This window comes from Propithecus coquereli, unplaced genomic scaffold (genome assembly GCF_000956105.1).
Source record: "Propithecus coquereli isolate 6110/MARCELLA unplaced genomic scaffold, Pcoq_1.0 Scaffold119, whole genome shotgun sequence".
NCBI lineage: Eukaryota > Metazoa > Chordata > Mammalia > Primates > Indriidae > Propithecus > Propithecus coquereli.
The window spans coordinates 7,828,850-7,962,630 of record NW_012135969.1 but is presented as its reverse complement, the minus strand read 5'-3'; the positions used below and the strand labels follow the sequence as shown (position 1 = coordinate 7,962,630).

The 133,781-nt window shown below is 57.0% G+C and overlaps 5 protein-coding genes across 39 annotated transcripts in view; all 5 read right to left on the bottom strand.

Annotated features, from left to right (window-relative positions):
* The window catches only part of ABCC3 (ATP-binding cassette, sub-family C (CFTR/MRP), member 3), a 56,827-nt gene extending 51,965 nt beyond the window's left edge, over positions 1-4,862 (bottom strand). The window contains exon 1 of the mRNA XM_012662693.1: positions 4,754-4,862. Within this exon, the coding sequence (XP_012518147.1) occupies positions 4,754-4,798 (45 nt within the window). The 5' untranslated portion in view covers positions 4,799-4,862. The remainder of the gene's footprint in view (positions 1-4,753) is intronic.
* Positions 4,863-12,241: 7,379 nt separating this feature from the next.
* CACNA1G (calcium channel, voltage-dependent, T type, alpha 1G subunit) lies at positions 12,242-74,449 on the bottom strand. Of its 34 annotated transcripts, XM_012661849.1 has the most exons (38): positions 73,816-74,449; positions 66,813-66,924; positions 66,521-66,654; positions 66,024-66,121; positions 63,812-63,971; positions 63,026-63,326; positions 62,766-62,858; positions 59,531-60,317; positions 57,312-57,688; positions 45,700-45,851; positions 44,721-44,906; positions 44,492-44,606; positions 44,257-44,412; positions 41,374-41,442; positions 39,795-39,879; positions 39,514-39,707; positions 36,871-37,302; positions 35,981-36,081; positions 35,620-35,743; positions 33,986-34,054; positions 33,699-33,883; positions 32,926-33,052; positions 31,605-31,730; positions 30,659-30,748; positions 29,936-30,128; positions 28,041-28,094; positions 22,785-22,936; positions 21,974-22,083; positions 21,168-21,301; positions 20,866-20,936; positions 20,660-20,738; positions 20,445-20,566; positions 19,748-20,101; positions 18,932-19,075; positions 17,216-17,350; positions 15,371-15,548; positions 14,951-15,120; positions 12,242-13,701 (listed from the first exon to the last, which is right to left on the bottom strand). In XM_012661849.1, exons 1-38 carry the CDS (start codon positions 74,055-74,057, stop codon positions 12,967-12,969), a joined length of 7,146 nt encoding a protein of 2,381 aa, XP_012517303.1. In that variant the 5' UTR covers positions 74,058-74,449; the 3' UTR covers positions 12,242-12,966. The 34 variants fall into 34 exon arrangements, 29 of the variants coding, with proteins under 29 accessions (XP_012517303.1, XP_012517311.1, XP_012517327.1 ...); XM_012661857.1 differs by lacking the exon at positions 28,041-28,094 and having other exon boundaries at positions 29,915-30,128; XM_012661873.1 differs by lacking the exon at positions 17,216-17,350.
* Positions 74,450-79,521: 5,072 nt separating this feature from the next.
* On the bottom strand, positions 79,522-86,584 carry SPATA20 (spermatogenesis associated 20). 2 transcript variants are annotated; one of them, XM_012661841.1, is made up of 16 exons: positions 86,504-86,584; positions 86,219-86,398; positions 86,057-86,121; positions 85,747-85,901; positions 85,522-85,665; positions 85,222-85,423; positions 84,601-84,731; positions 84,400-84,504; positions 84,171-84,245; positions 83,861-84,070; positions 83,589-83,781; positions 83,120-83,288; positions 82,609-82,820; positions 80,990-81,189; positions 80,042-80,122; positions 79,522-79,884 (listed from the first exon to the last, which is right to left on the bottom strand). In XM_012661841.1, the coding sequence occupies exons 1-16, from the start codon at positions 86,578-86,580 to the stop codon at positions 79,714-79,716; spliced, it is 2,370 nt and encodes a 789-aa protein (XP_012517295.1). In that variant the 5' UTR covers positions 86,581-86,584; the 3' UTR covers positions 79,522-79,713. The 2 variants fall into 2 exon arrangements, with proteins under 2 accessions (XP_012517295.1, XP_012517289.1); XM_012661835.1 differs by lacking the exon at positions 86,504-86,584 and having other exon boundaries at positions 84,400-84,731; positions 85,522-85,901; positions 86,219-86,393.
* A 5,007-nt stretch (positions 86,585-91,591) lies between these two features.
* Positions 91,592-99,252, bottom strand: EPN3 (epsin 3). The gene is made up of 10 exons (XM_012661824.1): positions 99,154-99,252; positions 96,809-97,509; positions 95,736-95,854; positions 95,039-95,119; positions 94,675-94,803; positions 93,674-93,761; positions 92,949-93,218; positions 92,657-92,773; positions 92,296-92,526; positions 91,592-92,150 (listed from the first exon to the last, which is right to left on the bottom strand). Exons 2-10 carry the CDS (start codon positions 97,368-97,370, stop codon positions 91,828-91,830), a joined length of 1,920 nt encoding a protein of 639 aa, XP_012517278.1. The 5' UTR covers positions 97,371-97,509; positions 99,154-99,252; the 3' UTR covers positions 91,592-91,827.
* A 3,079-nt stretch (positions 99,253-102,331) lies between these two features.
* Positions 102,332-121,412, bottom strand: MYCBPAP (MYCBP associated protein). The gene is given in 22 exon segments (XM_012659927.1): positions 102,332-102,427; positions 103,790-103,960; positions 104,044-104,189; positions 104,664-104,779; positions 105,462-105,583; positions 105,954-106,370; positions 106,871-107,017; positions 108,180-108,367; positions 108,820-109,009; positions 109,559-109,670; positions 110,199-110,305; positions 110,396-110,511; positions 111,448-111,595; positions 112,155-112,270; positions 112,532-112,715; positions 113,886-113,989; positions 114,137-114,296; positions 114,896-115,023; positions 120,892-121,006; positions 121,009-121,131; positions 121,191-121,326; positions 121,384-121,412. Coding segments are annotated over 22 exon segments (3,141 nt in total). The 3' UTR covers positions 102,332-102,361.
* Positions 121,413-133,781: the final 12,369 nt, after the last annotated feature.

Here is a 133,781-nt window from a genome sequence, read left to right as displayed (position 1 = left end):
CTGGCTAATTTTTTTCTATTTTCAGTTGTCTGGCTAATTTCTTTCTATTTTTAGTAGAGACAGGGTCTCGTTCTTGCTCAGAGCTGGTCTTGAACTCCTGACCTCAAGCAATCCTCCTGCCTTGGCCCTCCAGAGTGCTAGGATTACAGGCATGAACCACCGCACCTGGCCCTGGAAAAATGTTTTATGTCTCTTTAAAACATCCTCCAACTCCTTTTGGAGAGCTAGGACCTGCATCCCTGCCTCAGGCCGGCGGTCAGGGGAATGTCTAAAGTTCTTTATGCTACAGGAGATGGCCTGCTACCGAGGCCCTGGGTATAGGTCACCAGATTGTCTTCAGCTGAGATGGGAGGATTGGAATCATCAACTGTAATTGAACAGCAATTGCCCCAAGCTGAGAAGGCACCCTTTTAAAGCTCTGTATCTCTGCTTATTATTAGGACGATGGCATTTTTAAGCAGCAGTCTCCAGCCTCCTCATTTGCTGGCAAATTAATAAAACTCCCCTTTCCTTCTCCTCAAACCACTTGTCTTCATTCTTCTGATGTGGCCTCAGGGACAAATGCTGAGCTTTCGGTAATAAGGGCACCTTCCCCATGGACCTGACCAAAGGGAGACCCGTGGGCCTCTACCAGAAGCTGCTGTTAAGTAAACTCCATGTCTAGAGCAGGGAAAGGGCTGGGGTAAGGGGAGTCTGGAAATCTCAGAGGAGGAATCAGTGAACTCTCACTGACCCATTTTCCCTCTTCCCAGTTGGTCACAGAATCTCAGGAACCCACCTCCTTGCCTGGCTTGAATCCTCTCTCTAGCATCCCCACATGGTCACCATGTGCTTACATATCCCCAGTGACAGGGAGCTCACTAGTTCTCAAGCAGTCAGTGCCATCTTTACACAACTTTCATGGTCAGGCTGATCAGATTTCTGAGCTTCCTGGGGCTGTAAGATCACCGTTAATTCTGCAAACAGGTGTTTACAACAGCCCCAGGCCCTCGTCCATGTTTTCTCTTTGCCACCTGGGCGCTCCACATCCTCCACTGCTCAGAACAGAGACAAATCCTCCAGGCCAGGGGCAGAGGGCAGAGTGAAGGGATACCACCACCCTGATTGTTCTAGAGGCACCTCTGGCCTCATGAGTAGTTTGGTCACATGATTCACTCTTTCGGAATTTGCACAAAAACTCCCAAGGCACGCTCAGAGATGTTGGTAACCTGGCCCAAAGTGGATGGAGGTGAGAGAGCGATTCAAAAAAAGAGATAAATCATTTACCCAGCAAGGGGTGTGTGTAAGTACACAGACGTGTGGGCGTATGTTCCGGGGTCATGTGTCACCTGAGTCTCCTAGCCTCAGATTTAGCCAAGATCAGCTCCCCTGTTCCCCAGCAAACAGCTAACATGGAGCCTCTGATCTAGAAAGCCTGCCAGCCCTTTCTTCTAGGTCTTCCCAGGTTTAATGTTCCCTTCTCCCATCCAAGTACTAGCCAGGCTCAACCCTGCTTAGCTTCCGAGATCAGACAAGATTGGGCGCATTCAGGGTGATATGGCCGTGGACTAATGTCCCCTTCTAACCTCACTTCTCTTCCTCCTCTGTCCTCTTCCTAGGGGTGTCAGGACCTGCTACTCACAGAGAGTTTCTTAGTTCTCAAGATCATTTCACGTCCCCTATCTCGTTTGATCCCCACGAAAATCTTGTGAGGTGGGTAGAGGTGGGTTATTTCCCCATTTCACAGGTGGTGAAACTGAGGCTATGGAGATAAGCTAGCAAAAGTCTTGGTAGAGTAAACAAGTAGCCCAGAAGGGCCTGAACACCCCACCCCCTCTCACTCCTTTCACCCCCTTTTCATCCCTAGTTCAGGTACTTCCTGGCTACCTTGAGCTGCTTCCCCCAAGGGGGATCGCCCCCAGGGCCCTAAGGTAAAAGGTCCCAGGGGAGGTATGCCTGAATAATATGCAATGCAAATGAGATGCAATGGGGCACACCCAGAACTCCAGGCCTTTGGTGTAGCTGAGTTATAGTTTAGGCTCCAGCCTGGGGCTCAGACCCTTTCCCTTCTCAGCAATTCAAACCCTCAGGGGTGAGCTGGGGGCCTTCCTTTGGTCTCCACTCCCCATCCGCACTCACCAGCCACACTAGGTGCAGCCTGGAACAGCTTTCAGGAGCCAAGAAGATTATGTGAAAGATGTTTAGAGATTGGGGTGGGAAGGAGAGTAGTCAGTTTCCTGCCATTTTAACGTGTCCAAGCAGAGGCCCCACGAGAGCTCCCCGATGTGGATGAGCTGCCTGTCACTGGGGTGCTCAGAGGAGGTGCGTAACACTCCTGAGCAGCAAGGAGAAGTTCAGGGGCCAAAGGGCCCAGAGGCTCAAAGGTGCAATGTCAGGCAACGGCAAGGTTAGAGCCAACCGTATCCCAGGGCTCCTATTTCCCAGTCCAGCACTCTGTACTTGATTGTTGTGTGACCTTTTCTCCCTTGGCCTCAGTTTCCCTAGCTCTACAATGAGGGGTTGGACTAGCCCCCAAGCTCTGACTTTCTTGGATTCTACAATCACACGAAAGGGTAGAACCAAAGGATCTCTGAGCTTGGGACAAAAAAGGAGTCCCGAGTTCCCCAACTCCAGGTTCCTTGAGACCAGGTCACCATCTCTGTACAGTCCTAAGCTCTCAAGGTTTAGCCGTCCCCTCAGCAACAACCAGTCCTTGTGCCTGAGGCTTGGACACACTGTCTTCTTGATTTTCTGTCTGAGCACTCCGGACACCATGACCATGTCATGATTGCTGAAATAACAGGAAAATATCTAACCTGGTAATTTGCTAGTAACACCTAAAGATCAGTCATGAGCTCTCTCCCTAGCTGGCAGGCACCCTGAAGGGTTCCATTGTCTGAAAAGAGGGGAAAGACAGAAAGGAAGTGTAAATCTTTCTCTGGACAGCAGAGGAGCAAAACATCAGACCTCAAGTCCTGCCCAAAATCGTATCTTAAGGGCTAGATCACCGAGAAGATCAGCCATGTCTGTTGTTACCTGTCTGCCAAGAAGAAAGAGGAGTGGATGCAGGGTTCACTGACAGTACCCTGTTAATTCGGCTACAGCCATAAATCATCTTCACCCCCTTTTTACAATTCCTAAATAAAAAGTCTGCCTACATGATTCTTTCTGCCAACACACTCTTCCTCTTCCTCTCTTGTGTTTGGCCCTTTCCCCGCTTGGGAAAGTAAAATAAATTTCTTCTTTCTATCCTAATCTTTGCCTGGAGAAATTTTTCTCAAACCCGCATGCACCAGCACTCCACCCTAACAACGACCCAGCCATGATGAAGCGAGTAGTGAAAGGAACTATCCCCGCGAGCCAAAGGCGCAACCTCTGGACCCTGGTGACAAGTGGACAGTCCAAGCTAGTTAATAGATGAAGTTCCTGTAGGGCTAGGAAGGAAGGGCAGTGTCGGAGAAGTTATACCATCTCAGGTCAACCTTTTGGTCACCCAGAGAAAAAGAGAGACCCCTAAAGAGAATTTTACACAGGTAGAGGCACTCCATTGCCCCAGGTTTCAAAAAATCCAGTAATGCTTTCAGCCCATCCCAAACATAGCCCAAGAGCGTGGTTCTGGACTTATGTACCTATGCACACACGCGTGTACAGCACATGCCTATGGATGAGACCCTACGCACACATACATATACACACACAGAGCACAAATGAACAAATACTCAAAATGAGAAAAAGACTTAGAGATTGGGGTTTAGAGGTCCTGGACGTGAGACCAGTTTATGCCGGGCACCCTTGGATGACCACAGATAAGCCCCTTTAATCTGAGCTCCATCTGTAAAATGAACACCACACTATCACTTGCTCTTGGACTGTATACACTCAATGCACCCGAACTGTTCGGTGGGGCCTGGGATCAGGAGGCTGTCTTAGAAAGAGATTTGGGGTGAGTCACAAAATGGCCTGCTTTTCTATCCCAGCACTGCTTTCATTGAACTGGATAGCTTTAGGCAAGTCCCTTCCTCTCTCCGGGCCCTTTCTCCATCTGTAAAAGGAGAGGGTTGGACTAGAGCAATCCAGATGCCCTGTACCTGTAAGGTCCTGTCTCCAGAGTGGGGTCCGCCCCTTCCGGCACCTGCCCCCGTCCTGGGTGGTAAGGATGGCTTGCGTGCTCTCAGACCTGCCGCCTGGTGGCTCTTTCCCAAGGAAAGGCCGGTGGCAGGACCCCTTCCCCAGAAGGGTGAGGACCTGCACATGTACTCCCAAAGTACCTGGATGGGCGGGTGCTCTGGATGCCCCGGGAGTCCCAGAGCAGGGGTGGGGACTGGGCAACCCAGTCCTAGTCTGTGGGGCAGACGGGTCAGGTAGGAACCTGGCTAATGGCGAAATGCTCCTTGTTCATCAGACAGAGGGGCTAGGGCGGAGCAGCAAGTGGGGGCGCTTCCCCCCTCCCGGGGGTGCCATGCATTGTGCCTCACTATCCTGGGCTCTTCCGTGGGGCCAGGAAGGGTGGAGCAGGACACCGCGCGGGACCGGCCGAGAGGAGGGGGCGACTGGTGCGGACAGAGCAGCTCCCACCCACCCCCGCCCCGGCGCCCCGGTGCCCCGGCGCCCCATCGCCCTCTCCCGGGCGCCCAGGCCATCCCAGGGGCTCCGCCACGCACGCCCTCCATCCCAGGACAGCTGCCCGTGTCGGCGGGAAGGCAGGCAGCGGGGACCAGGCCAACCTGGCAGACCCCAGCCCCCGCCGCCGTGACCACTGAGCCCCGCCCCTTACCCAGAACTTGGAGCTTAGCTCCCCGGAACCGCACAGGGCGTCCATGGGGTCTTGGCGCCTTGGCGACGAAGGCGAGCACGGTGCCACAGCGCGGGCCACAACGGGTGCCCTGACAGCCGGTGCCACAGCGCGGGCCACAACGGGTGCCCTGATAGCCGCCTCCGACCCCCCGCGCCCCGCCCCCGGCCCGCCCGCCCGTCCGCCCGCCGAGCCCTGCCCCCAGGCTCTTTGGGTCGGGCTCTGGCGTCCGTCTCTGCGGGTTGCGTCAGCACCCCGCCTCCGTGAAACTTCGGAGGCGCTGGGAGGGACTTTGGGGCAGAGGTGGGGGGCCGTTGACAAAGGGACAGCCACTTCGAGTGGCCCCTGGGCCATGTGGGAGAGATGCCCCTCTAGGTACTGAGGCTGATAGGCCCAGAGCAGAGTGTTTGCAAGGGGGGAACTGGGGTACACAGGCTCCCACACACACCCCCTACAACTCCGTGGGGCCCGACGAGTCGGGGAGACGGAGAGAGATTTGGCAATCCTCTCCTAGTAAAAAAGAAATCTTTGAGAAGGTCAGGGTCGTCTCTGGACGTCTGTTTCCTTATCTGTAAAACAGGAAGAGCTTGTGTGCCCAATCAGGAAGGCTACCTCTTCCCCACGAGTTGCCAGAGAAAACCGGCAGACAACACACAGTGAAGCGGTGCGCGCTCCTGCGTGTGTGTGCCCGGGGAGCAGGGGATGGAAGGAGGCCGCGGCAGCATCCAGAGGGCGGCCTCCTATAGTCCTCTTAAATTGCTGCCCTCTGAGGCGCTGTGGCTCCGTGATCTTGTCCTGTCACTTCAGTGCCTGCCTGTGCCTCCACTTTCACGTCTGTGAAATAGGGATAATCGTAGTAGCATCTTCCTCACAGGGTTCTCTGAGGGCTCACTGGGAAGGGTATGTGAAGCATATTGACTGGAACACTTAGTAGGCACCCAACGTGTGTCAATTTCCTCCACTTCAGCCTGATCAGGGTGGGGATGGGCAGGTGAACCCAGGAAGAGCCCCCCATTAGCATCCTCCTCCTAAGGTTGAAATTCCACATTCCCCATCTGTAAAATGGGTTTGGAGTCGGAGGCCTTTTCCTGTTTGCCCCAGCTTGGCCGTGCCAGGATCCCTCCATCTCTCACTCCCCCAGTCACCCTTTCTTCCTTAACAGGGTCGTAGAAGCCAACTCACCATCCCTTCTTGGGACCTAAAAGGAATTCTCCCTGGGCAGATCTTCGCCTGGCTCAGCTCTCCACACCCCTGCCTGCAAAATCTGCCTCATTTCGCCCTGGCCATCCCTTTCCTGGCACTTGTTCTCGAGAGAAGGTGTTTCCTTCCTTGGCTTCTCAGTGGCAGGTGCTGGCGGGAGCCAGTAAGATAGCACAGAAGTGGTCGGCCACCTCCTGTCTCTCTAGGAAGGCAGGAAGTCACTAGAAGGGACGTCTCTTCCTCTGTGGGCTATCAGAACCGAGATCTGGGCGGGCACAGGATGGCGGTGGGAATGAGGTGGACGAGGCTCCCCCATCCCTGGCTGTTGGACTGGGGGCCTCTACCCCTCCACTGGGCCAGTCCTCTTAGCCTCCTCTCTGTCTGCCCCCTTCCCCTGCACTCACCCGCTCACACCCACCCTTTCCTCTCCTCCCACCCCATCTCTGGGCAAAAGACTTTACCCAGATTTCACACCTTGTCAAGGTGTGCCTTGGGTTATATTTAGTTGTGAAGATTCTGTTTCCTGACAGTCAGAGAGGTCCCCAAGGGCAGGGACTGATTGAGTCACCTCCAATCACCCCCTATGCCTCGGGCAGTGCCTTTTGTATACTGTGTGACCTCAACAAGCTCCTTGATGTCTCTGAGACTTAGTTTCTTCAGGAACTTGGGCAAGGTGTCATCTGTGCTCTCTCCCAGCCTTGGTGGTCCAGGCTGCTATGGCCTGGGCAGCTGGGAATCTTCCTCTACCCCCTCCCCAGCCCCGGTCATGGCTTCATGAGGACCCTCTGCCCCTGGGTTGTTGCCTTGATCTACCCACCAGCACCCCCTCACTCTCCCTCCTCTCCCAATCCTCTAAGACTTGTGGGGTCTTAGGCACCAGATAAATCAGGAAGGTTGGCTCTGGGACTGGGGGCACTTGGGGGCTCTCCTTTAGGGTCCTTCAGGAATTAAGCTCACCAGTCAGACCTCCTTCCTGAGATGGGGAGCCCAGAACTAGCCTAGACTTCCACCTGGGACCTTCCAGCCCCAAGGTTGGCCGGGCAGTCCAATGGTTAGAGCTCTAGCTTGGGGCCAGGTCCGTTAGGTTCTGGCTTCAATATTGGGGCTGAAGCACCTTTTGGCCCTAGCCTTTTCATCTTGCCATCGCCTTTCCAATGCTACAGCACTGCGTGGGAGACTCCGAGATCACGATGGGGGCCCTTGGGGATCCTCGCCTTCCCCCGTCTCTCTTGAGGCATTGGGGCTTCAGCCCTCCTGGCCACTCATGAAATGTGGCCCCTTTCACACAGCTCTTGAATAATAACCACAGTATTTCTAGGATGTTATTGTTTTGCTTGTTCTCACCAGAGCAAGAAATCCAAGGCCCTGAGCCACCCCATAGCTTGCCCAGGGCCACAGAGCTTATCCTGGCCCAGGTAGGATGAGCCCCACATCTTCTGAATGCCAGGCTGTTTCCATGCAGCCTCCTGGAGCAGGACGCACCTCCTGTATCCGCAGCTGGTGCACGCATGCCTCCCAGCCCACCAGCAAAGCTGCACTCTCCTCCCCACACCCTACCTCCCTCTCTGCGTCTGGCAAACTCTACCTATCCTTTAAGATTATGCTTGAGTCCTCCTCCCCATCAAAGCCTTTCTCGGACCTCTCCCATCCCAGTCCTGGGCTAGGGATGCTTCCTCTGCATGGTCCCCTTCCTCATACCGTAATCACTCATTGGCTTGCTTACCTGCCCCAGAGGACTGCGGATACCTTGAAGATAAGGACTGAGTCATTTTATCACTGTGTCCTCAGCACTCGGGACAGTGCCTGGCAAAGTTGGCCCTCAGGAAGTGTTTGTTGACTGATAAAGCAAATGCCCCATTTCCTAAGAAGAGGTGATAGCGTTGTACCTACTGCTACTGTGGCATTAGGTACAGTCCCAGCAGTGGGCACTGTCCACTCTGCTTTTGAGTTTTCAGAGCCAAGATGGTTTCTGCTGGAGGGTTCCTGGGAGAAGCAATAAAGGCCTTGTGGGTTGGGCTGCGGCAGAGAGATGGACTGAAACTCCCCCAGCCTTAGTGGCCCAAGCCCCATCCCTCCTCCCCAACTGACTGCAGCTCCAGGCAGGATGGAAGGAGCATGTGCTGCCTCCCCCGCACAGCACAGCCAGCCTCCCAGGGGAACCCAGCATCAGGGATTTCCTGGCAAGGAGATGGAAAGATAAGATAATTGCAAGGTACAGCTCAGGGCAGGCATGACAACAGAGAGAAGAAAGCAGAACAGGGAGGGACAGGGAGACTCAGGCACGGGAAACGTTAGGGTTGGAGACAGAGGGACAGGGTGTGGAATAGCAAAGCCTTTCCTCCCTCTTACTGCCTGAGTCTTTTAGCCCCTGGTGGCTCCCCGAAGGCTAGGAGCACCCCCAAACCAGGCTCCAGCTCCTACACCCCAGCCTCCCCCTTGTCCCCTCCCAAGCAGTGGGCCTGTTTTCTCCAGACCCCAGCCTGGTGGCCCCTCCACCCCCAACCTGTGCTTGATCTGATTTGGCATGCAGGTGAGCATGCTGGCTGCTGTGCCCGGCTCTGGAGTTTTCAAAGCAAGAAGAATTAATTAGCTCTGCGGGCCACAGTCAGCAGCTCCCACACCTGGACCAGAGGTAAGACACGCAGAGTTTCAAAGTTCTTAGCAGAATTCCCTCCTGGGGGTTCGCTGGAGCAGCTGCCTCCTTGACCCGCCTTGCTCTGCCCCAGAGCAACTAAACCTGCTTTGAGAGTTAATTCCCCTCCTGGCAACCACTGTCCTGGATTAGTCCTGAGTCCCTGAGCTTCAGGCAGGGATCACTGAGCATCGTGGGCTCAGTTCTCAGATGCTGGGATCCTTGTCTGGGCTTCTCCACACACAAAGTCCTTTACTGGTCCCTGTGAGCCTGCTTCCTCCTTTAGGGGTCACAGAAAGCACCTGTCCCTCGAAGGGACATCAGTGTGGGTGTCCTCTCCCTGGCTTGCTCCCTCTGCAAGAGGGGCACCGGGTAGCACCAGGTGAGGGTGCCGCCTTGTGCTGCCACCTGGTGTCTGATGTCCTTGCTACACCGCTGTCACCAGCCCACCAGCTGTTGCCAGGCACTGAGGGAAAAGGAGGCCATGGGGCACCAGACTGTGATGGGTGGGGACCAGGGTGAGGGTGGAGGTGAAGGTTGTTTGGAAAGCGGGTGAGGTCTGGGTGGGGCAGGCGCAGAGGACAGGAAGCGAGAAGGGAGTGGGATGGGGAAGAGAACAGGTGCCATGGGGTTCAAGGGCAACATTATGCCAGGAAAGGGTGAGGCCCGGGAACCTGGAGTGATTGCAGAGCCAGCCTTGGCCAGCTCTTAGACAGCCACCTGGAGCCAAGGGACACCTCGGCTGTGTTTGAACCCCTCTCCCCACGGTTCCCTGTGATCGAAGGCTGGGAGCCCACAAGGTGGGAGGCTGTGGGCCTCTCTAACCCTCTGAGTACACCAAGCTGGGAACATGTGTGTACATGTCTGTGAACATAAATGTGATTGCTTTGGAAAAGGGCCTCCGGCAAGTCATTTTGTAAGCAGGACTCTTCCCATCGTGCTCCATGCCCCCCACAATGAGAAGAGACGGGGGTAGCGTGGCTTGGAGTTTGGGCAGACCTAGGGTCAATTCCCAACTGTGCCATTTTCTGGCTGTGTGACCTTGGACAAGTCACTTAACCTCTCTGAACCCCACTGCCTCATGGAAAATGCTAGCAATTGTACATCCCTTGCTGGGGTGTTTTGAGAAGTGAGACTGCAGATGAGCCTCAGAATTGTTTTTAGCACCAGCTCAGCTCGCCCCTTTTCTCAGTCCCCCACCCCCAGACAGACCTTTTCCTGGAGTCCTGGGGGTGGAGAAAGCAGAAGCAGCCAAGCCCGAGGTGGGGGCTGCAGCTGCTGACACAGTTTCCTCTGAACCCCCAAGGGGAAGGGCAAAAGCGACAGGGTGGATGCTCCCACCTCCGAAAGCCCCCACCCTCCTGAAGCCCCCAGCCAGTTCCAGTCCTGCCCCTGGAGGCCTTGATCTGAGGCCTGTCCCCTCCACCAGCCCCTCCCATGCCAACCTCCTTCAGTCTTCTCCACCCGCTGCCCCCACCCTCCATGCACCCTGGACAGAATCGAATAACCACCAGACAGCAGCGTGAGGTTAGCATCACCATTATTATTACTGCCATTCGTAAGATTCGGCGGAATCGGGATTTCCACTGCAAACCCTTTTAATGAGACAAAACAGTTTCCATCATCGATAAAGATTTTACATTATTGGGGGAGAGGCCACAATTCTCTCTCCCAAAATACCCACTTTGCCTCTGCTGTTAATATTTCCACATCGCTACCCAGATGCCCCCTCCAGGTGCTGTCTTCTTCCAGAGAAACCGGTCAGTCCACTGATGGGGCCAGGGAGAGAGCGGGGCAGCCTCTTCCTTTCCACCAGGCTGACCACTGCACATCAGAACAACCCAAAAGTGTGCTCAGTGCACCCCAAATAAGCTTCCTAGGCCACTACTGGGAGGAGGGGGCCAGGGAAAGGGGACCCCAGAAAGAACCAGGCATGCCAAGAGTCAACCTCAGTAACGCTACAGCTGCAGTATTACAGTGCTGCCCTGCTGTCCGGTTTGCGGGGTGTGTGCTGGAACGGAGGGGAGGGGTAACGGTCCAGCTCTCTGGCTTCGCCTTGACCCAGAGTCCTCCAACCACTAGAAAGAAAAAAGATCCCAGAGCCTCTTCCCCATGTCTTCCATCCTCATAGGAAATAGACAGCTATAGAATTCTACAAAAATATAAAAGCTTCATCTGTAGATCCAGGTGACAAAACTCTAGGAATTTTGTACAGCTTTGCTTAAAAAAAAAAATGGCAGCTCCTACAAGCACTCCTCTCCCTATCTGAGGAGGCCGGGGGGAAAAAGAGTTTGGCATTATTGCACGCCCTAAAAAGATAAAACTAGGTGTTTGCTTCAAGGAGTGGTATCATTTCTGTCCAAAAGAGCAATTAGAAAAGCTCTCACCAGCTTAGAAAACACAAGGCTGGACAAAGCCTCCGGGGCCACCCACCCGGCAGCCTGGCACCCCCAGCTCCCAGCTGCCTGGTTCGGAGGGGGGCTGTACATGAGGGCTTCATTGAGGTTTCCAGAATCCAATCCAATCCAGTCCTGGGGTTTGAAGGCCCCAGGGTGAGGCGGTAGGGCTATCAAGGGAGTGGGGTTGGGGGGCAGATGTTTAAGGGTAACACCTGGCAGGTGACAGGCTGACTGAGCCCATGGTCACCACCTCTTGGCACCAGCATTTCAGACAAGAGAATATTGCTTGTGGTAGCACCAGAAAGGTGGCTGAGGGCCACACTTCTTTCGCCTCCTCCCGCCTGCCTGTGGCTGCCTTCACTACTCCCTCCTCCGCTGGTTCCCACTGGGCAGGCGGCAGACAGTGTAAACACCTTGATGGTGCTCCTACATCACCCCACAGGGGGCCAGCTCCCCACTCAGCAGGCAACTCCACCAGAAGGTCGCCTCTGGACACCCAGCCCTGGCCCTCATCCCTGGGACAGAACCGCCCACTTCATCTGCACAGCTTAATTCTGTTGCCAGCAGGTGGGCGGGCAAGGGAGTGCTAGTCAGCTCCCCGGCGCCCCCAAAGGCAGGAGGCTGAAGCCCAGACCAATCAGGTCAGGCATCCAGCAACAAGTGTGGCAAATCCAGGGCTGAAGCTTCAGGAAAGAAGACCTAGAAGCATTTGCCCCTTTTTCCTCCACCAGCCCACAAATCCAGCTCTGCAGCCGCTCAGGCATCCTCCCCCAGCCTCAGGCAGCCCATTAGCCAAAACAGCTTCATTATGCCAATTTCCAGCTTTCAGTGTGCGGCTGATAGCTGTCAGCAGAAATAAGAGTTAATCTGGAATTACTCACATTCACTGAGCTGCCGAGCTAAGGGGAAGCAATAATGCTTTGATAGCAGAAGGAGGAGACCCTGCCTCCCCAGCCTAGCACCAAGCGAAGGGGCTTCTCCTGTCCTTCCTGCCCCGGGGAGGGCAGGCTGGAGGTTGCAGTCCTCCAGAGCAAGGCGTGTGGGTTCTCTCTCCCTCAGACACACACACACACACACACACACACACACACACACGCACACGCACGCACACACACACACGCACACACGCACACCTTCCCTTCCTGCCGCCCACTCCCCAACTCCAGGAATCTCTCTCCAATGCCATCTGGACATGCCTAACTCTCCATGCCCTTGGCTTGTACTCTGGACCGTGATTTATTTTTTATTTAGGAAAATTACTTTATTTTATATAGATATAGATATAGATATAGATATGTATGTATGTATATATAAAAAGGTTCCATTTCATTTGTAAAATCTCATTTTTTCCCTTTTTCTTTTTTTTTTTCCCCCTACAGAAAATGATGACGAGGTTAAAGGAGAAAATAAGTTACATTACAGTTTCCAAAATGGTTCTCGCTCTCCGCTGAAGATGGGCCACCGTCGGGGCTGAAATGCACTCGCGGTCCCAGCTTGTGCTTTGCAAGAAGAGGGAATATAACTAGACTGGTTATTTTAGGTTAAAATAGCCAAGAGACAGACGCCTTCGCCTCAAAAATATTCTGAGACACATAAAAGTAGAAGGAAACAAGTCTCTTCAGTCACAAAATGTCGTACATCCCGCATATACTAGATTCAATTAATTTAATAAAATAGAATATACATAGAGATTCTGCACAAACGTATTGCTTTCTCCCAACAGCTCCTGGTGTCGGGAACCTCAGCTGCACTGGGCCTCTCTCTCCTTCCGCCTGGGGCCAGAGGTGCCAGGGCTGCTGCTTTTCACTCTCTTTGGAAGTTCTGCTTGCAGGTGCCCAGAGCGACCGAGACAGGGAGCGCCTCCTTGGTGTCTATATGGAACTCTCTTCAGGAAGATAGCCCAGGAGGAGGAGCTAGGATTTGGCACCCAGTGGAGAAAGGCGAGTGGGAGAGTGGGGCAGGACTCAGGGGTCCAGGTCTGCTAGGTCAGAGGATAAGCCGGAGAGACTCAGCACGTCTGTCTTTGGGGAGGGTGAGGCAGCCATGCTGTCAGGGGGGCCAGAGGCCAAGGGGTCCTTGGACTCGCTGGACGGAGCCCTCCTCCGGAGGCAGACACCAGGGCTGGGTGGGGGCCGAGGGCCCTGGCTCTCGGGGGGGTCTATGGAGATACTGGGTGGGCTGAATTTTTTCTTGGGCCGGCTCCCAGGCCCCCCAAGAGGCTGGCCCCCAAGGTTCGAGGGGCCTGGGCCCAGGTGGGGTTGGGAGCCGCTGTCCAGGCAGCTGACGGCAATGGAGTGTCTCCTCTGTTCATCTAGCCAAGACACAGGCCGGCGCTGGCCGCTCTGGGCTTCCACACTGTAGCATTTCTTCAGGTCCCGCGGGGATGGGGGCTCCTCCTGGCCGCCGGTGGGCAGGAGGTCTCCTGAAATCCAGCTCAGCTCTGTGTCCAACTCTAAGCTGCTTCTGGTCTCTGGAGGGCCCTTGCCCTGGTGGGGTTCTGGACCTGGGCAAGGGGCTGGCGGGGGCATGTGCTTCGAGATCTTGCTCTGGCTGCGGGAATGCTGCTGCACTTGGATGCTCGACTGGCCCCAGAAGGAGTAGGCCCGGGCCAGAGGTGGGGAGGGCCCACTCACCTCTGATAGCAAGTCCTCCCGGCTGCCCAGGCCCTGGACGTCCAAGGAATCAGTCCTTATTGCTGCCTGTATGGGGTGGAGGAGGGGTCAGCGCAGGGGTTTCCTCTCCAAGGTGGATTGTCCCTCCTGTCACCACCCCCATGCCCATGCGGCTGCAGAGGTACTGGCAGCTGCTCTTATTGGGAGAGAGGGTCCATATACAGCCTGCCATCTGTGGTCTACCATGCCTCCCCCCACCCCAAATCCTGTCTTCCCTTCCCCATGCCCAGGTATCCCCCAAGCCTGCAGGAATGAACGGCTCTCTGCAGCCTCCCATCCCTTTGGCTTTGAATACCCTTCCTGGTTGGCAAGCGCCTCTCAATTTAAGGACTCAGGTTCTCTGTGATGTCGTGCTTGACAATCTCCATCCCTAAGTAAAACTGACCCCTTCTTCCTCTGTGCTCCTGTTGCACGACACACACGAGCATCTGGCAACTGTGACCTGTTGCTGCAATGATCTGATGGTGTGTATGTCTCTGCTATGGGACTGTGAACTCCAGAGGCCAGGAAATGTGTCCCCAGTGCCTGGCACCCAGAGGCCATTTAGTGAATATTTGCAGAATAAAGAAGGACCGAGCCTGCCGTCCCAGTACATAGGGTCGAGCAGATTCTCACGCTCACGCAAAAGGCAGACACGGGGCACGGGCTATGGCCTTGTCACAGGTGGGGCAGATACGCCTCACCTGGCTCCATGTGGCTCTGCTCTGTGCCCTAGGAGTGTGGGCTCCAGGAGGTGGGCTTGGGGCTTGGCCAAAAGTGAAGACACTTAAAACCTGTTTCACATCCCTCAGCTCGGTCCAAAGTGTGGAGAATAGGAGCCGGGCATGGTGGCGCATGCCTGTAGTCCCAGCTACCTGGGAGGCTGAGGCAGTAGGATCGCTTGAGCCCAGGAGTTTGCGGTTGCTGTGAGCTAGACTGATGCCACGGCACTCTAGCCCGGGCAACAGAGGGAGACTGTCTCAAAAAAAAAAAAAAAAGAGTGCAAAGTGTGGAGAATAGGGAAGCCACTCTGGGCCGGGGGAAAGGAAGTCCAGAGGCCTGGGTTCTATGTCCAATCGATATGTGTGGCCCTGGGCAACCACTGCCCGCCCTGTCCCGGCCCCCAGGACTTCTCGGTAAAACAAGAAAGTGAGTATGAACTTCAAGAAGGCACAAACCACCTCTGCTTTGCCCTATACTGTCTCTGGTACCTAGAACTGATCTGGCATACCCTTGGCACAAATAAACGTCTGCTGGAAGGCCCCAGGCCCATGCCCACCGCTCCCCGCCTGCTCACCTGGCGCCTGAGTGGCCTTTGAGCCAAAGGGGAGCGGCCAGGTGGGGGTAGTTTGGGGATGGTGCCCCATGTGGGGGCGCTGTGGGGCTGGAGCAGATGGGGAGCATCTTTGGGAAGCTGCAGGATGTAGCTGGTGTCTGCTGGTTGGGAGTGAACAGACAAGACGGAGCCTGCCAGGGGAAGCGGAGCAGGGGAGGGGTGAGGAGGAGAGAGGTTGTCCTACCCGAGCCCCTCCCTTCCAGACTCTGTCCCCCATCAGGGCCTCTACCCTTGCACCCCACCCCGCTGCAGGCTGGGGGCTCCCCAGAGGTAGGAGAGCCCCCTTTTGCTGCCTCAGTCCCCCCACTCAAGTCAGGACTGGCTTAGGGAAGGATGGGGTCTCCCTGTGTGAGCTGAGCCAGCCTGCCCCAGCCCTGGTACCTGACTGAGCTTTGGGGAGCCCCCAGCCCCTGCGTCCCAGGGACCCCTCGGCAGTGCTTCCATCCCGACACATGTAGCTGTCGTTGGGCAGAGAGTGCGTTCGGCTGACCCCAGACTTCCGCACAGTCAGTAAGTCTGGTCCCAGCATGACGGGCACCTCCTTGGGGTGGGGCTCCATCTGCAAAAGGAACAGGGGTGGGAGGTGGGGGGAAGAGAGGGTGTCTGGGTTTGGTAACTGAGGCAGAGATAGACAACAGAAACCAGCCCCCCGCCCGCCCTCACCCCCACCCCTCCCAGGACAAGGTAGAGATGGGCATGAGCGTGGCCGGGGAGGGGCAGACATGGGGAAGAAGAGGGTGGGAGGAGGCCCTGCCCAGGAACCTAAGCACATTGTCAAGTCCAAGCCTCCCAGTGGGGTAGGGGAGGGACGAGGGGGTGTCCAGAGAAGGTAGAGCAGCCCCTAGCCCCCAGCCCTGTAGCTGGTTCACGATCTCATTCTAAGGCCCCATTTAGAGGCTCTGAATCGAGCCCTGGTGCTAAGGGGATGGGCCCCGGGCCCTGGCCCAGAGCAGCACAGGAGAGGATTAAAAGCTAACAGCACGCCCCCCACCCCTTGCTGGAGCTGTGGGGGGAGAGAACACTCTCAGTGAGCAGGGGACTGGGCAGCCCTTGAGAGCCTGCAGGGACAGGCTGTTAATCTGGTCCCTGTGGCAGTCCCAGCCCCAGCACCGGGCCTGTGATGGGTTCCTGCGGGTTGAATGACAGCCGAACACCAGGGAGATGTCAGGGCCGAGTCCCCACCTCCACTGCAACAACACAAGGACTCTGGGGGGCGGGGGAGCCTGGCTATGTGGACTCAGCTCCTCCCTTAGTGGACAGACTTGGGGTGGGAGTGGGATTTTGCTGTTTCAAAGAAAGGAGGTACTCAGCCTTGGCCCGCTGGAGGGAACAAGGTTTGCTCCCAAGAGCTTTCTCCATGACCCTCATGACTCCACCCCCATTCCTAGTTCCCCATTCCTAGTTCTCAGGGAGGCTGCAGGGCTCCTGTCCCTCACATGGGCCCAGCCAGCTGAACAGCCCGCAGGCCTGAGGATGGCTGCAGGAGAGGCCAGTCTTCCTTGCTTCGCCTCCCAGCCCTGGGCTCCACTTCTGCCAGCCACCCAAGACCCCTAGGGACCCCCAGCCGGAGGTCAAGCCTCTGCCCCAGCTGGGCCTGCTCTGATGGCAGGAGGGGAAGGGCTGGGAGGAGGGGCTGCTCACAGCTGGAAGGGGTCAGGGAGCTGGGGGCGGGGGGCTGGGGTGGGGAGTTGTCAGACACAAAGAAGCCCCCCCACCCCACTGAGTTTGGCAAGGACGCAGGGACACACAGGGACAGTGACAGAGGAGACAGGGAACAGCACCCCAGGTGAAGAAGGGCATGGTGGTAGCGGAAGAGATGTGGCTCTCACCCACTGTGTGGTGGTGAATGTCTCATGTTGGGGGGAAGGAGGGGTGCAGGGACGGGGAGGGCTGGCTTGCACAGGGCTCCAAATACAGAGACTGGCTCTGATGCCACCTCCGTGTTGGGCTGTGTCACTCCTGGGTGTCTGGTTTAACTCTTTCATAAGCACTGTCCCTACGCCCTTCTGGGCAAGGCCCCAATTTAATCTCATCTAATTTCTTTGTCCCCAGTGGGGGACTGCAGACCTCATGCCAGCAGAGCCTGCCTGCCGGCTGATGCCTCCGGATGGAGCCTGGTGGCAGAGTGAGAAGAGGTGCCCAGGGTCCTCCCTGGGCCACTCTGGAGCCCTGCAGCCAGCCCAGCCCCGGGGGTGGCCGGGGAGCCGTGAGGGGCAGTGTATGTACATTGCTCTCCGGGGCACTAAGTAAGAGTGTGTGAATGTCATCAGGCAAAGAGTCATCCGTCAGAGCTAGAGAGCAGGACGGTTCAGACACAATCTCTGACGTCAGAGACAGAGCCTCCATCTCAGCTAGAGGGATCTAGACAGGGAGAGAGATGATCAGGCATGAGAAACCAGGACAGCGCACACGTGTGCACGCGCGCACACTCTCTCGTCCCCAGTTCCCCCTTTTGACAAAGCGTGGGGAAGAAAGGCGTCCCTTCTCTCCCCCCCTTTCCCAAACAAGCCCACAGCGCCTCCCCTCACCCACTTCAACCCCCTGCTCTGATCAGAGGCTGCGGCAGGCACCAAAGAGCCAGAGCAAACACTGACAAAGCGGAGACACAGAAACACATTCTAAAGACACCCCGGGAACCTCACCAGCCCCTCCCACACCACCACCACCCCGGCAGGGAGCAGGGAGGAGGAAGGGCTTTCGATGTTCATAAAGATGATACCAAAAAGAAAAATGAAGAAAGGCCAGCAAAGCACCGTCTCTCCTCTGGGCACAGACAGAGCGGCACGGGGGGTGCTGGGGACAATGCCGCCAATCTGACGGCTGTTTTCTGCCTATTCTGTTTTCTGCCTATTCTCTCCACTTCCAAGAGCCTGGCAGGACTTGGCCTGCCCCCAGATTCCGGCTTCTCCCCTCACGGGCCCTCCTCCGCCTGCCTGCAGCCCGCCCTCTCCAACTCGGGCTCTGGGGGGTGCTCTCCTCCCGCCCGCCGGCGCCGGCGCGGTGGGCGCACGCGGGTGGGCCGCCACACCATCTGGCTGAGACTGAATCCCAAGAGGCAAGGTCCCTTCCCATGTGAGGATCACCGTCCGTGTTTTTGGATCAGGCTAAAGGCTTCCCAACAACCTGCCTGCGGAGGACTGGGCTTTTCTATCTCCAGCTGACTCCTGTCTCCACTCCAGGTCTGAGCCCCTGACCTAGGTGGAGGGGTGGCGGGGCCCTCTGCCCGGTGGAAGGGATCAAGGGCAGAAGAGGAGGGCAGGATGAGCCCAGAAGGCAGAAGACGTGGGATTAGACGGGACTGGGGGAGAAAGGCTGTGGGAAGGGGTGGGCCTGGGGAGGAAGCCAAGTCCTATTCCACACCACGGTCTCGGAGCCCATGCCTGGCGGGAGCCTTCCATCCCTCCCAGGACAGAAGTCAGCGGCTACTGAGCACTCATCATGCCCAAAGGGCTCCACGGCTTGAAGAGCCACCAAATGGGACTGGGGTGGGTGCTGGACACAAGAGGAGAAATAGACTGTGGCTCAAGACATGCCCCTCAGTGGATCCCCTGGCCACCTGTGCTATTCCCGGCACCTGCGTCTGGCACCTCACCCCTCCACCCCTAAGGTCCCACTGCCAACTTGTCTTCTGCCCCATCGCCCTCTTCTCTTTCAGATTCTTTCTTACAAATCACCTCCCCAAGCTTCTTCTCCCTCTATCCTACCCCCTTGGAAGGGCAGCCTCAACATCCCTCCCTTCCAATTCTGTTCCAGAGGTTGATCTCAGCCTGGCGGAACCCCTGACTGCCTCCTGCCAGGCCTAACACTCAACTGAGGTCCTGAAGCTGCCCTTCCTACAGATACCCAGGGGCCCGGCGACACCCCAAGCCTCCCCAGAAGCGTGGCACAGCATGGCACAGCCCGCAAGGTCAGGGGAGGGGCACAGCAGGAAGGCACAGTAACCTGTGGGTCGGAGCCGCCCAGGCTGGGGGCAGAAGGGAAGGCAGAGGGCTGGCCCCCCGGGCCTGCCAGCTCATCCATCAGCTTCAGCTCCCCCTCCAGGGAGCCCTGGAACAGCAGGGACATGGTGTCAAACAGCTGTCTGTCCTGGGGAGGACCAGCCCACAGGGAAGCCGGAGCGCCAGGGAGCAAGGGGTGGAGGGGCAGTGACGGGAAGTGTCGTGGTAGAGGGTTGACAAGAGACAGAGGGAGAAAGAGGAGGTGAGACCCACATGACACACAGGCACACGCGAGCGCGCGCACACACACACACACACACACACACACACACACAGAGCAACAAAGAGACAGAGGAAGAGGAGGGCGTGGGGAGGAGGGAAGGTGTGAGAGGAGGAAGGAGAGATAGGAGATGGAGATGAGAAGAGCCCGTGGGAGGGAGGGAGAGGGAAAGAGAAGATAGAGAAAAGGATGGAGGGATGGACGGATATCAGGGGGGTTAGAGGGTGGGTAGGACAGAGGTGTGGCAATTGGGCAAGGGTAAGAAAGAAACAGGAAGGAAACAGAAAACTTAGCCTTGAACCTAAGAGCCAGGAAGGGGAGGCCAGACTAGGCCGCGGGAGCGGGGGTGGCCTTGTGGGGCGAGTGTGGGCGGCCTGCTGGGGAGGGGCAGGCACTGCTCCCCAGCATCCAGACAGCGGGGTCGGAGGGATCCAGGAGGAGCCTGGAGTCCTCTGTGCTGCCACATGCCTCCCACAGTCCACCACGCCCGCCCTCCTCCTGCCCCAGGCCCCCGCGCGGCAGGGGTGGGTGTGCGCTCACCAAGGGGTGCTCCAGGGAGAGGCGGGAGGCTGCTCTGGCATGGGCCTCGGTGCACAGGGCCCCGGGCTCAGGGCTGTCGGGGCTGTCAGGGCCCGTGACCCCGGGCCAGAGGAAGGGGCTGCTCAGCGGTGAGTGGGGCTGGGGGCTGAGGGTCTTCATCTCCAGCTCCAGCTCGGCCTCCAGCTCGGCCTCCTCCTTGGCCTCCTTGTTGCTCTCCTCCAGGTGCTTCATCAGCACGGCGATCACCACGTTGACCAGCACGAACTGGGCCGTCAGCACGAAGGACACGAAGTAGATGGGCGAGATGACCGTGTTGTAGCAGGTGGACTCCTGGTCACAGTCCCGGAGGGTGTCCTGGGGCGGGCGGGAGAGAGGGTGAGGCCGGCAGGACAGCGGATGGGGCTGTCGTGGAAAATCGGGTCACTGGTGTCACAGAGCATGGGAAGAGGAGGAGGGAGGGGAGGTGGAGGGAGTGTCCTAGGGACAGAAGAGCATTAGATGTCGCCTGAGGAAGTGTGAGTCAGAGCACATCCTGGGGAGAGGGAGTTCCAGAGCCTTCTGGTATGGGGGAGAGAAGGTCACATGCTTTTATTCATGGCTAATCCATCTTCCCAAGGAATCTTGGCTCAGGAAATAGGGCTGCCTCCTTGGTGCCTAGGCCAGCCCTGGCAGGGACCTGCTAAGGGTGGGCTCTCACCTTCATGATGCCGTTCCAGTTGTCACCTGTGGAGACTCGGAAGAGGGTCAGGAAGGCCATGCCAAAGTTCCGGAAGGTGGCATGCCGGCCCAGGCCCTCACAGGGGTGTGTCTCATCACACTCTGGGGAGGAGGGGGATGGGGAGAGGTCTGTGTTAGTCCTGGAGCCCCTGGATCTCCAGCCCTGGCTCCTCCTCCTCCCCCATCCCGACTCACCCAGGTCTCCAAAGAGCTCCACGCCCAGAGCTGCAAAGATGAAAAACAACAACATGAAGAGCAGTCCCAGGTTCCCCACCTGGAAAAGAGGAAAAGAAATGGAAAAGGTGCTGCTGGATCTCCCAGTCAGCTTCCCTGAGCCCCCAGCCCCTCTGGAGAGCACCTCCCCCTCCCCAGAGACCCCCACCCACCCCGCCGCCAGCTACCTGGGGCAGGGCCTGCATCACCGTGTCCAGCAGCGCCCGCATGCCCACAGCCATCTTCAGCAGCTTCAGCACTGCAGGACAGGACAACGTCATGAGCTGGCCCCTCTGGGTCCCTGGCCACACAGCTGGCCCAGACAGGCCGCACGCCCACCTTCAGCCCAGCCCTCAATCTTCCTCGTTGGTGGAGGCTGGGAGAAAGACCCATGGAAACCCACGGCCAGCCACAAAGCTGACTCTTGCCATCTCTCCCTGGGCTGCTGCCCCGAGGGGACAGGTGGGTGGGCAGGCAGCTGGACACCAACCTCGGGCGATGCGCAGCACCCTCATGATGCGGATGATGGTGGGGTTGATGGGCAGAGAGGCGTTGACCTCAATCTCCTCCAGTGTGATGCCCATGATGGACAGCAGCACGATGGCCAGGTCCAGCTGGTTCCACCTGAAAGCCCAGGACACGGCCCCCTGAGTGGGGGCAGGGGTCGTGGAGGAGGGGCAGTTGCAGCACAGAAAGACAGGGCTGGGAAGGAGGGCAGCGGCCAGCTGGTCCAGCCTCCCGCCCTGCAGAGGAGAGGCATGGCTTACCTGAGGCCACATGGCAAGTGGTGGCACAGGTAGGGCTAGGACTTTAGCATGAGGGCCTCTGCTTTTTATTTGTATTCATTTGCTTTTATACGGTGTTTACTATGCACCATTTTATAAATAGGAACTCATAAACTCGCAACTCTGTGATGTGGACACCATTATTGTCTCCTATTTTATGGATGAGGAAACTGAGGCACAGAGAGGTTAAGTAACTTACCCAAGGCCACCAGGATTCAAATCTGATCCAGTCAGTCTGGCTCCAGCCTCTGTGCTCTTAAGCCCCAGGCTTGGCCACATTGATTTCCAGCTGCCAGTGCCCCCAGGCCCCGTCTTGTCAAACTCCCTCTGTGCCCTCCCATCTCCCAGGCCCTGGGTGCTCCCCTGCCCCGGTGCCAGCCACCAGTGGGGGCCAGACCTCAGCAGTTACAAAAGGGCTTTAGGCACTAGGTCCTCCTGGGTCTTTCCCCAAGAGACACACCCCTCTCTGCCCCGCCACCCAACTCTCCCACCCCTCTCTCCTCTCCATTACCTGTCCTGGAAGAACCGACGGAAACCAAAGGCCACGAGTTTGAAAACTGACTCCAAGACGAAGATGACGGTGAAGATGTAGTTGCAGATCTTCAGAGCCTCATCCAGGATCTGGCAGGGATGGGGACAAGATGCAGGGTCTCCTGAGGCCCAGGGTGGAGGCCTGCCCCCCCACCCCATCGTACTGCCCGGATCTTGGAGACGGGCTGAGTCTAAGGAGAGCCGTCTTCCCTGCTCCCACGAGGAAGGCTGACCATCTGCCCCCCACCCCAGGGTGGAGTAAGGTCGTCATTCATGAGAATGTGGGCCTCGTGAGAATGTGCTGGAAGGCACAGGGTGCTAGGACTGGAAAAGGCCTTGCACATTACCAATTCAACCTCCTCGTTGTACAGATGGGGAAACTGAGGGCTGGAGGGCAGCCAAGGGAGGCTGATTGGAAAAGTGGCAAAATCACAGTGAGTTCTGGAATTCCAGGAGGGCAGGCACCAATGTGCCTTCTTTCCCTCAAAGGTCCAGAGCCCAGCTCATGGTAGGCACTCAGTAAATATTTGCTAGGTAAAGAAACCAGATCCTCTACTTGCTAGCTGTGTGACCTTGGTCAAGTCAACTAACATCTCTGGGCTTCAGTGTCCTCATATATAAAACAGAGATGATACCCACCTCCAAGGGTCACTACAAAGGGCACAAGAGGAAACCATGTAAGGTGCCCAGCACTTGCCTGGCACAGAAGTGGCCTGGCTCAATTGTGTTCGCCTCGCCCAGGGGTTCCGTGATTGGAGGCGGGGGTCAGGTGGCTGGTCCCTTGCTCCTACCTGGGGCTGCTGGTAGTGCTCCATGGCCATGGTGACTACATTCAGCCCGATGACACCTGTGATGAAGAGATCCAGGTAGTGGCTGGTGCACAAGTGGTGGACGAGGAGCCGGAAGCGGGAGTAGTCCGAGTAGTAGGGTTTGGACTGGGCTTCTGGTGGGGCAGGGAGGAGAGCAGAGCAAGCGTCAGGTCCCTGTCCCAGGCACCCCTCCACCCCCAGTCCCTCACAGCTGCCAGCCTCTAACGCCAACATTCCGGTGTCATCAGCATCCTCACCCTCCCCACACTGCCCTTTGGAGGCGGGGGGCGCTCTCTCGGCACATCCCCCTCCAAGCATCTGTTGTACTGGCTGCAGTCGAGGGCAGGTTGGGTCAGGACATGCAGAGCTCCCCACCTACATTAGACACCAGGTGAGCCCCCTCCCCAAGACAGCCTCTAAAATCCACCAGCCCCTCTTAAAGCCCTCGACTCAGTGTTCCGCAGCAAGGCCAGATCAATAAGATGAAAAACCACCGGTCTTATCGGGCTCAGAGGAGGCTCCACCAACAGAGCGGCAAAGGCTTTTGCTCCTTCGCCAAGCTCAGCCCCGTGTGGGGAGCTGAGGAGATTACACATAGCTGGGATTGGAAGATAAAACCGGAGATTGGAAATTGGACATCTTCTTGGCTGGCTGCACTGACCCACTCAGAGGGCCTCCAGGGGGCAGGGCTTGGGCCTCCTGCACCCTCGTGTGGGGGAGGGTAGCGGGGAGGCCTCAGGGCTCTGCTCCATCCCAGACTCACGCTGGGAGGGTCCCACTTGTGGACTCACCCAGTTTCTAATGAGGCAATGCCTAGCCTGCTCCTGGGTGTTGGGGCAGCATTAGGCTGCAGACTGGGCTGGAAACACTGTCTGAGATCTGTCAGAGGCATGATATTTCTCTTGTAATTAGTGAACCACTTAGACATAAAAATCATGGTGCCAGAAGGTTGGCCTGCTAAGCAGGCAGAATAAATCTGGGGGCAGGAGATTGTAGGGGGCCCCTCCTCTAGGTGCTGAGGAAGGGCCGGGCCAAGTTGGGGCACATATTATCTGGAGGAGGTTGACAGATTGGTCTCCCAGGCAGCCACAAAGAGGGAGGAGGCTCCTCACGGGGAGGCTTGGGGCAGCCTCAGGTCCCAGACAGCCCTTCCCCCTCTCAGGAGGTCTAGGGTGGAAGCCAGCCAGCAAGGGCTGCAGCCTCTGAGGACCGTGCCAGGGGCTGGCTGGCTCAGGGGCGGCAGGAAGCTTTGGGCCCAGGCCAGCTCAGATGTAACTGTCCTTTCCCATGCAGAGGACCATTTAACAGAGAGGTAAACTAAGGCAGGGAGCGGCCTGGGGTGGGCCCCCACCAAAGGCCGAAGGAAGAAGAGTGCCCAGGAGCTGCACAGTCGGCCTCGTGGGCTGTCGCGCTCTAAGCCCACGCGGCCACTCCCCAGCATCGGCCCTGAGGTGTGGATAACCAAGGGGCAGCGTCCCTGAGGAGTTCTGGTGTGCCTTACGGGCACATGAGGCCATCGTTTTGTTTTCAGAGAAGTGGCTTCATTTGTTCAGGCTGCCCTCCTGTCCCCCAGGAGTGTGGGGGTGGAGAGGCCTGGGGCAGGGGACGTGAGGCCCCGGGTCATCCACACTGCGATGGTGGAGGGTGGACCGCGAGAGCCGGGCCTCTTCCTTCCTTCCATCAGTACCACGAGAACCAGAGGGCGCTAGTCGCCCAGCGTTGCCTTAGCAGCCGGAACTCTTTCTCTGCATTAATCTCCATAAATGCCGAGAGCACCCGATCCCATTATGCTAAAATATGAATGGAGAATTAACTAAAATGTTTGAATACAATTAGGTTAGAAAAAGCGGTTCCTTATTAGCCCCATTATTAGCCGAGACAACGTAGAGGAGAGGCTGGAAGGGAGAGCTGCCCCCTCTCCCCGTCACCCCAGCCTGACTCTGTAGGCAGCCCCAGGCCAAATGGGGCCCCTGCTACCACCAACTCTGCCTTCCAGCCTTGCTCTGGGAGCCTGAGGGGTGGGTGGGCTTGGATTCAGCCGGGGACTCTCCTGCAAGCAGCCCAGAGGGGAGGTGGGTGCAGGAGGACGGAGGCAGGGCTTGTGCTCAGAGCAACAGGTCCCAGGCCCCTGAGGTCCGTACAGCACCCCTCCACCCCTGCCCCTACCCCAGACCGGCAGGTGCCGAGGCTGCCAGAAACCCCCCGCTAGAGCACAGGTCCAAAAAGTACCAGGCCAATCTCATCAGCATCTCCCCGGACCCGTTTGTTTCACAGAGGGAGAGAATGAGGCCCAGTAAAAGGTGATTCTTTCAGCACATTGTGAGGCATGACCCAGCAGGACCCGAACTTCCAGCTCGAGTCTTTCGCCCCCACTGCCAGGTGGGTTTAGACACAGGCCTTGAGGCTCTGGCCCAGAAGATGCCCTTGGATGGTCTGTCCAGAGGGCTCTGGATGAAGCCACCCCACCCCTCCCTTTGCTGCTCCCTGGACCTTGGTTCTATAGGCAAGCACCGAGTTTGCAAGAGAAATAGAAGCCCCCTGGGAGGAGCCCTGGGCAGGTCTGCTGCTCTGACAGCTCGGGCCACAGCATGGGAGGGGCTTGCACCGCTGCTCACTGGCAAGCTGGTGGCCGTGGCCCCACCTGTCTGCGTCCCAACAGGGTGAGCTGCCCTCCCAGAGAAAATACCAGTCAGACCTAGGACTGCCCAGACCCCCGGTCAGGGGCAAGGGCAAGGAAGGGGTGAGAGGCGCTGTGAGGCAACAGGCACGCTGAGTTAGTAGGGGTCACCGGGAGCCCGAGGCATGGCCAGGGTGGAGGGTTGGCAGAGGAGAATGGCAGTGAGTAGGCGGGAGGCAGGGGTCGCTCCCAGGGACACAGGCCCCCACGGCAGAGGCCGCACCTTCAGCTGCCGTGGCCAGGCCTGATCACTGGGCCCCAGCCTGGTGGAAGGACAGGGTGAGTGGAGGTGGATGCCGCAGGTGGCCGAGGGCAGTGGAGCTGGGGCTGGAGGCTGAGTGGTCACTTGGGGCTGGCAGGATCACCGGGCAGCTCGGTCCCTCCCTCCACCAGGGATGCTGGGCTAGGCTGGACGCAGATGTCTGGTCAGGCCCATTCCCCAGATCATCAAAGGCTCTTCTCTTCTGCTCTTCCCTGGGGTCTGGCTGCCGGCTCCCCCTAGGAGCAGCCCCAGGGGAGAGTGATACCAACAGGGAGATGTGGTGCAGTGTTTGATCCCCACAGCCCCAGGCTAGGGGGTTTGACTTTGTCCCCATCACCCTGGGGGGCAGACAGGTGTATCAGCACCACCAACCCCTGGGAGCCGATTGGAAATGCAGATGCTCAGGTCCTCCCCTAAACCATTCTAGAAGAACTTCTTTGGTGGGCCCGGGGAGTGTGTGTTTATGCTCTCCAGGCGGTGCTAATGAATACTGAAGTTTGAAAAGCTCTGGTCTGGACCATGCAGAACTCCAGGTCCTGGGAAGAGGGATATGGGCTGATCTGAGCCCCTCTTCAGGGTCTCTGAGTCCTCGTTAACAGCCAGGGAGGGAATCCGTGTACGTGCCTGCATGTGCCAATGGGAGCAAGGCAGCATGTCCCCAGAATAGGGGGTGCAGTGCAAGAGTAACCAGAGTGTTTGGCATCGAGTGGATGTGTCATGTCTTGGGGGCTGTGACAGTGTGCATGTGCTGATTCACGGGACAACCCCATGGCAGAGAAGCCTCTGCGGGCCTGCCTTGTGCGAGGGCGGCGTTTGGGGTGAGTGTAAATGTGTACATGCGTCCATCTACAGACCAGGTAGAGCCACAGGGGGGAAGCTGAAGGCCACTTCTCCTCCCACCCAGTCCCCTAGCACTTCGGGAATTTGCAAGACAACTTGCTGCAGGCTGGCAGGACCCTGGCAATCTGGACGCAAACCAGCTGCAGACTCCCGAGCCCCCAGAGAGACGGTCTCTCAATGCCAAACACCACAGCTCAGCACCATGGGGACAGGAGACAGGGATCCATCGAGGGCCTCAGGGATGACTCACTGAAGGGCAGCTCAAGGGTCCTCCCTTGGGTGGGTCCCAGAGCCCCCAGAGACCAGGCAGCCCAACACCCTCAGGGCAGCGTCTGCCTGATTCTGGCTGGGGGATGGGGGGCGGGGAACAGTGGAGAAGCGTGCAGCCAGCGGCTCCCAGACTGAAGTCCCCTGCCCTCGGCAGCCTGGGAAGGCGGCCACATGGGGTCCTTAGGTTCTTTCCAATACTTCTAAAAGCTTAAAAGAAATCCTACATTTGCCTGCATTAAGACCCCCCAGACTAATTTAAGGACAAAACGGTCTTTCTTCGCCATCATTTAGTGTGTAACCTTCTGTAGCTCAGAAGCTCTGATTAGCAATCAGATGTGCCTCTGATTAGTAAAAACGGCCAAACAAAGTCATTACTGAAGTGCTCTCAACTTCAGAGACAGCCTTTGAAAATGTGGGGTCTGTTGGACAACATGATAAGGGGGCCCTCGGGGAAGAACAGCTCGGGAACCACCGGCTGGACACATCGTGTGGCCACGTCCCACATCTGGACTCTCTGAACCTCTGAAGCTCCGTTTGGGGGCCAGCGGGGACGGGGAGCAGAGCGGGAGGCCAAGGGACCAGAGGAGGGCGGGCTGGACCAGGAGAGCCTTCCCGGGGACACAGCCTTCGAAGATAAGGACCCAACTCATTCCCAAATCTTTGGCTTTTTTGGGAGAAGCTCGTGGCCGGCACAGGCCTTCAACTCCCAATTCCTGCTGTGTGTAGCGATGACGCGGCCACTGTGACTACTTGACTATTAATGAGTCTGTTCAATTATTCATCGTTACATTTTTAAAACAAATCCTTCCCCTCTCTGCTCCTCTCATCCTGCTCCCTTGGATCAAAGTCTTCCCCTCAGACAAAAGGAGATGGGAGAGATTTGCAGCTCTAATAATCGACCGGTGAGATACAGGATGCAGGCACAGGAGGGGAAGGGGGGCTGCAGAAGCCTCCGCTGGGAAGGTGGGTCCTCCAGGAGGTGTCCGCGGAGGGGCGCCAGGCCCTCCCCTCCCATCCGGTTCCGCGCAGGCCTGCGGGGTGACGCAAAGCCCAGCGCTGCAGCCCCTGCCCTCTTGGGGGCCCCGGGGACCCTCACCCCGTCACCCCAAGAGGATAGAATCAATGAGCCATGGAGAGGGAGCAAAGAGCACGTCCCCACACGCATGAACCCACACCCCAGACGCAGTACCTGACGCAGCGCTGGCTGAGCTGCCGGAAGCAATTACATCGTCCAGCATTAGATCTAAAAGAACGAAACACGACATTGGTCACTGGCCGGACCAGGTGGGCTGGGCAGGGCCCCTCAGCAGCTCGCATCCCCTCAGCTCCGACCCTCACTCTGCCTATGAGTAAGGTGCGCTGAGCATGGGTGGCGTGTTCTGAACGTCCAGCCCCAAACTGGGGGCACAGGGCACTTGAGGAAGATAAACGATCCCGTCAGCTGGCCAGGGTCACGGGGCAGGGAGGCACCAGGAGGGCATGCGGCCTGTCATCAGGACAGATGTCCGCTCCTACCTCGCGTGGCCTCAGCTGCACCTGAGACGGCTACAGACCCCAGAAGGGGAGCCAGCTGGTCAGGCAGGGGCCACAAGTGCCTCCTGCCAAAAGAATTCCATCTGCCCGACTGCAAGGCGGGGGTGGGGCGCATGGAGCAGGGGCGGGAGTGTGGCCGCTGGGGACAGCGCACCTGCTCAGCTTCAGACATCCACGGGGAAGCCGAGGCCAGACCCTACCCGGAGCTGAGCAGGAGGCCTTGGGGGCTGATGCCGAGGGTGTGGGACAAGAACTGAAGAACTGCACTGCCCACTGCTGCCCAGAGGCCAGCGTCTCCTCCGCGTCCTCCCAGAGCAGCCTCCGCCTCTCACCGGGAGCACGGGCCCTGTCCCACCCCCACCCTCCTCTGCAACTCCCAGGCTCTCCCCCCTTCTCCAGGTGCCTCGCTCAGGTGGCAGGAGATGGAGCCGAGGGCAGAGGGGAGGCGGGGGCACCGCAGCCCCTACCTCACTTGGTGGTACTCACATTTCAACACACCCGGGGGAAACTCAGGGCACTGCACGCGTCTTATCGGCGGAAGGAAGATGGTTTGTGAAAGGGCTGAGAGAGCGTGGGAAACCCACACCCCAAACAGGGACAGACACACAGACAGACAGACGAAGGCCTGGAGGAACCCACACACGTGAAGACACTTAGAGAGACGTGGGCTGTGACTGAGAGAGGCTTGGAGATTCTGCTGTACCAGATAGACAGGAGCCCTGAAGACAGGGGACACAGGTGCAGACGCACCTGGAGACACACTACAGACAAAGGGACAGGCGCCTGCCGATTCTCTCGCGTCCTTCCTGGCCTGTGTCTTCCCTCTGAGCCTTGGCCTGCCCATGGCATAACAGCACAAGGAGGGATGGGGTGGGGGCTTCTCCCACCCAACGCCAAGAGATGCTGGCGAGCACAGGTGAGGCCCTGTAACCCTGGACCTCCCCTGAGCCTGGGGAGATTTTTTCTTCTTTAGTTTGGCCAAAAAAACATAAAAACAAAAAAACATGGTCAGGAAGCCAGGTAGTTTTGCTGGAGACCAGGAGGGAGGGTGGGCTTGGCTTCTCATGTTGTTGTCCATTTATAGGTTCTGCTGAGGCCTTGCTCGGCAGCTACAGACAATACTCGGGCACAGGGTCAAGAGGTTTGCCTGCCAGCCCTGGGGTGGGCAGGACTGGCACCTGGGCCAGTCCCCGGGTGGCTGGATGTTGGCACAGGGCAGTGCAGCATCCCACGAGGCTCCTCTGAGAATCGAGCTGGGGGAGGCCGTGTGTCCACTCCCACCTGGCATCATCCGGGGAGGATAATGCTGAGACCCAGGGAGCCCCCCAGGCTGGGGGCAGCTCCTTGAACCTTCAGGGCTGAAGTGGCCAGCTTCATGCGGGCTCTAAAGGCAGACATGCTGTTGGGGGGGAGGAGATGAGGAAGGGGTTGGGAGCACCTTCTCCCTACCCCCAGCCCCAGCCCCCAGCCCCCTGCAGTCGCAAGGCCAAGGTCAAGCACGACCCAGAGAGATGTGGAAAGACTACCGACCAGCCATCTGCTTCTCCTTACTCCTTCTCTTTTTCTCCAGTCTCCGCAGACGCTTCTCCTCCCGCCGCCGGGCTTCCTCCTCCTCCTGGTGCTGCCGACACTTGTGGAAGTTCTCCACCACCACGCCCACAAACATGTTCAGGACAAAGAAGGCCACAATGAGCAGGAACGAGATGAAGTACAGCAGCATCCAGGGGTTGTGGTTCATGATGGGCTGGCGGGGAGCAGGAAGGATGGGGAGCGTCAGGCGCTGCCCGCAGCCTCGGTTCCCACAAGCCCAAATAGCTGCGGGGACCTGGCAGGTGATGTAAACGCTGTGGGTTTGATGTTAGGCAGTAGGGAGGGGTGGAGACTATGGCAAAGGAGAGAGTATATTCTCCATCCAAAGGCAGCTTCTTTGTACCAGCTGACTCCTCCTGCCCTGAGGAAATGCAGGCCCCGTGTTCTCAGACCTTCACACTCTTCGCCAGTAGACCAAATCTGGATATTCATGTGAAATTCTCCAGTTTTTAAAGATTCACCACAAATTCAAAAACTTTTAAACATGTTGCAGGCCAATAAAACATGTCCAGATTTGGCCCACAGGCCACCAGTTACAGCCTCTGTTGTGAGATGTGACGCCCCTTTGATGGCCTTTTGCCAGCCCACCTTGCTCTTTCTGTCCTGTGCCCGCAGCTACACCTGGCATCATCCCATACTGAGTGACCTAAGCCCAAAGATGGATCCTGCCCACCTCGGCCCTACCTGCTGGTCCACGCCCACAGCATCCAGCCCATCGTACATGATGTCCACCCAACCGTCCTTGGAGGCCAGCACAAACAGGGACATCAGGGCCTAGGGGGGAGGGGGAGGAGATCATGTGAACTCTAGGGATGTGTGGCTGAACCACCCACCACCTGCCCCCAAAGTGCCTCCAGGAAGCAGCTCAGGGTACCCTAGCCCTTGAGAGGTTGGGCTGGAGTCCCACTCCTGGCCCCAGGAGAGCTCCCTGTCCCAGGGCTCCATGGCTAGTCTGAAGGTAGAGGAGCCATGAAAGATGTTCACACTCTCTGACTTCAGGCAGGTAAAGCAAGGGACCCCAGAACCCTGGAAATCCAGAAAGCAAAACCAGGTTGGGTCTGGGAAATAAACCAGCAAAACCGAGCGAGCTACTTCCTTTTCTACATTTCTGTTTCTGCAAATTGGGAGCGAGAAAAGGAATCGGGAATATGCCTGTACTCTACACACGTGAAGCAAATACGCACATCCTCTCATGGCATCCTCACTCTGACCTCCAAGGAGACACCGTACGGCCCCATTCACAAGCTGATGAAACCGAAGCCCTGGTAAGTCGGTTGCCCAAGGTCACTGAGCTGGCAATGATGGTGCAGGATTCGCACCCAGGGCTACCCACCCCCACGCCCGCCAACCTCATGTGCTTTCTGCTCTGCCATGCAGCTCTGTGGCCCTGCGTGAGCCCCTTACCCTCTCTGAGCCTCCATTTTTTCATCTTTAAGGAAGGCTACAGACCCCTGTGGGCTCACCTACTGGACTGCCACCAGAGACTGGGCTTTGTGACACCAGAGGGAGTGAAGGGCTGCTCTCTTTGTGGCTGCCCACCTCCAGTCGAGTCAGCATGTGTCACTGAGCGTGGACATGTGTCCCCTCCAGCCTCCTCCGCCACCACCCCACCTCTGAGCCTGGGGCTCACCTGGCCGAGGTTGTCAAAGTTGTACTTGTGCCGGACCCACCGGTAACTGGCCTCGGCACAGTCAGACTTGTTGGTGATGTTCCTGGTGTCCTCGCCCTGGCACACAAAGAACTTCCCTTTGAAGAGCTGGACACACACATTCCCGGGGACAGAGAGAAGTGAGCTGTGAGCGTAGGAAGCCAGGACTCCAGAGCCCCACCCCCCACAGCAGCCCTGGGGCCTAAGAGCTCTGGGCACAGCCTGGGTGAGCGTGGGGTGCTCTACTCTGGGGTAAGTCACTTGGGGAAGCACTGCCAGGAATCTCCCCTGCGGGCACGCCCTTCCTCTCCCTAGGGAGAGGAGGAATGGTATTGGGGGTGAGTACTGGGACAGGCCAGATGGGTGGTAACAGTCACTCATCTTCTCCAAGGGCCAGGCCAGTGGCGCTCCAAGGGGGTCCCCATCAGCACCATCTGGGACCATGTTAGAAATGCACATTCCAGGGGGGCTGGGGAGTGGGGAGGGGAAGGGCACTGGGTAGAGGGAGGCGTGCAGAGAGGCAGCACAGGGCTTTGATAAATGCACCCCAGCCTAGTCTCCAGGGCTGAGAATTTCTGGGAAACTCTGCCTCTCCCCAAGGCAGAGTGGACATCCCAGGAAGCTGAAGGAAGGAGGGAGGGGAAGGGAGGAGACAGTCGCTCAGGAGCGCCTGTGCTGCCCCAACAGCCAGCTGTCTACCCTGCAGCTGAAACAGCTGGAGCCAGGGGCCCTGCAAGACTGGGGTGGAGGGGCTCCCAGGCCTCCCGAGGTGTCTGCAATCCTGCAGGCAGCTCTGACTCTCTCTCCTCCAAATCCAAGTCTCCTCCCTGTGCTGGAGGCCAAGTTTCCCCAGCAGCCCCCACTTCCTGCCTGTCTGGGGTCTGCACCCGCCTGCCTGCCAGCGCGCTGCTAACCTGGCCCAGCTGTCTGGGCCCTGGATCCCCGGACCTGGCCTGCAGCCCACCGTGCTCAAGCAGGGAAGGAAGGGAGGAGATCCCAGAGCAGACATGGGCCAGCGTCTGCGTTACAGGAGCTCATGGGCGGGGGCAGGAACAGCAGCCTGCAGCTTCCATGGCCCGAAACCTCTTTGCAGCCGGGATCCTCTGTGGGGCCCTCCTCTAGGCTCCCCGTGTTCTGCAAAATGCCCAGAAGGCAAAGGGGCCTGAGGCCCCGGTCCTGGAGGGAAGTGTCCCTGCTCATTCTCTTCTGGAGCAAAGGCAGGAGCAGCAGCTTGAGAGCCTCAGAACCCAGGCCCGAGAGGAGGGCACTCCCCAGGCTTTCGCTGACAGCTGGCTCCACACACCTGCACCCCCAGGATGCCGAAAATGATGAAAAAGGCACAGCAGATGACCACGATGTTGCCGATGGGCTTCAGGGAGGACATCAGTGTCTCCACCACAAGCTTCAGCCCCTGTGCCCGGCTGATTACTCTGGGGAGGGGAAGGAGGGAGTGAGAGGGGCTGCCCCAGCTCGGGCACGCCCTTGTCCCTTGCCCAGCTAGGTCTCCGCTCCCCACCCCAGCCCTGGCTCATCGGCCCCTTCCTGGGCTCTGGTGGCAGAGCACAGTCCTCTTTTCACGGGACCCTGCCATCAGGAGCCCCACAGTGAGCCCTCGCAACCGGCTGTGGACACCCCTGGCCCCTATATCTCCCCCTCCACCCCCAGGATGTCCAGTGTATTACCTGTTCGGGCTGGGGTGGGGGGGACTCAATTCAAGGGGGCGTTCCCTAGGGATGCAGTGTGTTGAAGGTCCAACCATGACCCCTGAGGGGACCACCCAAGGGAGAGCGTCAGCTGAAGGCTGTGAGATACGACCCCTTGTCCTGTGCCCTGCACAGGGCTGCCAGCACCTCACGTGGCATCGAGCAAAGCAGCCCTGAGGAATAGGTCATGCTGAAGGGGAGGAGAGGAATAAGCTGAAGGCAGGTGGGCATCTTGGAGGGAAAATGCTATGTCCGTAATTTGAGTGAGTGTCATCTGGGGTGAGGGTCGCGGACAGGGAGCAGGCGTGTGTGGGCTTGTGGGGTGGGGGCGGGGGCTGGTGGGTGGCTGGCGGTGTCCCCGAGGAGGGTTCACCTGAGCGGGCGCAGGGTCCGTAGCAGCCGCAGCACCCGCAACATGCCCAGGATCTTGGTGCCGCTGTCGGAGACCATGGACACCAGGATGTCGATGACGGAGATGAGCGCCAGCAGCCCGTCCAGCACATTCCAGCTGCTGCGCAGGTACGCCTGCTCCCCGAAGCACCAGCCCAGGGCCACCACCTGGGGACCACCGCTGCGTCACCAGCCACCTGCGCTGCAGCTGACCCACCCACCCTCCTCCACGAACCAGAGGGCCCAGGCCGATGCCAACACCCCTGTCACCTTCACTGTCATCTCAGCCAGGAAGACTGCAGTGAAGACGTAGTTGGAGAGGGTCAGGAAGATGCGTTCCTGCAGGAGAGAGGAGGCAGGGCTTGCCCACCGGGAAGCCCCCACCCTCAGGCCAGGTCTCTGTATACAGAAGCCAAAAACTGCTTCTAACATGTGATTCAGAAAAATGAGTCACCCCACCTGAACCCCGCCACCCCACAGAGCCGGTGCCTGGACCCTAACTCATGTGCAGCCCTGGGGAAAGTCTCCCCCGTTCCCAACCAGAACTCCCCGGCAATGTGGCCTGGAGGGGGAAATGAGCGCACCACAGTGCTGTCATGAGTCCCAGGCCCCATTCCCTGATTCCTTTCTTAAAACTGGGGCAGGATTTAACTTGATCTCTGACCCCTGTCCGCCATCCTGCCCTCCTCACTTGCTCTCCTGCTGCGTGCCCCAGAAATGGAGCACACAGACTGTAAACCCCCAGGCATGGGCTGGGGCGGGGCGGGAAAGAAGGTGACCCAGGCTCATCCCCGAGTGGCCAGGAGAGGGTCGCAGAGCGCTGGAGAGGCGCAGGCAGAGCGTGAGCACAGAGGGAGGAGAGCAGGCACAATGACAGAGCTGGAGATGGAGGAGCTGAGTGGGCAGATGGGGAGAGACGTGGAGACAGTGACACAGTGACAGAGAGCTCTGCGGCCAGCCGCCCTTGCTCTGCCCCCGCAGCCCCGGGCGTGGAGTCTCCCGTGCTGGTGCTCCCTCATCGGCCTGGTCCTGGGCCGACCCCTCCACCCCCACCCTGGCCTGGCTGGAGCCCACCCTAATGGAAAACAGAAGCCCCAGCGGCACTGAAACCTAAACAATGGTGTGGGAGGCAGCGAGGAGGGGCAGGGGGACACCCTGGCCACCTCCGAGCAAGTGGTGCAAGATGCCATGAGAGGAAACAGATCCATCCCCACCCTTCCAGGACCCAAATCCCTGCTGGTTGCGGGGGGGGGGGGGGGGCATGATGCCAGGCTGGGGAGAGGCAGCTCCCAGACCAGCTGGGCCCATCCGGAAGAGCTTAGCCCCGGGGCAGCGTGTCTAGCACCCAAGCCTCTGGCCCCTCCTCTCCTGCTGAGCAGGACTGACAGGTTCCCAGCCAAGCACAGGTGACCAATGTCCCCCCGGTGCCCCTGAAACCTACTTGTTTGTGACCTGGCAGGACCACAAGGAGCAAAGCGCAGCTTCCCTAGCTCACACCGCATGGCCTACGAGGCAGACTGGGCGAGCGTCTCCCCCATCTGCACGCAGGGTAGCATCACCCCTGTCACTCACTGGACACACACACAGGCCTCACAAGCCTCTGGCTCACGAGACCACGTCATCTGTAAATAGCCTGGGGTGAGATGAAGCACCCAGCTGCTGGGCTGTGTATCACAGAAGGGAAACTGAGGCAGGGGAGGATACAGGAGGCATCTTGGAGGGCCAGGAGCAAGGGTTGTAGTCTTGGCAACCTAAGTGAGAATCCTGGCTCTCTGCCCCTTCCCTGACATGTGACCCTGAGTGGGTCAGTAACTGTGTGGCCTCCTGGCCTCTCTTCTCACTCAGAGGGACCTGGCACCAAGCAGGACACAACAGCCACTGCGTTTATAGCCCTGGCGACTCACAGCGCTGTGGGGGTCGATTTTGGGGCGCTCCATGGCAATGGTGATGCAATTGAGGAAGATGATGACGAGGACCACATGGTCGAACATCTTGTGGGTGATGATCCGGTGACACAGGAGGCGGAACCTGCTCCGGGACAGAAGGAAAGGCTGGGGAGACAGGGCAGGGTGGCAGCAAGAGGCAGGCAGCTGTCACCTGCAGCCTCTACCCATGGTGCCCTCCCAGGCAAGGCCACCTTGTCCCGGGCCCTCACTCACACCCCCACGGCACAGCGCCACTTCTAGCGTCCCCGACAGCATTGTTGGGTAATTTCCTGTGAGAAGGAGAAGGTGGGGCCCGGGTCAGAGCCTCCCCCCAACATACCTGGACTGAGGAGGGAAGATGTAGGCAGACCAAGAGTCGCGCTCGAGGCAGCAGGCAGGGAGCCGGGCTCGGACCCATGCACGGACTCGTTCCACTTTGCTCTGTGGAACAAACACTGGGGCATGAGCAGGACCGGCCTCCATGCAGCTCCACGACCCAGCCCCCTGCCCACCCTCTCCCACACTGGCCTCTCCTCTTCTATCCTAAAGCCACCCCCCAGCACCCCTTACGCTCCATCTCCTCCCTCTCCTCCCCTGCACCGCCCCCCACCAGGCTCTCCACTCTCTTCCCATCCCTGCCTTCAGCCCAGGCCCTGCCTGCCCTCCCTCCTTCTCTCCCTGCTGGGCTTGGAAGTACATCAATTATCAAACGTTGTCCCCATCACAGCTGTCTGTCCAGAGACACACCTGGGCCAAGGAGACTCTGGCCTCTGTCTTCACGTGCTAGCCCTGAGGTCCCTGCTCCCATCCCAGGGAAAAGGTGTTGGGAGGGGGTTGGGGGAGGGCAAATGGGCCAGGATGGGCTGGGCAGTCAGGGCTCGTTCTGAGTGGAGATGAGAAAGGGGGATGGGGCCATCAGTTTGGGGAGATGAGTGATGGGTCTTTCTGAGTCACAGGGGGAGGGCCATGAAAGATTCATACACATCTGCCCGACGCCATTCACATCACTGGCCACCGCAGAGCCGCAGCCCCAGGCACGGCAAGGAAGTGGGGCTCGGCAGGCGGGCAGAGGGAGGAAGGGGACTGTTTGGAGCTCAGCCTCCAGGACCCGGCATGCCTCGAGATCCCCTGGGCTTGGAATGGTAACTCCCTTGCACCCTGCCAGGCCGGGCACAGCTCCCCTCTCTCAAGGGCAGGGGTGAGGGGTCACTGTGCCCATAGGGGCCTCACCAGGTTGCCCTCGTCATCGGCGTCATCCCCCTCCAGTGGGGGCTCATCGGGCCGCAGGGCCCGGGCCAGGCGCCCTGAAGCCGACTTGCCATTGCAGTCCTGGTGCTCAGAGGCAGAGCTGCGGCCACTGGCTGTGCGGTGCAGCCCGGGCACCTGCAGTGTGTCCGGCAGGTCGAAGGAACTCTTAGCCTCGCGCTCCAGGGAGCCCCTGTGGCGGCGGTCGCTGCCTGCTGGGCTGGCCCGCTCCTCTTCCGAGCTCTCCTCCTCATCCTGGCTCTCTCGGCCTTCACCCGACAACAGGGACCGCCGCTCCCCACTCGGGCTCCTCCGCTTCAGGCTGGGGGCACGGCCCAGGCTGTTCCTGCTGGAGCGCCTGCTGGTCCAGCTGCTTGCCGCGCTCCAGGGGCTGTGTGGGGAGCTGCGGGCGCTCGGCTGCAGGCGAGGAGGGCAGTGGTCTCAGCCAGCGCCGGACAGCCCTGCACCCTCACGTGCACCCTGTCCCCCCTGAGGCACCACACCAGGTGTAGAGGAGTGAGCAGGAGCTCTGAACTCCGATGCCTGTGTTCAGATCCTGGCTCATCCAACCAGCTGTGTGACTTGGGGCAAGTTATTAAACCTCTCTGTGTCTCTGTGTCCTCATCTGTAAAACAGATACGGCAATAGCACTTCATCCTCATTTAGTTGGTGACAGAAGTGTTATCATCGGCTGAGTGGCAGTATAAAACAATAGAGAGAAGGAACTCAAACAACTCAACAGCAAAAAAGAAGCCCAATTTAAAAAATGGAAGCCAAGGTGCCGTAGCAAGCGCCTGTAGTCCCAGCTACTTGGGAGACTGATGTGGGAGGGTCGCTTGAGCCCAGGAGTTTGAGACCAGCCTGGGCAACATAGCAAGACCCTGTCTCTTAAAACAAAAAATAACAAAAAGAGAAAAAAAATGGGAAAAGGACCTGAGTAGACATTTCTTAAAAGAAGACAAACAAATGGCCAACAACTACATGAAAAAACGCTCAACATCACTAATCATCAGAGAAATGCAAATTAAAACCACAATAAGATATCACCTCACACCTGTTAGAATGGCTATTATCAAAAAGATGGAAGATGACAAGGGTTGGCAGGGATGTGGAGAAAAGGGAACCCTTCCGTACTGTTAGTAGAAATGCAAATGAGTATAGCCACTACGGCAAACAGTATGGAGGTTCCTCAAAAAACTAAAAATAGAGATGCCATATGATCCAGCAATCCCACTGCTGGGTATATATCCAAAGGACTTGAAATCAGTGTGTGGAAGAGATGTCTGTGCTCCTGTGCTCATTGCAGCACTATTCACGACAGTCAGGACACAGAATCAGCCTACGTGTCCATCAGCGGATAAACGCATAAAGAAGATGTGGTCTATATCCACAATGGACCACTATTCAGCCTTAAAAAAGAAGGAAATCCTGTCATTCGTGACAACAAGGATAAACACTAGGCTAAGTGGAATAAGCCAGGCACAGAAAGACAAATGCTGCGTGATCTCACTTATATGTAGAATCTTAAAAAGTTGAACTCCTAGAATCAGAGAGTAGAATGCGGGTTACCAGAGGCTGGGGGTGGGGTAGAATGTGGGAATGAGGAGCCCTTGGTCAAGGCTTCAAAGTTACAGTTAGATAGGAGGAGTAAGAATTTGAGATTTATTGCACAGCATAATGGCTATAGTTAATAATAATGTAATATATATTTCAAAATTGCTGAAAGTAGATTTTAAATGTTTGCACCACCGAAAAAAAATGTGAAGTGCTGAATATGTTAATTAGCTTAATTTAATCATTCCATAATGTATCCATATATCAAAACATCACATATACTGCCGGGCAAGGTGGCTCACTCCTATAGTCCCAGCTACTCAGGAGGCTGAGGTGGGAGGATCACTCGAGCCCAGGAGTTCGAGGCTGCAGTGAGCTGTGATCACACTACTGCACTCCAGCCTGGGTGACAGAGTGAGACCCCATCTCTAAAAAATAAAATAAAATAAAAATCACATTGTACCCCATAAATATATACAATTATTGTCAACTAAATGTGAAATTTTAAAAATTAAAAATAAATAAAACCACAGCAAGAGCATGGGCTCTAACAGCAGCCTCCTGGATTGAAATGCTGGCCCTGCTATTCACTTCGGCAAGCTGAGACTCAAGTGCCTGTCTGGAGAACAGGATAACACTGGAACCTACCTCACAGAGTTGCTGTGAGGACTCGGTGCACTTACAATGCTTATGGGCAGTGTCTAGAACAGTGTCTGCAACAGAATCAGCAAGGAGATGAAGGTTTGCTGTTATGTGGTTAAGTATTAAGGAGGAAAGCACACTCTGCACCCATTTTACAGAAGAGGCTCTGAGAGGTTGAGTCTTGCCCAAGGTCACTCAGCTAGGGGACAAAATAGGCAGCATTAGAACCCCTCTTTTGCCTCCCAGGCTAGGGCTCCCTCACTTGCCCGCATCACCAGGCCTGACTCCCCTGGGGCTTGTCCAGGCACACTCAGGCCCTGTCCCACCCACAGCCCAGGGGCCGTCCACTTGGACCTGCCTGCCTCCGTCCTCTCTTCCTCCTGCCCTCCTCCCAACATCTCCCACCTTTGGGCACCCACATGCACCCCCTACCGGTGACTTCATCTCGTGGGCCACCCCTGGCTCAGCTGATCCGCTGCTGCTGGTCCGGCGGGAAGGGGGGCCCAGTGCCTCACCCATACCCGTGCTGGAGCTCTTGGGCAGCGACATGGGTGTGGCGGCTGTGTGGATGATGAGAGGTGGCAGCAGGCTCTTCCGCAGCTCTGGGTGCTCTCCCAGGGACACCACTGCAAAGGGATAGAAGAAGAGACCCTGAGTCCACTCAGGGCTGGCCTGGGGCTGGGGACTGCACCCCCCGCAGGATGGGTACTCACAGGCCAAGCGCTTCTTCCTGTCCCCATCGCCATCCAGACTGGGCGAGAAGAAATCGGGCTCTGACTCGGACTTGGTGGCATCTCCCTAGGATCAGGGAGCAGCAGGCCATTAGGGACCTGGCCAGGTGGGGGTCGTTGGGATGGACTAGGTCTCCCTCTCCTCATATACACACACCACATATAGGCCACAGGAACCAGCAACCACGGCACAAGGCATGCACCGGCACAGGCCAAACCACCCGGGCTTGGGGGCCGAGGCTTTCTAGGGCCCCTAACGCCTCTGCCTCCCACAGCCACCCCTCAGAGAAAGCCGTGGCTAACCCGAGCCCACGGCACAACCAGCCTGGCTGGACGGCACCAAGGCTGGCTGGGGACAGGAGGGGTAGCTGGGCGGGCAGGCGGCACAGGCCGGAAGGGGCTGGGGACCTGAGTGAAGTGGTCACTAGAGCCTCAATTCCAAAAGTCCATTTGAGGCCCCTGCCTTCTCTTCATAGCTCCCCTGCCCCGAGCCTCAGACCCGAGGACCCTGGAAGGAAATTGAAAGACCCCAGACAGAGCAGCTCAGCCCAAGGACACCACCGCAGTCCCTCTGCTCCTTCCCTCACCTTCCCTAGGCCCCAGCACCCTCCCTGGCCCCATTTTTACCTCTCTCCCTGTCTCTGGGACAGTTTTTGTCTTCCTTCTTAGCAGGTCAGTAGGTTCCCCAGTAATTACACACTTCTCCTTAAGAAGTTATTAAAAAATACTTGATTGCTACTTTTGATAAGGACATAAATATTGGGTAATTGGCATCTCAGGGGATCATTTTCATTAACTCAGTTTACATCCCTAACGAGGCCTTCAATTATCCAGCGGGATCTCCAGGGGGCTGCTCGGGATGCGCAGCACCGTAGGGTCCCGCAGGAATCCTGGCTTCGCCCCGGATTCTGGGGCAAGTGCCGGGAACAGCAGAGCACGGGCTCAGCGTGGGGGCCAGAGGAGGAACGTGCCCTGAGAGAGCTGCTGGACCTGGCTGGGCGAGTGAGGGGCCGGACACTCAGAGGTGGAATTAAAATATTGGTACATTCTGTCCGGGGCCACACCCCATCCCCACATCCTCTGAGGCCATGTCCTGAGCTGAGGCAGCTTGTGGGGTCTCCAACGAGGGCCCAGGACAAAGGGTGAAGGGGTGAGAGGTGGGGGAGCGTCTGGGGCCACGGGTATGGACTCCACCGAGGCGGGACGTCTGGGACTCCTCGGACCTCAGCACAGGCACGCATACACGGGGTGCCCCACACACGTGCACACAGAGGATTCTAAGTCCCTTCCTTCTCTGGCCCGTCCACTGGTCTGGTAGGGACGGGAATGGTGCCCTTTTTGGGTAGATGGGGGGCAGAGGCAAGGAGGCTCCTCCCTTCCATGTCCTCAAGGGGGAAGGGACTTAAAATCGAAGCAAACCTCACAACACCAAGGACCACCACGGCTATCACAGGTTGCACAGCAGCGGAGCGTGGACACGAGCACAGAGACACGGAGGCGGAGTGGAGGGGCACAGGGCACGGGGCGGGGGGGACATGCCAACTCATGATCGCGTACCTACCCCCTGGGAGTCGACAGGCAGCTGAATACAGCTTAACTGTCCACTCGCATCTTCCCGTTTGCTGATTTCCTACAGGGAAAGGGGGAGGCAGGGGAGGGCTGCTGGTCACAGGCGCTTGGCCTTCAAGTATCAGCAGTGTCGAAAGAGGATGAAGGAAAGGAGGGGTGCAAACCCCAAAGCAGGAGGGGAAACGAGAGACATGGGGGAGGGGAGGGGACAGAACATCCTTCCAGAATTCAACTGCAGGCCTTGGGCCGGAATGAATCTGGAGGGGGGCGGGCAGAGGCCACAAAGATGGGAAGGAGGGCAGGAAAGAATTGAGCCCCCCAGTAGTACTAATAATAACAGCCGCCGTTCATGGAGGGTGTGCCCGGCATCCGCAAAGCAAACTGCTCCGCGAACACGAGCTCTCTTCCTTGCAAGGTAGGAAGTAGGCGCCCCTGTCACCACCTTACATGGGAGACATCTGGGGTTTGGGGAAGTGAAGAAAACTGCCCCAAATCAGAGGAAGAGGCGGATCTGGGCCTCGAAGATGAGCATCCAGGTCACCTCTCCTGGCTCCGAGGCAGGGGGCTCGGGATTGGACAGGATGGGGGAGGGAGGAGTGGATGACGGTCGGAGTCGACAGGAGCAGAAACGGGCCTCGCAGCGTCTCATATTCTCGGCTGACGTCCCGCCACATCAGAATAGATGCAGCTGCTCCGTTTGGGATGGGATGTGACAAGTGGCACAGAGATGATGGCTACGATGTTGTTTAGTATCAATTAATGGCCTCACACAGGGCCTGCTGCCTGCTCATTTAATTAAGAGTGTGGATGATAAATATATAGGGATTCAGGGCACAGGCCCCCGCAAGTCAGGAAATCAGCAGCCCAGCAGTCTCTGGCCCCTGGACCACCTCCTCCTACCTCTTGGCAGGGTGGCAAAGCCAGCAGGGGGCCAGGCTTGAGGCCTCCTGCTGGGGAAGCCCACCAAAATGGGGACAGCCACTTCCTCTGCCGAGGGGGGTTGTCTTATTTGAAAAAAAAAAAAATGCCAGGTGATCACCACAGCAAAACCAGCCTCCCCTGCCAGACTGTGGGGCCTCCTTAGAGCTCCATGCTCGGCCCGTTGAAACCTACACAGGAGAGGGCCGGTGCTCTGGAGGTGTCCAGGCCATTGGAATTGAATGACATCCCCCAACCCATGCCCACCACATGCAGGGCAAGGAGCAGCCACTCCAGCCCCTATGCGGGCATCCAGGGCTGCCGCTTTTCCCACGGAGGGGGTTGATCTTGAAATCCTCTCTCCATCCCACCCCAGACAGGAAGCATCACAGCCCAAGACGCCACCTCCTGAGTGAGACCCTCCCCGCCAAGGCACTTACACTCTGAGGGTTGAGGTGGGTGTGGCCACTGGGCTCTTGCTGACCCCTCACGATGGGGCGGCCCACAGGGCCCCAGCAGGGCCAGAGTGACCGGCTGGCCCAAGGGCCAGGCTGCTCTCCTGCCCACACTCAGACTTTGTCGCTGCCTAGCAACCAGGCCAGCTCAGCCGCACTCGATTTAACAAGGTGTTTGCTGAAAGGGCCGAGTGGCGGGGCGGGGGCCGTCCGTGCTGGGCACCTCAAGACTGTCTTGGCGGCTGAGTGGCAGTGGCGGGAGGGGGACAGGCTCGAGGTGTTTTCCATTTCCCTCCACGCTCTTCCACAGGAATTTTTCAAAGGAGCTGCCTTTGGAAGGGGCTAAAGGGCCCCATCCTCACTCAGCTCCCCCTCCCACAGGCCATGAGCAGTGGCCAAGCGAGTCCATAGAGACCCTGGCTCTTGTAGGAATGCTGCGGCACCCTCAACTCTTCAGGGCCCAGGGAACCCCCAAATAAGTGTCCCATTCCGGGGAGCGTGCTGATGTCCCTCCCCCCCTGCAAGAGGCCCAGCCATCAGCAGAGCCGCCCTCGCTGCCACCCAGCGGGGAGGAGACGCGGTAATGGATAACGACAGAATCGAGAGGGACGCGGGGAGAAAGGCCAGTGTGGGACAGACGCACCGCACCCCACCGACCCAGCTGGCCCACGGGGAACAGCCCTCCCTCGCAAGGCTAGGAAAGAGTCGGAAAATAGATTTTTGTTTTTCCACCGTGTGCCGGGTATTTATAGACCAGGCCGCAGCGGGAGTTTCCATCCGGGTCACCCCAAGAGAACTGGACCAAGAGCTTCTCCAGGCCCAACCTGGAGCATTTCTAGGTTGGGTCAAACCATCCTGTGTGAGGCACTAGGAAGCTGGGGCGGGCCTCGGGGCTTGGGCGGGAAGAGAGGCCGAGCTGAGGGAGAGGAGGGGTGCAGCCCTTCGGGCAGAGGCTGTGCCCTGGCTCGGCGAGGGCAGGATCGATGTGAATCAATATTAATTGATGACGCTGCCTGTGACGGAGGTGATGGAGCCTGGGCTGGAAATAGGACACTCATTTCTGCCATGCCTGCAGCTAATTGGGCTCATTTCTCACCCTGGGCAGCTCAGCCCTGCCCCGGCCCTAGTGGCATCTTCATCAGCTCAGCCACAGCTCAGATGACTTGCACACAAGCCTCCCACACCCCTCGGCTAGACAGGTCCCCTCGGGATGTCCCATAGAGCACTGTGGTCAAGAGTCCAGCTGTGCCGTGGGCCGGGCACTTATCTTGTCAGGCTCTCTGGGGAGGGGTCCAGCCGACTCTGAGGGGGAAGTCCACTCAGCAGCTGACTTTTGACCCAGGGACCCAGACAACCATCCTGTGTGCCCCGTGATGAGGGGTGTGGTCTTAGGGGGACTTCCCAGGTCCCCACCATGGACAATGAAGGGAAGAGGAGGCTCAAGCCAGGCAGCTGACTCTTCCCAGGTGTGGGCAGGGCAGGTGGGCAGGGCAGGGGGTTACCTCCGCCTGGAAGCCCTCCACCAGAATGGCGACGAGCAGGTTGAAGAGCACATAGTTGCCGAAGGTCATGAGGGCGATGAAGTAGAGGGCCGCCCAGGACGACGTGGAGGCCATGCCATTGTAGAGGACTTTGTTCCAGTCCTCCTGCGTCAGGATCTGCAGGCGGAGGGTGGGAGTCAGGGCCTAACCAGGGGCACCCGACCGCCCTGCCCTCCCTGCCCTGTTCCCCTCGCACCTGAAAGACGGTGACGATGGCCCAGAGCAGGGAGTCAAAGTTCTTCCGGTCTGGCAGCGTGTCCCCATCCCGCTCAGATGCAAACTTGCAGCCAAAGAGATGCATGCCCAGGATGCTGAGGGCACAGGGAGCCACAGACGGGGTCAGAGCCCAGTGCTCCCTGCCCCTCAGGCCCTTCCGCCCCAACCTGGCCTGTCTCCCTGCCGGCACGGCACTGCGCTGCCCTCACCTGAAGATGAAGATGAAGAGCATGAGCAGCATGCAGAAGGTGGCCACGTTGTCCATGGTCTTCATGAGCACCACGAGCTGCCGCTGCAGCGCCGGCAGGAAGCGCACCAGCTTCAGCACGCGCATCAGGCGGAAGGTCCGCAGCACCGACAGGCCGCCCCCCTGCTGGCCCACGATCTCCCACACGCTGCAGGGGGGCAGGCAGCCTGAGCCCGCCGCACCTTTGCCCTCTCCTGCCCCTCCCTTCACCTGAGGGCCCGGACCGGCAGGTACAGCGAAAGAAAACGGGGCCCAGATGGGCCCCTGTGCCGCCAAGCGGGAACCTCTAAGACAGCAAGGATCTGTGTCTGGGTGACAGCCCCGGCCCCCTCCACCCTCCCCTCCCGGCCAGAGATCACATCGTCGCAGCAGACGGCCCTCTCCCTAAGTCCGGCCAATGCAACAGCATCAAGTTATGGAATATTTGCTTTGTTCTGTTCTAATGAAACCTAAAGCCAACTCCAAAAGCAATAAAGCAGTTCTCCTGGCCCCAGGCCTGGGGGGACGGAGCACTTTCCCAAAGCCTTGGAAACCCTAAAGCAAGTTGCTGGCATCTAAGATGGTTTCCAAGCGCTTTGCAAGCAGGGACACTGGCTGGACCTCATACCTCCTCTGAATCCTCTCCAAAGTCAATCCCCCACCCTCACCCACCCCAGGACTGGGTGGGGTCAAGGACAAGAGGGGTGGGTGGGGAGAGGAGACTAAGGAGGCACCAGGCAAGAAAGACATGTGCCACGGCCCATGTGCGCAAGGTGGGGTAGAGGGATAGAGAGGGCCATGGGAGCACACAGAGTTTCCCACCTAGGGGAGTGGGAGGTCCTGCAGGTCAGTAGGGCCTGACGCCAGACCCCTCCACCCCAAAAGAACAGGCGGCATGGCCCCTGGCCCCAAGCCATCCCTGCTCGCGTTCTTCAAGCCAGAAGCAGGGGGGGCAGCCATACCTGATGACCACAATGACACCATCGAAGATGTTGTAGGGATTCTTGATGTAGCCGAAGGGACCATACACGAGCAGCTTCAGCAGCATCTCCAGGGCAAAGAGGCTGGTGAAGACGATGTTGCTGATCTCCAGGGCGTTGGTAAGCTCCTCGGGCTGGAGGGCAGGGTGGGGCGTGAAGCAAGCAGCTTGTCTCTGTGCCCCTCGTCCCAGTCCTCCAAGCGTGGGGAGCCAGGGAGAGGAGGAGCAGGAACAGCAAGCTTGGGGGGATGGGGTGCTGGGTGGTCAGGCTCGCGGGGAGGACCCTCCCCGAAAACGTCTGGGTGCGTATGCACCCACGGGGCAGCCGCCCCAGGAAAGCACCTCGTGAAACCCACAGCCCTCAGCCAGCCCCCGGCCCTGGGTCTCAGATCCAGGGGAGGGGCGGCCGCAGGCTCGCTGTGGGGCCTGTGCTGCGAGTTCTGCGCTGCCTCCTTCCGGGAGCTACGAGGCCCATCCTGGCCTGGGCTGCCAGGCCAGCTTCATGTGCCCAGGCCAGCGGCACGGATGATGCTGGCCAACTTCAGAGGGCGGTCGCCAAGGCCTCACATGCATACCCGATCACACCGCCACACACGTCATGTCACACGTGTTCCACAGCTACTCTCTGGACTTGGCAGCCTTCTCTTGGACAACTGTTGGCTATGCTTGCTTCCTTCCAGACACACATGCACACACACACACACACACACACACACACACACGAATGCACACACTCCCAGTCACACACGCTGACAGGAAGAAGGAAGACTTCCCAGGAAGAGTTGTCACAGAGGGGGAGGCACCTGGAGCCTCAGCCTGAGACCGGGACACCTGGGTTACTTCTCAGCCTGTCCTATCCCTCACCGAGTGACCTTCAGCAGGATTCTCAACCTCTCTGGCCAAACGTGATACACTGGAGGTAACTGCTTTTACACTCCTACCCATTGGGATTGGGACCAAGGATGTATCCTAGAGAGGTCCTCGGAAGAACTAGTGACAAATCCTATCTCACCTGCTCCTCCGGCTCACTAGTCCCCTCAGTATGCAGTGCGACCTGTATGCCCAGCAATGCACCAGGCACCCGAGCAGCTGCAAAAACACGCCAGCCACGCTCCCTGCGTCCTGGGAGCTCAGCGTCTAGCTGGAAACAAGTTGTACACACAACACAGCTGGGCAACCACAAGAGGCCCTAGATGCTTCAGTGCCAAAATAAATTACCCAGGCAGTAAATCCAGGAGTTCGGGAGAGAGAAGGTAAGGGGTGGACACAGAGCAAAAGGATTAGTCAGGATGCAGCAGCTGAAATGAAGTCTGAAGGGGTTGTGGGGTCTCCCCAGGTGGGTGGGAGACCACGAGCAACCTAAGCCTGGTTCAGGTTGGGGAAGAAGGCTGAGGCATGGCGGGGGGGGAGGGATGGGGGCACAGGGAGAGATATGTGTGGCTCAATGGAGCCCACGCCCATCTGATGGGTGTCTGGACAAACCAAAAGCCCAAAGTACATGGTAGCTGCTGAAAAAGTTTGAATTAAAAAAAAAACCAGCTGGGCACGATGGTGCATGCCTGTAGTCCCAGCTATTTAGGAAGCTGAGGTGGGAGGATCGCTTGAGCCCAGGAGTTTGAGGTTACCAGTGAGCTATGAAGATGCACTGCACTCCAGCCTGGGCAACATAGCAAGATCTTGTCTCAAAAAAAAAAAAAAACCAAATGAGGCCCTTATTCCATCAGACACCTCCCCCAGTTTACCCAGCTGCCTCATCTGGCCAGCTGCCCAGGTAGGTCACCCAAGCATGGAGCCAGGCCCTCGGTGAGACCAAATGTTTGCTAATGGCCCCGATCTGTGTGGCCAACCTGGGTGGGAGGTGGGGAGGGCTGGAGGGAAGGGGCTTCTGACTAGCAGGTGAGCAGCATCTGGGGGCCTCGGGGTCAAGGCTACTCGGAAGGAGATAAGCTCTCAGCCCAAGCATGGGTTTCTTTCCAGAGGCAGGCCTGGGAGCAGACAGCTTGCGTCCGGAGTGAGAGTGGCTGTCAAGAGGGCTGGTGTGGCATGGAGCCCGTCGCTCCAGCAGATCTCACGCAAGTCTCTGTTCCACAGACTGCAAGTGGGGGCAGGCCGGGACACTGCCACCTGACCTAATTAGTCGGGTCACACAGCAACAGGACCTTTAGGTCCCCCGGCGTGAGCATGGTACTGGAGGTGGGAAAGGAGCCATTGTCGGTGCCAATAAAGCCTGGAGCTCAGACCCCTCCTGGCAACGCAGATCCCCTAGTCTACGTTCCCAAGTCCAGTCTGCCGAGGAGTGGTGGGCGGCAAGCCTTCCTCCCTGTCACTCTGCCACCTGCCCTGTTTCCCAGCCTTGCACTGGACACAAGTGATGAGCACGGTCCACACGGGTGTGAGGTTTCACGGGTTCCCTGGCTCACCACGTACTCACCTCGTGGCATCCACTCAGCAGCCCTCCCACGCCAGTCTTCTACATGAGCATGAGGCCAGGAAAGGGGGTTGATGGGTTCAAAGTCCCAGGGCAGGAAGAGCCGGGGGCCGGCCAATCCCATGTCCCTCTGACTCCAATAGTACTAGACAGTCAGGATTCAGACCCATGCCACAGGGACAGGAGAGGCCTGTGGACCCCGACGCACGATGGGCTGAATACACAACGTGTCTACTAACATATATAAAATCGTATTTCAGATCAACAGGGATGTATGAATAAACAACGAGCTGATGTGAAATGATAGCGGAGGGACACTTGCAATGGGTGAATTTTATGACATATAGATGAGGCCTCAAAAAAGCCTCTAAAAATGAAAGTTAATAAAACATTCTTTTAGAAGTAGCTGAAAACATTCTAGCTTTTGATACCGTGTATTTACTCAATCAGTGAACCCTAAAAGTACAAATACTGTTGTGCGTCTTGGAGAGAGGTTGTTCTTAGCACTCCCCGACGTTATGGACGGGGCTGTCGAGGTCCGAAAGGATGGCTCAGGGACAGGCACACCTTGCTCACCTGCACACCATGAGGGCTCCCCAAGAAGGATGGTGAGGGGCTCCCCATAAGGCCTGTATCACTGGTCCTCATTGAGGGGGTGGCATCAAAGCCTGGAGCCCCCACCCCACCCAGCCACATGGCTCTGGGCCTGGGGAAGGCGGGGAGCCCGACACAGGCGGGAAGGGGGTCTGGTGCTCCCCCGTGGCTCCCTCTAGGCTCCCTGCACACACTTGGGGCAATGCCTCTCCCTTTGCAGGGCCCCGGTATCCCCTCCCAGTGATCCATGGAAAAATAGCCCTCCTCCCCCAGACGGCCAGGTCTATCCAAGTTACTAAATCGGAGGCTGGGAACAGTCTACAAATGCAGGACGAGGACACAGTCTTAGCAACAAGGTTGCCCCAGGGACCAGAACCATAATTATGGCTGCAAAGGAGGGAGTGTGGAGCCAACTTCTGCGGGTACCCGCCATAGGCTCTCACTGGGCCGAGGACCTTCCTCTCAGAGGGCCATTCCCTCCCTGTTCACCACCAAAGAGGGAGGGATGTGGGCTTCCCAGACAACCCACGGCCCTGAGGCTCTGAGAGGTGTGGTAACTTGATGGAGGTCACACGGCCCTTTTGGGCAGGCACAGAGCCAGGCCCATTGCGCTTTCCTCTACATCTTGGCCTTTGGCACCCTTTCCACGATGCCACCCCCATCACACACCCAGACAGAGCCCACACAAGCCCATCAGGCAGGTACCGGCCTCTGCTCACCGACTGCCCTCAGCTGCAGAAGTCCTTCCCAGGTCTAGCCTGCATCTTTCCTGCTGTTCGCAGATGTCCAGGCCCAGTGGCGGCTTCTGGGAGCCGCAGCCAGGCAGCCCGAGCTTCTCCCACCCAAAGCCCCAGGTCTCTTGTCTGTGCTGCTGCGAACTGTAGATCTCCCGTCTCCTCCCATCTCCTAACCCTTCCCTGCCCTCAGGCTGTCACCTGGCAGCAACTGTGGCCCCAGGTAAGCTGCCCAATACTTCCTAACACCACGACTGCCCCCAAACTCACGGCATCTCCACTGACAAACCCTTCAAGTGTCCTCTATGTGCAGAACACTGGTGATGAAAAGGTGGGATTGAACCCGAGAAGAGGACGGTGAGCTCTGAGACTTTCTTCCTGTGCGACCTTGAGCAAGTCCCTTAACCTCTCAGATCCCCAGTGGCCTCTTCTGTTCAACAGAGTAACACCAGCTCCAGGCGACGCTGCTCAGGCAGAACTAAGGAGGCAAAGCCTTTGAACACCGCCAGCCCAGGGCCAAGCTCAGGTGGCCCCGGGGGCACTAACAGTCCTCACACAGGCAGGACAGATTGTCTGCAAGATTGCAGCTACACACAACGAGCAACACCCCGGAGCTGCAGGAGCTCAGTCCAGCTGAGGTCAGTGGGCCAATGGGAGGAGGACGCGGGAAGAGAATGCCCACAGAGGGCGTCCCCAGCTGCCACAGAGGGCAGCATGAGCAAAGGTGTGGAGGAAGGGATGTGCAGGGCGTCCTGGGGACCAAGAATCGAGGGGTCTGCCCAGGTCAGAGGGTGGAAGGGGCAGGTGGGGGATACAGCTGCAAGGTCAGCGGGGCCAGGGTGGATGGCTGCGCCTGCACCTTGACTCACGCTGGACTCGCCTCTGCCCACGATGCTGCCATTGAGGTCCTGGGGCCAGCGGGGGGGGGGGGGGAGACGTGCAAAGCAGGGTATTAAGAAGATTAATCTGGCTGCAGTGGTGGCAGCGTGCGGATGGCTTGGAGGGAGGGGAGAGATGGAGACCAATTAGGATACTGCAGAGGTCCAGGCAGGAGGCCTGAGAGCCGGCTCTGGCAGACAGTGAGGTACCTCTCGCAGGGAAGGCGTGAGGGGGTGGACGAGCGGGGCCAGAGCTGAGCGAGGCTTGTACAAGTCACCCCTGCCCTGCCTAAGCCCACCCCGGCCTCCATCTCCTCAGCTCCCACCTGCCCTGCTGACCCTGAAATCTCTCGACTAGGCTCCTCAGCTCACCTCACCTCTGCTTCCAACAGTCCTGCCTGCTGCTCCCCCCGACCCAGGAGAGGGGGTCCCGGCAGGCTGCAGTGATGGCGTGAGGGTCACTGGGTCCGTGGGAGGCGTGGGAAGTGAGAGAACACCTGGGTGGCAGGAGGTTTCCCGGAAATCCCACAGGCCTCGTCATGTAGGTCACGGCTGTGCTATTCCCAAACCCTCCCCCCAAAAGCTCTCCAGCTTGGACCCTCACTTCTCTGGGCACACCCTCCTCCAGCACCCCATGCCCACCGGGCCCACCGTTAGGTGTCATCATGGCCCCAGCGTCTCCTAACCAGGGCAATGCCAAGGAGCAGCTTTCTCCCCTTTCCGCGATCTCTCCAGCTCCTGGAAGCCCCCGTAATTAAATACACAAGCCAACCAGGCACAGAGCACCCATGCGCCCACTCGGCTTCAAGACAGCCGACTCAAGGCCCCTGCTACTTAAAACTCTGGAGCCGCCGCCCTGCCCCTCACCCACCCGGACAACCTCTGGCCCACGGTGGCCCATGGGAAGGCTGCCCTCATGACACAGACTGTCCTGCCCTGCCCAGCCCAGCCCAGGTAAGTCCCCACGCCCTCCTCCTCTCCGCTGCGGCTCCGGAACTGCTGAGCCGTGCTAGAGAGAGGCACGAACCTATGCTGACTGGACAGGCGATTCCCTGTAGGGGCCCACGGCTGCTGTGTGGCTTTATCACAGTCCCCCCGCCGCCCCCCTCATTGGTCCTCCTTTGTCAGGTCTCCACCTCTCTCCCCTAGGAGCTGCCTTAAACCTTCCCCATTCCGCAGCCCCCAGCTGCACTCCCCACCTGGCCTCCTGCTGCACAGGGGCTCTGCGTCCCCTGTGCCACTCCTGGAACAGAGCCAGCCCCTCCTCCCCCTGCACGGCCACGTGCTCTCCACCTCCGGGCGCTCTGGGCCCCCCACCCATCAGCTATCCCAGTACCCATCACTTCTCCAATCCTTTCCCCTCCGCCTGAAAGCAGAAAGCTTCCTCGTGACTCCAGACCCATTCACCCCTGAACCCTGGGCCCCAGCACTCCAGCTCTCTCCAGGGACCCTCTTCCCAGCCCTGCGCTCAGTGGATGCCTCGGCAGCATCCGAGCCTGTGCTGGCCCCTCCCGCCTGGCGCCAGCCTCCCCTGGCTTCCCCGACCCTGTGCCAGCCCCTCCTGTGCCTCGAGGGCCACCCTCCCTCCCACTGCCTTCCTCCCTCAGGCCAACATTCCTCAGAGTTCAGTCTAAGCCCACGGCCTCCACCAGCTCCCCCAGTCCCACCTCTCCAGCTGTCATGGGAGTGTAGACGACACAAAACAATCTCCAAGCCCCTGGCTCCTCATCCAGGGAGCCAACGCCTGCCTGACAGCCCTCCCAGGATGGCCCGCAGCCATCTCACACTCAGCACATCCAAAACAAACCCTCTCACCTCCTCCCAAACCTGCTCCTTCCCAGCTCCAGCATTCGCCATGCTCTGCCTCACAACCTTGGGGTTAGCTAGGAGTCGCGCCTGCCCTCCATCCCTCCGGACGCTAAGGTGCGGGGCTGGAGAACCTGCCCATGGAACTGCTGTCCTACCCACCCCCTCGTTCTCTCAGCAGCTTGGCCTCACTTGGGGCCTCATCGCCTCTGATCTGAACAACAGAAATAGCCTCCAGGCCCCTCCCCCACCCAGCCCGCACCTACTGGAAGCTGCTGCTTCCTTCAACAACGCTGCCCGACTCACACCACTCCCCGCTCAAACGCCTTGGGCCAGGGTAGGGAAGAAAACACCACTGTCCTTCAGAGTGTCCCGTGCCACCCGTGCATTTCCCCTAACCCCTCCACCTAGACCTCTCTGCGCCTGCACCCCACTCCCCTGCACCCGCCGTCAGTCCCACTCATCTTTCAAGGCCCCCCTCAAAAGCCACCCCCTCCACGAAGCCCTTCCAAATTTGTCACCTGGTGTATCTCTCTTTGTTCCCTGAAGTCTCTCTCTCTCTTTTTTACTGCATTTGGCATAATTGTCCACGAAACAGAACAGCTTTTCTACTAGAACCTATATTTCTCTGGTGCTTCTGCCCCTGCCCCCAGCCCCCTGAAATTCCAGTGTTCTACACCAGTGTGCTGTGCCCAGGACGTGCTCCCTGTGTTTGTGGAATTGGGGGAGCCGGGGGATGCCTGGAAGAATGAGAACACCCTTAGCAGACATCTCTAAATCAGCACCCCTCTCCTCCCACACCCCGAGACCCTTGGAAAGTCTGGGGTCAGGTCAGCTGTAAAGGACCCTGCTCGGTCCCCAGCCCTAGCTCCTCAGCCAGGACTCCGCTTGGAGGCCAGGGCGCTGGCTTGGGTGGAAGGTATCCACAAACTTTTGCCCCTAAAGGCCACATTTGAAGTGTCTATGCACGTGTGCTATTTCTGGGGGAAGGGTCACCAGCTTTCAGCAGAACTGAAAAGGAGTCTATGACTCCTTTCAATAGTTGAGACCTACCACATCTGGACACCCCCACCCACCCCCAGCTTCCCTCTCCTTGAACAGCCGACCTCACTCACTTATAAATAGAAACTCTCTCTGGACATGTATCTGGAGTGACAGGATGGGCCCAGAGTGTGAGTGACTGGCAGAATCACCACCTGCCCTGTCCTCTTCCGGCCCGCCATCTACCCTGGACCCTCCCTCCCTCTCCCCTTCATGGGCTGTGTGTCTCTCCCCCGACCCCAGATGTTGTTGTCCCTCTTCTAGAATATGAGGTTAGCACCTGCCTCCCCCACTCCGTGACTCAGAGCCCAGAGGGGATGATCAGGAGGCTCCTGTGTCCCCAAGACCCCTTCCTGCCCCTCCCCTCCTCCCGGAGAGGCTGGGTCCCCATGCAGATCCAGGGGGGACATGAAAAGGAGGACAACCACTTCTCTGAGCTCTGGCAGCCTGCTGGATATGGCACCAGGATGGCCCACAGGCACCTTGCATGCAATGTGTCCCTCCCCAGCCCAAATCTGCTCAAGCCTCAGTGCTCCCCACCAGGTAGAAACCTGGGAGTCCTTCTTGCTGCCTCCTCTCCCCCAAGTTTCCAACTGGTGTTGAGTCCTGAAGATTCAGCCACATGTCAGCTCTCCCAGCCCTCTCCTCGCCATCTCCAGGGACAGAGATGTAGTTTGAACTGCCTGGATCACTGCAGTAGCTTCTGTGCCGTGCCCTACCCTCCACCCTTCACTGGCTATGTCCTACTCTTCCTTCAGACTCAGCTCAGAGGTCACCTCCTCCATGTGTCCCTCTCTGAGCACGTGCCACTTCATGTAAATATGACTGTAAACTTGATGGCGACCTCCATGAGAGGAAGGACAGCACCTCAGGCCCAGTGGCGTGCTGGAGCCGCGCTGCACTGGCCTGGGAGAACCAGCTGTCCACATTTCTTCCCAACTCCACGTTCAGAGGCATCTTGTTGGTAGCTTGAAATTGGCTATGGTGGGAGCATTTACACCATGGAAATTGGCAAATGCCACAAATCAGGGCTTTTTTTTTTTTAAGAGCTGGTTGTTAAACATTTATCAGCGTTCCACCGCTTAGGCCCAACTCTGATGCCCAGGAAACGTGTGGAATGGACAGAGATGGATAATTCACCGAAGTTCTGGGCTCCATGCACTGCCCCCTGGCGGACGGGGCACACACACAGCCTGGCCCTACATCACATCACCCTTCTGGCCTCACTCGGGTCATTTTCTTTTCCCCTCCCCAGGATCCTGTGTCCTTGTCCTCCTCACCAGCCCTCTGGGCAAACCAATCCTGCCAGTTCTCCACCAGCTGCTGGTATTAAGGGTAGGGAAAGCGGGAGACAGTGGACAGCACAAGGCCGGCCTTGGGGGGGTGGGACAAGATGGGCCCTTCCTCCGTCAAGAGCACCATGGGGGTGGGCCACCAGCATCTGCTCCCTCCCCGTGGCTCCACCTCTCTCTTGCAGTCAGCTCCATCCCAAGCCTGCCCCGCCTCTGTCCTCGTTTGCATCTGGGTCTGGTCTCTGTCTTCAGCTCCCTCTCTGTGTCTCTGTGGCTCCAGCTGTCTCTGTCTCCTTGCTGTCTCCATCTCTCTGTCCATGTCTTTCTTTCCTGTCTCTGTGCCTCTGTCCCCCCCCACCCCGTCTCCATCAGTCTCCTCCGCGCTGTTCCCATCTATATCTCTCTCTCCCTCCCTGCCCCCTTCGCCCCCATGTGTCTCTGTCTCCCCTTCTGTGCCCGCCGTGTCTCTGTCTCTCAGCCCCCCACATCTCCTTGCTGCCTTCCTTAGCAACCTCCCCCCACCCCCACCCCCCAGCCTGCTCAGGCTCTGGGGCCCAGATGGCGGGACGTTCACGCCGCAGTGCCTGCAAGCACAGGGCCATGGCAGCTTCTGGGACGTCTCACCACCCCCCACCCCTGAGCCCGCTGGGCAGCAGTCAGTCATCCGCCCAGCCTGCTGGGACTCCCACTCACCCCTGTGGGCCCTCAGCAACCAGGTATTGGGGCAAACTGGAGCAGAAACTGCTGGCCCTGAGTGAGGCCTCCCTGCTGCTGAGGGCTTACGGAGTGCTGTGGGCTGTGTCCCCCTTTCCTCAGGAACTTGGGCAAGGAGCTGCTGCAGACACCCCTGACTGATGGCTTTTACTTCCTCTCCAAAGGGGTGTCCTTCTTGATGTCTAACTGAAAGCCCTCTTGCTGCGGCTTCATCTGCCCTGGGTCTGTGTGACTCAGCTTCTTCCCAGTGCAATCAAAGCCTCCACCAGCAGCATCTGGCTGGTCAGGGACTGCTGGTGTACCCCCCAGGGGGCAAGAGGAGGGCACTGAGGAGGTGGCCCCTGGGGAATGGGCACCTGACCACGGCTAGAACTGGGGTGAGGGAAAGGGGGTTGAGGTTCAGGTTCTGGGAGCCTGGGCAATGGGAGGATAGGGACTACCACCACCTGGGTCCCAGGAGCAGAAAATGCTGCCCCCCCCCACCAGCCTGGCGGAGTGGAGCACCTCTCCCTGGGAGGCTGGCTGAGCAGGCATGTGCACACACACCCACACCCCACGCAGCCCAGACACAACATGCCCACTGTGGTGCCATGCACGCCCACCTGCTGGCACTGCAGCCGGTGTCCCGCCCCCTCTTCACCTCATAGCTGCTGGGTGGGGGGCCGCCGAGGCAAGAGGAAGCGGCATCACTATGCTGTGATGGTGGAGGGGGTACCCCTGGCCAGACAGGGCAGTTTGGGGCAAGAGCCACGTGCTCACTGTGTTGTGGGAGCAGAGGTCAGTGGGGTGGGGGTAAGGGGCTTCGAATCCCCTGAAAAGTGAACATCTCACTGTCCACTCCAGCCCCAGCTTGGACCTATGTTCCCAGCCTTGACCCCCTGCATGCCTGCACCCCCCCTGCTGAGCCCCCCGGCCCTCAGCCAGGCCCCACCTGGTCGGGAGGCCCCTTCCACGGTGCGCTGTGCTGGCGCAGGCACCCGCCCCACACCTCTGGCCCCTCATGCCTCTGCGCCTGACTGGGGGATACGGAGGTGCGCAGCCTCATTCTAAAGCAGGAAAGGGTGGGTTCTGGTGGCCCCGTCCTCTCCCTGCTGCCTCTGGGAGGCAAGAACACCCAGGAGAGAAGAGCACAGACGGGCCACGAGCTGCAGCGCCTGCCTGCTGGCCTCCCTCCTATTCCGAGCACCAGCCAAGGGGTGACTAGAAGGCCAAGCGGGGGGAGGATACAGACTTCTGGAAGGAACTTCTTGGAGGAGGAAGCCAAACCCGGCGTGAGGCTCATGGTACCTACTCTGATCCCCACCAAGGGTGCAGCCCGGTGTGTGGCGGGGAATCAGTGGGCCCCCCAGGCCACCCTTTCTGTCTCCGTGCAGCTCTGGGAGTTAGAGCAGCCTCCTCCCCCTCAGCCCAGATCCCATTGCTTGCAGCCATTGGCCCCACAAAACAAGCCTGCTCCCTCTTCCACATGACAGCCCTTCAAATATTTGAAGACAGCTCGCCTGTCCCTGCTGAGCTCTTCTCTTGACTAAACATCCCGGTTCTTAGAACGGTTCCTCAAACGCGATGGTTTCAAGTCCCCTCACCGCGCTGGGCGCTCTCATCCGCCCAGAGCCGCCCTGGATCACAGCACGGCTCCCAGACCATAGGCCAGGACAAGACTGCTTCCCGCCCCAACCCCAACAGGCCTTCAGTCCACCAGGCGCGGGCCCCAGGCCTCCACGCCTCACCCCTACCTACGCAGGCCCCTCCTGCCTCCAGCATCTCCCCTCCCGCTGCACCTTCTCCAAAGACCCAAACCTCTTCCAGTGACGTGCCTCTCCCCTTGTCCACATCCTTCAAAGCCACTGCCTCTGAGAAGCCTTCCCAGGTACAACACATCCTGCCCCTGCCCTGGGCAACCTCCACACTCAGAAACTTTGTGGCATTCACTGGTATTCACCGTCCAGAGACTCCCCATGCATCGCACCCTCGTCCTCGCCCCTCCGCCCCGCCATGCAGGCTGCAGCGTGGAGAGTAAAGAAGAAGCTGGGCAGGAAAAGAGGAGGCAGAGGGCCCCAGCACCAGGGGATAAGTGGCTGGTGGGAGCCCTGTCTTTGTCGCACCCCTACCTGTTCGTGATATTCGATGCCCATGCTGAGAGTATTGACCAAGATAGCGATCATGATGCCCCGGCCAAAGTACTTGCTATCCACAATCTTCCGGAAGGTGTCACAGATCAGCCTCCAGAAGGCCAGCACGGAGCTGGGCTCTGCGTCCTGGCTCAGGCTCCGTTGCCGCCGGCTGTGGGGGTCCCGGAGGTCGCTGTGCTGGGCGTCCTGTGTGAACTCATAAACCGCCTCGCTGTCTGAGTCAGGCATCTCGTGGTCAGCGAGCTCCACCTCCCCAGCCCGCGCCCGGGCACAATAGGGGCAGCTGTCTGGACCACAGGCTCCACTGTCTGCCCTCAAGCAAGGGCTAGAGATCTTGCAAGAGCTTTGGCAGGCACCTGGAACAGGAAAGGAGAGGTTCAAGGCTCCAGGGTCTCTTACCTGGCGCTACCCTGCCCTGAGTGAGGGCGCCTGGCGTGTTACAATGAAGGGGGTGCTGGACGCTTTGTGGGCCCTGCGTGCTCAATGCCCTGCAATGTGGGCAGTCCTAAACAACAAAATGTCCCAATGTCAATAGCACCACATTGACAGTCACCGCTGAGTGTCTCAGGGCTCAGGCAGAGAGGCCTTGATATTTTCTGAGTTTCTGGACAGCTCCTATGTCCTAGGGGCCTTAAGCAAGGAGCCTGGACCATCTCTCCTTCCCAGAAGCCAGCCCTACATCAACACTGCTCTGAGCAGCACTTTCCAAGAGATCCTTCAGACACACCCACATGTGTGCACTTGCACACACACCCACACCAGACACATGCATATGTACATATGCTCCAGACCCATACACACATGTACACATATGTACTGTGTACACAGTTCACATGCTACTGTATATACACACGCATGCACATACCACACACATGCTTGCACAAACATGTTCACACACAAAAGGCACATATGCCAGATACACACACCCATGTGCATGCATACACACCAGGGAAGAGCATCATACCTGTGCGCACATGTACACACACCTATCAGACACGTGTGCACACATGCACCAGACATGTGCATGCACAAATGCACATACATACACCGGACCCCTTCATGGATGCAAACACGCATACACACACCAGACACACTCGTGTGCGCATGCACAGTGACCTGTCCCAAGACAACAATATCCATTTAAATCGAGCTTCAATCATAGAATATGAGAGCTGAAAGGAACCTTAGAGACACCCGGGAAAAGCACGTTTGTGGAGGCACCTGGCCCAGGGCCCAGCCCCTAGTAGGCACGCAGCGACATTTCCCCTACTGACGGCATCTGCACACAGGAGGGCGTCAGTAAGCCCCCACCGACAATAATGATGGGCCCATCCCCGCCTTCTACACGTGGGTGTGTGCGACTGGCCCACGTCCCGTGGCAGGGCAGCGGAAGAGCTGGCATAAGAACCTTTCGCTCTGGGCTCCGTGATAGCACCTTCTGGTCCCAGCCCACGTTCCCACGTAACACCCCCACGAATATCCCGCTGCTCCCCACGTGCCACATCCTTCCCGAAACAGTCCCTGGGCTGTGGCTGCAGAGAACCTGTCTGCTGGGGAGAGCCCAACACCCCACGTCTCACTGCCCCATCACACTGGGTGCTCCACTCATCAGACAAGCAGCTCCCCAGGGACTTGCCGCTCCTGGCCCCGGATCTCCCTGCGGGGAGGGACTGAGACTCTGGCTTAGAGTGTGGGGTGTGATGCTGGGCATAGTCACACGCCATCTCCCCTCTGAGCCTTGCGACAAGGAATATGGAGCGTGGGCCTCAGAGTCCACCCCTCACCCATGACACAGCCTTGGGCATGTCACACAACCCCCCCAGAGCCTCCTTTTTCTCACCCACACAATGGGGATACTGAGAGAGCTTATCACCTAATCCGTGGAGAGGATCCAATGGGATTTTGCTGCAAAGCATGTGACAGACACACAGCCATTAGGCAACAGCCACTCGATATTACTGCAAACAGCGCAGAGCAGAGCACGTGGCAGGTGCCCATACATGACAGTCATCGCTATCACAATGCAGGAGTGACGATTCCCATTTTAACAGATGAGAGAATTAGGCCTCAAAGGAGTGACGTGACTTGATGGTGCCAAGGCCATGAGAAGCACAGTGGGAATCTGAGCCCTGGTCCCCTCTGGGACACCACCCAGCTCCCAGACGAGGGCACCAACAGGCCCCACCCAGAGTTCTCACCCGTGCTCTGCGTCTCCAGCAGCCTGTGCATGGAGCTGTAGGGCCCGGGTGGGATGTTGAGGCTGGTGAGGGTGGGAGGCCCAGAGCTGGGGGCCACCTCTACGAGCGCCTTCTCTTTCAGCATCTCTGGTGGAGGGCTGGTGTGTACAGTGGGGTACACCTTCCCACTGCCCACAGTTCTGCCCGATGCCACAGATGGGGACCGGGGAGGGGCCCCCTGGCAGCGGACTGGCTCCAAGTGGCAGTCGGCGTGGTAAAAGCTGTGCACAGACTCTGCACCACCTGGGGGGCCTCCGGAGAGGGCGGGTGTTGAGGGCGGTGGCAGCATGAGCCGGCGGGACCCACTGGCATCCCTGTCCTGGATCTCTGGGCTGGCCCTGGGGGCTCTGAGCGTCCCGTTGCCCAGGTGGTAATGGTGGTGGTGGTGGTGGTGGTGGTGGTGGACCAGGTGGTGGATGGACAGGCGGCGGTGGGAGCGAGAGCAGCTGCCACTGGGTTGGGGTTCCTGGCCCTCGAGGGGTGCTGGGCTGCTCAGGAGTCCGGCCCGCACGCCCGCTGCCCGCGAGACCCGGGCCAGCCTGCGGGCTGCCTTCCGGAGGATATACACCAGGTACTTGAGCAGCTCCTCGTAGCAGCTGCCCGGCTCGGAGAAGCTAGCCAGGGTGCTGGCGTTGGACAGGAACCGCACGCGCTGCTCCCGCATCAGCTGGCTTTCCCGCTGCTTGGTCTCTGAGAACTGCGTGGCAATCACCACGAGGCACAGGTTGATCATGAAGAAGGAGCCCACCTGTAAGGGTGGGGACAGGAAGAGCAGATGTCCTGAAGAAAAGCGAATCACAATGCCAGCTGCCACATACGCAGGACTTCCCATAGGCCAGGCACCAGGCTCAACTGTTTTCCAAGCATTGTCTCATTTTATTCTTATGACAGTCTCAGGAGATGACATCTCCATCTGACAGATGAGGAAACTGAGGCCCAGAAAGGAAAGGCTTTTGCCCAAGATCAAGATCGCTCAGCCAGTGCAGAGTAAGGCTGAGACTTGAACCAAGCTGCGTGAAATTCCAAGGTGTTGCTATTGATCACGGTGTTTTCCTGCAAGGTTATCTCCCAAACTCCCTGCCCCTAAACATACCCATCTGAGGAGACTGAGCACCCCTCCCCAACTCCCATCAGAAGTACAGAATGCTGTGGAAATGAGTGCACTAGGCATGTGGGGTTTTCCAGTTGGATTGAGCCTTTGAGATCTTGGCAAAAACCTTGTTCCCAAGACTCCTGCCTCTAGGCCCAATTCTAGCTGCGTGACCTTGGGAGAGACCCTTATCCATGGAGCCTTGATATCCTCATATGAAAGCAGGGACCATGAGTACCCCCTGTACCCACTATACCCCTTTTCCCTGTGCTCCCCTCCCCCAGCTGAGTGAGGAGCTGAACCATGGACCCTACAGACTAGCCCAGCTGCCACTCTGACTTGCTCACACTCCCCTGGTCCCCATCCATGCCTCAGTTTCCCCAGACTCTGGGATGACCAACGCTTGGACAACAATCCCCAACAAAGGAAATGAATATTTATGGTGACAAAGCAGATTTTCTTTTCTAGATCGTGTCCTAGTAATTATGATAATTAGCTTCACTAGTGTGATTCCAGAGAGCTGTTTGAAAAGATTTTTCAGGGGGTGTGTGGGAGGGCGGAAACCAGGCCCCTTACCTCCCTGTCTGCTTCCTTCCCCCTCCCCCAAGCCTGGGGGTGGGGGCAGCACAGTGAGAAGACCCCGCTTCCTGAAGCACCGGCTTCAGTCCCTGAGGTGGGCGTCAGGGATGGGAACAGGCCTCCAGCCGGGCTTCGCCCCAAGCCTGCCCACTCTTCCGCACCAGGGAAGCTAGGCAGGCAGGAGGGGCTGGCCTGGGGGACTCGCGCTTTCTCAGGCCTGCCCTCTGCCTCTCACGCACCAGGAGCCGCCTCACTCTGTCTCTCCCTTCCTCTCCAGCTTGTCCTAGGTCCTGAGTGGATCTTAATCTTCTCCTTCTTTCTTTTTTTTCCCCTCCCCCCCCCCACATACCCCCACCTTAATCTGTTTCTTCATCTCTTTCTCTCAGTATCTGACCCTGTGTCTGGCTCTGTCACTGGCCTCTTGGTGACATGGAATAAGGCCGAACTCGGGGTTGGTGGACTGGGGCTGAATTCCCAGCTCCAGGCTCTTACTTTTCTATGTGACCTGGGGCTCTGAGTTCTCATTTAGGAGATGGGGGCCGCCATCCCTGCACAGGCCACCTCACAGGGGACTACAGGGATTAAGCAGGCAGCAGATGTGACAGCACACATCGGCAGTGATGCCCCACCCAGCGACATTAATCCGCAGCACAGGCAAAGCACGTGGCGGGGTCGGATAAACGAGGAAACGTTGGTTTCCTCATCTGTAAAATGGAGATGACACAGGATGGCAGCGAGGATTAAATGCAGCAGCGCATAAAAAGGGCTTAGCACAGAGCTGGCACATAGTAAGTGCTCAATAAATAAGCTGTGAGTGGTCGCAGTGACATTATTAACTATGAGTGGTAGTGATTAAAACTATTAAATACTGCTGCTTTTGCCTCTGTCTCCTGCCTTCATAAAGTCTTGGAATTTCTGAGCTGGAAGAAACAAGAGATCATGCAGTGTTTCTCAACACCGACTGATGGGGACTTTGGGTGGAACAATGCTTTGTTTGCAGACATTTCAGGATGTTTAGCATCTCTCCCTTCTTGCCGCAACAAAATGCTAATGGTACTCCCCTCGTCCTTGGAAAACACTGAACTCTGTGAACATATTAAACACCGTTGGACTGTACACTTCAAATGGGCGAATCATATGATAGGTGAATTATATCTCAATAAAGCTGTTTTTTGAAAAACAAAACAAAACAAAGCCAGAATCACCCTTCCCCATTTCCAAATGTCCCCCAGGGGAGACGGTATCTCCCTGGCTTGAGGACCATCCATTTTACTGATGAAGAAACAGAGGCCCGGGGTGGGATGGGGGGCTTTGAGGGCAATGACTTGCCCAAGGTCATAATAGCAGTTAGTGGTAGAGTCTGGCCTTGACCTGGATTTCCTCCTGACTTCCCATCTGATGCCCTCCCTATGGGGACTTGTCCTGAGAGCTAAGAACTTCAGTCTGAGCAATGCTTCCCCTCTCTGGACTGCCCCACTGGTGTCCCCAGGATCCCACATCCCCACGGGGGCCTAAGGAGTCACTCACGATGATGAGGAGGATGAAGTAGATGAAGTTGTAGAAGGAATGAGCATCCATCACAAAGTACATGATGTCGACCCAGCCCTCCAGCGTGATGACCTGGGGAGGGGCAGAGGGGCAGGCTGACTCTGGGCCCACACAATCCTCCTCCAGTATCCTCCAGAGGCCGGGATGCCCACCCTGCCCCTGAGAGTGACCACTGCAAGCCTGGACTGTGTCCTGGGACCCGCATGCCTGGGAATCTCCCGGGCCCCAGGCTGCCGCACCTGGAAGATGGCGATCCAGGCATAGCCGATGTTGTCGAAGTTGATGGCGCCCTTGAAGGGGTTGTGCTCCCCAGCGGAGCAGTTGGTGTAGTACTGGTTCCAGTTGACGCAGGTGGTGTTGCTGGAGCTGTTGTAGGCCTCATAGTCTAGACCACAGGGCGGGCCGCCGCCCCCCTCCCCGCGCAGCGTGGGCACGCTCCTGCAGGACCGCATGCCGTTCTCGCGCGGCTGGGAGCAGATGAAGGGGCTCTCGTCCTCGTTCTCTGTCTGGTAGTAGCGCTCTAGGTCCACGCTCAGGGGGCTGCAGGGAGAGAAGCGGGGCAGGGATGAGGCCAGGGAGGGGGCCCAGGAAGGGTGAGCTGGTGTGAGAGCACCGAGGCAGGACAGCGGGTGGGGAAGGGAAAGGGCAGGGCAGGGCTTTGTGGGCACCAGGAGAGGAGAGCGAGGGCTGAGCAGGGAAACTGGAGTTGGGATGTCAGAAGGTCACATCCTAGAGCTGTGGTTTTCAATCTTTGTTGCACAAGAGGCTCACTGGAGGAGCTTTAAAAAATTCCGGCATCCAAGCTGAACCCCAAGACCAGCGAAATCAGGATCTCTGGAGGTGGCCCCCCCCACCCCAACACTGGTAATTTTGAAAACTCCCCAGGGGGTTCCAACATGTAGCCAAGTTGTAGAACCAGATATGTCTCAGATCTGAGAACAGATGAGCCACAGGGAGGAGGGACCCAGGGAGATTCTAGGCCCATGACCACTCCCAGGTCCTCCCCTAGCCCGTCCGCCACTCACAGGCTGAAATTCTCAGGTAGGAAGCATCGGTTGCGAAGCAGCCCTGCCCACAGCTGGACGCCGACGATGCCGAAGATGAAGAAGACAAAGAAGCAGAGCAGCAGCACGTTGCCCAGCATGGGCAGCGTGTCCAGCAGCAGCGTGACGAGGATGCGCATGCCTGTGGGGGCAGAAGCCTCGCTGGGGACGCCAGGCTGGCAGCACTCCCAGAGGGGCCTTCCGGGGACGCTTATGGCCCAGCTCAAGACAGAGGGGAGACCAACAGACACCTCTTGCTCCCCAGGCATCCCCTGCGCCTCTCACCCTACTCTCTACCCTTCGTGGCTCACCCACACACCACCACCAAGGCGCCAGAGTAGCGTGGTTTCCAAAGCACTCTCACCCCACGTCCCACCCAACTCTCCCAGCATTGGTGTGGGGTGAATGCCGCCACCCCCAACTTACAGATGAGAAGCCAGAAGCTCAGAGGAATGACCCGAGTAGCCCAGTATCACAGAGCTGCTAAAGCAGGTGCCAGGACTTAAACCCAGGCTTTGTGCTTCTGAAGCCCACCGCTCCCAACATACACACACTGCCCTCCCACTTCCTTCTCTCGCCAGACAGTCACTTGACCTTTCTACGTTATCACCACTGGGGGCACTGGGGAAACTGAGGCAGGGAACGCCAGGAAGGATGCTAGCAGGCAGGAATCTCACTTGGAGAGGCAGCTCCACAGCAGGGGCCAGGACGCCCTGTGCTTCACCATGGCTCTGCGCCCCCCATCCCTGATTCTGTTCCCTGCTGGGTCCAGATCCCTAAATCAGGACCCGAAGAGACACTACACCGTTTTCTCAGAAGTCCATCAGTTAACAGCCCCCTCCATGGGGAAAGCCACTGAAACCCCCCTCCCAAAAAGCCCTGTTAGGGATACTTCCCTCTCTCCATACTCCAGGTCTAAAACCCAACCAGCCCAAATGGTCTGAACCAGTCCCCTGTCCCTTGTCCACTAAGCCCTTGTCAAGCACACAGATCTCTAATGGCTCCTTTCGACCCCCAAAGTGCCATCTATGGCCCCCTGCCCCCTCCAGGGCAAAATCTTCTAAGCAGCAGCCTATTAACCCCTCTTGGTGACTGCGCCAAGCGCCCAGCCCGCCCCTGCCAGCCCGCCCCTGCCAGCCTGGCCTTCCCCATCCCCCTTCAGCTCCTCTGTGCTCCAACTGAGATCAATTCCTCAGGGTTTGCATTAAGGGAATTACACCGGTGGTTAGACAGAGGCCTATAAATCTGCCAGCCATCACCTGGGGCGGAAGAGGAGGCAAAGCACGCCCCTATTCCGGAGCTCCTGTTAACACCAACACACCCCAGCCCCTAGAGAACACACTCAGCAGCTCGGCCCTCCCAGAGGCAGCCACATCTCTCTCTCTCTCTCTCTCTCTCTCTCTCTCTCTCTCTCACACACACACACACACACACACACACACACACACACACACAGGGAAGGGGGCTGCTGCTACAACCAGCACACAGACACAGAGACCCAGAAATGTGTGTCCCCCACCCCCCACCCCCGGGACTGCAGCAGGACCATCTGCAGCTTGTGTAGGTTGGGGAGTTGCAAAGGGGGCCTGAGCAATGTGGGGGGGCAGGATGTAGGGGGAGCTAGAGCTGCCAAAGCTTCGCTGGCTCCAGAAACCAATGCGGTTTAATTTAGATAATGGTCCCGGCAGTCCCTGCAACGGGTTGGAAGGGGCTGGGAAGGAGGAAGGGAACAGAGCTGGAAGGGTGTGGCATGGAGTGGCCTTGTCTGGAGAGAAGTCATGCTCAGCACGGCCAGTGTGGTCTCACCAATGAGAACCAGACCACATGAGAGGCTGTTCTGGCTATAACAGGCCATTTGCACCTTGCGTCCAACCTGGCCTGCCAGCCCTTCCACTCATCCCCACCCATGCCTATGGTCCTGGGGGGTCATCTAGCTGAAGGGAAAGGGTCATCTGAGATGTTTCTGAGACTCTGACCCAAAGCCAGGCTAAAATGGGGGTGGGGTCTTCCCAGGGACTCTCACAGTGCCACAGCCAGGGGCAGGGGCTCCCTTTGGTTCCAGTGACCCCAGCTCCCTACCAAGCCTGCAAGTGGTCAGGTGAGGACATGGTCGCAGGGGTGGGAGGTCGCTGAGATTCCCACATTTCCTCTTGGGGCCCTCTGTCTAGGGGCTGAGGGCCAAGGGGTCACTCACTGGGCACCCGATTAATGGCCCTGAGCGGTCGCAGCACACGGACTGTCCTGACAGCTGAGAAGCTGACGTTCTGCAGGTCCAGCGAATACTCCAGCATCCTGCGAGAGGGGCCCAAAGGGAGGCCCTTTGAGTCAGAGGCCACCATGGGGTCAAAAGAGGTCAAAGAGGACTCCTGCTGTGGAGGCAGCAGGATGACCTCTGGCTCCTCCTCCACCAAGGGACCCTGAAGATCTGGCTCTGCCTGGGGGTCAGGGCCACCCCAAGCCAAGGACAGACTCCGCATCAGAGAAGGAGGCAGAACTGGGGGGAGGGCATGGAATTCAGAGAAGTACAGGCAGGAGTGCTACAGGCAGGACAGCCTCAGACCCTTAGTGGGTAGCCAGGGAGAAAGCAGAGCTGTAACTGGGCCGGGGGCAGGGGCAGGAGGCCTGAAACCCTGGCCCTGAGGAAGGGACTGATCTGATCCATGCTCTCCTGCCCCCAGCCCAGGCCCTCACCCCGCGATGACGATGAAAAAGTCAAGCCGGTTCCAAGTGTCTCCCAGGTAACACTTTTTCCCGAAGATGCCCAAGGCCACCATCTTCACCACCATCTCCACAGCGAAGAAGGCAAAGATGAAGTCATCAAAGGCCTGGTGTGGGGACAAGAGGCTGCTGAAACTAAGAAGGGGGTCAGGGGACACCCTCCACCCCCACCGCAGCCCCTGCCAGTCAGGGCCACTTGCAGAGAAGGAGTCAGGGGTGTTAGGATTAGAAGCTGCATGGCCCCCAACATCCACGGCACACCCACCTGCAGGATCCGGCAGCGCTGGGAGTCACAGGCGATGTCCTCGCACGGCCGGAACATGCCCAGGGTCACACAGTTGAGAAGGATGACCAACATGCTGATGCGCTCAAACCAGGTATCGGGCCGTCAAGGAAACAGCTGGGCAGGACTGGAGCTGGAGCTGGCCCCCACACCTGCCCTGACACCTCCTGCTTCTTGGTCCCCCCACCCCATCCAAGACTAGCCCGGTGGTGGGAGGAGTCGGGGGGGGGGCTTGACCTCTAGTCAGACCAGTCCCCAGGCCCAGGCTCACCTTGGTCATCTCACCTCTCTGGACCCAGTTTCCTTATCCATAAAGGAGGAAAAGCCACAAATACCCTGACTATTTGCACAAGCCATTTGGGGAATAGCATCGATCGTGCTCATGGAAATGCCAGACACCGTGAGTTTGCTGCTGAATGTGAATCCTATTCTTCCTACCGCACAGGGTAGATGTGAGAAGCAAATGAGATAATGTATGTGAATGTGTTACACAAACCTAAAGTCGGATTATGCTGCCTTACAGTTTACCAAGCACTTTCTCACAATGCCACAGCTGATGCTCACCACAGCCCCAGGAAGCATCCAGGGGAGATCATTTTATTCCCCGGAACCCAAGGAAACTGAGGCCCAGAGAGCTGGAGTCAAGTACTGAAGGTCACCCGACACGCCAGGACAAGGCTGAGGCTTCTGAGCTCCCGATCTGTGATGCTCTCCTCTGTGCACCATGGCGGCTCAGGCAGGCAGAAAGGTGCTGTTGTGACCGCCACAGCAGTAGGAGGACAGGCAGAGGTCCACGGCGGTGGTCCCCCTTGCCACAGCACTGCAGCCCGAGGCTCCCTCTTCCACAGCCAGCCTCCTGACCTCTCAAAGCCCTCAAACAGTTGCTAGACACACTCACGCGCTCAAATATTGAGGACCTGCTACATGTTAGACACTGCGCTAGGCACAGCCCCCGGGCCGTGCAGAGTGGACAATACCCTGCACACACAAGCCATGCGCCATCACACCTTCTTGTGGCTTCCAGCCCAGACCAGCCAAAACAGCAAGGGGGAGAGGGGTTCTTTCTAAACCCTGAGTCTTTCCACAGAGTGGATTCTACTAGGTGACTCACTTCCAGCCCATCAGCAGGACAATGTCCCAAATACCCTCTGGACCTTAAAAGGTTCCAGGCACTAGACTCACAGATAAATGAGGTAAATGAGCAGAGAGAGGAGACTGGGGAAGGGAGGCCACCTAGTGAATGGCAGCCCCTGGCACGACCCACCAAGGCTCAGTGGGGCCCGCAGCACGTGGAGTCTTCCTGTCTCAACCCAACTCAGGAATGTCCCACGACTCCCCCAGTCCCCTGGCAGCTCTCCCCCTCCTCCGCCCACTACCCAGGCCCTTTTCCTTTGGACTCACACCCTGCCCGCCACCTGCCCCTGGCACCCTGGAAGTCCTGAGGCACTGCAGTTTCCCTAATCTCCACCCTCTTACAAGAATAAGAGTTTTAAAAAAAAGTTCTAGGTTTTGGGGGGTAAGTAGGTGGGAGGGAGGAAATAGAGAGTGTTCTGTTTCCATGGAGCTGTTTTTCTGAGTGGAGCCAGAGCCCAGTGGATCTCTCCCCAGAATGGGGGTCAGCCAGGGGTCACCCTGGAAAAAGGGGGACAGGGAGGGAGTCATCATTTGAGAAGGGAATACAATTACCCTCAAGAACTGGTCTGTTTTCCCAAGCTAGCCCTCTCCTCTCCTCCACAGGGGAAGGGGGTCTGGGAGGGTCCCATGTGAGCAAATGTCTCTACATGAGGGAGGGTGGGCAGTCCTTTGGGGAAGAGGGGCTCCTGGGACATCTGTTTGGACCCCTCTAATGGCACAATCCCACCATGTTGGTCACCTAAGCACTTGCCTCATCTCCCTTACGGAGCTGTGGGCTCCCAACAGGCTGGGGCACTCTGACACACCTTTCTATACTGCACGGAGCTGGGAGTAGCGCCTGGTATGTGGCAGATGATCAATACATGGGAAGAGTGAATGAAGCAATCGATCGATCAATCAATCTCCCTGCCTAGAAGCTAGATGTGTCTCCCCATTCATGCCTTCCTGCCTTGCTTCCCTTGAAAGAGATGGATTGATTATAACCATGGAGGGAGGAGCAGAAGTGACCCCATAGAGGAGCTGCCTTTCTTTCTGTCCTCACCTTACACAAGCTCAGCCTGGGACCTTTTATAGCCAGAGTCTGCTTCCAAATGACCCCATGCCCAGCTCTGAACCATGGCAGCCCTTCCGCATTCCAGCCTACCTCCAGGACGTCCTGCCCACGCTCTGCCTCTCACTACAGGTGAGCATAGTGGACAGGGAAGAGATCAAGGCACAGGAAAATGTGGGACAATCTGAATAGAGGAATAATTAATGGGGGGGGGGTCTTTCACCCTTCTCAGGATTGAGTTCGTTTCCTTGGGAACATGGCAGTATGTCACTGTGTGATGTTCTTGTGTTGCCATAACAACGGGAGGATGTGTCACCAGGTGGTGTGGATTCGTTGCCATGGTAATTAAAGAGACCCCCCACACACACACACACATGATCTCCCCTCACTCAGGCTGCTGTCTCATCGTCATGCAAGGAAGGGGGATCAGGGAGACCCACAGGTTATCAGGTTGGAGGAACCATGTGACAGATCCCCATGGTAACCAAGGGAACGGGGGACACTGGTTGCCATAGTGATTATGAGAGACCTGTGTAGTCACATGCCTACTGTTGCTATGGTGACTGTCTGGGCTGGAGTGGATCCCAAGGGGGGGTAGGTGAGGGGAGGATCTTTCTTCTCCCCACAAACCACCATCAAAAGCAGAGAAAAAGGAAATGGCAGAAAGAGGAACCCCACTTCCATCCCTCCTCCTATTCTCCCTCCTGGGAGAGAGAACTAGAGCATGTTATCTCCACAAATGAGTCCTCTCAGTGGGGCTTTATCTAGATAGAGCCCTTGCCTAGCCTGGCAGCTGGAAGGGTGAGGGAGGTGGGGAGAGGAGGAGGCGGGCTGGGTACCTCTGGGGGCACAGGGGCTCCAGGCATGAACTGAGAAGGGAAGCAGCCCTCTTGCTACCCCATTCCGTCCTAGGAATCTGGAAATCTGAGACTGAGGAACGTTGAGGAGGAAATGGGCTGGGACCCAGGAGTCCTGGCCTTCTAGTGAGAGTTGGGGAGGTGGGGGGGCAGGCTCTTGCCTTGTCCATCCCACGGAGAGGCCGGTGTCTGTCGGATCCGGGAATCCCACAGGGGCTTCCCTCGTGGCTCACACTGTGGGGGCTGGAAGGGGCATTCCCCCAGCAGAGCCCCTACTCCTGCAAGCCTGTCTCCCCATGGTCCCCCTGGCCAAAACTCCAGCGTGTGGGTGTGTGGGGAGAGAGGTTTCCAGCTGAACTGAAAACTGAAGCCCACAGAAAGGCAGCGGGCCCCACCCAGAGACAGAGACATGAGACACAGAGACACAGAGAGACGGCCCACTGGAATCTTTGAGAGGGGAAATAGGCCAGAAATCTGATTCAAAGTCTGTGACTCCGTGTGTGTGTGCGTGTGTGCGCACGCGCATGCCTGCGCGTGTGAGCAGTTGAGTCTGTCGCCATCCTGGCTGAGGCAGGCAGGGCGGGGTGAGAGCTGGGCGGGAGCAGGCAAGGGGTGTGGGGGGGGCCTGTGGGGGGGTAATCCCAGGAATGCCTCCAACTGGCACCATGGGTGATGAGGAGTCCCCCAGCAGAGCGGTGGAGTGCAGCGGGCGGGAAGGAGTGTGTGTGTGACACAGAAGGAGGGTGGGCCTGGGGCAGAAAGACCGCCAAGGGGTGAGCTGCCCCCCAATCCCATCCAATTCCCAGCCCCAGCCCTTCACCCCGGAATCCCAGGGTTTGGAAATGGGAGGAGGGAATTGATGAGGAGACAGGAAAAGCATCCACCCCCCATTTCCTCTGAGGACAGCAATGGAGAATTTTCCCTAGGCAGGAGAAACAGGCAGACTTGTGGCACTGGGACAGTGGCAAAGAAGGCTCCAGAAATCCCCGGTGCCCCCTCCACTCTAGAGGCGCACACTCAGACACACGGAGTGATGAACAGTCAGTCACACACTCGCATTCACTTCTGGAAGCCATTAGGGCTCCTGCCGGTCAGGCCTCCCCCTTCTCCCCCACTCCTGGCAGACTCCCCTCTCCCCCACTGGCCCCCCTCCCACTCCCCCTCTCTCAGCATCCCAAATGCCAGCCTGTGATTTCCAAATGAGAAAAAGCTGTGCTGGGCTCCGAGCTTGGAGAAACTCCTACACAAACTTCCAGATGTGACACAACAGCCAGAGAGGGGATGCTCAGGATCTCCTTCCGGGAGGGGACGCGCCCTCGCCCTGGAGAAGCACACACTGGCGAGGGGACACGCGCCTCTACAACCTGGGGAGGGGGGCTTTCGGGCTTTGAGTTGACTGCCAATGCCCTGCTCTCCCCAACACCAACACATGCACTTGCACACCCCTCTGCTTTTTACTGCCCTCTCTCCTTCCCTCCCTAACGCGCGCGCGCGCACACACACACACACACACACACACACACACCATTTCCTACCTGGGTCTAGATCTCCTCTCTAGGAAACCTGGTCTCTTAAAGAGGCTGAGAGAGGAGGGGGCCAAGAAGAAGAATGTGCCAAGAAAAGCCAAACTGGCTTCAGTTGGTGGGGGGCGGGAGGGAAGTGTCCTTATGTCCCTCTTCCCTCGGGCTCAGAGGTGCAGAGGGACCCTTGTGGAGCAAAGGCAGGTTTCACAGATACCGCAAAGACAGAAAAGGAAAGAGGAAGGCCCTCTGGCAGCGAAAATACAGGTTTCCCTTGGCGCTTGAGTAGGATGGAAGTGGTGGGGGGCACAGCTCGGGCAGCCCCCTTGCCAAGAAATGGTTCTCATCCATCCCCAAGCAAGCCAGGCTCAGCTGCTTCTCCAGACCTAGCTAGTGATGTGGATGTCCCTCATCCCAGACTCCCACTCCCAGAGATAAGCCTGCTCCCACACCCAGGATGAGCACCAGGCTCTCACCTCTCCTCCCTCAACCCAATCCTCACCACCTGTCTCCTTCCAGACCCTCAAGGAAGGAGTCTGCCTCCAAACCCTCCACTAGCACCTGGAGATACGGCAGGTGGGAAGAGATGCGAGCCAGGAAGTCTGTTTTGGGGGGCAGGGTGGAGAGGGAGATCTATCTCCCCCCACCCGGACCACAGAGGACATAGAGGCTGGTGTTTTTCACCCTTTATGGAGGGGGTGGGTGGTTGAGGGCAGAGATGCTCAGAGCCCATCCTTCTCAACAATATTTCATTCTCCATCTCGATCTCTGCCATGGAGAAAGGGGCCTGGGGATGGGGGAATCACAGCTCAAGATCGTGCCTATTCAGAGGACAACAGACCTCAGAAGCCCCCACCTCTGTCTTTCTGTAGCTCAGAGAGAAAGGAAGAAGGGGCAGGGGATAGGGAGAGGGTGTGATGAGGGGAGCTTCCCAAAGACCCACAGGGTGTAGAGGATGGGGGATGGGGGAGACCCAAGCTCATCCCTGCTTTGCGCACTAGAGGCAGCAGAGCTGCAGAGTAAGGGCCGCACCAAGCTTCTGCACCCCCCTTCCCCAAGGCAGAGTGCGGGCTGGGCTCTCAGGGGCTACAAGGGAGACCTGGGGTTTCCCACTCTAGATCCCAAAGAACCTCTGAGCTGGAAAGAAGGAACCAGGAGAAGCTGTCAAGATCTGGGACGGCAGTGCAACCTCACCCCACCTTTCCTTCCCTTAGTGGCAGGACTCATCCCAGAGCCTGGAGCCAGGCATTAGTCAAGCAGCACTTTGTGCTTGGGGTTTTGGGAGCTGGGGTCTCCTCTACCACTCCAGACTGGGCAGAGGGTAGGGGGCAGTGCTAAATCCATCTCCCTAGAATGTGGGGCTTGCATTCTCCAAAACCATATGCGGAGTAGACACTGGGGCGGTGGACCCAAGTCTTCCTTAGTGAACACACTCACAGTCTCACTGTTCTCCCAATACTTTGGAAGGGCTGCCGTCCCCCATACCTGCCTTGCTAGCAGTGGGAGCACTCTATTTGTGAAAGGGGAGGAGTAACCTGGACCAGCCAAATCCCATCCCCCACTTGCTAAAGCTCTTGCCACAGTCTTTCTCTCCACAAGAAAAAATCCAGTACAAAACTCCCCAACCCAATCTTAAGCACCCCGCATGGAAGAAAGAATTGGGGTGGAGGGAGGCGCTCCTGGCATTGGGCTCCAGCTGAAAGGGGCTCCACTCCAGCTCCGGGGCAGACGGCCCCCCTCCACCACATCTTGTTCTCATTCTGCGCCCCTGACATCAGCCGCCGCCGGAATCTCCTTGTTGTGCCTCCAACCCGCGAGGTGGGGGGTGGCGGGGATAGGACCTGGTCCCCGCCCCCCAAATCTCCCTCTGGGTCAGTAAAAACCTCAGCCTCAAGGACCAGGTGGGGGGATTAAACCCTAGAATCCGCCGCAAACTTTGGGGCGGGGGCAGGAGGGAAACCCAGGAGATTGCGGTTCCCCCTCTTCCGTCCCCGCAGCTTCCTCCCCACCCCACCCCCCAAACTCGGAAACCAAACCCAGCTCGCTAACCGGCGGCGGGCAGAGTAGAGCTCCCAGGCTCCTGAAGCTTCCCACATCTGGAGGACGACCCTCCCCTGCCCACATCTGGAGAGGATCCAGCTGCGGACCATCAGGGCACACCTCCTCTCTTTTCCTGGCCTGGACCCCAATCCCCCAAGGAGGACTGAGGTGTGTGTACGGAGGTGGGGCTCGCCCGGGGTACCGACTCGACCTGCTTGCGTCCCCGCTCCCACTCTGACGCCCCCTCCCTTCCTTAGCAGGCCCCTCTCGTCTGCCCACCCTCAGGCTCACTTCTCCGACTCACCTGGCTTTAGGTCCCCTCCGGCGGCGCAGCCCGCCCCGCTGCCGACCCCGGAGCCTGGCCGTCGTGCCCCGAAGGATATGGGTTACAGACCGTGCGGAGACACCAGCTTCGCGGGCGGCTGTCCTGGCTCAAGTAGAAAAAAACCACCGGGGCCAGCGCCGGGTACGGCAGCCCCTCCGCCTCGGAGTCCGCACTGCCCGGGTCCTTTTCTGCAGACCCTGGCCCCGGCCGGCCCCCGGCCCCCGACAGGTCGTTGAGCCGCATGAAGCTCCGGGGCTGTCCCGACTCCTCGGCGCCCGCTCCATCCTCCTCCTCGTCCATCCTCTGGCCAGCCGGGGCCCCGGGCGGTCCGGAGAGGGGCGAGCGGCGCCCCTCAGAGTAGGTGTCCTCACGCAACCGGGGGGCCCCGGCGGGGGCGCATCTGGGGGGCTCTAGGGCGCAAGCTGAGCCCCCGGGAGGGCCAGTTCAGCCCAGCTTCCCCTGCCCGCAGGGGCATGCTGCCCGCGGGGCGCCGGGTCGCAGGGAAGCCCCGCCCGGCGCGAGTCCCGCTTCCCCAGGGCCCCCGGGGCTCCCCGGGCCAGCGGGCCGTCTCCCCGTCACTTTGTTCCGGCTTCTTCGCTTCGCGCCCAGGCTCTGGTTGCCCGATTCGGCGCTACCTTCGGCCAAGCGGCCCCGAGAGGGGGAGAGAGAAGGGGAGCACCGGCGGAGGGCGGGGGGTCCGGGGAGGGCGCCCCCACTTCCCGCGGCGCAGCTGGAGCAGGATCTAAGGGGTCAGCATCGTCCCGGCTCCGCGCCAGCGGCGGCGGGGGGAGGGGAGGAGGGATCTCTTTGGGGGTGGGTTTGAAGGGGGTGGGGGGCGGCTCCTTCCTCCGCCCCGCGGCGGGCTCACGGTCAGGGAGGGGCGGGGAGACGGTGGGGGGCAGTCCTGGGCGGGGGTGGAGGCGGAGATGCCGCCGCCGCAGCCGCCGCGGTGGCTGCCGCTGCCGTAGCTGTCGCCGGCGCCACTGCCTCCTCCTCCGGCCGAGACGCGGAGCGAGCAAGCGAAAGCGGCGGCGAGGAGCCCGGCGCACACCACAGCTGGATCCCTCACTCCAACTTCAAGCCTCGGCCCCGCCTCTCCCCTGCCAGCCTCGCAGCCAATCGCTGCGCGCCGTCGGCCCCGAGCCGCGCGCCCATTGGCCAGCCGCCGTGGCAGTGCGGGCGGGAGCGCCGGGAGAGAACCACAGCTGGAATCCGGTTCCCACCCCAAAGCCCAGGACCGCCCCTCTCCCCTCCCCTTGCCCCTGGGTCCGCTCCCGAAGGCTGGAGCCAATGAGACGGCTGCACAGACCGAACCCACTTTCCTATTGGCCTCTGGGGTCTTTGGGACTCCCCTGGAGTGAGCCCCGGAGAGTCAGTATTCGGCTTGGAGGTCTTGGGGTAGCGCCGCAGGCCCCGGCGATCCTTTGTCTACGACCCCTGAATTGGACAGCAGCCGAAGGGCGGAGCTCCTCTCTAAGCGGGCCTGGAGAAGAAGGGAGCAGGCTGCACGGGGGTGAGGGTGTGACCAGGGTCCCAGAGCGAAATCCTGGGTCTCCACCTGGTTAATCGTCCACCCTGGAGATGAGCCTGGGAGCGGGACTGGGGAAGGGAAGGAGCAGAGCTGGGGTCCCAGGGGTGGGGCTTCGAGCTGGAGGGGGTTGGTCTTGGGGAAGCAGGCAGAGCCAGGGAAAGACAGGGGTAGGCATGGTCGGGGCGTGGCTCCCACCAACCTCTTGGGCTTATTGGTCCTGCTCCAAAGTACACTTCTGAGGCTTTGATCCTGACCTGCTAACCCTGACTTGCTGGCCCTGACCTCACGTTGGCGCTCCTGAGCTTCATAGAGCTTCATCCCCTGCCCCTAGGGATCCTTTGAAGGGCGTCGACTCCACTAGGGGGCTTCGAGCTTGAACACGTGGGCCCAGGCAGATAGCTCCGGACCGCAGAGCTCGGATCCCCAGGAGCAGCTGCGGAGCAGAACGAGGACTCCTGCAAAGGGACCTGCGGGGGTCTCGAGTGTGTGGGAGGGGGTGGGAGCACAAACCTGGCCCTTACCAACTCTTAATCTTCAAAGTCCCCACCAACCCCCAACCCCGTGCCTCAGTTTCTCGCTCTCGAGTTCCAATATAGCTTAGGGGGAGGCTGTCGGCGGGACAGGAGCTCCGCCGGGCTGCTCCCTTCGCTGCCCTCCACCCCATCCGCAGCGGGCCCTCGTGGGTCTGTGCTTTCCTCGCGCGCACACGCACGCGCAGACCCCGGCCCTCGCCCCGCCCACCTCACGGAGTTCTGGGGCTTAGTGAGCTCTAGCTCCCTCCCGCTGCCGGCGCCGCTCCAGAAAGATGTGGGTAGCGGGAGCGCCGGGCTGCTGGAGTGCTGGGCGCCGGTGGGGGGGTAGGGGGGATCGAGGATTAGACACTGGTAAGCACTTCCCCAACGTCTGCGAGAGGTAGACACGGCGGAAACGAGCAGGTCAGTCAGTTCCCTCTCTGGAGACTTGGGGCGCTTACGCCAGTGCGGAGAGGCCGAGGGATAGATCGGATGACCTTCGGTACCCCCCTCCCCCGACTCCCGGGCGTTCTTCGCTCTCCTAGGACTGCGCCACCCACGCAGCCCCCGCGCTCCGCCGCGGCGGGGGTTGGGGGGGCGTCTCAGCTCCGGCCGCGGCAGGTTACGGGGTGGGATGGGGAGGGCCGAGTGGCTGCTGCGATGTCGCCTCCCTGGTTGCCCTTTCGCCGAATCCGCGAACCGAGCTGTGCAAATGAGGCCGGGCTCATTTGCGTTTCATGCTAATGAGCAGATCCCCTAAGTGCCTTTTTTTCCTGGCGCGAGTCTCTGCTCTCATTCCGAGTGTGAGGCGCCAGAGTCCTGAACTTGGGGTGTCTTCTGGGAGAGGGGGTGCATTTATGGTTGCACCGCGTGTCTGACACCTTCTTCCCTCCCGCGGGTCCGCAGTCTGCCGGTTCGGCCTGCCCTTCCCGCCAGGGTAGAGGCCCGGAGCTGGCACGGAGAGGGAGGGACTCCCATCACCCACTCTTTGCAGAGGGGGAAAATGAGGCCAGAGAGGCTTGCCCACCTCCATGGTCAGGTTTCCTGGTGGTCAGCAGGCCCCACACCCTCATCCATCATCCAGGCCACCCCTGGTCTCTGGACTGAACCCTGTTATAGAACATACCCAGAAAGGAGGGCAGGCACTAAGGCGTCTGGATAAATTGAGATGCACATCTACTTCCCTGGGTTCGGGGCCTGGAGGAAACTTGCCACATAAGACATCCTCATCCCTGTACTGGGGCACCAGGGGACTGTGATGTCCAGTCGGAGACGCTCACCCTTAGCCTGGGTGGGGGAGGGGCGGAGGAGGCAGGACCCACAGGGAAGGCAAGAGCTGAAACCGTCTTTAACTCCAGCCCGCCAAGCCTCAGCTCTGACATCACCGCCTCAGAGTGGCCTTCTTTCCAGCAAGTGTTTCAATCCCTCTGAAGTGCCAAGGTGCTGAGGACACACTACCCAGCCAGACAAAAGTCTGGAACCTTGTAGCACTTAGCCCAGGCTGGGATGACATATGTCCCCCTCCAGGCTCTGTGTTCCCCGAGGGGCTGTGTCCATTCTGCTCACTAGGACCTAGTCTAGGGATTGGCACCTAGTTATTAGGTGAATAAATAACCTCAGGTGGTGAGTGGGAAGGGGAGGGAAAAGAAATTCTTTTCTTTGGGCTTCAGTTTCCCAACAACGAAGTTAAGCTGAAAGGTCTAAGCTCTCTTCTACCCCTACATACACCCTGCTCAGGGCTCCTGCAGTGACCCCTCCCTCACAGCCCATCTGGCTCCCCCAGGAGCAGAGATCGTCCTCCCATGTGAGTCTCTTTGCTCAGGGATGATACACACATTGCCCCATTTGGTCACCCCACAGCCCTGAGAGCTGAGTGGGTGGTCCCACGTTTTTCAGATAAGAAAGCTGAGGCTTAGAGAGATGAAATGACTTAAGTGACTGCCCACACCTCATGGCCTGTCCCCACTGATCCTGCCCCCGGCTGTGCTGCTGGGAGAGCAGGGAGCACACACCCAAGAGGGAGGGCAGCAAAGGGGAAGGGAGGCTGCAGGGACTTTTAAAATCCCACATCTGAGCAAAATTTATGTTGAGCCCTGCCCTCTTTAGAAATTCAAGGCCTCCTGGGAAAACTAACCCTTTAAGGCACTAACTCCTTCTTCTGAACCCATTTACAGAATCCCATTGTCATGCGCATGCCGGGCAGCAGAGCAGACTGGATGGAAGGAAGACACCAAGTGCACCCGCCTTCACAGCTGTGCCTGGGCCTCCTGGGGAGCGGGAAACCTTGGGGGGTCTTTACTGTACCCTGAAGACCCCAGAGGGAACCAGAAGTGCTGAGGAGTCACAGGGCAGTCTCTCACCTTCTCTGGGCCTCCAGTATCATCTACCAGTACGAGGATGAAGGTACCTCCCTCGGCAGCCCATTCATGAGGGTCAATGGGATGACAGTGGCAAGAGGGCTTGGTAGATTGCCCAGACTATTCCAAAGCCAGGACTGGGGCTGCCAAAAAGGCCACCTGTGCTTCACCACACTCCATCCTCCCTCCCTGCCACCTCCCAGGCCCAGCTCCACTTGCCCAGCCCTCTGGCTTCCTGGGGAGGCTGACTGGGGCCAGCTAGAATGGGGCCAGCTGACCTCGTTGGCCAGAGCTCTAATCCCCTCCAGATGGACCGGTGGCTTGCACTGAGGGTCTGGCTGCCCAGCTGAGTCTGGTCCTGGTGACCATGTGTGGCTGCGGGTGACCATGTGCAGGGAGCGACTCCATCCAGTCCCCTACTCCTTCCTGCTCCACTCCTCCCCATGGCTGACATTCCCCCAGGCAGTGGCCCCATCCGGCTGCTCCTTGCCTCTAGCAGCCTCTGTTGGCTGTGCTGCTTGGTTGAGGGGCTATGAGGATGCCCAGGGCTCAGCAGACCCCTGAAGGCCCCAGGGGGCAGCTCCCCTCCCATCAGCCTCATCACTCCACACCAGCCCTTCTGAAAACATGCTTCCCAAACACAAACAATCCCTGTGGAAGCTAGATGGGATTTCTGGAGCCGGCGAAGATGTGTGTGCCAAGGATGGGACTCAAGAGCATCTCTCAACATGAGCAGTCAGGAGGAGGTCACAGGAAGGCACTGGCTTTCTCTGCAGCAAGAAGGACTCAGATAGATTTGGGGAAGGACTTCTAACCCAACAGATGCTCCAAATGAAAGAGAACTCTTTCCCCAGACCAGTTTGTATGGCAACAGAGGGATGGACAATATGACCTCCTGCAGGGAGGCCATGCTTCCATCCTGGTGTGGCGGGGGCTAGATGGATACCCCCAAAGAGATGTCTTAGTCCTGATGACAGCACCTCCCAAAGTGTACCAGGGCATGTGCAAATGTCACCATTCCATGAAATATAAAAGCTCATATAAGATATCTCCTGCCCCTTTCCTGGCTCAAGACCAGGAAACAATGGGGAGGGGAGGCAGATGCCCTTCTTAGCATCTCCTGGGGGCGAGGATTGGGCTTTGCCCTCCCAGGCCAGTCCACACCCCGAAGCCCACCTCTGGTCATTTGTACTTCATTTTAGTCCCCTGACCATAGTTTCGCCCAGGCTGCAATGGCCATGGATGGGGGCGGGGCCGGCCTGGTGACCTCTGGGAGGTGAAGGAAGAATGGGGGGAGGCAGAGGGGTCAGATGGGGCCTGGGCTGCTGGTTCCCTCCCTCACAAGTGAGGCTGAGCTCCTGAGGTTACCGCGGGACGCTGTTTGGTTTATTCCAGGTTGAGTGGGTGCCCACAGGGAGGCAGTGAGGATGGCCGAGATCACCTGGTGGCAGAGTGCCCAGGCATGGCCACAGGTTCTGCAGGGCCCTTCAGGGCCTGAGTCTCAGGTCATTTGAGAAGCTCCACCTTCTGCCCCAACCCAAGGGGGCTTGGGGCAGTCACTGATGGAGCAGTTTTCGTAACTCGCAGGGCTCAGTGATGGGCAGGGAGCAGGCTTGATTCTCACACACATAGGCAGTGGCACGGTCTTCCAGCCGTCGCAGGGTACTGAGGAAGGGCAGCTGGCGGGACATGAAGCTCGAGGGGTCCCCATCCGCCAGAATCAGCACCTAGGGTAGCAGCAGAGCGGAAAGGGTCACCCGGGGGCTCAAGGCCTGCTGGGAAGTTACCTCTCCCCAAGGCTTCAGTGGGGACAGATGTTGGGGCACCAAGGAGGGGAGAGGGCAGCTTGGGGGAGGTGGGGGTTGGGCACATGGGGACAGGCACCTTGTTAGGGATGTACATAGAGTGGACGCACTGCACCAGAGCTTTGGTGTCCTTGGCCTGGCGGTCTCCACAGATCACGATCTGGCCGGAATAGAAAGGTCACTCTGGTGTCAGATGATGAGGGGCTGAGCCCCAGACCAGCCAGGGCTCCCCATCCTCCTCCCTCCTCCCTCAACACCACCTGCATCCCTAAGAAGGAATGGGGACTCATCTCAGCTGCCAGGAGGCCACATCAGATTTAATGCTTGGCAAGTGGGAAAACACACACACACACACACACACACACACACACACACACACACACACGCTAGAATACACGAAGAGGCAATGTCATGCATAGTGGCAGAGATACAAACACAGGAAGACACACACAGAAGACCCACAGCACACAGATCCATCCAGAGAGACACAGAGTAGTCACAAATGCACACAGCAGATGCCCACATGGAGGCAGATATCACACAAACCACACCAGACACACACATGCACACGCACACGCAGGCAGACGCAGAGGCACACATGCAAATGCAAGCAGGCAGACCTGCAGACAGGCATGCACATGCGGACAGGCAGGCACACACTTGCAGACACTCACACCAGCATTCCCCCCACAAGCGGGTACCCAGACACACACCTCCAGGAGTACACACAGCAAGAACACAATAGGGACAGGAATGATTACAGTGATACACAGAGACACACAGAAAAATACTCCACCAGCCACCAGGGACCCATATTTAGCCAGTCTCCTGTGCCCCGTACTCCGACAGCCCCAGTGACAGACACTCACAGGTCTGTCTCCTCAGACCCACAGACAGCTCCACCGCAGAGAGCAGAGACCTGCCTCACACGCGGGTGCACACACACCCCTGAGCTCTGGGGCAGCCCACACTGTAGCCCAGCTCCCCTCCTAGCTGGGGTCCTAGCCCAAGTGCCCTCAACCCTCACCTGCTTGAGGGTCTGCTGATGGGCTGAGAGGGTGCGGACCATCTCGGGCAGCGCCACCGGGACACGACGCATGCGCTCTGAGAAGGCGGTCAATAGGCACACACACTTGTCCATCCAGTCCTTGTGGCCCGTGAAGCCGTGCAGCCGAAGCAGGTTGTGGGCCGACACGGAATTGGCACTGGGCTCTGCACCATCCTGGTCTGCAGCGGGTGGGGAGACAGGGGGTGCGGGGAAGGGAAGGTCACTGAGTCCCAGGATCCTGCCCCAGCATTGTGTCCAGGGCCCCAGGGGAGGGGGCACACAGAAGAGGCCTTGCCCATACTGCTCCTCCCCTCCCCCCGTCAGTCTAAGAGTTGAAGACCATCGCCTGCAGTTACTGACGCTTTGCCCTCTCACCGGCGTCCCCAACTCCGCTTGTGCCAGGCTGCACTGCTGGTCCCCGGGCTTCAACTCACTGGGAACTCTGCCCAACCACCCAGCTGCTCGAGCCAGAGTGGCTTCACCCTCACCCCCTTCCTTGTCCCTCATCCTCAACTTCTAATCCATCCCTGATTCCTGCTGGGGCTACGGCCAGAACAGGTCCAAATCCCACCACCTCTCCCCATCTCGTCCCTCTACCATCATCTGAGCCTCCGCCCATGCCTGCCTGGGCTGAACACCACTGATGGCCTCCTAAGGGTCCCCCTGCTCCCTGCCCCATCTCTTTTCCGCCATTGGTCAGAGCGAACTCCTTAAACCTAAACCAGAGCAGGTCACAGAGCTGCTTAAAATCTTGCCCCACCCACCTCGGCACCCACCTCCGGTCTGCCCCTCTGTCCTCCAGGCTGCCCTCTCCCACCTCTCAGGCACTGCTCCTCTGCCTGAACTCTCTCCCCAGCTCCTCTGTGACCACATGGCCCCTCTTGCCCTCCAGATCTTGGTTAAATGACACCTGTCACAGGTGTAATCCGATCTCCCCCAGGCCAAGGTGGGCCCCCTCTGTACTTCTCTCCCAAGGCCCTTTCATTCACTCAGCTAACATTTATCGCGCACCTGCTACAGGCCAGGCCAGACCCTGGGGACAGAGCAGTGACAGAAAGTCCTGTTCTCTGATGAGCTAAAATTTGAGTGGGGGGGAGAGATCATTAACCACAGACAAGGCACGGGGGTAATCAGGGGACAGGTACATGGTAGAGGCTCCTGCTTCTCCAGGGCACACAGCACAGTTTTAACTACATGCTGGTGCGTGCATTTTTGCATTATTACTGTCTGTTACATAGTTGTCTCCCAGATTGTTCTGTAAGCTTCATGAGGGCAGGGACCACGTCAGCCTTGTTTAATGCCTGAATCCACAGTGCCAGTTACTGTGCCAAGTGTGTTCACAGAACGGCTAAATGAATCTTTACGCCAGCCCTGTAAGGTAGTGCCAACGTTAGCTCCATTTTGCCTATTAAGAAACCAAGACTTAGAAATACGAGACCAGCCCAAAGTCACATGGTTAATAAGTAGCAGAGACGTGCAGCCAGGAGGCTCCTGCCCTCGCCAGCTCTTCCCCGCCACACTGCACTTACACCTCCCTCGGGGAAAACCAAGCCCCGGCTAGGGCCAGGACTCCGGGCCAGCCCCACACCCCCACTGACCGTCCTTCAGACGCAGGGGCAGGCCAGCCCCGAGCTCGGCCTCGCTGCAGAAGTAGCCGCCACCCTCGGAGTCCCAGAAGAGCCTGTCCTGCGTGTCCTGCAGCCGCAGAGCCCACTCGAGCCACGCGCTCTCCTGTGAGGCCTCGTACAGGTCCAGCAGGCCCCGCACCACGAAGGCGTAGTCCTCCAGGAAGCCCCAGCAGGGCGGGTTGCTGGGGACAGGCATTAGGGGAGGGGGTGGGGACAGGCCCAGGAGAGAGGGCCTTTCACAGAGAGGGCCCCTTTCATGCATTTGTTCATTTAACCCTCCAAATGGCCCCTCTTGGGTAGCTGCCTTCATTTTCCAGATGAGTAAATGGGCCCAGGGAGGCTGAGAGCTCGGTCACAGCAAGCACCCGCAGAGCCAGGACTGGAGCCCACTGGCGGGGAGGCCAGGTGGGGACATGCAGGGAGACCAGCCCCCCACCCGCTCCTTCCCCCCACCCCCCAGTCAGTCTGCCCGGCCCCCCACCTGTGCTCCACGGTCCCTCCTGAGCCGGTGTAGCAGGTCCGCATCAGGCGGCCACTGGCCACATCAAACATGTGCCGCTTCAGGAACTTGGCACCATTGGTGGCACAGCTGACCAGCTTGTCTAGGCCCAGGACAGCCCCGGTCACAGCATAGCCGGACACCATCAGGCCTGGAGGCAAAAGAGACCAGTGGTGGTAAGAAGACGGCCAGGGCCCTCCAGGCCTGTCCACCCCGACACCTCAGGCCCCGGACACCTCTCAGGAGCAGTAGGGTAGAGCACAGACAGCTTGGGCCCCAGAGCCAGGCAGGTCAGCATTCCTGGCCCTTGTGTGTGACCTTGGGCAGACTACTAAAGCTCCCTAAGTCTGTTTGCTCCTTTGCAAATTGAGGATAATAAACCTAAGAAAGGAAGCATTAGCATTTAGCAGGTGCCTGACAGACAAAAGGGGCCTCAGACACACTGCCCCACCGTTCCAGGCGGCCACCATCTTGTTGTCCAGGTGCGGCTTGGGCCGGTGTTTCCGGGCCTGGAAGAGCTTCTCCAGCCCCGCATTGAGCAAGGTCCGCACGGCCTCCGCGTCCAAGCCGAAGCGGGCAGCGGTCAGCTCCAGTGAGTACCGGACAGTCAGCACGTTCTGGCCCTGCAGCTCCCCCTTGGGGTCCTGCGGAAAACGGCCTTTGTCGGGGCGCCCACAGGCTGGGCAGGCTCCGGCCTCCTCCCGTGTCCCCAGAAGCCCTCACCTGAGTGGGGCTGATGTTGCCGGCCTCCGTGAGCCCGTAGTGCTTCATGAGGAGCTGGCCGGAGGTCAGCGGCTCGGTGGCACCCGGCACAGCCTCAGGCAGGAGCTGCTGGACCTCTTTGACCGTCCACACGTAGAAGGCGCCCTCTCTGGGATGCATGCCCCGCTCTGGGGGCGAGTCTGCGTCCTCAGCACAGTAGAAGCCTCCAGACTGTGGGGAGGGAGAGTCGCTGGCCCCAGCCTAAAGGGCAGGGGAGACCCCAACCCCCTCCCTACCCCAGCCAGGTTCGCCTGCCTCAGTGGACACACACCCGGTGGGTCAGGCTCCGAGACACATACTGCAGGATGCCTTTGGCAACATCAGAATAGAATTCTTCGCCAGAGATCTGAGGAGAGGAACAGAGGAGGCTGTAAATGGAGGTCACTGGGGCGGCCTAGGGACGTGGGGGTGGGGGCGACATTCTCCCAGGACAATGGGGAGGGAAGACTGGGTATTCAGGAGGGAATTAGGGGTTTAGATTAAGCAGGAGCCACAGTCACCTGGAAGGCCTGTGAATAGACCACTGCGAGCTGTGCCTGGTCGTAGAGCATCTTCTCGAAGTGCGGGACGTGCCACTGGCGGTCCGTGGAGTAGCGGTGAAAGCCCTGTGCCAGGCGGGACGTGGGGCTAGAGGCTGCTCCCAGCTTCTGCCTCACCCACTGCCTCCCACTGCCCCTCCAGAGAACACCCAGCCCCCTCACCTGCCCCACGTGGTCCCGGATGCCCCCGTTGGCCATCATTTTCAGGGTGTGCAAGGCCATCTGCTGGGCCCGAGAGCCATCCTGGGTCAGGCGATGGCTGAGCCAGTAGGAGAACAGGAAGTTGAGGATCACTGTGGGGCACCAAGAACACATGGGTGAGAGAACAGGGGAGTGCGGGCGCACATCCGGGCGGTCAGGAGGCCTCTGGCCAGGTCGGGGCTAGGAGTGCGCCCAACAGGCAGTCTCTGGACAGGCTGGGAGTTGGGAGGTCAACGGTCAACTCAGAGAACAGAAGGTCACTGCCCAAGCCAGAGGTCAGAATATCATTGGCCCAAACAAAGCACCAGAAAGTTGCTGACCAAACCAGAGCCCAGAAAGTCATTAGCCAAGCCAGGGTCACAAGGACCAAGTCAGTGACCAAGGGTCAGAAGGTCATTATCTAGGTCAAGGTCACAAGGTCACTGCTAAGACCAGAAGTCAGGTTGTCACTGACAGGCTAAGGAGGTAAGGAGGTCACTGGTCAGGAGGACAGGAGGCTCAGGACCAAGCCAGGGGTCAGAAAATCGTTGACCAGGACAAGAATCAGAAGGCCTGTGGTAAGGTGGGTATGGGGACACTGACCTGGTGTCGGAAATTTGGGGGCCTCTGCAAAGCCACCATACTCCTCGTCATAGCCCTCATCCAGCTGCTGGAAGCAGCGGCTGTTCATGGTGGCCGCAGAGGGCGGCAGCTGGCGGTCACCCGTGCTGATCTCCGACCGGGCCAGCAGGGTGGTTGTGACACGCTGGCTGTTTTCTAGCAGTGTGTTCTTGTTCTGTTTCCACTTTGGGAGGTGGGGGCACACCTGGGGGTCAGCTTGGGTTGGGGGCCCTTGTCCCCTCGTCCCCCGCCCAGGTCCCCGCCTCCCCGATGCACACCCACCTGCTCCCGTATTCTCAGCAACACTGTGCGGAAGCCAACTCGGGTCAAGCCATCCTCGGGAGGGAAGTAGGTGCCCCCGACAAAGGGCTGGAGGCTGGGCGTCAGCCACACATTCATGGGCCAGCCCCCACCACTGCTGGTGGCCTGGGGGAGAGGGGGCAGGCGTGAGGGGAGCCGCCCCCGGAGCGCGAGCAGCGCACACACTCGCGTGGGAAGACCGCTCACCTGCACGAACGTCATGTACACCTTGTCCACGTCTGGCCGCTCCTCGCGGTCGACCTTCACGCTGACGAAGTCCTCGCTGAGCAGGCGGCCGATCTCCTCGTTCTGGAAGGACTCCTCCTCCATCATGTGGCACCAGTGGCAGGTGGAGTACCCCACTGGAACGGGGCCAGGGGGAGGTCGGGGGCCAGTGATGGGCTGGGGACCAGCCGAGGGGCCCCAGCTACCCAGAACAGGTCCTGACCTTCACTCTCCTGGGAGCCCCCGGAGCCCAGAGGACCCTCCCCCAGCCCAGGGAAGGCGGGCACATTACCTGAAAGGAAAATTGGCTTGTTTTCTTTCCTGGCCTTGTCGAAGGCTTCCTGTCCCCAGGGGTACCTAGACACAGCAAGTGGGGCATCCCTCAGCAGACCGGGGGGTCGAGGAGGAGCCCCGGACCCCAGCTGCTTTGGGAGGGCACCAGGAGAGCACGTACCAGTCCACAGGATTGTAGGCATGTTGTAGGAGGTACGGTGACTTCTCATTAATCAGGCGGTTGGGGGACCTCTGGGGCGCAGACGGGGGACAGCTGGGCCGGCTTCCTTTTCCTCCAGCAGGCATGGGCCCTGAGCTATTGACCGATGCACTCCGGTCCTTGTCCCGGGAGGAGCTACCCCTGGTGAGGCCAGTGGGTCACACAGGCACGGGGCCTCCCCCAGCCTCCACCAGGCCCCTGGTGCCCATCCCACCCCACCGAGCCCCCAGCCCCCCTTAGACCCACCTTTCTGAGCCACGGGGGAGACTGTGGCCTTTGTGCTCCCCCTTGTGTTTTTGGGGGGGTGAGGAGAGATGGCTCATTGGGGGCTCCCTGCCAGGTTAGTCTCCCCCAACTTCTCGGCCCCTGGCCGTGGGGAGAATGACTGTGAGGTCGGGGCGGGTCACAATGGGCAGAATGGTCCTTGGGGCTCCGTTCTCTCCCCCAACCGGGCCCCTCCCCGGGGGGCTGCGGGGAGGCGTCTCTCTGGCAGGCCTGGGTGCCTGACCTGGCAGGAAGGCTGCCCACTGCTGGTGGCTGCGCAGGCCAAGAATAGTAGGGTCTGGGACTGGACCGGGTGGGGGGCAACCAGAGGAAGACTGACATAGTCTCCCTCACTCAACGGCCACCTGCTGGGCACTTCTGCAGGGCCAGGTCCTGTGCCTGACCACCAGGACACCTAGGGAATCCGAAACAGGCCCTGACCTCAGGGAGTTCAGCCTGGGAGGGCGGCTGGGAGGCTGGCGCTTCAGGGTAGACCTAAATAATGACAAGTCTGGGCAGCAATAAAGGACAGTGACAGGACACAGGATGCTGTTGGAGAAGGGCCCTTGGGCCAGCATCGGGGTGCAAGGAAGGCTTCCTGGAGGCAGTGTCAGAACAGTCCTTGGGGAGCCAGCCTTGCAGCAGGATGGATGGGGCAAGGGGGGCCTTCCTGCAGGGGCCAGGCTGCGGGAGCAGACCGGAGGCGGGGGTGGGGCGAGGACCAAGCATGCAGGGGTGGTCCAGGCTGGCACTGGGGACGGCTCTGGGAAGACCAGCCACGGGGCCCCGCAGGCGCAGGGCGCGCCCCGCGGCCCGCTCGCCTGCCCGTACCTGCGGCTCGCGGCGAGGCCCAGCCCGGCTCGGCACAGCACAAGGCCGCGGCCCAGCCAGGCTCGCGCGCCCAGCATGGCTGCTCTGCGCCGTGGTCCGGGACGCCGCGGACAGGAAGGAAGGGCAGGAGGCTGCGAGGGGAGGGCCGGGCCCCTACAGAGCCGCGGGCGGGTCACCGCCGAGGCTCGGGACTGCGTGGCTGGTCTCCGAGCGCCGCCCGGTGGCATAGTGGGGAATTGCAGACCAGACAGCCCAGGTTTGCAAGTGTGTGCGTGAAACTCGGCTGGGCTCAACTCCATTAAAATCCTGCCTGCGGGAGGACAACCCTCCTGATGGGAATAGGAAGGGCTGCGGGATGCTAGGGCCATGCCATGCCAGAGCCTCAGCTCATTTTGTCCACCCCTTGCCCATTTTACAAATGAGAAACGAGGCCGGAGCCAAAGGCATGCCTTGTCCAGGTCCACAAGCTAGCAGGCTCCGGTTTGCACAGCCCTATCTCACCTGCTCAAATCCCACCCACCCCAGGAAGCCGTCCCTGAATAACAATGGTGAGCCAATTTTATGCCCTGAGTACACTTTCCACACTTGCCTCATTTGCTACAGTCAGCCAATGTTTATTGTCTGCCGCCTACCACTCTGCAAGGCCCTGGGGTGTACGGTAGTGAGCGGAGAGAGACAAGGCTCCTGCCCTCATGTGGCCCACAGTCTGTTGACAGAGGCAGAAGCTAACCCAACAGCCATACAAATGAATATACAGCCACCTGCTTTGACAAGTGCCATGAGTGGGTATAACAATAAGGGACATGATCTGCTGGAAGGGCTAAGGGATGACAGCCTCCCTGAGGAAATCACATTTGTATAGTAGCTACAGAGAATGAGAGAAGGGAACTTGGAGGGAGCATGAGAGAGTGTGGGGAAGAAGTCAGAAGGAACAGTATGTGCAAAGGTCCTGTGGCATGTCAGTGAGTCAGGGCTGAGGAATTGCAAGAAGGAAAACAGGCAGTAGATGAGGTTAGGAGGTTGGGGAGCAGGGCAGAGGCCAGGTCTTGGAGAGACTTATGAGCTGTCAGAAGGGGATTTTTTTTTTTTTTTAGAGAGAGCTGTGGTCTCCCCACATTGCCCAGTCTGGTCTCGAACTCCTAGCCTCAAGCAATCCTCCCTCCTCGGCCTCCCAAAGTGCAGGGATTACAGGCGTGAGCCACCGTGCCCAGCTAGAAGGAGATTTTTGATGAGAGAAGGATGTTGTTGAAGGGCTTTAGTCAGGAGAGTGACCTGGTTGGGTCTGCACTTTGGAAAGATCCCACTGGATGTCCAAGGGAGAAGGGGGCGAGAGTGGAGCCAGGGGCAGTTAGGAGGTCATAGCAGCACCCAGGGAAGATGGCGGGGGGTGGGGCTGGAGGTCGGGAGGAGGAAACATTGTCAGGACCGGCAATGAGGAAGAGTGGGGTGTCCAGGCTGAGTTGCAGGTGGGGCCATTTTCTGAAGAGGGGGGTGGTTCATGAGGTTCATTTTTGGACCTGTTGGTTTGTGGTGCCTTCAAGTATGTGCACACGGAGGCAGAGGTGACAAGGCTTGGAGCACACAGGAGAGGCTGTCGGGAGAGAGGGATTCAGAGGTCTGTAGCACTGAGACAATGTGGGTGCGGGGAGTTCTCTGGCGGGAGACTGCAGCGAGCAGAGAAGAGGACCCAGGTCTGGGCTTGAGAGAGCCTGAGAAAGACACAGGTGGGGACCAGCCAGTGTACAGAGGGAAAAGCCAGAGAGGGTGGCACCCAGAGGCAAGGGGACCGAGGGGTGTAAAAAGGATGGAGTGTCAACACTGTCAGACTCCTGAGAAGCCAACCAGGTTGGGACAGAGAAAGGTCCCTGTCCCCACAGGTGGGCTTGGCGGGCGTTGTCCCAGTGAAGTCAGGCAGAGGGCTTTAAGCCAACCAGAGGGGGTTGAGGGGGGGGGAAAGGACGGGCACCTGGTGTGGGGGGAAGGACAGAAACACACTTTCAAGATGGAGGAAGCTAGGACACCATATCGACAGGAGGGATTTGGTTGAGAGAAAGTGACTGAAGCTGCCGAGGAGAGAAGAGATGGCTGACACCACAGGGTTCCGAGAGTGGGGCGGTCGGTGTCAGAAGGGTTAGCAGACGGGCCGGGGGTGGGGGACCACAGTGGGGGGGTTCTGGTGGGTGCTCCAGAGTAGGAGCTCCGGCTGGAAGGGATGATGTTAAGCTCAGAGAACTGGAAGCTGCCTTGAATGTACAAGAATCTGGGGTGATGACAAGCCCCAAAGTGTGACCATGGGTGAGGGTAGCCGAGAGGTTGAGGGGCACAGAGGTCATCTCCTAGGATAATGGAGTCACCTGAAATTGACGTAGAAAAGGAGTGAGGTAAGAGCTGGGTGAGAAGACCATGTGCCAAGACCAAAGCATCCCAAGAATGAGGTGGAGTGACAGCCCCAGGCAGGGTGGAGGCAGGACAACCCAGTGGCACCGGCCTCCAAGGAGGAAGGGTCTTATGAGGAGGAAGATGGTCCGGAAGTACCTACAGGAAGCAAGACTCCCAACCTCTTCTTTGTGGGAGATGGAATAGCTCCCCGGGGGGTCCTCAGGGGAGAGCCAGTTTAGAAGAGGGCTTGGGTGGGGGAGGCACAAAGGATGGATCAGGGACCAAGGAGGAGGGGAGCTTCCAGGTTTGGGTGTGGCAGAAGGCAGATGGGGGCTGGACTCTGGCTACTGCCTGGCAAAACCAGGGTGGGTTCATTCCTCACGGTCAGTGTCTGCAGAGGGTGGGCCCTGGGCTGACTGGACACTGGCCTGGGAGCGTCTACACAGCAGCCTCATAAGGGAGGAACTCTCCATCCCATTTGACAAATAAGGAAACAGGCACAGACACAGGGAGGTTAAGCGATTTACTCAAGGTCAGGGATCATAACCACTTATTACTAAGTGACTATTGTTACTATGAAGTTCACACCTCGGAGCAGAGTTTTGAACCCTATCGGTCTGGCTCCTAAGCAGGTGCTCTTGTCCATTCTGTCTGTCATAGCCACTGTGGGACCCCCTTCCCCCCCCACCAGGAAGAATAGTCTGTGTCTCCCCCACCCCACACACGAAATTTGGCGTTTATGGCCCGTGACAGACCATTTACCCACGGCACCCTGAAAGGGGGTTGCGAAGGGCCGCAGGCTGCCTGCAGAGCCAGACCCTCAGCACTAAGGACACATCGGTGTCCAGTGGCCCAGTGACCAGGGGCACTGGGTAGAAAAGGAGTGAGGGTGGCCATGGTGGCCCCCCTGGATGAAGTAACGGGCTCTGCCCCCATCCTTGGTTTCCCAGACCCCACATAAACCCCCAAGAGGCTCGGACTCCTCTGCATGGTTGAGTTTCTTGCCAGCCCTGATGAAGGGGGCAGAGGGTAGAGCTGGATTTAAGGTGACTCAGTAGGACAAAGCTCCCGTACCCGCCTGGTGCCACAGCCATCACATACCCCTGGCTTGCCTGCCCTGCCCAGCTCTGAGCTCCTGGAGATTGTGGGCTTAGCAACTCCTGGATCCCTCCCAGGTCAGCCCAGCACTCTGTTCACAGCAGTCGCTCAATATTTGCTTAGTTAAGTCTGGAGTCCAGCCTGGGAGCTCCCTGTCTGACTCTGAGTTCTAGCTGCACTCCGCGCTAGCTTTGTGACTTTGAGCTGCCACTTAACCCCGCCGAGCCTGGGTGTCCTCGCCTGTAAAATGGGAGCAATGCTGGCTGCAAGAGTGACAGACCCGTGCAACCGCACTTCGGAGGGCTTTGTGCTTGGTTTCATGCTCTGTTGTCCCCGTTTTGAAATTCTTAATCCAATTTTGAACAAGGAGCCCGCATTTTCATTTTGTACTGGGCCTCTCAAATTATGCAGGTAACGATATTATCTACCTCAGAGAGATGTTGCAAGATTAAATGAATTGATCAGCCCAAGTGCTTAGCACATAATGAGTGTGCAATAAATGGGAACAAAAGCCTATGGTCCCTTGCTTTAGGCCACCTCCAGTGCCTGTGTGTGACAAACGAATGAAATGACCAATGAGTGAGAGCTTAGGAGCATCTGAAAGCGAAGGTGTCAAGTTGTCAAGTTGTCGGGGGATGAGGGTGAAGGGAGTCGAAAGGAGCTGTACGGGAAGTGGGAGCAGTTTTGCGCCCCAAGTTGAGAAGCAGTAGTTTCCTCGGCAGCCGGTGATCGCGTTGTTGTGGTCCAGACCCGGCTGCCACGCCCCGCAAAAAGTCCACTTGGTGAGAGCTGAAGGCGAGGGTTCCAGTCTTTCTTTATTATGGGGGCGTTCGGTCTCTAGCTCCCAGGACGTCGCCAGTCTCCAGCTTCAGGAGCTGCCACAGGGCTGGGTCGCCGAGGCCTGGAGCAGTGTTCAACACGCCCCACCGCCCCGCCCGGACCCGGAGTCGCGGCGCGCATGCGCCAGCAGGCCCGCGGGCGGGACCGAGCGGCGGCGCTCAGAGGAAGGGGTTGGTGCCGGGCTGCGGGGCGCCGGCCGAACCCGACGTGGGCAGCAGCGGCTGCGGGAGGCCGGCGGGCGGCGGCGCGAAGGCGCCGGCCTGCGGGAAGACGCTGACCGAGGCGGGGAGGCTCGCGCCGGCCGGCACGCTGCTGAGCGGGAGGGGCAGGGAGGCGCTGTAGGTCATGGAGCCCAGGGGCGCCCCGACGGGCCCGCCCGCCGCCAGGCCGAGCGCCGGCGACCCGGTGCGCATCTGGTTCAGCGTCGGCCTGCCCGGCTCGCCCGCGCCAAACGGGTTGGTGGGGGACGGAGCGCTGAGACCTGGAATGAGAGCGGGCGGGGCTTGGCGCGGGCCGGGGCAGAGCCCTGAGCAGGGAGGGTCTTCGGGATGGGGAACAAGAGTAAGATTCTAGGGCATGCAGAGCTGGGGCCCCAGCGTCGAGGGACGGGGTGGGGGGTGTCCTACCTGTCAGGAAGGGGTTCCGGGTCTGTGCCGCCTGGGGCGCCTTGACCAACGAGTCCAGGTTGACCAAGGAAGAGGCCGAGGGGCCCAGGAAGGACTCAGGAGTGCGGCAAGCTCGGGCCTCCTTGCCGGGCTGGGTTAGCGCTTCCCCTAGCACGCCCAGGTCAAAGGCGTCTGGCTCCTTCGTGCCATTTTGCTTAGAACTGGGGCTAGGCTCTCCAAACAGGTCCAGCTCTGGAAGAGAAATGCTAGAGCTCACTGGTGGGGAGACAGATTGGCCCCCCACGTGGGGGGAAGAGGGCAGAGGCCCCGCTGGGTGGGGACCCTGTTCCCGAACCTCGTGGTCCCCTTGCCTCCTGCTCACCCACAGGGCTGCCGCGCTTCCCTGAGGACAGGGCCTGGGCGCACTCCAGCCCCTCCTTGGTCTCCATGGATTCTGGGGGTTTGGCAAATGGGTCAAAGGTCGAGGTACCACCTAGAGCTAGATGAGAAGAGGGAGAGATGTGTTGGCAAAGAGAGTAGGCACTGGTCTGACCCCTTTCCAGGGAAATGGCCCTCTTAACACAGACAGGATCTGCTGCCCTCCTTGGCACTGGAAGGAAGGGGACCCTGAAGGCCCCTGGACCCTCACCGACACCCTCAGGCCCTGTACTTACCAGGTGTGTCAGATGTGTCCATGGAGGCCCCCCAAGGGTCAGCCCCAGCGCTGGGAAGTCTGTGGTGGGGAGAGTTCAGTGCCCAGGGGTCTGTGGTCAGGGGTCCAGCAGGCGGCACTGGGGTCCTGCCCCAGGGCTCAGAGGAGGAGAGCATAGGAGGCAAGTCCCAGGGCTGGCTTCGGGACAGGACGTTTCCTGAGGGGACTGGAGACCAGGGGTCTGCAGAAGGCCCCCAGGAGGAACCACTGGCCTCTGTGTTTGGCCTAAGACCTGAAATGGGAACAGCACAGACACGATCCCAGACCCACCCAATCCCTCGTCCAGGCCCTTCCCAGTTGCCCCGCCCTAGTTGGGAGGCGTGGGATCCATGTCATAGCTGGACTGCCGACTCGGGACCACCCAGCAAGCTGGAGCCCGTATTCAGCAAGTTAGCCCAGGAGCCTGGATCCCCAGGCAGAGGCGACTCAGGCCACCTTCTCAGGCCGAGACAGGCTAAGCCAGTGAGGGCAGCAAGAGAACATATGCTGAGTTTCTCATGAGCTGGGCTTTTTAAACGTGCTCCCCTGGCCCTCACTACGAGAGCCATGTCCTGGAGACAGCAGATGCTCAGGGCAATGAGTGACTTGCCCAGTGACCTTCAGTGAGTGACTTTGCCAGCAAGTGACTGGGAAGGAAGGGGCTCCCTGGGGCCAGCCTGGGAGCCTCTTGCAGCCCTCCGTGCCCACCTGGGATGTCCCATGGGTCAGCAGAGCAGTGTGTGGAGGGCGGGGCCGGGGCAGGTACGAAGATGTCGGCCAAGTCCAGGATGGAGGACTGTGGAGGGGAGAGGCAGCCGAGGCTCAGGAGTGGGCGGGGCCCAGAGGGAGGGCAGGCCCTGACCTGTCAGCCTGACGACAGCTCGTGCTCTCCTTTATTCACTCCACAAATATCTACTAATGACCCGTCACCTCTGTACACTGCTTGACAGTTTGTTTCCTTATCCATGTAGTGCCTGATTTTCATAACAAACCTGTAAGGTGGGTAGGGCAGGTGATGTACCCATTTTATAGATTAATCAGCTGAGGCCCGGAGAGGGGAAAGGGTTTGCCGGAAGTCGTACAGCCAGGGAAAGGCAGAGCTGGGGTAGAATCCAGGCCAGCAGAAGGGGGCAACAACGGCAAAGTCAGATTTTTTTACAACGAGCTTCATTCCCCGGGTCAGTGTCCAAGAAAAATTGGCCACAGTGAACATGGGCAGGAAGGAGACAGGCACCCCAGGGGCAGCATGGACAGCTTGGGAGGGTGCAATTATCAGCAGTTATCCACTCTCCCCTCCTGGAAAGGAGGTATACAAACCCAAGGTGTCTTCAGCACCGTGTGCCTGAGCCCACCCTAGTCCTGCCCGGCAGTATCACGTAAGAATGTCAGCGCTGGAACTGTCCAGCAAGCCCACCATGCAGAAGAGGAAACAGGCCAAGACAGTGATGTGCCCCAAGCCATCAAGTCAGTGTTCAAAAGTCCAGGGCTCTCAGATTGGGATTCTTTTGCATCCTACTTCTCTGTCAGCTCAGTCACCAGCCCATGCGATATGGGACCAGGGGCTGCTACACCCCGCAGCCCCCATTTTCATGTGATAAGCACTGAAATGGCGCTTACCATATACCAAGCACTGTTCTGCACTTTGCAAATACTAACTCATCTCACCTCCCAGGCCCTGTGCAGCCCACGCCCACCAGCGTACTCCCTACCTGGCTGGTTTTCAGCTTCTCCTCCTCCTTTTTCTCTTCTCTCTTGGGCTCTCTGTCCTGCCGGTGGCGGCCAGTGGCCCCTGTGCCATTGGCTATGGGGGAGTCATCTCCCCGCCAGGACCTCACCTCCTGCAGAAGGCACAGAGGAGTGAGGCGCGTGAGCAGCTGGGGCTGGACTTGGGGGAGCCTGAGCACCCGAGGCTGGAGTCAAGGAGAGAATGCAGGGTGGGGGCAGCTGAGAGGTTAGGAGCAGCAGGACCACCGGGTGCAGCGGGGAGCCTGTTAGTGCCTATAGCGCCTCCACCAGCACCTCCACCAGCACCAGCACGGGAGGCCCGGGCAGGCTCGGCCCCCTACCCGCTACCTTCTCGTGCTCCTGCCGGCTCAGGCGCAGAGCCAGCTGCAGCTGCAGGTCCTCATCCCTGTGGGAGGCTGGGGGAACTGGCTGTGAGGGAGGAAGAGAGGGTGAACTTGGCCCAGTGCTCCCACCCTGGGGTGAGAAAGACAGCATAGCCTGCCGTGTAACGGGGATGGGGAGAGAAATACTGTCCGCCAAACGGCAGCGTGGGTGTGGCCTTGTCCCTGCTTGGATCTGAGATGCCTTTCTACAGGTCAGCAAGATTGATCTTTCTCCTCTGGCTTCCTTGAGAGCCCCCCAAGCCCTGCTATGTGAGGCCCAGCTACTTCCTGCCTGGTCTTCCCGGATCCACAGAGGTAATGGCAGAGAAGATGATATCGGAGACCATCCCTGTTCCCCTAAAAGGACACCTGATGGGGGGCAGTAAGTCCCAGTGTCTCTTAGGGACGTGTCTGTCAGCACACTCACCCGCGTCTGCCACATGGCAGTAGCAGGCCCCTGTGACACGCGATGCACCCAGCTGCACATGCACCACCCTTTCCAGCCGGAGAGGCTGGAGGCGGGAGCCAGTCCCTGCCTGTGACCAAGCCAAGGACACAGACAGGCCCTGTGCTGTCCTTGGGGGCAGGAGTCAGGCTTTGGGGCCCACAGGCACCTCTCTCTCCTCTGGGGTCCCCTTCGTACCACCCCCCAAGCCCCTCACCTTCTCGGCCTCCTCGCGGCTCATGGCCAAGGCCAACTGCAACTGCAGCTCTTCTTCTCCTGACGTCTGAGGCCGGGCCTGCTCCAGGTCAGAGGTGTAGCGGGGGGATGAGGAGGAGGCTGCAACAACCATCGTGGCTCTGTGACCACACCAGTACCCACCGGTTCCCGTACCCTCTGCCTGCCTGGAAGCTGAGGCTCAGAGAGGGGAACTGAGGGGAGAGGAACAACTGGCAGCCGAGGGCCGTCGTGGCCCAGGCAGTGTGCTGGGCACTGTGAGTTCACTGGGCCACCCAGCGGTGCAGACTCCAGTGCCCCCTTAGCATGCACAGACGGCTCAGAGGGGCCCTGGCCAGGGTCCTGGAGCAGGACTTGCACCCAGGTCCCATGACTCCAGCGCTCGGACTCTTCCTACTTGGGGCCAAGGGGAGCAGGAGGGCAGGAGGTTCCAGGCAGATAAGGTCACAGCCTCAAAGCCCTTGGCAAGCTGTCAAGGGCTGCATGAAAAAAGGGCCATTCTGAGTATTCCTCAGATCAGGGGGACCCCACCACCAGGGACAGAGAGTCAGGCACTGCCCAGCAGCCGCCCTTATTTTCAAAGGCAGTGCCCGAAGTGGAGGGATGAGGGGAATGCCACGTGTCTCGGCGCAGGGCCAAGACCTGGACCTGGTCTCATTTCATTCTCCAATCAAACAACAGAGGTAAGTGAGCTTGTCCCCATTGTACAGGTGAGGAAACTGAGGTTCAGGGAGCTAATTGCCCAGGTCACACAGCTTGGAAAGGGTGGTATAAAGAGCGCTGTCTGACTCCAGAGCGTATGCATCTGCCACCACGCCGTCCTATCAGACAGCTAACTAACAATGATAACAAATATGTAACAGCATTTTCCTTTGAGCTAACTTGTTGAGCACCGACTGCATGCCAAGTGTTGTCCCTTGCGTGCTACATTCCTTATCTTGGAATCCTGGCATCCCTCTGAGGTCAGTGCTCTTAACCATGGCTTGGGGTTGCAGCGGCAGGATTCAAACTCAGGCCACCTCCCCATCCCGGCCTCTGTATGCGGGGCTCACTCACAGTTGTAGGAGGAGGGGGAGCCTCGCGGGCGACCGTAGTCCTCACCGTGGCGGCGGCTGAAGCCCAGCTGACCGCTGCCCATGCTCGTGCCCTCCAGCGCCATGCGCTCCTTGGTCTTGAGGGCGTGGGTCCGCTCCTGCCGCAGGCGCTCCTCGTCCTTGAGCAGGGTCATCACCTGCTTCACCTTCTCTCGCACGTTGACGCCCTGGTCCTTGCCGTCCCGGTCGACGTACTGGAAGTCCTTGAGCGTCTGGATGGTGTAGAGGTTCTCGCGGCACTGGTGGGCCACCCGCTCGGAGCCCGTCTTGAGCAGGTAGTCCAGCAGCGTCAGCGCCTTGTACACGTGCCGCCAGTTCTTGCCGCTGTCGTTGAGCCGCCGCCACAGCATGCCCATGACCTCGGCGAAGGCCACTGTGTTGAAGGTCAGGTCGGCGATTTCCGACATGAGAGAGCTGGGCGGGCCCCAGGGGTCATTGCTGGTGGCCTCGCGCACCTTGATCTCTGCCTCGGAGTAGTTGTGCACAATGTTCTTCACCTGGCGCCGCAGTGCAGAGGTCGTCATGGCTGGGGACTCGCAGGTGGGCAGCCCCCGCCCCTGCCGGAGGTGGAGGGCCGAGGGCCACCGTCTGGAGGTCACGGTCTCGAAGGATGGGCCGCCGTGCTCTCAGCAGGGCGGCTGCGTCCTTGGGTTCCACATGGGGCTGAAGAAGAGAGGGTCTGGAACTCAGGGGCAGTGGCCCTCAATGCACTGGTCACTCAGCCACCAACCAACAAAATAAGGCCCAGCCAGAGTGTCCCTGCTGCCAGGAACAGCCTTCAGCGGGCACTTATTATTCTTCTTATTTAACTTATTCAGCAGGCAAGTCTAATTTTGCATATTCATCTATCTTCGCAATCACACCGCAAAGATGCTATTATCTCCATTCACAAGTAGGGAAAGCGAGGCTCAGAGAAGTCTAAAACAACCTGTCTAAGGTCACAGAGCTGATAAGTGGGGGCCCAGGATGACCCCAGGCAGGCCCCCCAGAAAGTATACGGCCCCAGGGAGGATCTAACAGCAGCCCCAGGACTGCCCACTGGCCATGCTTCTGCTCGGCTACCTTCTGCGTTTCTGCCAGGCTCTAGCTTGAGACCTATCCTTTCCAGCTTCTTCCTTCACTTTCCTCTTTTCTCATATTGTTAATTTTTGTAGCTTGATTCACTCAACACCCATTTCCTGGAGACCTTTTTGGAGCCAGACACTATGTCCAGAAAATTGCAGTCCAGTGTGGGAGTGCAGAGGAGCACAGGGAGACCCAAGCAAAGGAAATCAGGGGAGACTTCCTAGAGGAGGTGGTGGTTGAGCTGAAATCTGAGACCCGAAGGGAAGGGGGCGGAGTGGCCCAGCAAGGCCAGGAAGGGCAGCTCAGAGCAAATGCTGTGAGCTGGGCCGGGAGGCCAGAGAGGGAGGAGTGTTTGGGGAAGGCTACCTCGCAGAGGTCTGGCCACTTCACCCCTGCCACCCCCATGTACACGTGAGAGCACTCGAGTCAGAGAGGGGATGTGACCTGCCCATGAAACACGGCGTGTAGGTGGCAAGCTGGGACTGACACCTAGGTCTCCGGAAGACTAATCCAATACTTACTGCCATGTCACTCAGTTTGGTAATTAATTCATCTGATTGTTTTTCTGTCTCAGTCCACCTTCTCAGCCAGAGTGGAAGCTCGCTGAGGGCAGGGACAGTCTGGGCTCTCCAAACCCTCAAGGCCCTGGGCAGTTGGTAACCCTCTGGTACCCCAGCAGAGGGAGGGTCAGGACCAGCCACTTCCGTCCCTAGCCCTCAGGTCTAGGCTTTCTGCTGAAAGCTAACCTAGGCCCAAAACAGAGGAAGGTCCTCCCAAGGCCCTATCAGAAACCAAAAGCGGAATCCCCTGGCTACCGCCATTGTTCCAGCACCAGTACAGGTGTATGCGCGCTTACACACCCCCCCACACACAGACACACACACCCTGGGCCTGCAGAGCCTCCACCTCATCTATGAACCCCTCCCCACCCTCCACTCCCACCCGGCCAAACGCCCATGGAGATGGCACTTCTCAGCTCCACCCTCTAGCCCCAGCCTGGCTGTGCCCCAGCTGGTCCCCAGGCTGCCAGAAGGCAGGACTCAGGAGGCCATCCCGCTCCCCCCGCCCGAATCCACACTCCTTCCACCCCAGCCCTGCCAACGCTGGGTTCAGTTCAAAGCAGCCCCACAGGCCTTGGCAGGTTTCGCCAGGGCCCGGGTGCCTGGGAGAGCCTGGGCTCAGAGGATGGGGTCCTGTGGGCGCAGGCGAGGTGCAGCGTGCCTGGCCCAGAGCACTGCCTACCTTCTATCTGCTGTCTGTCTTTCCGTCCAGCCGGTCGTGGGCTTTCTGTGAGGATGCCACGGCCACAACTTGTTTAACTCTAGCCCTCCCCTTCGCTAGTGACTCAGACCTGCCTGCGCCTCCCCAGCGGTGGAGTCAAGATGGGAAATAATACGCACCAAAGCCCGCCCCAGCACACGCCCCTCCCTGCTGGCCGCTGGAACTAGCAGAACCAGTTGGGCACAGTGACTCCACCAGAGCCCTACCTGGGCCTGGCTGCCCTGGCCCTCCAGCCTGGCCCAGTGGGGGCACCGGCCTTCGTGGGAGGGGGCCGCAGGGTGGGCCCGGCAGCCCTGCCTGGACTTTTCTCCTAGAAGGTGGGCATTCTCCCACACCTCTGCAGGAGGTGGCTTGACCTCCCTCCCCTGGAATTTGAGGGGACAAGGCTGGGAGGAAGAGGGGGTAGGGTGAGGCCACTGGAGCACAGAGGTGGGGGAGGAGAGGAAGGGACACGGGAGGGAGCAGCTGGGAGCGCTGCCAGCGGTGTTACAAGCAAAGGGTTTTATCGAACACAATATGCCCAGAAATAAAAGGGAGTGAAACAGAAACCCAGCAGCTGATAAGGTGGCGGTGGTAGCGGCAGTGGCGGCGGCAGCCCCGGACAGCTGGGTATGGAATTACTGCAGTGACCTTCAGCCAGACCTGTCAGGTGGAGGGAAGGGCACTGAGAAGGCAGGGCCTGGGAGGCCAGTTCAGAGCTAGGGCAGAGGGCAGGTGAGGCAGGAGGGCACAGGGCAGAGGAGGGGGTGGGCTGGGGGTCCCAGGGCATCAGCTCTCTCCTACATAGAGGGTCCCAAGAAGGACTGCATGGGGGGCTGGGGCTGCTCCTCTCAGGGCCCCCAGGACTGGGCAACCTGGAGAGATTCCCAAAAGTCAGGACCAAAAAAAGCAAATGGCTCATCCCCAGAGTGGGGTTCAGAGATGGGAAGAACCCAGATCTGTCCAATCACGAGTGCATGAGTTTGTCCAAAGTCTGTGTGTGCTCCCACCGGCCCACCCTCCCATCCTTGGCTAGGGCAGCTAAGGCTAGGGTGGCTACATCAGGCTCCAGCCCCCCCAGTCAGGTCCAGCCTGAGCGGTGGCTTTTCTGATCCCTCCCTTCCCCCAGCCCTCTTGATGCTGGAGGGACAGAGGAGTGAGCTCCAGCGCTAAGCTGCTGTCAACTTCATCAGCCCTGGGGTGGCTAAGTCCTGGGGGCATGGGAATGGGGTAGGGGCTGCCCTGGGCTAGAGGTGCATCAGCGGCTGAGGAAGAGGGAACAGCAGAGATGCGCAGGAGTCTGTGGGGAATGCCACAAAAGATACTAAGTCCCAGGGTGAGGTCAGGAGCGGGGACCCTGAGTCCCTTCCTGGGGGCTACAGGGAGGGAGGGGCAGCAGGCAAGAGCTTGCAGGTCCTCTGCAGCCCAGCTCTCCTCTCCCCTCCCTGCCCCTGGGAAAGAGACTAATCCCCAAGTCCACTCTTTGCCCCGGCCTTCCACGCAGGGCACCACCAGGGAGGGGGCCCGGGAGGGAGCTTACCTCTGGCACAGGCTCCCTCGGCCCCAGCCCCGGCCCCAGTAGCCTCTGCAGTGACCCTCCGACCTGCGCGGCAGGGGGATGGCACAGCCTCGGGAGCGTCTCCAGAGCCATCCACCATGGACCCTCGTCCCGGAGACCCACCCACTCCCAGGAGGCGCAGACCCCTCAAAAGGGCAGTGGCAGGGTCCCTGGAAAGGGTAGCAGCTCTGCCTCTCTCCCGTTTGCCTCCTAGACACCGGCCAGCCAGCGGCACTGGGGAGGGAAGTTGCTTGGCTGGCCGGGCAGGTCCTCCTCAGCTGTAACAGGACACAGGAGGAAGCGCAGGGCGGGTTAACCCCTTCCTGCTGGCCAGGCAGGTGGTGCTCCAGAGGTGGGAGGCCAGCCTTCCTGCCCCAGCAGGTGCACATCTGGAGCCAGTGTTGGACCCACTCCCCGCTGCAGTGAGTTAACCCTTCCTCTGCCTCTTTGACAGGAGGGGAAGCTCCAGCCCCCCCACCACACCCCTCCCCTCCCTCTTCTGGGCCAGGAGGACATTAAAGAGGCCAGGACCATTCCCTGAGGCTGGCTTTGGTGGACCTGCTGCCTTCTGTGGGCTCTCAGCTGACCTCCTCAGCGCTCTAGACACAGCCAGCCCCCTCTGCCTCCAGAGTGTCCTGCTGTCTGCAAACCACCTTCTGCGTCTCAACTGGAAGATGCCTGAGCCCCACAAGGTCGTTATCAGACACACCCACAGGGCTTTGAGCCTGTGGCCACTCCCCCAGCCTCCCACCCACACCTTTTCATCCCACTTAAAGACAGTAAGCCCACTGCCCACCATTAGCAAAGTTGTTCTTCAAACTCTGGGAGGCTGCGGTGCTCTCCGCATGGAAGCCCAGCCCAAAATGGTTATGACTGACCGAAGACAATTACCGTACTGGGTGAGCTGACGGCACCTCTCTTTCCAAGAGAGCCATCTCTTGCCGGCTTCACGTTCCCCTGAGCAAGAGGAGTAGCATGAAGCCTAGAGGCTGTTTTTTAAGGCAGAAAAATGGCTCAAGGCCAGATGATCTGATTTGAGGAGGGGAGAAGACAGACTAGAACCCAAAGTAACAAGGGGGCGTGGCCTCTAGAGTTTAGGAGGTATGGCAAGCGTGGTCTTCAGGGACTGGGATGGGGCCGTGGGACCCAGCTGAAGTGGGAGGCCCTCAGGGAGCCAGGGTTCATGGCATCTAGTTCTCCTCCTACCACTTTGTCATACTTGGTCATGACACTTTGGGAAGACCTGGCTCCAGGAAGCATGACCCTAAAAGTGTGAGCCAAGGAAGCCAGAGGCAGGGACCACAAGCAGTGATGCGTTCTGCCTGTCACCCGACTCATTCCTCGTCCTGCCACCAACTTGTTCTTCTGCTTGTCATCCCACACGTCATGTCTGCCTCTCCTCCTGCTGGAGAGCTCCAGGAGCCGGGAGGAGGGAGTCTGAGGAAAGGTGGGACAGGGCAGGGCTTGGGCTAGGAGCTGACCTCACCAAGACCCAACATCCAAGACACAGAAGCACAATGTAAGTGGTAGAAATCTCAAGGTTCTTTATTGATTTGTTTGTTTTTTGGTTTCCCAGAAGGTTGCTTGGGCCTGAGAGTCAGCTGCAAAGACGCAGAGTCTCCTCAGTATCCTTTACGGGCTGAGCTCATCAGCCAGCACCACCAGCTCAGTCACAAGGGCGTTCAGCAGCCCGTAGACCTGGAAGAAAGGGACGGGCATCACAGGCCAAGGTTTGCTCTGGGCAAGCACCTGTACATCAATTGCACCGGGAGAGAACAGCCAGAGAGGGGGAAAGACCAAAGTCCCGAGAGTTTCTATAGAACTTTAGTTTTTGCAAACAGTTTTATTTTTAAACTGGTCTGGGGAGGTCACCCTGCACTGGCACCTGCGACATATAGAGGCACCAGAGCCTAGAGAGGTTAAAGGGGCAGCTCCAGGGAGCCCAGGGAGCAGTGCCCATTTAGCCCCCGCATTGGGCCTGGGCTCCAGCCCAATTCTGCGCCCAGCTCTCCTTCCTGTAAGCCTCCAGGTCCACACACTGAAAGGCCTCCACCACTGAGTCCCCCAAGGGGCTGGCCCACATGAGCCTAGGCAAGTTGATTCTTGATTTCAAAGAGCCACAGAAGAGTCTACCCCCATGGGTCCTCCGAGCATGTTAATTACTTTCTAGACCCCCATCGACCATCAGAAATCTCATGGTGTCAGCAGCAGCAAATAGAACTTCTGAACAAATGGGATCCGGAATGTGGCTGAAACGAGTGATGCAATCCCAGCTCCCCAGTGCCCAGAGGAAGACAAAATATCGCCATTGGACACACTAACACGCCGAATGTGGTTTTGTAGCCCTCCCCTCCAAAACAAACAACAACGACAGGAGCAAGAAACAACAAAACAAAAATTCTACATGAATCTCTAGGGACCTGCTGCTTAAGAATAGCTCAGGATGCAGTCTCTCCAGTGTTTCAAAACTCCTTACAATTGATGGAAACGCACCCTGCGTGGTGTTCTCCCGAGGAACACGGCCGCCAGGATGCACCTAATACAGGGAGGAAGCGGAAGCAGCCGGAAGAGAGGGCTTCCTTCCTTTCTGTTCTCCTGGGGTCTGTTCTCCAAACTAGAGCCATCTAGTTTGAAGCTAGAGCCATCTTCTAAAGCCTAAGTCAGACCATATCACTTTTCTATTCAAAACCCTGCACAACTTCTCTATGCTCTGAGAAAAATGCCACGTCCTCACAATGGCCTGCAAAGTATCGTCCTCCTGTGATCTGTGCCCTCCACTGCGGCCCCGTCCCCTGCGCCTGGGCACCCTTCACCTCCCTTCAAGTCTCTGCAGGATGTCACCTTCTCACCGAGGCCCACCCCAATGCACCCCTGCCTGGTCTGTCTTCTCTTTCCCATGGTGGCTGCCACCTAACACACCAGGCGTGTTCCTTATTCACGGGGTCCGTCTCGCACTCTAAAGCGCCCTTCCCGAGGCAGCTCTGCTTCCACCGCGGATGCAGCGGGCCCTTCTTTATGGAATAAAGGGATTGCACGGGGCGGGTGGGAGCTCCCCTTCACCTCGATGTGCAGCCTCTGGGTGTACTTGTTCATGACCAGGGGATCGATGGGCTCCTGGGAAGGGGTGATGCTGTCGGGGATAGGGTCCTCCAAGAAAAGCCTTTCCTGGCTTACAGATTTCGTTACTTTCTTGTCGTCCTTTGCCTTTTGCTTCCTGCTGTTCAGTCGTTCCTGCTGCGGGAGGTGGGGACACTTGGGGTGGGTCCACGCAGCCTCCCCGAGCCCTCCCCAGCCCCGCCCAGGGCCCAGCTCACCTCTTTCCAGGGCGGCTTGGCTCCTTTTTTGTCCTCTTTGTCTCTGATGCCCAGTTGCTTCTTTTCCTGGGCTGCCCCTTTCCGCTCCTCCCTCCCAGCTCTCCCAGCAGGCACCTTCACTTCCAGGATGGGAGGCAATTTTTGATCTAAGGGATGGGGGTGGAGCACAACGTGGCAGGCCCCTGTGGTCTAGCTGACGCCGCGGGCATGTGACGAGGCTGGAGACGAGATGGGAGAGCAAAGGGGACCGGCCTGGGCCCCGTCGGTGCCTTTGAAGCTTTGAGAACTACAGCCTGGGAGCGGAGGAGGGCCCTGAGCAGGACACCCCCTTCCTGAGCCTGTCATTCAGGCACGTGACCTTGTGGAACAGGACTGGGGCCGGGGCGGGGGTGAGGTGGGGAGACCTGGGTTCTCTTCCCAGCTCCGCCACTCCCCCACCTGTGCACACAGACAAGTCACTGAACTCCTCTGGGGCTACTGCACTAAGGTGGTCACTGAGGTAGCTTCTGGGTCCAAATGCTGGCAGCAGGGCCTCCACCAGAGGGGAACGACTGAGGCACCACCATCACGGGCAGGGGATAGGGAAGCCCACCCAGAGGTGTGGCTGCACCATGTCTGACCTTGCTCTTGTGGCACATCCAAATAGACGGTCTCCTTCTCAGGCAGGCCCAGCAGAGCCCTCAGCCACAGGGAGTGGCTCACCAGGCTGTCAATCACATCGCGCCACAGCTGCAAACTAGAGAGCAAGACGTACTGGAAAGAAGCCATCACTCTTCATTTGTCCTTGAACCTGTGGAGGCTTGGGTCCCTCCCTTCAACGACCCTGGTGCCAGGAACAGCCATGGAGATCCGTGCCCGCCCCTGCGAGTGCCTGGATGGGCTTCTGGCTTCCCTTGAGTGGTGGCCAAGAAAAAACAGCCCAGGACTAGGGTTAGGAGGCCTGATGAACTCAGTCCTAACTTGAGAGTCTACACTCCAGCCTGAAGCCTGGACTTGGGTCCAGCCCCACTGGAGGGGTTGAACCTTGCACAAGATTCCAGCAGGAGGCTCCTGAGGGCCTCGCCAAAGGACCCCCTAAGCCTATCCAGCAAGTTCCAAACAGGCAATGGGAAAGCTAACAGCAGGGAAGTGAAGCTTTTCAAGGAATCTGCCCTTCTCACTGCCCTCTGGTTTCTCCTTTTTTCATTCCTCTGCTCATTGAGAAGGAACAGGAAAGAAGAGGAAGACACAGAGGCGAGGGGTTTGCTCTGCCATGACTGCTCCCCAGAGAGCAGCAGGCACTGCAGGGTTCCAGGGCATGGAATGTTTGCAGTGTCTTTTAGCAACCTGAGCTCCAGACCCCTGGAGTCCCGCCCAGGACCCCTGCCCAGATGCCACAAGGGAAGGAGGTGGGGCGGCTCTCCTGGCGCGGCACCTACCACGTCTGGTGCAGGAGGTCGGACTGCAATGGCCTCTGCTCCTGGCACAGCTCCAGGGCTGCTGTGTTGAGCGTGATTAGCGCGTCCTCCCTCTCGGTCTCCTCAGGAAGCACCTTCACTGCCTGGCAGGGACACAGGCACCATGGGCAACTGTCCTGCTCCCGGACACCAAGGGCCCCTGCATCCACTAGCTACAGACACGGCGACGTGGGCCAGGTGGCAGAGGACCAGGAGCCAGGAGGGGACACAGCCATGGAGCCCCATCTGGGGTGCCATCTGTGGGAGCCTGGAGCCTCCCTCAGAAACTGTACCCAGGAACCCCTTTTCCAAGGATTGCCAGGGTCAGAGAGGGAGCCCCCTCCTGCCCAGTAGTGGCCCAGACAAAAAATGATGACCCAAGAGAGCAATCTCTCTGGCTCACCAGCAGAAGCACTGGCAGCCAGCTGCGCCGGGGCCTGTCCCCACCAACCCCTTCCAGGGTCTCAGAAGCACCTTTCTGAAGTCCTCCAAGCAGAGGTTCCATTCGGGCGTGGGAAGGCCATCTGGCTCCCAGGGGGTCTTGGCGTCCTGCACGTCCGAGCTCTGCTCCATCACGATCTCTATCGTGATACCCTTCTTCTGGGGACTCTTGATCTCCACGCCAGTCTTCTGGGACCCCAAGGGATCTCGGGAGTCCCTGGGGGCCTCATTCTCCTGCTGGGGCATTTGAGGTTCCGAGATGGAGACCTGACTCCTAGGGTGCGGTGAGAGTTCACCACCCAGCAAGGCCTTCTCTGATGGGGCCGACTGGAGTGCGGGGCTGAGGCGCTCTTCCCTGCTTGGCTGGGCCTCCTCGGCCTTGGCGGGCGTGACCATGTACTGGCGCCACAGTCTGTGTAGGTTTTGCACCACTTGGTGCTGGTAGCGCAGCTGCAGCAGAGGCGATAGCAGATGCGTGAGGGGGAGGCTGGGGTGTGGGGCCCCCACCAGCTGGCTCAGGCTCCCCCTGTGTCCGCCAGAGCACTGACGGTGGTGGGGAGGGAGGAGGCAGGGGGGAAGCCAGCAGGAGTGGCTGTGGCCAGAGGGGCTCCCCACTTCCCCATCAACCCAAGCATCTGCAAGTTAAGGCTGTCTTTGCATTTGGGCTTCCAAGTAAGATTGGGATTGAATGAAGGAGTTTATGAACCTCTACTCTCACCGGGAACCACTTATTAGCTATCTTGGGCAAATTACCTAACCTCTCTGGCTGGGCCTCAGTTTCCTCAATGTAAAATGAAGATATAAATGCTACCCATCTCGTGGGACTGCTGCGAGGGGGAAGTGAGTTACTCTTGGAAGATGCTCAGAAGAGGTCCTGGCGCACAGAGGATTTGCTATTACTGTCACGCAGGGCACGCACAAGGGGGCAGGGGCTGGCGCTGGGCCTGTACCCGAGGATTCCTATGGTGGAACAAGTCCTCCTCGGTGAGATAGGCGTCCACAGGCGACGGCACGCGTTCTGGGGTCAGGACCCCCATCAGCAGCTCCTGCAGTACACTCTGCACGATGGTGACCGCCTCGCGGGCAGCCAGTTTGCTCTGGGAAAGGGAAAGTGGCACAGGCTGGCAGCCCAGGCTCTCAAAACCCATGCCGCACTTGAGGGGAGCCAGAGCCCTTGGGACTTTGTGCCTTCCTAGGCTCTCAGTTCCTGCCATGGTGTCTGTCTGTCTGTCTGTCTCTCTCTCTCTCTCAGACACACACACACAAACAAACACACACACACACACACACACACACACGAGTGCACACACTTTTCCCAAGACTCAAAAACCTCTGGGTTTCTTCAAACCTCCTTGTTGCCTAAAGGAGGAAAAGGACCCGGAGGAGGGCCAGTCCCAGGGGAGAGCTGCCCCTGTGTGGGAGCTGGCGGTCACCAGTTAGCATGTCCTCCACATTAGGAAGAAGGGTCAGGGCACACAGCTTGGGCATTCCTGAGACATGGTTAACTCTTGTCTGGCTTGGCCACACGGTCAGTGTTACAGAAACCCAGTGGAGGGGCACCTCGTGTGAGACATCGGTCCGACAGTAAGTAAAGCAAACGTGACATTTGTCAGCGTTACCTTTGATCGCTGGTTGAGCCCAGCTGAAGTAGCTGGTTGTGTTTGGGAACCGCAGTGACTAGAACAGCGCAGCTTTCCACAGAACAGGGTGCCCTGGGAGCCGGATGACCCCATGAAGCCGGGCACGAGATGGCCACAGTGAACCCAACGGCAGCAGACTCCCAGCTCCCCCCTCACCCTCACTCGGGGGTGAAGGCTCACTGAGCGGGATGGTGGGCAGACTCGCCCCTGCTATTTAAATTGTTTTCTCTGGTTTTGCAGTCTCATCAGTTAAATGCAAGCGCACTGTGTCCTGCCAGACAGCAAGCGAACAAAATACAAGTCCGGTGCGAAGGGCCACGAGAGGAAGTACTCACGCAGGTGGCAGCTTAAGGCTCAGTCCTAATTCTTTCTAACTCAGTGGGGGCCACGCTTGGTGCCAGGGGCTGCAAGCTGCCCCTCTCCTAGCCTGCCCACCCATCTTTTACATCACAAAGCCCTGGGAAATATTTGCTGAGCAAGAGTAGTTACCTCTCTGCAAAAAATTCAATTCACTTCTTAGGCTGGGAGAAATGAGATCCCTGCAGGCACGGCCAGGAAGAATACCAAGGTTTAACCTACTACCTGGTGTCCACAGGGGCCACGGTCCTGGGTCCCTTACCTCCAGTGACTTTCTCTCATCCCTAAAAACGTCCTGGGTCAGGGACACTGCATGGAGATTGACCTGCAGGACCGCACCTCCTAACAGGGTGGGATGGGTTCCAAACTCCCACGATTCCCTGAAGATCCCCGCAGTCAAAGACTTGAAGAAGAAGGTAAAGTGTTTAGTTTCTCCAGGCAGAATCACACCTGACAGAGAGAAAGACAGAGGGTTTCGACAAGTAGGAGCTAGCTGAGCCCTGAGCCTGCATGTATAAAGCTAACCGAGCCCCAGGTCAGGTGACCAAGCATCCCAGTTTGCCCAGGTCTGAGAGTTTCCTGGAATGTGGGACTTTGAGTGCAAAAACTGGGAACATCCCAGGCAAACAGGGACAGTTGGTCATCCTAGCCCCAGGCCTGTGCGTATAGGTAATAGAGCCCCTAGAATGTTTCTGCTCCCTGGGGGCGCGCCTCCCTGTGTTCCTAAGAGTTCCATCATTCTCTCAACAGACATGTCACAGAAGAAATCGGAGGGACGAGGCAGGGAAGAGGGGATCAAACTTGCAGGAGCTGAGCAGTAACTAAATTTAGCATCTCACAGATCTGAGCATAAAATCAGCCCCAGACAGGAGCTGCAGAATAGGGCGGCTTCTCCTAAGTACCTTCTCGATTGTTAAAGTAAAACCGCTGCATCCTGCTTCGCTTCAGGTCCTGGAAAGTGTCCAGCTGGTGCTGCCGTCGCCAGTCGTACCAGATGGCCACTGTGCCATTGTTCACCACAGTCAGTTCTGAAGATGTTTTCTCCCCTTCTAGGGTTTCAAAGGTCAAGCGAGCAGCAATTCCGACATGCTTCTGAGGGAGGAGGGATGAGAAATGTCTGCTGGAGACCTGGCCTAGGGTGACCAACTCATCCTGGTTTGCCAAGGACTTTTCTGGGTTTAGCACGGAAAGTCCTGAGTCCCAGGCCTCCAGGGCTTGGCCACTCCCAAGCAGAGTGTTGTCATCCTCCAACAGGGGCTGCCTCTGAGGTTGCCATCAATAGTAAGAAGAGAAGAGAAAACATGACTAATACCCAATGAACGTTTCTGCTCCTTAGCATCTGAAGAATATTTCAGAACCTTCTTAGAGCCATACCTGTTTGAGAGGGTTTGCTTATTATTTACATACTTGGGGACTAGCTACAAATTGGGTGGCATGTGACACTCTCTTTTCTGCCTTGTGATCTTTTTCTTCCTTACAAGTTAGTGTTGCTGTTACCATTTTCAGACACGCTGAAAGGATGACCAGGTGAAAATGCAAACAAGAGACTGTGCAGGCTCCTTGTGACTGCCACTGGACTCTTGGGGCTGCACCACGAGGGAGGCCCTCCTAGCAGGCGAGCGAGGGTGGAGGCGCTTTTACCTTATCGCGTGGGTTACTGTCTCTGATCCAGCAAGCTGGCTTCCCACAGAACAGCAGAGAAGGGCCAAGAATAGGCATGGAGGACACATCAGGGTAAGTGGTCAATAATTCTCTGTAAGATAAACCAATGACTTGTTTTCCCTGAGGCTGTCACAGTCGTCATAGAAATGGTTGCCTAGAAGTCTGGAAACATGGCCGGCTCTGCCCTGCAATGGAGTCTAATCAGCTCCACTCCAGCTCAGCTTCCTCCTGATCCACTCCTCTAGGTGGGAGGTTCTCAGACACACAGACTCTTTTATGCCCTCTGCCAGGGTGGCTCCGAGTGCACAGGAACACACAGGCTCTCCATGCCAGCGCCATTCCCCGTGCACAGCAGTGGGAGCGGCTGCAGGGCCCCACCTCGCCAGCAAAGGAATGTCTCAGAAATCCCCATTAGGAGGTGGTTGTTGGAAAGGAGCAGGTGGCAGCGGAAAAGCCAGCGTGGGTGCTGGAATGGCTAGAGGAGGGGGTGGCAGCCACTAGAGAGAAGCTGGGCTGGAGGCACCCTGATTTCAGGGAGGGAAGCCTGCCCTTTAATACTGTGGGTGCTGGAGGACTCTTCAACCTCTCCCCCTAGGGTGCAGGCTCCACTCACAAGCACGTGTCTTCAGAGGAGCTTTCCCCGGCCCTTGCAAACACTGTATAGTCTTCCACTGTAACGGCTGAGAAGGGCTGCCCTCTGCCCACGACCTCCAGGCCATCGATGTCCTCAGAGAGACCGAGAAAGGAAAGGTGAACTGACTGAAGACAGGTACCACCACGAGGGGCTTCAGACTGGGGCACGGAGGCATCACCAACCTGCTGGCTAAAATCCAGCTCTGCCAGGATGCTCTGCAGCTCCTTGCGTCGGTAGATCAGAAACAGACTCCGGTCCCAGGTGTAGCGGTACCAGGCATCCCTCTGGGCTGGTAATCCTAGAGCAGGGCCCAAGGACCCTCAGCACAGGCTGCTGCCATGCCCCCTTCCCCACCTACTTCTCGAAGGCTCTGAGAGCACCCATCCCAGCACCTTTGCTAAGGAAGATGAAAAATACAGCTTCCCCTTGGCAGCTAGACTGCACTTCTCCTGCCCCATACCTCCTCTGCACCCCCACACAGGACTCCTGCCACATTGGCTTCCAAGCAGCCAAATCTTTGGATTATAATAAAAATAACACCAGCCACTTTTTACTGAGTGCTTATCAATGGGCCAGAACCTCTTAACACCTTGTATGTCTCATTTAAGCTTCTCACAACCCTATGAGTATTTTACAGATGGGGAAACGAAGGGCCACAGGGGTTCACAAACCCAACACAGCCGGGACCCGAACCCAGGCGGTCTGGCAGGCTCTGAAGCAGTGCTGCCCAGAAATATACTGCACGCCACAAATACAAGCCACGTTGAAAAAGGTGAGAAGAAATAGGTAGGATTCGTTTTAGTAATATAGTTTATTTAACCCAATATATCAACAAAAATATTATTTCTACATGTAATCAATATAAAATTATTAATACAACATATTTTTACATACTGATCTTTGAAACTCAGTGCGTAGCTGACACCGACAGCAGATCTCCACGAAGACCAGCCACATCCCAGGTGCTCGGTAGCTGCATGTGGCTAAAGGCTGCCACACTGGACAGCACAGCTCTGCTGCCCACGATCCAACTTTCTTACCATTTCTGGAACCATTTTACTGAAGAGGGAACTAGCCCTCAGGAAGGTTCTGGGATGTGCCTCAGGCCACACTGGACCAGGATTTAGTCCCAGCTCTGTCTCACAGCAGAGCCCTGCCGGTCCCCACCACAATGCCCCGCCTCCTAGGCCAGGCGCAAGATGCCAGCTGGTTTGTTTGCAGCCCTGTGCCTCACCTGTCTCCTCCTTGATGGTGTGGGGCTTCCTGATGTGAGTGATTGGCTCCAAGAGGCCACGCTGAGTTTTTGTCTTGGTCATGACCAGACCTGTCATCTCATCTCCCAAGTATTCCAGTTGACTCCAGAATCCACTGGTCTCCCAGCCCTGGCAAGGAAGGACAGGTGAGTCAGATACCTGGATACCTCAGCCAGATACCAGGGGGCGTGGGAAGACAAGAGCACCACAGACTCCCGATGCTCCCTCTGGGGAATTCATTGCTGCCCTGATGGCAGAAGAAAAGCACCCACTTTCCTGTTTTCTGGGTGCCCCGTTGTAGTCTTTACCTGCCCCCAGAAAGACGGGGTGGGCTGGTGCAGGTCCTGCACTGACATACCGGAACAAACCATGGTGCTTCGGGTGGTCCAAAAGCTGGAGTCTAAGCTATTTAGGGGACGACACTAAGACTATTCTAATAACTCAGCACCTGTGTTATCCTTCTCCTCAAACTGACCACCAGTGGCCACCACGGGCCGAATTACTTAACTGGCCAGTCCCTGAACTCCCACTAACAGGACTGATAACATAATGTAGTAACGGCCTCAAGGCTTTAAGAAGGCTTTGCAATGGACAGACTTTTTTTCTCCCTAGCCGTGCAAGCTGAGACAAACCATCCCCGTGTCCAGACCCCCCACCTCACAGGGCACTCAGGGACGGCCGTCCTCACTTTCCTGTCACACTGTGCTGGAAGTGTGCGGTCAAGGAGCTCGCGCTCCTCCTGGATCCGCCGGTAGGTCTCCCCGCTGTGCATCAGCAGCTCGCTGACCGGCTTCTTCAGGTGCTCTAGAGAGAGACGCAAGGGTGCCGCCGCTCCGCCAGACCAGAACAAGCGGGGACTCTGGCACCCTGCACTGGGCAGCCCCACTGGCGGGGCTGATTTCAGGACCCACCCTGGCTTAAGAGCAAGAAGCCCTTGGGAGTGGATGGCACAAATGTGGTCAGTCCCAGGCCAGGCTTCGGGCAGGTGGGGGACAGAGAACAAAACACAGCAGAGCCCTGACGCCAGATGGAGGCCCCGGGCGGGCGTCTGTCCCCGCTGCTCACCGCTGAGGGCTTCCTGCTGCTTCTTCCGCAGAGCCATGTTACGCTGCCAGTTCTTCAGAAAGTTGTGCTGAGGAGGCGGAGCCCAGGGAGGTCTCTTCTCTTCCTTTGCGGCTTTGTGCCTCGGCTCTTCTCTAGCTGAGATGAGGGTCAGCAGACAGGGCGAGGCAGGTATCAGCTCGGCCAGCTGAAAAGTCCAACACGGGCATGTGCGGGGTGGTGAGGAGGCCCTGAGCGGGGCTGAGCAGAGATTTCCAGAGGCCTAAATCCCTGCTGTTGTCCCACTCCCCTGAGAATCCCTCCCCTTCAAGATCTCAGGGTGGCCAGTGACGGAAAGCAAATCACAGAACCAGGGGGCCGTGAAAGCCGCTGTCAGTCTGCTCTCCCCAGAGACGGAACTTTTGTTCTAAGATCGTGGTCAACATCTCTCGGTGTGTCTGTCCTCCTCACAACTGGCATTAATCAGCACCTTCACCCAGCTTCACCCAGGGTGACTGAGCCTTTTTTTTTTTTTGGAGACTGGGTCTCTCTTTGTTGCCCAGGCTAGAGTGCAGTGGCATCATCATAGCTCACTACAGCCTCAAACTCCTGGGCTCAAGTGATCCTCCTGCCTCAGCCTCCCGAGTAGCTAGAACTACAGGCACATGCCACCGCACCCAGCTAATTTTTAAATTGTTTTTATAGAGACAGAGTCTTGCTATGCTGCCAAAGCTGCTCTTGAACTCCCGGCCTCAAGCAATCCTCCCGCCTCAACCTCCCAAAGTGCTGGGATTACAGGTGTGAGCCATTGTGCCCGGCCTGACTGAGCCATTTTTACATGACCCCAGGCCCCAGCACCTGACTAGTCAGACAGTCTGCCCAGAACAGGGGAAATGAAGGATGGAAGAGACAGAGAGAACACTGCATGATGGGGAGCTTGGAAAGACAGACTCTTCCTGTGGCCCAGGGAGCAGTGGGAAGCCACCTCTTCCTCCACCACGTGGACGGGGGAGCGCAGCCCAGTCTCAGAGAAGGGGAAATGGAGCCAGTACACAGAGCAGCAGAGGGAGATGAGGAGTGGGGGCCGGAGTCCTGACACCTTCCCAGCTGCAGTCTACCCAGACCCAGGGACACTTGCCTTTGAGTTCCATGAGTAACCTCTATATCCTTACAGTAAATTCCCGACTTCGGCTAAGCCAGCTTAAGTTGGCTTCTGCGATTTGCAACTACAGTGTCTAACTATTTCAGAGGAAGGTCGCTTATCTCAGACTCGAGGCCCAGAGATGGGACTGTCTCTTTAATCCCAGCCCTGCTTGACTCTGCCAGGTGGGAGACTGAAACGACTTCAGCTCATCCAGGCCGCTCTGTGCAAACAAACCTGGGTGTTCCCGCGAGCAACTGCAATTCTCTTAAAGTCATGGAGACTCCCCAAGATGTGATGGGGCAGGATCTGGTCACTGCCTTCAAAGCTGTCACCTGGACCTGGGGGGGAAAAAAGAAGGAAGGACAAGATGTAGGTGGCTTATGTAAATTATTCAAGTGGCTGCCTTTTTGATGGAGACCCAGCTTTCTCTAAGGCTGACCCACGAATTCGGAGACCAGCAATGCCAGGGCCAAGGCTGGGCGTACCAGAGTAGTCCAGGGGCTTTGTGGCTGCATCTGGATTAGCAGGATGTGCTACTAAGTGGCAGACCTTCTTCCTGGGATCCGTGGGTCTGAGTTTGCGGATGATAAATTTCTGGGTAATGACAGGTTTATCTCCCGTTTCAGTAAGACGAGGAATGTGTTGCTAAAAAGAAACAAAACAGAGGAGAATTCCACCTGAGATGGGGAGGAGGAAGAGCACCGCCCATCTCTCTGTCCTAGTTCTTGGTGGAATTCCTGAAGGGTGACAAATCTGTTTCCTCAGCTCTGTCTATATGTTCTGTCAAGCAAACGCCTGTGCAACAGACACGTGACTTAGTAATGTCCTGGAGGGGGAGAAACAGAACATCTTATGCCTCCAGATGGTTCAGACAAGAAGTGACTTACTCTTCCAGGTAAAGCACGCGGTTAGGGTTTAGCAGCTTTATCCACATATGTAACTTTGCTGCTTGAACTCATTTTCCCCTCTGTGAAATAGGGACGATGGCACCTGCCCCTACGGGAAGCAAGAAACCTCGTTGTCTCATTTCCCCTGTGGTTCTATATGAATCTCAGAAATGTTAAAACAAACAACATAGTAAATTCCTTTACATGCTAAAGTGAAAAAAATTGGTGTTCAGTGGATTTTACCATGGAATTAGACACTCCCTATGGGTAGGGAGCCGGCGGAGTGACAGTGGACATTAGCCCACACAGGCTGGCAGGGCGCTTTCTGCAGTAAGGGAACTTGGCCTTCATCCTTACCTTCTTCAAGTCTTCCCTCTTAATGGCTAAGGCAAGAATGTCATCTCCTTGCAGGACATTGCTGACAGGCTCAGGCTCTTCCTGAACTGGGGGTGTGGGCTGTTCAGTGATTTTTGCTCGCCTCTTTTCTGAAGAGAAGTAGAAAGTAGTAAGTGCTTAAAGAACTCTTTCTGTGTATATATACATATAAAAATAAAAAATGTAAGTATGTATTAGACTCCATGGTGGGGGGGCAAAGTTGACCACCTGGATAGACAGCAGAGGCTGCCAAGGTGGCCTGGAAAGCTCTACTCTGCTGGGGCAATGGGCATTCTCTCCCTCTCTCTGTTTTTTTTAAAGACAGGGTCTTGCTATGTTGCCCAGGCTGGTCATGAACTCCTGGCCTCAAGCAATCCTCCTGCCTCAGCCTCCCAAGTAGCTGGAACTGTAGGCACCAGCCACCTCGCCCAGCTGGGAGTTCTCTCTTGAGGATCCCCCACTCACTCCCCCTGGTCCACCACAGTGACTGAGACTGTGTAGCCAGAATAGAGATCAGAGGATGTTCCGTTTCAGGCTGTGCTAGTTATAAGACCTTTGGGTACACACCATCACTTAACTTCTCTAGACCTCGGTCTTCCCAATTGTAAAAAGAGGTAGTTGGACTAAATCAGTGGACCCCAAATATTAGTCTAATGTCTGCCTCAGAATCTTCTGGGGAGTTTTATAAATACAGCTTCCTGGCTACCACATGGAGCCAGGGCCTGGGCGCTGTCATGTTTTTCAGCTCCCTAGCTCTAATGCACAATGGTTTGGGACAGCTGGACTAGATGTTTTGTCAGCCTCCAGTGCTGGCACTGATCCGGGTGAAGGCATTGGGTTTTATAAGACACTGGTTAAAATGCAGAACCTCTGGGTGGAAGTGGAACATTCACCGCTGACCATTTACTGCACGCTATTTCATTGACTAAAGACCATTTAAGCAGCTTCTATGTGCCAGGCACTGTGTGTGCTAGGTTCTGGGGCTATATCTCAGAGCCTCAGTCTTCCGAGACTGCCAGACTGACTGAGCCAGGGTTACTATGGGAGCATCGGGGGTCGGGGGACAGCCCAGACTGGGGGGTGGTCAGGGAGGGCTTCCTAAGGAGGTGATGTTTAAACAGAGCTGGAGGAGGAAGAGAAGCTAGATGAGGCAAAGGGAGCTGGGAAAACAGGCATTCCCAAGGGAATAGCACAACGAGGCCTAGAGGCAAGGGGGAATGGAGCAGTCCCTGGAACTCAAAGCATGTGTTTTTACCCAGCTGGAGTGTGGTAAGGTGGGAGAGAGGAAGCAGCACCCAGAGAGGGAGGTAGGACCCGTATCACCAAGAGGTTGGCGAGGCTGTAAAGGGCGGCAGTCTCCACCCCCTGGCAAGGGACGGATCAGGGGGTGCGAGACCCAGAACGAGCTTACTTAGGAGCTGACTGCAGTCATGAAGTGACGGAGGACAACAGTGGTTCATGGGACTGGAGAAAAGCAGAGAGATCTGGGCCTTTGTCCCTCACAGGGCAACCAGAGCATGGCACTGACAACACACGCGGCATAAGGGGGCTACGCCCCCAAAGGGGACACACTCCCCGCCTTCCTTCCACAGAGGTGGCTTCACAGTTTCAAATACATCTCGTTTCCCTGGCTGGCCGTCCCTGTCTTCTTCCCTCCGGTTCAGAATGATTTGATGTAACGCTCTCCACAAAACAATCAAAAGAAAACCTAAGTCCTGCCTTCAGGGAGTTTAAAACAAAATTTGGTTTCATCCACTGCTTCTCATAGCGCCCTAATCTTTAAGAGGCAGTATCACTAAAACATCAAGGCAGGTGTTTTGGTTAACAAAATCAAACTGTTTTTTTTTTTTAGGAAATGTCTGCATAGTTGGTGGCAGAAAGAACCACACCAGAATCATTCCAAACATAGCTCCGAATTCAGCCAGCTGGTCACAGTCCATCTCCCCGGCAGAAGCTCAGGAGTATCTGTCTGTTAAACACATGGTTCTGTGCGCGTGCGCACAGTCTCACACACACACACACACACACACACACACACACACACACACACACTCACATGCAGGGAGGGCTGAGCAGCTGGGCCCCAAGTTCTGGTCTGATCTGCCACCACGCGTGGAGATGCAGCCTGAGGTTCTACTCCCCTCCCGCACAAACTCACCAACGTTGGTGGCAGCCCACGAAAAACTGTTACCAGTTGAAGGTCTGCTTTTATAAATATTTTGGTATTACTTATATTCTCTAGGACATTTGTTTTCTCTGTTCATCACCTTGGCTGGGTTTACATCTTCCCAAGTGATTAAATATCTCCAGATGTATTTTTTATTGGTGGGTGTATATTTACCACGTGTAAATAGAAAGCTTTAACGTCGCTGAAGATTTCTGAGGTGAAGCTCCCATCCCTGCGGTGATAGAGAAACTAATCTTTCATGTTTGGTTGAGATTGAAATTGTGAAACTCTAGTCTGAGGTTTTTCTGAGAAAGTTACCTGGCGTGTAGTGCAATAAATGCTCTGTTACTGCGTACATTCAGGGAATGGTATGTTCTCGCTAATGAAATATTCATTAAAATGATATATACAACTTAAAGTTGACTGCATCCTAGAGAATATTTACCAAGCACCTTATCTGTGCTATGAACTACAGTGAAGATGGTATAAAAGGTGAAGATATGGCTTCTTCTCTTAAGGAACTGAAAAATGCAACAGATGCTAACACACCAATCACAACGATCTAAGTGCCTATGTTAGTGGCACAGGCAATAGGTTAGGTTAGACGTCAAAAAAGGGACGGATCAATGTAGATCCCATAGGGCAGGGCTCTAAAGAAAGGTTCAGAGGAACAGCTGCGGGGGCGGCCACAGGCTAAGTCAGGCCTTGAAGCAGAGGAAGGCTTTGCACTGGCGGAGCAGCAAAGGGAGATGTTCCGGGTGAGGTCAGGGTCCGGGCCAAGCTGGAGGCCGGGCTGAGCATGGCATGTCTGTGACATGGTGACAACAGAAGGTTTGCTGGGGAGGTGGGCGGGGTGATGCTGGAGGTGAGAGGGAAACCAGGGCATGGTGGCTCTGTAAGTACAGCTTGGGCATCTTATCTCTGGTCCGGGGTAGAGAGGTGACAAGAGGCTCACCCACTGAGGGTGAGCCAGACAGACTGGAGGGGCAGAGGCAGGCTGGGGAGACCTGGGAGGAAGGACCAGCCCCACAGGGTCATTTCAGGACCTACAGGAGGACTCCACAGGGTTGAGGTGTGTCTTGCCACTGAACCTGCAGAGGCCCAGCTCTTTCTTGTTCTTTGCTCTGGAAACCCAACCTGAGTGGGGTTCCCAGTGAGCCTCGGAGCTGACATGCCTTCCTTGATCCTGACAGCTGGCGGGTCAAAGAGACCAGCGCCCTTGCACAGGACAGTCAGGTGACACCTATCCTGGAGCTAGACCAGGCAGCTGGAAGCAAGGAGCTCATGAGGGGTGTGGGGGAGGGGAAAGGAAGGGGGACCTATGGAGGGAGAAAAAAACCTGGACCCTATTTTTCTGCTTCTTGTTTTATCTAAATGTTATTCTTTTTTTTTAGTATTGATTAAAGTCTTTGGGAAATCCTGACCTCAGGCTTAAACTGGGGGAACTGAGGAAGGAAGGGGCTGTTCTTTTTTTTTTTTTTTTTTTTTGAGACAGAGTCTCACTCTTTTGCCCAGGCTAGAGTGCTGTGGCGTGAGCCTAGCTCACAGCAACCTCAAACTCCTGGGCTCAAGCGATCCTCCTGCCTCAGCCTCCCAAGTAGCTGGGACTACAGGCATGCGCCACCATGCCCGGCTAATTTCTCTATATATTTTTAGTTGTCCAATTAATTTCTTTCTATTTTTAGTAGAGACGGGGTCTCGCTCTTGCTCAGGCTGAACTCCTGAGCTCAAACAATCCGCCCGCCTCGGCCTCCCAGAGAGCTAGGATTATAGGCGTGAGTCACCGCGCCCAGCCAGAAGGGGCTGTTCTTACTAGGCAGAGCTTTAGTTGGTGGAGGAGGGGGGATGTGATATTGCTGGGAGGCTTCTGGTTTCTCAGCAACAAGACCAGGGAGAAACCTGGGACTCTCAGGTCCCTAAACAGGTCTAAGTCACTGTATTTGCTTGCCTTTTGCTTATGATTCGGAGACCACGGAGAAACATAGCACAAGATTAAATAATTACATTTGTTGATTAGCTGCCCTGTGGGGGCAAGAGTTTAGTACTGCCCTACTACATTAGAGGCTTCCCTGAGATATTTAAAGAAAAGGGATCTTGCATGCTAAACACTTTTTCCCTCCTCACTTTGGTGCATGTTAACTCAGGGGCTATTTAACAATCTAAATTTTCCCCTTATTGAAAATAAATATGCAGTGAAAAATCTTTCCTTGATGTGTTAATAGCAGAAAGTTCAAATCTGATAAGCTACCCCAGAAACTAGGTGAGCAGGAGGCAGTAGCTAGGAAAGCCCTTGACTGCCCTTGGGAAAGGGGACCAGATATTTTTTTCTCTGCCTCTCCCAACTATTAAAAAGTATGTCATGAAACAGCACTAGACTTTTATTTTATATCTTTAAAAGATGGGGTCTCGCTATGTTGCCCAGGCTGGAGTGCAATGGTTATTCACAGGTGCACCACAGCCAAGAACTCCTGGGTTCCAGCGATCCTCCACCCTCAACCTCCTGAATAGCTGGGACTACAGGCATGTGCCACCGCACCTGGCTCAACCCCAGACTTTTATACTATGAAGAAGCACAAAAGAAAGCCATATTGAAATGTGACTAAGCTCTTGCTAGTTTTCCTAGCTTCCCAAGGGACCCTACTGACTCTGGGCCTGCCCATCTCCTAATACTGAGCTTTCACCCACTCTGAAGCTGGGTCTCCCCAGGGCCTGCAAGAGCACACCCAGACTTTCTGACCCCTCCAAAGTCTGGCCCCTGTCCACCTGTGCAGCCCTCTCTGGCTCCTGCATTCATAGTTCCATAAACTCACGCTGCTTCCTACACCTGGAGAAGCAAACCCCTCTTTTTTTTTGCTCTGCCATAAATGTCAGACCAAATCTTCAGAAAACCTCCCCCCATAACTCTACCATCCAAGGCCTGAGTCAGGTGCTCTAAGACCCCTTAACCCTGATGGGCACCTATGTCACAGCATTCCACATTTGTCTGGTGACTCCTCTGGGTCTTCACTAGACTGAGTTTCTTGAGGGCTGGGGTCACCGATAACCTTGTAGCCCCCCGCCTCCGCACAGTGCCCACACACAGCAGGCCCAGCAGAAAAAGATTGGAAAGGGTGTGGGTTGCAAATGAGAACAGTCCATGGGGGTCGATCTGCTGTCAGACACCCTGAGGCTCTCCGACCTGCAACCAGAGGGTAGCTGCAGAGGCCAGGAAGCGGTCATGCCTAGTGACTCTTTTGGAAGGGATTCGTGGTAGGAGAAGGCAGTCAGAAACAAATAGCCAAGTAAGGCATTTATTCTGGTTTTTTCCAGCAGGACTTTTAAGTGGCACCCCCACCACCCAAAGAACCCCATCTAAGTGGCTGGTGTCACCACCTCAACATGTTTCTTGCATTCTTTCCTGAATTCCTCTTCCCAAGGACCCCAATTCCTGGCCCTTCTACCCTTAAACGCTTTCTGGCTCTTCTGCACCTCACCCAGTCCCGGGATTCCGCCCTAAGATGTGGTTGGAGGTAGAGGTCTCCTGTGCCTTCCTGCGCAAGGCCATCTCCCCAACCAATGGCCCCCGAAGCCTGTCAGTCCCCTACTTTCTACGCGCCCATCCCCATGGCCCAGTGCGCTGTGCCCCCTCCCTTCGGGGGTCTCCGCCTTGTCCATCATCCCTAAGGTTCCTGTGTCCAGTGCCCCATTTTCCAGTGACCTTCACCTCTATCCTGGTGTCACCCCATCCTCCAGGCCCCGCGTCCTGAACCGCATCCCAAGAACCCTTGCCCCTGTCGGGTTCTCCTGAGCTCCCAGGGCGGCCGGCGCCAACCTTTGATGGTCTCTGCGGCCTCCACAAATCTGCTTGTAGGTACTCGGAGGCGGGATTCCTTCTTTAGGGACTTCATGGTACCGCCCGGGCCGTGAGCGTGGCCCTGCGCCGCCGCCGGGCCCCGGGACACCGAGGCTGCGCGGCGCCCCCCGCGACCCCGCGCGCGCCCGCCCGCCAGCGGCCGCCGCTGCGTCCAGGACAACCAGCGCCCCGCGCGGGGGCGCGCACCCACCGATCAGCCTGGGCGGAGACGAGTTGGCCACCACCTTCTTCATCGGGCCGCGCACGCGCCCGCGCACCTGCGGCTCCTCCCGCGCGCCGACCCTGACAACGCCCGGGCCGGCCCGTGACATCACAGGGGCGGCGCGTGACGTCACCGGCTCGTCGTGGGCCGGGGCAGGGACGAGGGCGAGGACCCCCGGGAGGTACGGGAGCCTGGGAGGTGGGAGCGGCTGGGGAGTTAGGGGGGTGCGACCTGCCCCGCCGTCCTACTGCTGGGCGACGACGGGGGGCGGGGGCATGTCGCGGGGCCGACCTCCCTCCCTCCCGGCTTTTCCTCCGCCCCTCCACAGAGACTGCAAAGGGGTCCTTATTTTGAGGCCGAGCTGAAGACCCCTGGATGGCTTCCGGTGCACTGTAGGTCCCCCTGCCGGCGTCCCCCAGCCACTCCGCGCTCCTGGGGGCCTCAAGCCCACGTTCGCTGCAGCCACTTTCTCCTCTTCCCAAACCAGCCAAGCTTTTACCCCAGCTTGGGGTCCCCTCACACTGCCAGTCTCAGTGCTTGGAGATGCCGCCCTGACTCCCCAATTTAAAGTAGCCCCTCTCTGTTATCCCAAGTTTATAAACTCACCCGCTGTATTATCTTTTTCTAGAGCTCTAACACATTCTGGAATTATTTTGTTTGTTTATGCGGTTGCCTGTTGTCAGAATTGCTGTCAGAATGGAAGCTCTATGACAGCAGGACTGCCTCATGCTCTCTCCTCCAACCTAAAGTTTAGTCCATTGTAGTCACTCTGTAACTGTACTTTAAATAATGAAGGGGCTCTATCTCTGCCTACGTGCTAGCTGTGTGTTCTTGGCCCAATCCCTTGACCTCTCTGAGCCAGAGTTTTCTCAGTTATATAATGGCGGTCATAATGCCACCCTCACAAGGCCACTTGTAAGGGTTAAATGAGTATGCATTTAAACTACCCAACACGGTGCCTGCCCTCTGTAAACTGTCTTCTCAGTCAATTCTCAAAATCATGCTGGGGTTGGAAGGAGGAGGATACACTCTGTACCCATTTTACAGATGAAGGAATGGAGCTCCATAGAGGAGAAGGGTCTAAAGTTAGCAAGACTAGCAAGAAGCACAACTTGAAACTAGTTTTTGCAAGTCCAAGACCAGGGCTCTTTGGACCCTGTCTCTTGGGCCATTTCTGAGATTCGCCACAGTTTGCCCCAGACAGAGAAGGAGCTAGGGAGGGTGCCAGCAGGGCTCGTCAAACCCTGGGTTCCCTCTGGGTTCCCCCCTGCTGGGCTCCTCCTCAGGGCCCCTTTTCCATGCCCCTCTAGACTACACTCCTCTTATGAGTGAGACATCTTCCACTGGCAGCCCCTCCCTTTCTGCTTTCTAAGGCCCAGGCACCAGACTCCCCCACCCTCCAGAGAGTCCTCAGTTCATTTCTCTCCAGAATGTTGACTGAGCGCTTACGACAAACCAGGTGGGTGCTGTGTCACCTGGGCCCCCGGGGAAGCAAGCTGAGATGGACACAGGAGCACAAGAGGTTTATCGGGGGAGGGAGTGCAGGGGTAAGGCGCAGGAAGGGGAAGGAAGCAGGGCTGGGCTGGGAGAGCCTCAGACTGTGTTGCAGATCTAACACAGTCTTGGCCAGCCCGCTGTGTCCTCTGGGCAAAGAATGTTCGTTAGGATCTGTCAGCTAACTTCCCCCCTCGCAGGTGAACAACAAGTTCTTTGATGAAGGGAGATAGCTCACCTCCATGGCTGCCCCCGGGAGCTCTGTGAAAGAGTGAGAAAAATAAGAAACAGTTCCTCTTGCCCTCTAGAAGTTCAGAGTCCACTCTAGAACAGAAGACAGTCATGAAACTCTTAATTTGTATGCCCAGCTTCCGGAAGGCCTTTTAACTTTGGGAGGTTACTCAGTTTGTGGCTAGCTTGGCTGGGAGCAGGACAGAGGCTTGGGGACCATGCAGGGAGGGCTCAGTGGAGATCAAAGGACAAGGGAAGAAGGGGGCAAAGGTGTGTGATCAGGCAGGTGTGCAACCTGGCTGGCTCTGCCACCAGCCCCTGAGTGACCTTGGACAGGTCTCACCCCCTCTCTGTGTCTCACTCAGTATGGCCATCTGCATCATGAAGGGGTCCTGACCAGAGCTGCTTGACCTTTTGAGAATCTGATCAAACCTTGGAGTCTTCTCCCCAAAAATGTGCATTTGACTTTTTTTGTGTGTGGTAAAATACATATAAAATACCATTTTAATGTATACAATTTAGTGACATTTAATACATACACAATGTTGTACAATCATCGCCACTATGTAGATCCAGAATGTTCTCATCACCCCAAAAGGAAACCCTATATCCATTAAGCAGTCACTCCCCAGCCCCCAGCAACCGCTCAGATCCTTCCTGTCTTTATTGATTTGCCTGTTCTGGATATTTCATAGAAATGGAATCACGCAATACTTGGCCTTTTGCGTCTGGTTTCTTTCATTTAACATAACATGTATCAGTACTTCATTCCTTTTTATGGCTGGCTATTATTTCATTTTATGGGAATGCCACGTTTTGTTTATCCGTTCACCTGCACATTTGATTTTGCACATGATTTTTGCATTCAATTCCAGGGATTCCCTAAAGTTCACTCATGTGCCTCTGCGGTGGGGGCGGAACAAGGTCAGAGTACTTTGGACAGAGAGTTCAGTCATCTGAAAGTGTGTATGTGCTTGGGGGTTGGTGATTAATTGCAATTTGGGAACTGCGGACTGGATACGAAGGGAGCTTTCTTAGAGGAGGTGGGATGTGAGGTGGGCCACTGGATAAGAGCTCTGTGGGCAGGTCAGTGGCAGGCACTCCAGGGGAGGGCAAAGCAGCGGGTACAAAGGCCAGGAGGAGGTGAAGCACAGCTCAGGGGACAGCATTACTCTGCCAGCATGGCTCTAGCAGTCTCCTCCCCGTGCGGCCGCTCTGAGCAACTTCCTCAGGCCCAGGGAGGAGGCGGTGGCTAGGTTGACAGAAGCCATGACATAAATTATTGCTTCACACCTCTGTTTATTTCTACCCAGCCAGGTGCCAGGCATGTCGTCAGTTACTCCTTCCAGAGGGTGAACAGCCTGCCCAAATAGAAAGCATGTTTCCTCCACAGACTGCATCATCCATTTCCCAGGGACAGCAACCTTCCCAACGCCTGAGGCTGGGAGGTGTCCCTTCTCTAGCCCTTCACATCTGGCCCCCCTCCCAGTTCATCTTGTCACTCTGTCTCACTTCTGAGTACACACTCCCCCATCGTTTCTGTTGCCCCCTCGCATCTGGCTGCTGCCCCCTTAAACGATGCATCACATCACTCCCCTCCTGACTACGACCTTGCCAGGCTCACGCTCAGCAGGAATCACACATTCTTCTTAGCCCTGAAGACAGGCTGCAGCGGGAGGCTGCTCCCAGATGGACTGATTTCAGCCACAGGGATGATGTATAGACTTTGAGACCCTTCTTGAGAAGGACACAGGGCAGACTTTATGAAGCCACGTAGAGCAGGGGTCCGGAGCAAGGGGGGTTTAGGGGTAAAATGTGTGTTTGCTTCCCAACTTTGCCCTTGCCTGGGCTGTCCTCTTTAGAGTGGGGACAATGCCTGTCTCACAGGGTTGCTGTCACCCTCTATGGTTTCATCCTGTTTTCTTATTCACAGAATCCTTATCACATGCACTTCTGTGGGGTCTGTCTGTGCCCACTAAAGCACAAGCTCCAGGGCAGCAGAAGCCTTGTCCATCAGATTCATGGCTGTGTCCTCGGTTCCTGGGTGGCAGCGGCTGGCCCATGTAGGCTGTTCCAACAGATGGGGTGGGGGAAGCCTGCAGCAGCGTCAGTGGGCTCGTGGTAGCTGCCTTCCAGTACCTGTGGGGCAGGGAGACAGCTGGCTTCTCCCACGTGATAGCACCCAGGGGCAAAACCACAAACCACAGTGACACGTTCCTGGGAGAATTGCTATAAGAAGATTTTTCTAAGAATCAGAGCTCCCTCCTGAGCACACGGGAGTCCCAGCACTGGTCCAGTCGGCCTGGGCTGCTGCGGGGGGGGGGGACATGCCCAAGAAGACTGGACACTGAGTTCTGGGACTCTGTGCTGACGTCCACCAAAAGGAAGCTTCTCTGCTCTCACCCCTCCCTCTTCGTCCTGGTCAGAAGGCCACTTGCTGAGGGCAGATTCAGGGCTGAGGGAGCTGGCTCACCTTGGTAGCCTGGTTCTAGATTGTGGGGGTAGCTGAGAAATTGTCCTGACCCACCATCCAGAATACATTGGAGCATGGCCAGGAACTGAGAGGGAAGTGTGCCAAATTAAAATACCCAGGCCTGAGCCTCTTTCTAGTTGTGTCATCCAGCACGACGCCTCCCCTCTGAGTTTTATCTATCCCCCTTTCGAAGGACTCACTACCGCCTTCTTCTACTTGCCAGGATCAATGCAAGGAGAGAAAAAAATGATGTGTGTAGAAGTACTCTGAAAACTGTATAGATGAAAGGGATTGTAGTTAAGGCCCAGGACACTCAAGTCCACTAAACGTTTTTTCCCTGAGTGTGGTAAGCAGAATAATGGCTTCCCCAGAGATGTCCACATCCTAATCGCCAGAAGCTGTACATATGTTACCCTACAAGGCAAGAAGGACTCTGCAGAGGTGATTAAGGATTTGGAGATTTTGAGATTATCCTGGATCATCCAGTGAGCCCCATGTAATCACAAGGGTCACTAAAAGAGGGGGGCAGAAGGGTCAGAGTCAGAGAGGGAGACGGGGTGACAGATGCAGAGGTCACAGTGCTGTGGCCCTCAGCCAAGAAATGCAGCAGCCTTTAGAAGCTGGAAAAAGCAAGGAACGGATTCTTTCCTAAAGCCTATGGAGGAACACAGCTCTGCTGACATCTGGATTTTAGCCATTTCACACTTCGGACCTCCAGGGCTGTAAGATAATAAATTTGTGTTATTTTAAGCTGCTAAATTCGTGGTCATTTGCTACGGCAGCAAGAGGAAGCTAATATAGACAGGGTTATAGAAACATTGTTTCCAATCTGATTCTCTAATTCTCTTTTTCAGTGTACCTTCTCAGTCAATGAAAGCTTCAGTTCTTACCAAGTCAGCTCACAGCTCGCAGCGCCCATGGTGTCATTAAGTAGGTCACTGCATATCCGTCTCGAGCTCCATTTTAGCAGAGCATGCCACAATCAACACACAAGGGTTCAAATCCCAGCTCAGTAATTTTCTAGTGGAATGACCTTGGGCTAAGTCACTTAACCTCTCTGAGTCTCTTTGCCTCCCATGGCAAAAACGGGGGGACAGGATATGAGAATTAAATATGAGTCCCTCAAAAACTTTGCTTTCACAGAAATAGAGTCATGTCTAGGGTTGCCAGATAAAATGCACAATATCCAGTTAAATTTTAATTTCAGATGAAACAAATAATTTTTAGTGTAAGTATGTCCCATGCAATATTTGCGACATACTTTAAAAACACATTCATTGTTTACCTGAAATTCAAATGCAACTGGTGGCTCTATTTTTATTTGCTAAATCTTGCAACTTTAGTCTCGTCCCGGGTCATATGGCTTATCGGCAACCGAGCTAAGCGTCAGTCTCAGGCCTTTCAACCCCCAGGTCAATGAGTATCCTACTCTATCACAGGCCTGACCTTGAGTAGATTCTCTGAGCCACATGGCAGCCGTGGACTCAATCTGGTTGAGACTTCAAAAACAAATGCAATTTAAACCTTGAAAACCCATTGCATATGTCAAAAATATCCAAAGTGATCATAAAAGTCAAATTTAAAAACACACGAATACATGCTTATGTATATATGTATACATGATATGTATGTATGTAAAATCAAGACTGAGTATGAAAATAAATGAAAGAAGAAACTACATGCAAATAAATGCTTTAACATATATTAAGTATGTGAATTCAGTCTCTAACAGTGATGTTCCTTTTAGGATTATTTTTTCCTTCTGCCTGATCTGGACCAACCCACAGATCCAAAGGCATTTATAAAATACATGGCAACCAACTGTGCTGAAGGCTTATGATGGCCTGAGTAGCCTTCTAAGCACCTTATGTTACCAACTTTTTTTTATTTTATTTTTTAATTTCTTTTTTAGAGACAGATACCTTTTTTTTTTTTTTTTAAGAGATGAGGTCTCACTCTGTTACCCAGGCTGGATGGAGTACAGTGGCTGGATCGTAGCTCACTACAGCCTCAAACTCCTGGGCTCAAGTCACCTGTTTCAGCCTCCCGAGTAGCTAGGACTATAGGTGCTCACCATCGGGCCTGACTAATTTTTTTTATTTTTTGTAGTGACAGGTTCTCACTATGTTGCCCAGGCTGGTCTTGAATTCCTGGGTTCAAGCCATCCTCCTGCCTCAGCCATCTGAGTAGCTAGGACTACAGGCGTGCACCACCACGCCCAGCTGGGTTTTTTAAATTTTTTGTTGTTTGTAGAGATGGAGTCTTGCTACGTTACCCAGGCTGGTCTCAAACTCCTGGCCTCAAGCGATCCTCCCACTTTACAGATAAGGCAAATGAGGCATAGAAAAGCTAAGGGCCTGGCCCAGGATTAAGCAGCTAACGGGCGGGCGGCAGAGCTGGGATCTGAACACAGCACTCATACTCCGGGTCCCTAGAGGGAATCATTCGCGGCTCCCGCGCTCCCAAACTGGGGTGCATGAATAGGAGCTTTAATTTGTCCTGGGAACTTCAAACCTTGCTCGAGATTAGGATTCCCAGCTTGATGGCTTTCATAGCTCGTTTTTTTACTGTTTATGGATTAATCTGACAGGTCCATGCTTCGTGGGTCTGGGAAGATGGACTTTTCCACAGCAACTTCCTCAGTGATCCAAGGCAGCCTCCCTGAGCTGAAGCCCTGCCCACCTTGCCCCTCCTTAGCACTGCCAAGGCCCTCAGAAAGGGGTTCTGGCCTCGGGCTGGGGGTCTTTATTACAATAAGAAAGCTCAGCCAACCATGTGAGGCCTGTGTACGCTGGTCAGGTCCAAGGGCAGGGGAAGCCCCAGGGTGAGTCAGGGACAGCAGGAACAGAGGTGAGGAGGCCCTAGGTCCGGGGAGGGGTGTAGGGGAGACTTAACACAGAATGAGGGCAAAGGGAAGGCACACTCTGGGGTGTCCCAGGATCAGGGGTCTGGGAGGCAGGTGGGGGTGGTCACCACCTGGATTGATCAGCCACCTGAGGAATGGGGCTGTTCCTGCCTGACCTGTTACGGGAAGGCAAGGAGTCACATACTGCGGGTGCCCTGCCCGGAGGCTGCCAGTCAGCCCCATGGTACACACCCTCCCAGCCACCTAGGAGGTGACAAGTTCTACACTGAGCCAAGGGAAAATTTTCCAGGAGCCCAAGGCTCCCTACTGACAAGTTTTGGCATCGCAGGGAAATGACAGGTCCCTCTCAGTTTTGTCAGGCACGAGGAATTCCTGGTTGGGACCCGAGTTCCCTAGAGCCAGCATGCCCAGGGCATTGTGAGGGAGTTAAGAACATGCCACCCAAAAATCTGGCACTCTGCTATATTGACTATTTTGAGTTAAAAGCACTTGAAAAATAGCAGATGTGAGAAGATCACACGGACCTTCCTTCTGCTTCTTAAACTCAATAGATGAAATTCCCATGTGAAAGACGATCTCCCTGCACCAGAGGAAAGTATTATTCTTAACATCAGGAACAGGAAGTTAGGCCAGGTGCGGTGGCTCACACCTGTAATCCTAGCACTTTGGGAGGCCGAGGTGGGATGATGGCTTGAGGCCAGGAGTTCAAGACCAACCTGAGCAAGAATGAGACCCCCTGTCTCTACAAAAAATAGAAAACTTAGCTGGGCGTGGTGGTGCATACCTGTAGTCCCAGCTACTAGGGAGGCCAAGGCAGGAGGATCGCTTGAGCCCAGGAGTTTGAGGTTGCTGTGAGCTAGGCTGACGGCACGGCACTCTAGCCCAGGCAACAGAGTGAGACCCTATCTCAAAAAAATAAATGAAACAAAAAGTTAGCTGGGCATGGAGAATCACTTGCGCCCAGGAATTTGAGACTGTGGTGAGCCATGACCGCACCTTGAATACTCACTGCACTCCAGCTTGGGCAACATAGTGAGACCCCCGTCTCTAAAAAATATATATATATATATAAATATATATGTATATATAGAGAGAGTTGAAATTTCCAGAAAATTCACTTCCAAAAAAGTAAAAAAATCTATGAAAGATAAAAAAGATAGCATACTGGAAGCTCTATTTGCAGCATATAAGACAAAGAGTTGCTATTCTTGTAACATCTATCTATTTATCATGTATCTGTCTATCATCTATCTAGACAGTCCACCCACCTTGATCAGGAAATTCTCAAGGCTAAATAAGCAAGGAGCTTAAATGTGCACACAACAAATAATTAGGAAACAAGTATTTAATGGAGAATGTTTAATCTGGTTGGTAAGCCTTTAAAATGTAAATTAAAACAAGGTACCATTTACATGTTTGGTTATTATTATTTTTTTTCTTGAGACAGGGTCTCTCTCTGTTGCCCAGGCTAGAGTGCAGTGGCATCATCGTAGCTCACTGCAACTTCAAATTGCTGGGCTCAAGCGATCCTCCTGTCTCAGCCTCCTGAGTAGCTGGGACTACTCAGACATGAGCCACTGTGCCCAGACTATTTTTAAACTATATTATATATATATATATACACATATTGTCAAAGTCAAAATAAAAATGTAGAGATGACTCTCTAAGTTTAGCATTTTATTTGGGAAGTAAGAATTACAATTTGGAGCATACATACAGTCCAGTGGTCTTTGGTAAGTCTGAAGAACAAAGAGAAGTCTGGAGGTTTTATAAAAAGGAGAAATGTGGCCGGGCGCTGTGGCTCACACCTGTAATCCTAGCACTCCGGGAGGCCGAGGCAAGCTCAAGATTGCTTGAGCTCAGGAGTTTGAGACCAGCTTGAGCAAGAGCAAGACTCTGTCTCTACTAAAAATAGAAAAATTTGCCGCGTGTGATTACCTGTGTAAAGAAACAACAGAAATAACGAGTTACAAAAAAAAAAAAAACTACACTGCTCAACCTCGCTTGTGAATAAGAGTGGCCAACTAGAAGCTGATATTATGGGGCAGGAGGACTGTAGGGAAAGCTCTTTAGAGGGAGCTGATATCTGGGAAAAAGCACACTGTTGCTCCTCCAGCCTTTCTCCTTGTTGCCTGGAACGTAGGCATGATGGCTGGAGCTCCAGGAACGATATTAGTCCATGTGGAGAGATTAAAACTGAGAATGCAGAGCATAAAGTTAGAAGCCTGGGTTCTTCATGACCACTGAGCATGAATGAGTCCACCATGCTAGCCCTGAAACACTATGTCCAGACCTCTTCTACGTAAAGAAAAATAAATCCCTATCTTGTCCAAGCCTATGTTATTTTGGTTTTCTGTTATATGGAATTGAACCTAAAATTAACTGATACACACACCAAACCTCTGTGGAAGGGAAAAGGGGACTTTCACACTTTAGTTACTATGCGATGGTATCACTCACATTTACCATTTTTATCTTTTACAATAAGAATGTATTCACGTATTTTTCCTATAAGCATCTCTTTGGGAGCCCCAGAGGACTTGGCTTGAGTGCCAGCCCCACTACTCCCTAGCTATGTGACCTTGCGCAGTCAATTAATTTCTCTGAGCCCGTTTCCTCGTTTGTAAAACGGGCATGATGATGATAGAACTTATCTCATTGGGTTCTCGTGGAGCTTAAATAAGCTAATGCAGATAAAATTCTTGGCACAGTACCCGGCTTACAGCTATTACTGTACTACATTATGCTACCTTCTAGGCACTGATGGTGGCAGAACCAATTAGAAAAACCTGGGCCATGTTGTTGAGTAAAAAAACAGGTTGCGAAACTGGCACGTGAGTATGATCCCTTTTGTGAAAAATTATTTTAATGTCTACATCTACATGCATATTTATGCATCAAGAGATGTCTCGTGGGATGGTTGTCCAAATGCTAGTAGTGGTAATTTCTGGGTAGTAGGATCTTTGCTTTCTTCTATATGGTTGAAAAAGAGCGTGTATTATTTTTTGAGCAGGAAGATAAAAAAAAGAAAACCTTTTGGGAAAACAATGCAATAATTCATGCCAAGAATCATCAAAGCATTCATACCCTCTGACCTAGCCGTCTCACTTTTGGAAATTGACCCGAGGAAATAATTTAAATAAAGGAAGAAGCTATATCCATAAAAACATGCACTACAGCATTATTTATAATAGGGGAAATCGAGTAACCACATAAGTGGCTTACATTAGGATAATGATCATTAAATTATTCACTCATTGGAACACTGTGCAACAATCAAAATAAGATGATGACCATGTAGCAATGTGGAAAACTGCTTATGACAATGAGAAGAGAAAATTTTGCAGAATGCAAAATTAGATCTGCGCCAGGGTCACAACGGAACAAAGGGAATGCAGGCAAACGAAAACAACTTAATTTGTTGGGGCCACTGATTGTGGGAGATTCTTTTTTCTTTTTCACCTGGAATTCTGCCTAATGTTTCTATTATGTTGTTTGTTTAATAACAATAATTGGCTTTAAAAATTCCCTCAGGGAAGAGAAGGGGCAGCCGGGAGAGGAAGAGAGAAGGGAAATTTGGGATTCTATCAGGAGAGAGGTCTGGGTAAGAGAAATTCAGAGGTAATTTACAAGCCAGGGAGAAACAGCTCTAGCTCAATCTTCCACCTGGGTGGTCCCAGAGGTTGCATCCCCTTTGCTCTCAGACTTGGCAGTGATCAGACGACCAAAAGACTCGCCAAAGTTAGAGAGGCGGTATGTTAGCTGATGATAAAGCTAGGGTCAAGAATTCTTTTCAGGTTGGAATCATCTGGAAAAATTGACCATGCTTGCTATTGATGAGATCGCAGAGAAATGAGCACTAACAAGCTGGCAAGAGGGTGAACTGGGCAGGCTTCCTGGAGGGTAGGTTGGCACTGTGAATCCAAACAGAGGATGTGTATATCCTCAGTGTCAGCAATTCCATCTCTTGAGATTTATCCTAAACCCAAGGAAATGATCAAACCAGCGCATAAAAATATTTACATAAGATGTTCATCACAGAGTTTAACAATAACCAAAAATTAAACCTTTAGTTTCATTAAAAAAATAGGAAAACTAAATTTTTTGGCATAACCATGTAGTGATACACTACAGAGGCCACACTAAAAAATAGGATATAGAGGTAAATTTGATGCCCACCACATATTAGATAAAACAAGAAGGCTCTTTGGAGCAAGACATATATTATCCCATCTTTGATCTAAATACACGCATCGCATATCATAATTGCTGCTAAAATACACACCGGAATCTTAACAATGGTGAATCTTTGAATGGTAGAATTATAAATTGAAATCAGTCACTTTAGTCTCAATTATGGTGCAGTAACAACCCGAAAATCTGGTTTACAAGTGCAAATGATAATTTCTCTCTACTGCTCACATATATTGTTGTTGACTGCTTCCCATGCACACCTACTTTACTCTGGGACCCAGGCACACAAAACAGTCCCCATGTGAGTGCTGCAGGTCACCACGACAGAGGAACAAACTGGTGGACCACCCACTGGCTCTTACAACCAGTGCTGGGCAAGTCTCATGGCCCTTCCCAGGCTCAACAAGGCAGGGATACATAGGTCCTCAGGGAGGGGTAGCAAACATTTTGAACAATAATACAATCTGCCACGTAAGTTATTTCATCCTATTATTCAAAGTTCTTTTCTTTGTGGAATGGGGTGGGAGGGGAATGCAGTTCTATCCCAGGAAGGGGATGGTCTCCCAGAGATGGGGCCTGGGTAACACAGGTTCTCATTGTTAGAACTTCTCAAGGAGGAAAGACAGAGACAGAGTCCCAGCTACCCAGCATCTGGCAGCTTCAAGCCTGAGGCAGAGCGGCCAGAAAGAGGTCAGGATTTTGCCTAATTTAAGAGGCAGGCCAATTGACCTGGACCTGCAATAAGTAAAAAACGATGATGAAGGCCGGATACCGTGGCTCACACCTGTAATTCTAGCACTCTGGGAGGCCAAGGTGGGGGGATTGCTTGAGGCCAGGAGTTCGAGACCAGCCTGAGCAAGAGTGAGACCCCATCTCTACTAAAAATAGAAAAAATTAGCCAGGGGTGGTGTGCGTGCCTGTAGTCCCAGCTACTCGGGAGGCTGAGGCAGGAGGATCACTTGAGCCCAGGAGTCTGAGGGTGCAGTGAGCAATGATGATACCACTGCACTCTACCTGGGGTGACAGAGCGAGACTCTGTCTCGAAAAGTTCTGGATGTCCAAAAGTGTTATAGCAGGTCTGCTGCTTACTACTTAATAGCTGTGGTCCCCAACCCCTGGGCCACAGACCAGTAACCGGTGTGTTCCATGGCCTGTTAGGAACTGGGTGGCACCGCAGGAGGTGAATGGTGGGTGAGTGGGTGAAGCTTCATCTGTGTTTACAGCCACTCCCATCGCCCGCATCACCGCATAAGCTCCGCCTCCTGTCAGATCAGCGGCTGCGTTAGATTCTCATAGGAGCTGGAACCCTACTGTAAATTGCGCATGCGAGGGATCTAGGTTGCACACTGCTTATGAGAATCTTATGCCTGATGATCTGAGGTGGAGCT

Coding starts and splice junctions, on each gene's coding strand:
- SPATA20 (XM_012661835.1), bottom strand. CDS start 86,343: ATGCCTGCTGGAGGAAAAGGAAGCCGGCCCAGCTGTCCCCCGTCTGCG. Junction 84,246..84,399: donor TCTATTCACAGGCCTTCCAG/GTGACTGTGGCT, acceptor TCCTCTCCTCAG/ATCTCTGGCGAAGAATTCTA. Junction 84,071..84,170: donor CTCGGAGCCTGACCCACCGG/GTGTGTGTCCAC, acceptor CCCTCCCCACAG/TCTGGAGGCTTCTACTGTGC.
- CACNA1G (XM_012661849.1), bottom strand. CDS start 74,057: ATGGACGAGGAGGAGGATGGAGCGGGCGCCGAGGAGTCGGGACAGCCC. Junction 19,076..19,747: donor TCTCCCTGGAGCACCCCTTG/GTGAGCGCACAC, acceptor GGTCCTCCCCAG/GACAGACAGCTGTTTGACAC. Junction 17,351..18,931: donor TGGGCGGCTCCGACCCACAG/GTTACTGTGCCT, acceptor CTCCCTGTCTAG/ATCCCTCTAGCTGAGATGGA.
- EPN3 (XM_012661824.1), bottom strand. CDS start 97,370: ATGACGACCTCTGCACTGCGGCGCCAGGTGAAGAACATTGTGCACAAC. Junction 93,762..94,674: donor AGAAGCTGAAAACCAGCCAG/GTAGGGAGTACG, acceptor TCCCCTCCACAG/TCCTCCATCCTGGACTTGGC. Junction 93,219..93,673: donor TGACCCATGGGACATCCCAG/GTGGGCACGGAG, acceptor TTCCCATTTCAG/GTCTTAGGCCAAACACAGAG.